Here is a 140,422-nt window from a genome sequence, read left to right as displayed (position 1 = left end):
TATCGTGTCACTTCAAGAATCAATTATGAAACCTTGCAGAATAGTTCAGCCCGTGTATCAGCAAACGGCTGTGAAAGAGAAGTTCACAGGAATTTCTGAACATCTCCTTACCATGCCCTCTTTATCTCTACCCAATAGGTCGCCACGTTTTTAAATCCCAGCTTAGGACTACCCGAAACGAAAACTAATAATCTAAACGAGTAAACTACGTTTTATTTTACCAGGTAAGACCCACTGAACTATATATCTCTGTTTAAGAAGCAACCTGGCCATCCACAAGGGGCGAGGACGTCCGCGCGTTGATGTTGAGTTCGGTCGTCAGAAGTCTCCAAGCCACCGGCAATGCGGAGGGGAAGGAGGAACTGGATTGGTCACAAGTTGAATCCACACACTGGCAAAGGGTAAATCATATCCATGTGTAAACGTGACAAAATTTCGTGGGGTGGTGGAGGGATAACGACAAGACACTTGGCATAAAACTACTGCAGCGTGGTCTAAACACAAACAATATATTGGAAGGCCTATCATGCATCTATCCATCACACATGGATGGTGTTAAAGCTGTGGTTGACTTTAACGTATAAACTATCAGCACATGTTCAGTGAGTGACATTTATATTGCTAGACGATCACGTGTAGTGTACATTTATAGCCAGTAAAATGAACATTAAACACATCTGCATTTTCTTAGACGTGCATTATATATTGCATTAATATGTAAGCACATCAACCTACAAGAGAACCAATTGCAGACTCTTCCGGCCGATGTCTTTAATCTTCTCACTGAACTAAAAACGCTGGGACTGAACAGAAACGCGTTGACCACTCTACCACCTGGAGTGTTTGATGGACTGAGAACGCAGCTCGACTCCGTAACTGGGCAGGGGCCGTCTCCAACTCTGCAATTTACTGCTCGCGGTGATGAGTATGGTTGGTTGCCACTGTGATGCTGCCGCCACGGAGCCGATCGGCGGGTGGCCCACCTGCGATCTCGCCGCTCCGAGCGGCGAGGCCGACATTGCTCCACCCCACCACCTCCCCCCCCCCCACCGGAACACACACGCACGCACTCCCCCCCACCATTAGAGCGCGTGGGGAGACACCCTGGCCGACAGGTTTTCACCCAGAAGCCCTCGTAAAGGGATAATCTTCACGGTTTCCTGCAGCCAGGGAATTGGACGGTCTCCTCCGACGCTAACACCCACCGCGGCGCCGTGACTTTGGTTGTAATTACATGGTCACGACGGGGCTGCCGAGCCACCGCCGGTAGACAGCACACACAACACACACGGGTCAGCAGGCAGGTAGGAGGGCAGAGCCACGAGCGGCGGGAAAGCAGGGTCGCCCTCTGGCTGGAGGGTCGCTGAGCAGGTAAATTTAGATGCGGACGTCGCTGAAAGCAACGGCCCGGGGGATGCTGGGATACAGATGGGCCTACCGATTGGCGGGTGATCCCAGCGAGCTGATTGGCCCGCGAGTCGGCACCAGGTAGCCCCTTTGATGTAGAAAGAATAAAGCGGGTCAGGGCGAAGGAAAAAGGTTCTCTGGCTACTCGAGTCAACCCCAGGCCCGTCAACTCCCGAGTCCAGCCGCGCGAACGTCCGTGGGACGTATCGACGCGCCGCGAGGACCAGACAGCAGTGACGACGAACCGTGAGTAAGAGAGAGAGAGAGGGAGTTGGGACTTAGCTTAAGAGCAAAACCGGAGAGGGTAAAGGGGAGAAGGACAGGTAGAGTGTAGTGCCGACTATCGAGAGATAGATCGGTCCTGCCCCGCTGATCCCGACTGACTCGGTTAAATAAGGGCTCGCAGACGCGGTGGAATAAATCGTCGGCGGTTACATAACGGACTGGTGTGGTTTTTGTGGAAGCGTGGGTGCGCTTGCTGTCGCGGTGGTCGTTACATAACAGACTGGTGTGGTTATTGCGGAAGCGTGGGTGCGCTTGCTGTCGCGGTGGTCGTTACATAACAGACTGGTGTGGTGGTTTTTGCGAGGGTGTGGAAAGAGAGTGGAAGCGTGGGTTCGCTTGCTGTTCTCGGTGGTCGCCGCGTGTGTGGAGCGGCGCCGCGTGGATTGTGTGCGCAACGAACCGTCGGCTGCGGACTCCCATGTTGCGAGCGGATACCCGTCTCGCACGCATGCCCATCGCATAGCCCTTTAAACCCGTTTAAACCAATCCCCCCAAGCGTCGGAGTGAGCACGAACGACGTCGCTTACCCTCCGACCTTTGACCCCCTGTTACCCGCGTGTGATTGGTGCGTGGGACTGCGCGGGCGGGGAGCGTCGCGTTTGGGTGCCGGCGAAGCGCTAGCGGGTCCCAGGGAGGTCGAGTGTGATGCCCCACCGGCAGGAGACCCGGACTCGGGGGGGGACGGCACAGGGGGGGGAACAGGAGCGCGACGACCTTTCCCCGCCAGGGGAGGAGTGCGGCGGTGGCAGCTCCCACACTAGTGGAGAGTCTGGGAGCGTCGGTACTTCGCGGACAGGGTCGCAGGCAGGGGAGATCCCGGGGGCCGGCGACCCTAACAATATGGTGTCAGAAGCGGTACGAACCCCCGCGTTACCCCACGCGAAAATAAGGCATATATTCACTGGCCGGGGTACACCTTCGTGGAGAGCATTTGCCCGCAACGTCCTAGGGGCTAAGGAAATTAATGGGTGGACGGACGCGCAGACGCTACGTCAACTTAATATGAATCTGGATGGGCGGGCAGCCGATTTTGTGGAAGCCCTACCCACAAGCGCGCAGACACAGCTAGAGGACCTGATGCGCCGACTTGATCTGCGCTTCGGTACGCGCGATGAGGAGGAGGCAAAAGCGGCCTTAGAGGCACGCCGTCGCCAACCCGGCGAGGACCTGCGCGATTATGCCGAGGATGTGCGTGAGCTAACAAAGATCGCACGCCCGAGGCACACCACGGAAGCGATTGAGGAGCTGGCCACAGAGAAAATCCAGCGATACTTAATGCGCACGGCGTGGTGGCAGCCAGACGTGAACTGTACGCGCCTCTCCTTTGATGCCCTTGTCGAGCGCGCGCGCAAATGTGAAAGAATTTCTAGCGAACGCGCACAGCTCCGAGGACTGGGACGGGAGCGCACCATCGCAAGTCTGTCCACCGAGGAGGAAGAGGAGGAACAGGAGCTCACCAGGATGGTAGGGGGTCGGGAAAGGGGGCCTCCGGTATCCCGCGAGACCACCCCGGGATGGGTAGCGGGGATACAGGCGGGCATCGGGGGGATCGACAACAAAGTAACCCAAGTGGACAACAACGTAACCCAAGTACGGGCACATGTGACTACGCTGCAGACTACGGTAGAGACGATTCAGACCGAGTTGGGAGGGCTAGCTGGGAGGGTAGCCCGACTAGAAGCAGAGTCTGGGCAGCGGCGCACGGGGGGGAGAGGGAGCGGGCAGGGTGCCCACTATGGAGCCGCCACCCCCCCCCGGGCGTGTTATATGTGCGGCCGTCAGGGGCATCTCATGAGAGACTGCCCACAGATCGCCCGCGCTAGATATACCGAAGGGTTAAACGCCAACGCCCCCTAGAGAGTGGACCACCTAGGGGTGCAATCACCGAGGTCCCGAAACAAAACGACGATAATAATAATGGTAAGCAAGTGACACCCACACAGGTCACGGCCACAACACCCAAGGACGCGGTGAGGACGGGCGACTGGCTACGGGAGCTGGTGGCAGGAATCACGGGGGCCACGTCACTGGTGGAAGGACAGGTGAACGGGCAGCGCACCCGGATCCTACTGGACACGGGGGCCGTGGCCTCACTCGTGAGCGCCGCGCACTGCAGCGTGCTCGGGGTTGACGTGAGCCGCCTGCCGGCCCCGGATTGCGCGCTGCACACAGCGAGCGGAGCTGGGATGGGGTTGCTGGGAAGGATCTCCCTCGAGGTCCGTCTCGGAAACCAGGTGTGCACTCAGGAGTTCTACGTCTCGAGTGTGCTGTGCCACGAGTGTATCGCAGGTACCGACCTCCTGGAAAAGCTGGGGCTCAACGTGCAGCCCCGACAGCGGTGCGCCACCGTGGAAGGCAGCGGGGAACGGATTCCATTCCTGGGACGGGAGCCGAATCGCCCCCGCTTCACACCTGTGGCCGCTACCCTGACGACGGCCGTCACCATCGGGCCGCTCGCCGAGATGCTGGTACCTGTGGCGACACCCTCCACCGACCCCGCGCACCGACCATCGGGGGAGGTAATGCTAACTCCTCACCCGGAGTTGGCAAAACGATACGGGGTTGTGGGGTCAGCCACGTTGGTAAACGCCGATGGGGGCCGATTGTTCATGCGTGTGTTTAACCCCCACGGCACCCCAGCAATACTACGACGGCGCACCACAGTAGCCACCGTGCACCCCCTACACGCGCGCCACTCCAGCGACTCGGTATTCGCACTCTGGGCGGAGGACCCCGGTCGCCCCGAGGACCAACAAGACCTGGCCTGGCGAGTCGGCCCGACTCCCCACGCCGAGGTCGTCCCCCTTCTTGACGCGGTACACGTACCTTGGGCAGATTTACCCAAGGGAGAGGCCGATCAGCTACGCGGGTTACTGCGGGAGTACGCCGACGTGTTCAGCGAACACGATTCAGACGTGGGTCGCACAGATCTCGTTAAGCACCAAATCGCCACCGGGGCCGCCCGACCCATAAAACTCCCCGCGTACCGCGTGGGCGCACCCGAACGCGCCCAGATCAAAGAGGCGGTCAGGGACATGCTCCGCGATAACATAATTCAGCCCTCGGCGAGCCCCTGGTCTGCCCCGGTGGTGCTAGTAACAAAAAAGGACGGGTCAACCCGGTTTTGCGTCGATTACCGCAAACTAAACGCAGTCACCCTCGGCGACGCCTTCCCCATACCGCGCATCGACGACACCTTTGACAGCCTCGCCGGAGCGCGGTATTTTTCCACCCTCGATCTCGCGTCCGGGTACTGGCAGGTGGAGATGACGGAGGAGGATCGGCCAAAAACCGCATTCACCACCCCGATGGGGCTATTCGAGTTTCGAGTACTCCCGTTCGGGCTCACCAACGCGCCCGCGACGTTCCAGCGGCTGATGGAGTTGGTGATGCGGGGCTTGCAGTGGGAGCAATGCCTGATTTACCTGGATGATGTGATCGTGTTCAGTAGATCTCTGTCTGAGCACTGGTCCAGGTTACGGGAGGTGTTCCAGCGACTGCGAGCGGCTCATCTCAAGCTCAAGCCGCGTAAGTGTTACATCGCACAGCGCGAGGTGGGGTACCTCGGACATCGCGTCAGCAAGGCGGGGGTGCGCACCGATCCGGACAAGGTACGCGCCGTAGTGGATTGGCCACAGCCAAGAAACCTGTCGGAGATAAGGTCATTCTTGGGGCTCGCCACCTATTACCGTCGATTTGTAAAGGGATTCAGCGAGATTGCACGCCCCCTCACCCAACTCACTTCCCCCAAGAACCCCTATCAGTGGACGGAGGCCTGCCAGACGGCCTTCACCACCCTCAAAGACCACCTCACACACACCCCCACACTGGCTTTCCCCGATTTTACCACCGACTTTATTTTGGACACCGACGCCTGCAGCAGCGGGCTGGGTGCGGTGTTGTCGCAGGTGCAGGAAGGGGTGGAACGGGTGATTGCGTACGCCAGCCGGACCCTGAGCGGGGCCGAGCTGAACTACTGTGTGACCCGTCAGGAATTGTACGCTGTGATCTTCGCGTGTAAACAGTTTCGGCCGTATTTATACGGCAAGAAATGTCGAGTGCGCACGGACCATTATGCTCTGCAGTTCCTCCTCACCTTCAAGGAACCGCGGGGGCAGATGGCCCGATGGCTGGCGCAGCTGCAGGAGTACAACCTGCAGATCGAATACCGGGCGGGGCGGACGCATGCAAACGCGGACGCATTATCACGGCGACCCGCGGTGTGTGCCGAGACGAGGGCGGAGGAGGCCTGCCCGTGCTTCACGGGGGGACGTTGCCGACAGGCAACGGACCCCCGGGAACCCGCTGAACCTAACCCCCCCCCGGCGAGAGAGAGTGCGGTATGCGCCACAGAGACCCCCACAGGTGGAGGCGCGGACCCAGTCGGCCGCCCGGCGAGCGCAGGGCCCACGACTCGGGACCCCGTGGACCACCCCGCCCCGATCGGACGGATCCAGGAGGACGTCGGCTGCGCCTTCCCGGGCCTGAGCGACGAGCAGCTGAGGCAGACCCAGCAGCGGGATCCGGATCTGGCGGCGGTGGAAGCGGCCCTGCGGGAGGGGAAAAGCACCCTACCAGGGCCCTGGAGCGGTTTGTATGCCCGGTTGTGTGTGCAGAACGGGGTGGTACGGGAGTTAACCGAGGCCGGCCAGCCGGGGTGCATCTGTGTTCCCGCCCAGGTGCGACCCCAGCTGCTACGGCTGGTACACGACCACCCGCTCGGGGGCCATGACGGGGAACGGCGCACTCGGGAGACTCTGCGTCGCCAGTATCTCTGGCCCAAATTGACGCAAGATGTGGCCGCCTGGGTACAGGGCTGCCGCGCTTGTCAGCAGTGCGGGCCGAAACCGGCACGATACCAAGTACCCCTAAGGCCGTTCCGCGTCAGTCGGACTAACCAGCTGGTCGGCATCGATCTCCAGGGGCCATTCCCACGATCCCACCGGGGCAACCGCTATATCCTCGTAGCGGTGGAATACTTCACCCGCTACCCCGTGGCGGTGGCCATCCCCGATAAAACGGCCCTGGTAGTAGCCCGGGCGTTCGTGGAGCACTATGTACTTAAGCACGGGATCCCGGAGCGAGTCCTTACCGACCAGGGTAGCGAGTTCGAGGCCGAGTTGTTTCAGGCGCTGTGCCGGGAGTTCGGGATCCAGAAAGACCGAACCACGGCGTACCACCCCCAGGCGAACGGTATGGTTGAACGTATGAATCAGACTCTGGCCGGAAAGCTCAAGCGTATGGCGGCCGCAAACCAACGGGATTGGGACGAACACCTCCCCTACGCCCTGTTCGCCTACGCCACCACGGTGCACACATCGACGGGCCAAACCCCGTTCCTAATGATGTTTGGTCGTGAGTCTCGTCTACCCGCAGACTTGCTGTTCGGCATTCCTCCACCCCAAACGGAGGAAGGAAGTCGCCCCGTGGAACATCTGATGGAGACCCTACGAGGGGTCCGGGACCGGGCCTACCCGCAAGGGGAGGCCGCGCATCGGCGACAGGAACAGAGCACCCGACCCCGCGTGGAGCCCCCCCTTTTCTTGACAGGTACCAAGGTGTGGCTACACACCCCTCGCGTCGGGGCCGGACAGGTGGGGAAGCTGACCACCTACTGGCGGGGACCCTGGACCGTGGTACGGCAGATCTCTCCCTGGACGGTACTAATCCAGGGTGGAGAGAGGGGCCGAGAAACGGTGGTTAACGTCCGCCGCTTAAAACCATGGAGGGCAGCCCCGGCGGGGGAGAACCTCGCTGCCCGAGTACCGCGAAATCCCGGTGCCCCTGCGCCACCCGTGCTCGGGGGCCTCGCGCACTACATGGGCCCCGCCGTGCCCCCAGCCCCGAGGCGTCCCGGCCCCGCCAGAGGACGGCGGGGACGCCGCCCCTTAAACCCCGCTGCCGCGGAGTTTGTCCCCCAGCCCCCAGGTGCCGAGGGATCGGAGGAGCCACTGGAGTGGAGAAGGAGACCGCTGCAGGAAACCCCGAGGACGGAGCCACCTCCCCCGAGGCCAGCCACGAGATCCGGGCGGATCCCCCGGATCCCGCAGCGCTACCTCGTGGGCGCGGCCCAGGCGAGGTGCTCCAGTCAACCCGGGACGGGGACTGGCACCTCGGGGGGCTATGTGATGCTGCCGCCACGGAGCCGATCGGCGGGTGGCCCACCTGCGATCTCGCCGCTCCGAGCGGCGAGGCCGACATTGCTCCACCCCACCACCTCCCCACCCCCCCCCCCCACCGGAACACACACGCACGCACTCCCCCCCACCATTAGAGCGCGTGGGGAGACACCCTGGCCGACAGGTTTTCACCCAGAAGCCCTCGTAAAGGGATAATCTTCACGGTTTCCTGCAGCCAGGGAATTGGACGGTCTTCCCCGACGCTAACACCCACCGCGGCGCCGTGACTTTGGTTGTAATTACATGGTCACGACGGGGCTGCCGAGCCACCGCGGGTAGACAGCACACACAACACACACGGGTCAGCAGGCAGGTAGGAGGGCAGAGCCACGAGCGGCGGGAAAGCAGGGTCGCCCTCTGGCTGGAGGGTCGCTGAGCAGGTAAATTTAGATGTGGACGTCGCTGAAAGCAACGGCCCGGGAGATGCTGGGATACAGATGGGCCTACCGATTGGCGGGTGATCCCAGCGAGCTGATTGGCCCGCGAGTCGGCACCAGGTAGCCCCTTTGATGTAGAAAGAATAAAGCGGGTCAGGGCGAAGGAAAAAGGTTCTCTGGCTACTCGAGTCAACCCCAGGCCCGTCAACTCCCGAGTCCAGCCGCGCGAACGTCCGTGGGACGTATCGACGCGCCGCGAGGACCAGACAGCAGTGACGACGAACCGTGAGTAAGAGAGAGAGAGAGGGAGTTGGGACTTAGCTTAAGAGCAAAACCGGAGAGGGTAAAGGGGAGAAGGACAGGTAGAGTGTAGTGCCGACTATCGAGAGATAGATCGGTCCTGCCCCGCTGATCCCGACTGACTCGGTTAAATAAGGGCTCGCCGACGCGGTGGAATAAATCGTCGGCGGTTACATAACGGACTGGTGTGGTTTTTGTGGAAGCGTGGGTGCGCTTGCTGTCGCGGTGGTCGTTACATAACAGACTGGTGTGGTTATTGCGGAAGCGTGGGTGCGCTTGCTGTCGCGGTGGTCGTTACATAACAGACTGGTGTGGTGGTTTTTGCGAGGGTGTGGAAAGAGAGTGGAAGCGTGGGTTCGCTTGCTGTTCTCGGTGGTCGCCGCGTGTGTGGAGCGGCGCCGCGTGGATTGTGTGCGCTACGAACCGTCGGCTGCGGACTCCTGCGTTGCGAGCGGATACCCGTCTCGCACGCATGCCCATCGCATAGCCCTTTAAACCCGTTTAAACCAATCCCCCCAAGCGTCGGAGTGAGCACGAACGACGTCGCTTACCCTCCGACCTTTGACCCCCTGTTACCCGCGTGTGATTGGTGCGTGGGACTGCGCGGGCGGGGAGCGTCGCGTTTGGGTGCCGGCGAAGCGCTAGCGGGTCCCAGGGAGGTCGAGTGTGATGCCCCACCGGCAGGAGACCCGGACTCGGGGGGGGACGGCACAGGGGGGGGAACAGGAGCGCGACGACCTTTCCCCGCCAGGGGAGGAGTGCGGCGGCGGCAGCTCCCACACTAGTGGAGAGTCTGGGAGCGTCGGTACTTCGCGGACAGGGTCGCAGGCAGGGGAGATCCCGGGGGCCGGCGACCCTAACACCACCTTTTCGGGGTTTGGCCCTGGACGGTCAGAACAGAAAACATGGCATTTGTGTTCGGTCCGAAGGATTTGATTTGTACCGATATCCGATACAAGGCGTTGTGTTGAACTTTATTTCAGTAAACTGCACAGTTTTCATAGACCTAGCCTGACTGAAAAATGTCCGGGTTTGGTGTGTGGAAAATGTGAAAACCCTACCTTGTACCTTTATTTATTGTTACATCTTCAACGCTTTTTCGTTTGATGATTTGTTTTATATGGATGTATATGTAGTGACATGGGGGATGTCACTGTATGGTGCCGGCCCGGAAGGGTTGTGCCGTTCGATGTTCCTACATCATGGACACCACCGTGTGGGTGGCTGTGTGTAATACCAGCCCTAGCGGGGCTTGGCGAACACTGGGATAGTGCGGGCACCACGCACATCGCGTGGTGGGGGCTCCCCCGAGGGGGGGGGGAGGGGTGTCAGCCCAGGGGCAGGGTTGCCCCGGGCCATGGCACTCTGGTTGACCCCGTAGACACGTGATCTGGAATGTCCATACAGGGGGCCCCAGGTGGCGGGACTAGGGGGTGATCACATGTCCAGAGAGAGCTTTTGAGAAGGATCGAGAGGGAACGAGAATGTTCGGGAAGGCAGGCGGGGCCGAGGACGGAGCGGCCCTGATCGGAGAGGGATATAAGGCGGGATCTTGAGAGGAACCGGGGTCGCTGCATTCTACAAGTTGGAAGCTCAACATCTACAAGCGGGAAGCTCTACGTCTCAAGCTGAAGCTCTCCGTCTTACGAGGCAACCACATGGTCGGAGACCCGAGTGAGGGATCGACCCTTCGTAGCAGTAATTCGCTGTAGTCTGGTAAAGGGGCAGTTACCCCTTTGTGTTACGGCGTTACGATGTCACAAATAAAAGTGTTGTCTCAAAAAGGAACAAAGTCTGCGACTCAGTTGGACCCACGGCATATAATGCACATAAACCTGCCAGGAAACCAATTGCAGACTCTTCCAGCTGATGTCTTTAATCTTCTCACTGAACTGAAAACGCTGGGACTGAATTCAAACGCCTTGACTGTTTTGCCACCTGGAGTGTTTGATGGACTGAACGCGCAGCTCAGCTCATAGGGCCGTCTCCTGCTGGGTGTGGCTCTGGGATGAGGCTCAGTGACGAGACTCAGTGAGGAGACTCAGTGATGAGCCATAGCTCGGTCGGACCGTCTCTTGCTGGCGGTGGCTCTGTGATGAGGCTCAGTGATGAGCTACATCGAGCAACACGTGTGTCAGTATTTTCGGACTGCAGTCTTGACTGAAGACCTCTAGGCTGAGAGATGAAAGAGTTTTTGTCAGATGGTTAAATCCAAATTTTGGCATCGTGACCAAATCACTCAGAATGCGCCAGATCTCGTCGGATCTAGGAGGCTCAGCAAGAGTTTAGCCGGGATGGTACTTGGCTGAGTACCCGCTCAGCACGGTTTTTTTTCCATATAAGTCAGCAGGGCTACGTGGTGGGTAGCAGCGGGCGGTGCAGCAAAATGCATTGATGCTGTTGTTGTTGGCGCACTCACTGCTTGCTCCCCCGCCTGCACCAACGACCCCCACAGAGCAGCGTGAAGACAAATAACCCGCGCGACCCACGCGGCGTGGTGGTGATGGCGGTGCTTGTGGGGGAGACAGCATGGGGAGCGGTAGCGGTTAGTGCGCTGCGCTACGAACCTGGCGACCCGAGTTCGATTCTAGCTCACGGCCAACACCAGTGACGATTATGTGAACCGATCCTGAGCCTCCCCTAGGTCGACTCAGCCTCAAATGAATATCTATTACGGTGTGTAAACATCGCCACTGGGGAGACAAAGGCGGTCGGGCGTGGTGCTGGTCACTCACCCCTCGTGTACCTTTCCAGCTTCCATAGATGCTCGCTTACAGCACGTGCCCCAACAGTATGGTAAGGCTATAGGGATATCTTTTGGATATGGTAGTGGTTTAATTAAAAAAGAAGTGAAATTAACACTCACTGGGTTGTTATTTTGTTATATACAAACATTAATTAACAAGAGGTTATAAGTTAAACGAAACCGTCATGGATGAGAACAGCTTCCATCCCGCAATGGATGACAAACAGCTTATGATATCCTGTTTGTTAAATCTTATCTTTGTCTTTTGGATATGGTAATGCTTCTAGAATGCATATGTTAAAGCAAGTAAAAAAACACAATTCAAATTCTAAGGTGTATAATCTTGCTTAGAAAGTAGTCCGATTCAGCTGAATCATTGAGGAAGGGTGCCATGCTGGCGTGATGTTAACTACCTCGCATAGTATACAGGGGGTCGTGGGTTTCATCCCGACTGACGCCCGCTGTATATTTGTAGTTTGCAGATCTCTCTCCCCGTGGCCGCGTGGATTATTTTCCGGGTCCTCCGTTTTTTTTTTTCTCCACATTCATCAACATGCGTTTAGAATATCTGGCTGCGATACATTTACACGTGATAATCCACTTTGTTGAGCTATCATTTGTGACGGCCAGTCGCTTCTGAAAAAAGAGCTACGTCGCTCAGTGGAGTCTTACCTGGTAAAATAAAAAAATAAACAAATTTGTCCACCCACCTTAGAGAAGAGCTTCACTCACACGCACGTCAGCCCGCAAGCACACAGAGATTCATCACCAAGCCCACTGGCTGTGAGGGTTATGATTTTATTCCCATTACATGTATTAAGCATGACATTTTACCATACGATGATGAAGCACTTGCCGGTTATTAGATATGGCACATTCAGTAATCAACATTGTCTGTATGAATTCTATTATCTTCATTGTAAATCAAAGTACAGATTATAGGCATGTAATTGTTCATACCAACGAACAAAGCACATCCTGCGAAGCATAGAAATGGACAAAAGAATCGAGTCTACGAAGTCTGGTCAAGTAGAGGACACGGCGATATCTCGGGCACGCGACTAGCATGGTGACACGCAAGGGCGGCGCTGGAAAGGTCACTCGAGGGTGCTCGTGGGGTGAAGACCACGGTTTGAATGGACTGTGCAGGCATCAACCACTGGACGGGAAGGACTTTCCCGTCCAGTGGTTGAAAGAGCACTGCAAGGAGATGTCGGTGAAGGAAACGATCATGGTTCAATTTCCCAAAAGGCCAAGGAACTAGAAGAATAATCCTGAAGAAGACCAACACATTTTTACAGTTTAGTTTTATGTAAATGTATTGGCTGACCATTATTATCCAAATCAACACACACATAGCGTTGTGCTCTGCTGGTCGTTCCAACGCGATAGCCATTCAAGCGGACATTCGTTGTTGTCAGTCTGTTCATGGTCCAATACAGAGAGGGATATTTAGAGTCTCGTCTAACATTCCTGAATGTAGGAAGAACCTCACTGTTTTTCAAATGTATGAACGTGTTGAGACGCGGTGGATTGTTCCCACGACGGCTGTACAAAAGGTCGATCCATTCTGTATCTGTATTCGGGGCTAACGCTGGATCAACGACGTGTCTTATTAAAAAGTCGTTGTAGGTTGCCCTGTACCGCGGAGCGCGACTCCCCGGGTGGTCCATGCACTCGCATTGAAGTCGCGTCCCCTCCAACCCCGCGGCACTGTGGACGCCCTCCCCGACGAGCCGCGACTCCTCCGTGCCACCGGCCCCACGTGCGGCCGTCATCTCGAGCTGGCAGCCGCTCATCACGACCACGTGGGAGACGCGGTGCAGCCCCACCGTGCGACTGGGGTCGACGCTCTCAGAATCACCCAGCGCCGTGACCTGCGTGGCCCAGTCGTCGGCGAAGAGCGTCGCGCACAGCCGGGTCCCGTTAATGAACGAGGAGTCAACGTCAGCCGATGGTGATTTCCATTCGCCCGCTGCAGCGGGGAAACGAGCGGATGATGATAACAGCAGCGCTGCCACCACGAGCAGCAGCAGCAGCAGCAGCGAGGTCTTCATTGCTGCAGGAGGAGATCCCAAAACTCTGAGATGTCAGCGCTGTGGGAGGGCTGAGTACAGAATAAGAAGAAAAAGCTGATGTGTTAAACTAACTAAAACTGAGTTCAGTTTCCTCGACATCACTGGCATGGCTGACATCAGCAGAGTGGATGTCATCAATTTACAAACGGAAGCACATTGGCGTGCACCATGGGCCAATTCCCCACTCAGCAATATGTTACCCATCACTCCAATGTGGAGTGAGTAGATAGTGATTAAATAGTTTATTACAATCTTCACATTGTTAAAAATAATTGATCAAACCAAAATCAAATGCTTAATTCATTTACGTAAATACATTACATACCCAATATTGTCTTGTAAAATGTGATACATGTAAGATTAATACATTTTACAGAAAATGTATTTTCGTTGATTCTCTTGAACAATGAAAATAATTCTAAAAGTCAAAGTCTCGCCGTCCCCCTCCGTGTATCTGTGTCCTTATGTCTCTTGCCCTCTCTATGTCTGTATTTCTCTCTCATCATTTGCCTCTCTCTTTGTTTTCCCAATGTCTCCATGACTCGTAAAGAGTGAATGGATAAGGAACCAACTCTTCCAGCTGAAACACAGCTATATGTATAATTCACAAGTGTCCATTCGGTACGATGTGGATCTCCTAAACGGTGCGTGGGAGGAAAACTTGCACGCAAATGTGTAAAAGGTCTGCGAATATACATGGTTATCATAATGCACATGTTGAAACAAGCAACAAATGTGAACTTATTCATAAATCATAAATATGTACAATTATGACGTCCATCATTCCCCTTGCACTCAGGCTCAGTTGGAACGGTCCAGTTCTGTGTGTGGAGGGGCGAGGGGGGTTGTGGGGTATTGATGCTGATCCTAGGTGGAGGTACAGATCCCACAGAGTGTGGAGGCGAGAGGAAAACCTCGCTGTTGAATACCGATTTCAAAATGTGGACTAAAGCCCTTTCTCGCAGAGACTGAACTCCTTACCATGTGACTTAATCCTATCTGACTTAATTTCGCTCATCCGATTATCACGGTTGGCTACGTACGGTGGGAAAGAAGTTCAACATACATACATTGGTACAAAAGAGCGGGACATCACATGTTATTCTCGGTTACTCATCTGCTGTCTTCACTCCTTTAAGAACGGAGCGGACGAGATCCACTTTGGTTCTGAACGGAAAATCGAGTAGATAACAATATTTACAATCACATCTTCGATCTGCTGCTATTAATCCTTACGAAAGAAGACTCATCGATGCAATCCTTTGAACTTAAACATCTTCTCAAACAGCACAAGCATGTAGCAACACTTCATGGAGAAAAGGCATATGATACAGAAGAGTGGGTATTTCTCTGCCATGTAAGACATGTAATTTCCGGATCAGTTTTAAATTTCACTAATGCAAGCTCCCCTACAGCCGTACACTTGAAAGACACAATGCGTTCCTGGAAACCCCGTCGTAAATCGGATTGTCGTAAATCAGACCATATTTTCCAATAGACAGCAGAAATAGAAAAAAATATTGCTTGGCCAATGTGTTTTCCTTTCATCAGTCACGTTAATCAAGGTTTAATAGGTGACAAAAAAATCCACAAACATACTTGAGAATCCAACTTTCTGAATGAGTTAAATGATGACGTCACCACGCTGCTTTATTTAAAACCGGGAGCAAGTGAGGGCTTTACCATTCTGGCGAATTGCCCGATGATGCTGAATGTAATTACCAGCGAAACGTCGTACTCAAACTGTAAATGTTGTGGATTCACTCTTCAACACACCCGTGGGCTAAAGTAGTGAACTATTGATCTTTTAAATTTTGATTTAAAGCTTTCGTGACTGCAGTAATTCATATTCTTAGTTTTTTCGGTAAAGTCACGTTCAACGTGACTTTACCGAAAAAACTAAGAATATTGATCTTTTGTCAACTTGACCCTTTTTTGCTGATTGGCCGTGTTGGGTGGTGGAGGGTTACGACACATTTATAAATAAAGTGATCTAACCTAAAAACCTTTATTATGAATACTTGAGAATAACAAACGCTCCACGCTAAGTCACATCAGAAACCAGATGTGTCGTAAATAGAGTTAATGCGTCGTAAACCGATTCATGTGGCTTCACATAAACGCTGCAAATGTGGGAAGGTCGAAAACGGTAAGCCTCCTGCATTGTTGTTTACTCGGTTTAACGCGTAATAGGAGGCTTTCGCAACCAATGTCCATAATAAAGGTTTCTTTGGATTAGATCGAGTAAAAATAATGTCTCGTTAAACCCGCCACCACACGACAGCCAAATCAGGTTTGTCACATAAACAAAATGTTCCAATTAGTTCATATTAGTTACTTATTGGCACGTTTAGTTACTACTTTTACTCCCTCTATTTAAGACCGAAAAAGGAAGACGTATTTTCACAAATCTGGCTCATCGCCTAATAGAGCTGTTTGCTGTCATCACCAGCGAACTTCACGAGGTCCTAGAATCGTCGTTAGTTTACTCTCCAAACACACAACCTGGTGCGCTGAAATAGCAACTAATTGGCACGTTTTGTTTACACGACAAACCCTTGCTAATTGCCTTGTCGGGTGGTGGCCGCTTAAACAAGTTTATATTTACGCGCTCTAACCCAAAAACAATTTTTTTATGGATCTGATATTATTCACGTGCTCTTGTGTGCCTTAGGGCGAGAGCACGCGGGCTTTTTGCTTAGCGCGGAGTGGGGCATTCAGTCCCGCACGCATCCACGAGCTATTTTTTTTAAAAAAGGGAACATTTTTAATTGTGAAATGCAATTGTGGTATAAATACTGATGACAGTCGTCATTTACCAATACACGCCATTCGCCACTTCTTATTCTTTCACATGGAATCATTGCAACACATTAAAGATGTAAAGTTCGATTTGTTATTCACACAATTGTCTGTTCAGACGGTGCGCCCTTTTGGGACATGCTTTAGAGTGTTTCGGTTTATACTCGCAACCCTAGCTAGCATCACTGTTATTAAATGTTTGTTGGGGCCCCTATTTAACGCGACGCACCAAATGACAATGTGCGGAACATAACCAAATCCACTGCAGGTATCGTCCAAATGTATCGGGTTTACTCTACACAAATCTTACATTGTCAGATGGCAACAGGCTTACTTCCTCCCCGGAGGAGTGCATGTATCACAAGCCACTATACCAACCCAAGTGACCCTCGCAACAACACAACAATTAACACCGTCATACAACAACCCGACGACCACAGCTTCACCGGCTTCCTCAACCACGAACGCTGTGGGGGGTGGGGGGGGGAAACTGCTGAGCAAAACCCTAAATGCACGCCCGAAGCATCACCCGGCTCTGAAACAGAACACTCGAAGCGGATCGTTCCGGGGCACCTCGAGCCGGATCGTTCCCAGGCCCCTCAAGCCAGATTGGTCCTGGGCCCCTCAAGCCGGATCGATCCGGGCACCTCGAGCCGGATCAGTCCCGGGCACCTCGAGCCGGATAGGTCCTGGGAACCTCGAGCCGGATCAGTCCCGGGCACCTCGAGCTGGATCGGTCGCGGGCAAATCCAACCAACCCCTTTGTCTTTTTTTGGAAATATTTATTTGGAAGAACCATTCATCGGAGTGCAAAGACATGCACAAGAATATCAGTTTGACGAAAGAGAAATCGTTCCACCTAATGGGAATACGTCGTAAGTTTCTACTTTGCAATGGTGAATTCGAGAGTTTGATTTTGCGAAAATGTGCTCAAAATGTGAGCTGCAAGTGGGCATCACAATTGGGGTGTGCTATGGGGGTGTTGGTCTAAGGGAGAGTGATTGACTGAAGATTATCCAGGTCCTTGGTTCAAATCCAACGTCCCCTTTGTCTTTTTTAGGAAATGTATCTTTGGCAGAACCATTTATATAGTGCAAAGACATGCACGAGGATAGCAGTTTGAAATCGCTCCACGTTAAATAATTTGTCGTATATTTTTACTTTGAATTCCCTTCATCACTAGAGAAGTGTTTTTGTAAGAAAATACCAATGAATGTCTTTACTTTCTTTGAGATGAAAAAAATCTGCATTTTTAAGTCTAGTGAAGACTTTAACTTATATACACAAGACTCTGCAACTTGCATGAATATACATTACACTTTCCCACATGTTGATGTAATGAATGCCATTCTGAAAATCACGTAGAATAATGTGACTGAGGTCCAATTATATTCTGTAAAATACTTGTTCATGGTGGTTGTGGACTGGCGAAGTCGAGAAATTGTTTGCAGGGAAAATGACCTAAAAAAATAGAAAATAAAGATTGCGTCAAAATGTGGAATGTTCTGTGGGGGTGTAGCTCAGTAGTAGAGCATTTGACTGCAGATTTAGAGGTCCTTGGTTCAAAACCAAGCGCCCCCTTTTTTGTGAATGAATTTTGTCATTGGCAGGACCTCTGCTGGAGTGCAAAGACATGCATTGAAGAATCAGTTGATAAAAGATAAGAAATCGCACCTCTTTTACTTTACATTTATGTTATGATGCGAGACGTTTTTTTGAAGCTCCCATAAATTGTCTTTAGGTTCTTTTTGATTTTTTATAAAAAAAAATCTTCACGCTTAGGAGATAGCAAAGGGCAGCCGGCTGTGTCGGGACCTAGCTCGGGACCCCTAACCCCTGGGAAGTTGTTCACCCCTGTGTGTTGTTAAGATTTGTAATAAACCTTTGGTGGAAGCCCTTAACTTACCTCAGCCTCCGAGTGAGTCGTCGGGAACTTCTCAACAACTGGTGTCAGAAGTGGGGATGGGTGCACCATCATTGTCACCTACTGGATGGCCCAGGCAGATCCGCCACTGGAACGCGCTGGCGCATCGGATGGTGGTGGCAGCTGCCGGCTCCTCAGCGTTGGCGGATTGCGTGCAGGGTGTGCAAGTTCGCCTCTTGGTGGATACGTGGGCATTTGCCACCATTATTTCAGAGGCCGTTTTCGAGCTGCTACCCCGCAGCGTCGGTCCGTTAAGACCGGTTCGTGGGGATTGTGTCGCCGCGAACGGCAGCAGTTTGGGCATATTGGGCCATGTTATAGCGTCAGTTAGGGTTGACGAGATTGAGTTGGCCGGGCCTATTTTGGTCTTCAAGACCTTGGGAGTTCCATTCCTCTTGGGGACCGACTTTTTGTCTAGAATTCCCATTCGAATTCTCATTGACCAGGGCTGTGTGGAAATGCCGTCAGGGAGGCGGCTGCAATTCCTACAATGGCCTACCGTCCTGTTTCCCTTGGTTGCCAGTGTGCGGGCCTTGAATAGGGCGGCGGTGACCGTGCCGCCGGCATCACAAATCTTGCTACCCCTTAAGTTGTGCAGACCGCTCGAAGGGGGCTCCACGGAGACAGGTATCCTCCTGTCCCCGTCGCGTTACTTTTCAAGGACGAAGGGATTGGTAGGCGCCTTGACGGCTGTGTCGGGGGGCCAGGACCTTTTTTTGCAGGTCCTCAATTCGGGGCCCGCTCCGATCGTAATCCTGGCCGGCACCGTCCTGGCGCACGCTCCCCCATCCGAGACCGCTGCCCCAGATGGAGGAGTTGTGGCGGGCATGATGCGTGTGGGGGACTCCGATGCATCGTGGATCACCACGTTGTGCAACGAGAATGTCTCATTGTCCACCGGGGAGCGTCAGTAACTCCGCGAACTCATCGAGAGGTTCACTGATGTGTTTAGCAAAAGTAAGTTTGATCTGGGTCGCACTACTCTTTTGGAACACCACATAGATACGGGCGACTCAGCCCCTATTTGACTTAATTCCCACCGCTTTAGCCCTGCGGAAAAGGAGCATGTCCGTTCGGCTGTCGATGAAATGTTGGCGGCGGACATCGTCTCCCCTTCTACTAGCCCTTGGGGTGCCCCCATTGTGCTAGTCAAGAAAGGGGACGGGAGTCTCCGGTTCTGCATCGATTTCAGTAAATTTAACAAGATCTCGGTGGCTGATGCATATCCATTGCCTCGCATGGATGATTCCCTGGACGCCCTCTAGGGCGCGCGGTTCTTTTCAACTCTAGATTTGCTATCTGGCTTCTGGAAATTGCCACTGAACGAAGCCTCTAGACCCAATACAGCGTTCCACACGCCCAGGGGTTGTTCGAGTTCAATCGGCTTCCTATGGGTCTTCATTCGGCCCCAGCCACCTTCCAGCATCTCATGTAGATGGTCTTGGCGGGGCTGCAGTGGGAGTCTTGTTAAATCTACTTGGACGACGTTATTGTTTTTGGGCGTACGTTTGACGAGCACTTGCAACGCCTTGAGGCTGTGTTCGTCAAAGTACATGCTGCGGGCTTGAAATTTAAACCCCAGAAATGCCATTTGCTACAACCATCGGTGAAGTATTTGGGACACATTGTTAGTGCGTCAGGTGTCGCCACGGACCCAGAGAAAATGGCTTGTGTCCGGACGTGGCCGACTCACACATCTGTGTGGGAATCGGCTTCGCATCATACTATCGTCGGTTTGTGCGCAATTTTGTGATAATTGCGAAGCCACTGCACGCCCTTTCCGCCAAAGGCCAAAGGTTTCACTGGGGCGTGGAGGAGGAGGCTGCTTTTGCGACGCTTCGCACGGCCTTGGTGGATGCGCCGCCCTTGGGGTACCCCGATTTCTCGAAACCATTTCTGCTCGACACCAATGCCAGCGACACGGGCATTGGGGCAGTCCTGGCCCAGGTGGTCGACGGGGTGGAGAGAGTGGTAGCCTATGGCAGTCATGTTCTGTCCCCGATGGAACAGCGATACTGTGTGACCCAGAGGGAGCTTTTGGCCATAGTTTTTTTTGTTCAATTGTATAGGCCCTACTTGTATAGTAGGCGGTTTACGGTCCGAACCGACCACGCGGCCCTGCAATATTCGCTGAGGATTGGTCAGCCCTCGGGTCAGCTGTCCCGCTGGCTCGAGGTGCTCCAGGATTACCCCTTTGACGTAATCCACAGAAAGGGGGCACAGCATGGAAATGCGGACGGCTTGTCCAGATTGCCGGCAAGCTGCGGGTGTGCTTGCGACCTGGGCTCTAGCCGTTGCAAGGCCCCAGGGGACGTCACGGCCCAGTTGGTCACGTTGGCCGAGACGGCCACCCCTCCAGGTGCGGTGACGCCCGCGGATTTCGGCCTGGGACTCCCCCGGGAGGTATGGTCCAGCTTGCAGATGGAGGATTCCTCTCTGCTGAAGCTACGACGCCGCGTCGGACGTAAGGCCCGGAGCTCAGCTTCGTCGGCGGCCCCCGCGATCGCCGTGCATGACAGACTTCTCATGCGTTGGGATGCCCAATTGGAACGCTATTGCGTGGTTGTGCCCACTAGCCTGCGTGGTAAATTAACCTGAGCCATTCACGAGAAGCTTATGCACCTTGGCTACCACAAGACCCTATTGACCCTTAAGTGGGACTATTACTGGCCGGATGTGGAGGGTGACGTGGCACTGATTTTGAAGGGTTGCCACGACTGCGCACGGAGGAAGGCCCCAGTTGTCCAGGACCGGGCCCCGCTGCAGTCCATCTGGGTTTCTCGCGTTAATGAACTCGTGGCGCTCGACATTTTGGGCCCATTCCCTGCATCCCAACGGGGCCACAAATACCTCTTGGTGGGCGTTGAGTACCTCACACGTTGGCCTGTGGCGTGGCCTTTGGTCGATCAGTCGGCCTCTTCTATCACCGAGGCGTTTGTCCAGGAGTACGTGTTGGACAAGGACACGCCGGAACAATTGTTGGCGGATCAGGGGCGGAATTTCTCGTCTAAGCTGCTCAAGGAGGTGTGTGACCTCCTTGGCACCAAGAAAATCCGCACCTCGCCCTACCACCCCCAATCGGACGGGATGGTAGAGCACTTGAACCGCACCCTCACGTCCATGCTGTGCCACCAAGTGAACACATCTCAGTTGGACTGGGACCTGTTCGGCCCGGGGGTCTTGGCGGCATATCGGTTGGCTCCTCACGCCTCAACGAGATTTTCGCCTTTTTCGCCTTTTTATTTATTTGTACAGTAGGGAGCCGGAGCCCCCGGTGCACATCCAACTGGACGTGGGGTTCTCCAGGAAGGGGTCGGCGGTGCCGGTCCCTTTGAAGGTCGCGCTTGACCGGCTGCGCGAGGCACGGCAGGCCGCTGCCGAGAATTCCGCCAGCCGGCAGGAGGCTAATGAGCGGCTGCCCGAACACCAAGCAGCGGGCCTCCCGTGGGTAGCGGGCCAGAAAGCGTGGCTGCATTGTCCCCAGGTCCCGGTTGGCACATCTGCCAAATTGCACCGCCCTTGGCAGGGCCCCGTTGAGGTCGTGGAAGTCCGCCAGCCGCAGTGCGTCCGGATTCAGTTCGGACGCCGCCGGTGGATAATGCACCCGTCCCGGCTCAAACGTTATGTTCCATCTACCCTGGGGGATCCACCCCTAACTCCGGAGCGGCCAGCGGGTGATGCGTCCGTCGTGCCTGTCCTGTTGACGGGGGCGGCATTCGCCCTGTTTGTGTGCCCCCAGGGGCCTTCCAAGTAGTGCCGGCGAAGACCCCTCGGGCACCGGAGGCTACGGCGACGGGCCTATTGCCTGCTGACAGTCCAACTGCACTGGTGGCGGACGCCACACGGGGAAGCAGGCCGGCAGCGCATACCTGCTCGAGGGGGTTGCGGCTCTGGTGATGGCCTTGGTGGCCTTTCGTAGGGTCCCAGCCCCCGGCGCCCGCTCGATACTGCTGGCCGGAAGAAGCCGTCTGACTTTTCTTTCTTTATTACTATATTTTTTTCTCGTTCTTTTTGTTGTTGTTACTGTGGTGCCTGGGGTGCCGTGCTGCCCTAAGGTTGGGTTTCTTCAAGCAGCCGGTTTTACTTTCGGGCACGTGCACGTTTGGTTGTTCGGCCTTCGATGGGGGGGGTTGGGCCCCGCTGGCATAGTGGTTGCAGCCGGATCGGCTGTTTTTTTTTCACAGCGGGGGGGGGGGGGGGTGAGGGGGGTAATCTAGAGGAGTAGAATGGGGAAGTGGCGTCACGTGTGCTGTCCAGTGTGATGACGTGATGTCATGCGCTCGGGTCAGCAGAATGACGTCATGGCTCCTCAAGTATAAAGGGGGACCCCATGACGTCAGCGGGGTCGAAGCTGGAGAGTAGGGTCGGAAAAGGGTGGAACGGGGAGCCAGGGGCAAGAGGGTAGGGATAGGGGAGAGCACAGTGCCAGGCGAGACGTGGCTGTGCTCCTCGGTCGACCGTGTTGGCTGATCCCACGGCCGGCGCAGAGGAGACATCACAGGGCAGCCGGCTGTGTCGGGACCTAGCCCGGGACCCCTAACCCCTGGGAAGTTGTTCACCCCCTGTGTGTATTGTTAATAAGATTTGTAATGAACCTTTGGCAGAAGCCCTTAACTTACCTCAGCCTCCAAGTGAGTCGTCGGGAAATTCTCAACATAAGGAATGAAACAGACTTCTCCACAAATCTGGCTGTCGCCTGATGAAGCTAGTTGTAATTACTGGCGAAACGTCGTACTCGGATTGTAAAAGTTGTGGCTTGGCTCTCCAACACACCGGTGTGCTGTACTAGTATACTACACTATACACTACACTATACACTATATACTACACTACTATACACTACACTATACACTACATTATACACTACACACTAGTGCTGTACTAGTGACGAATTGGCATGTTCTGTTTTATTTGAAAATCCTTACTAGTTGGCTGTGTCGGTTGGTGGTGGGTTTTAATGACACATTTATATATTTACCTGATCTAACCCTAAAAACCCCCCTCTATTATGGAGTTGATTAATGTTCGTAAAGAAAACGCACACTAGTCAAAAGTAGTACAAATGTAATGTGAAACGTTATGTTCAGGTCCAAACAAATTATATAATTTAGTATAACAGTGATATAAACACACTTATATTGAAAAAGACAGTGCAAACATTTCGGAGCAACAGGATACAGAAGAAGTTAGGTACAAGTGCCAGAACATCAAGATCTGCGTACATCAAGACTCGGGGACACGTGACAAACGAGATAAAATGTCGTCGGGTGGTCGGGGATTTACGACAAGATAGTTGGCATGACACTTTGTGGCAACTGTAAATGATGTGGAATTGGCATGTTCTGTTAACTTGATAATCCTTACTAATTGGCTGTGTCGGGTGGTGGTGGGTTTAACTACGCATTTAAATTTACGAGATCTAACAAAAAAAACATGGCAAAAACAACCTACTACCACGTGTTTAAACCAAACAAACGTAACGACAGGACTAACCCGCATTTACCCATCACACGTGGCGGCTGTTAAAGCTGGTGTTAACTTTAATGAATAAACTATAAGCACATTTTCAGTGAGTGCCATTTATATTCCAAGAATATCACATGTAGTGACCCTTAAAACAATAAAAAATAACTTCAAACACATCTGCATTTTGTATTAGACGTGCACTATATTTTGCATTAATATGGAAGCACATAAAGCTAGAAGAGAACAAAATTCAGACTCGTCCGACCGATGTCTTTATTGAACTCACTGAACTAAAAACGCTGGGATTTAACAGAAACGCGTTAACCATCCTGCCACCTGGAGCATTTGATGGACTGAACACACAGCTCGGCTCATAGATTAGAAGGGCCGTCTCCTGCTGTATCTGGCTCAATGATGAGGCAGTTAAGAGACTAAGTAATGAGCATTAGCTCCCTCTTGCCGTCTCTTGCTGGGGTGACTCTGTGATGAGGCTCAGTGATGACGCTTAGTGATGATCCACAGCGAGCACCGCGTTTGTCAGTATCCCTATTTTCTGACTGCAGTCTTTCATAGTATTGGTTATTTCGGTAAAGTCACGTAGATAGAAAATAAAAATAATGAAATAAAAATGTAAATAAAATAAATTTAAAATAATACAAGCAAAAAAAACCCACGACGTTTCGATCGCAACACAAGCGGTCTTCATCAGGCGGAGAGAAAAGAGGGGGCAAGCCTCCAAATGCAACTCCTTATAAGGGTTTACAAAGTGAGTGGGCGGGGGACGACAGCTGGAAGGAGGAGAGCCCTTGTAGCGCAAACAGCATGGGCGGGGCAGCCAGGCAGCCAGCGCTAATGTAGGAGCAGATAATGGGGGGGAGGAAGGGGGCAGAGACAGGGGGAGAGAGAGGGAGGGGGGGCAGAGATAGGGGGAGAGAGGGGAGGGTAGAGATGGGGGGGGGGGGCATTGCACTTGGCTACACACATCCACATTGCTGACGGGAGAGGTTGACAAGGAAACACAAATCAAGTCATGACCCAAAGTGGTTGATGACATATTTACAATGATTGCTGAGTTTAAAACCGTCGTCTCGGTTGAAATTGTGTCTGTGTCTGTATGTATGGATGGCTTCGTGAACGAATCTCTTATTGATAGCCATTCGGCTTGCAAAGTACCATCGTCTTAGAGAAATCAATTCCACGTGAGCCAGCCACATTAAAGTAATGATCAGCCACGGCAGAAGTATTGGTCCTGCCGTGTTTCAGATCTGCCTTATGTTCACGAACACGTTCCAAGACATGTCGTTGAGTTTCCCCAATGTAACTGCTGCCACAGATACAGCTTAGTTTGTAGACGCCGGGATATTGCATGTCTCGAATCTTTCACGGATAGGATCAGGTGTGTTAAATCGGACCTGGATCTTTTGTTTGTTCAAATTTTGGAAATATTTTTTGTTTGTTATGCCTGATATGTAAGGCAAGGTGATGGTTTTAATTGGATCTTCAGATGACTCCTTCCTCACGGTTGGGAGAATGGCTTTGCGGATTGTGTAGTCAGAATATCCATTCGCTTTGAGAGCCTGGTGTACGTGTTTGAGGTCACTGGTCAGGTGTTCATGGTCGGAGATACATTGAGCCCTATGGTGTAGCGTTTCGATGAGGGAATTATTCTGGGATGGATGGTGGTGGGAATCAGGTTTTAGGTAGGCGTCAGTATGAGTTACTTTCCTGTAGACAGAGTGGCTCATTGAACCATATGGTCTCTTTTGATTAAGACATCCAAGAAGGGTAGCATGCCATCCTTGTCTACCTCCATGGTGAATTTGATGGCTGAGTGAATGGAATTGATGTGGTTGAGGAATTGTTTCAGAGCCGGTCGGCCATGTGGCTAGATGACAAACGTGTCATACACGTAGCTCTTCCACAAGGACGGGCGTAGAGTGGATGCCTGGATGGCTTCCGTCTCAAATGTTTCCATGAAAATGTTGGCAGTCTTTCCTGAAGACCTCTAGGCTGAGAGATTAAAGAGTTTCATTCAGATAGTTAAATCCAAATTTTGACATCGTGACCAAATCACTCAGAATGCGACAGATCTCGTCGGATCTAGGAGGCTAAGCAAGAGTTTAGCCGGGATGGTACTTGGCTGAGTACCCGCTCAGCACGATGTTGTTCCATATAAGTCAGCAGGGCTGCGTGGTGGGTAGCAGCGGGCGGTGCAGCAAAATGCATTGATGCTGTTGTTGGCGCACTCACTGCTTGCTCCCCCGCCTGCACCAACGACCCCCACAGAGCAGCGTGAAGACAAATAACCCGCGCGACCCACGCGGCGTGGTGGTGATGGCGGTGCTTGTGGGGGAGACAGCATGGGGAGCGGTAGCGGTTAGTACGCTGCGCTACGAACCTGGCGATCCTGGTTCGATTCTCGCTCACGGCCAACACCAGTGAGGATTATCTCAACTGGTCCTGAGCCTCCCCTAGGTCGACTCAGCCTCAAATGAGTACCTGGTGCGGTGTGTAAACATCGCCACTGAGGAGACAAATGCGATCGGGCGTGGTGCTGACCACCGACCCCCTCGTGTGCCGTTCCGGCCTCCATAGGTGCTCGCTAACAGCACTTGCTCTAACAGTCTCTTGAGGCAATACGGGGGATCTTTGTCTTTTTGACATGGTAGTGGTTTCCTAAATACAATCAAATGAACACTCACTGGGCTGTTATTGTGTTATATACAAAGATTAATTGACAAGAGGTCATAAATAAAATAAAACCGTCATGAATGGCAACAGCTTCTATTCTGCAATGGATAGAAAGTTTGTTCATTCTTATATCACAATACTCTTATAATGCATCCGTTAAAACAAGTAAAAAAACGCAATTCACATTTTCATATTTATAATGTTGCTTATTAAAGTAACCCGATTCATATCAGCTGAATCATTGAGGGAAGGTGCCACGGTGGCGAGATGTTAACTACCTCGCCTGGTATACAGGAGGTCGTGGGTTCGACCCTGACGCCTGCTGTATTTTTGGAGTTTGTGTCTCTCTTTCTCTCCCCGTAGTCACCTGGATTTTCTCTTGGTCCTCTGGGTTTGTCTCCATATTTAGAAACGCGTGTTTAGAGTATTTGGCTGCTATACATTTCCACGCGATAAGCCACTTCGTTGAGCTATCATTTGTGACAAGCAGGTCGCTTCTGAAAAAAGAGCTACGTCGCTCAGTGGAGTCTTACCTGGTAAAATAAAAAAGTAAACAAATTTGTCCACCCACCTTAGAGAAGAGCTTCACTCACACGCACGTCAGCCCACAAGCACACAGAGATTCATCACCAAGCCCACTGGCTGTGAGGGTTATGTTTTTAATTTGCCTTACATGTATCAAGCATGACATTTTACCACACGATGATGGAGCACTTGCCGGTTATTAGATACGGCGCATTCAGTAATCATCATTGTCTGCATTAATTATATTATCTTCATTTTAAATCAAAGTACCGATTATAGGCATGTAATCGTTCATACCAACGAACAAAGCACATCCTGCGAAGCATAGAAATGGACAAAAGAATCGAGGCTACGAAGTCTGGTCAAGTAGAGGACACGGCGATATCTCGGGCACGCGACTAGCATGGTGACACGCAAGGGCGGCGCTGGAAAGGTCACTCGAGGGTGCTCGTGGGGTGAAGACCACGGTTTGAATGGACTGTGCAGACATCAACCACTGGACGGGAAGGACCTTCCCATCCAGTGGTTGAAAGAGCACTGCAAGGAGATGTCGGTGAAGGAAACGATCATGGTTCAATTTCCTAAAATGTCAAGGGACTAGAAGAATAATCCTGAAGAAAACCTTCAAATTGTAATGGATCAGTTCTCTCTAAATGTATTGGCTGTTCGTTATTGTCCAAAGTAACACACGCATAGCGTTGTGCTCTGCTGATCACTGCAACCCGGTAGCCATTCAAACGTACACTCGTTGTTGTCAGTCTGTTCCTGGTCCAATACAGAGAGGAATTAGCACGGTCTCGTCTAACATTCCTGAATGTAGGAAGAACCTCACTGTTTTTCAAATGTATGAACGTGTTGAGGCGCGGTGAATTGTTCCCACGACGCCTGCGCAAAAGGTCCCTCCATCCTGTAACTGTATTCGGGGCTAACGCTGGATCAACGACGTGTCTTATTAAAAAGTCGTTGTAGGTTGCCCTGTACCGCGGAGCGCGACTCCCCGGGTGGTCCATGCACTCGCATTGAAGTCGCGTCCCCTCCAACCCCGCGGCACTGTGGACGCCCTCCCCGACGAGCCGCGACTCCTCCGTGCCACCGGCCCCACGTGCGGCCGTCATCTCGAGCTGGCAGCCGCTCGTCACGACCACGTGGGAGACGCGGTGCAGCCCCACCGTGTGACTGGGGTCGACGCTCTCAGAATCACCCAGCGCCGTGACCTGCGTGGCGCAGTCGTCGGCGAAGAGCCTCGCGCACTGCCGGGTCCCGTTAATGAACGTGCAGTCAACGTCAGCCGATCGTGATTTCCATCCGCCCGCTGCAGCGGGGAAACGAGCGGATGAACATGACAGCAGCGCTACCACCACGAGCAGCAGCAGCAGTAGTGAGGTCTTCATTGCTGCAGGGGGAGATCCCACAACTCTGAGGTGTCAGCGCTGAGGGAGCCCTGAGTACAGAAGAAGAAGAAAACAAAAACTGAGGTCAGTTTCTCAGCCATCGCTGACATGGCTGACATCAGCAGAGTGGATGTCAACAATTTACAAACGGAAGCACATTGGCGTGCACCATGGGCCAATTCCCCACTCAGCAATATGTTACCCATCACTCCAAAGTGGAGTGTGTAGATAGTGACTAAATAGTTTATTACAATCTTCACATTGTTAAGAATAATTTATAAACCGAGATCAATTGCTTAATTCATTTACATTTATACATTGCATACTTTATATTGTGTTGTCAAATGTGATAAATGTAAGATGAATACTGTTTACAGAAAATGGATTCTGTCTCCCTCTGTCTCTGTTTCTTCCACTCTTGCCCTTTATCGCTATGTCTGTCTTTCTCTCTCACCATTTTCCTCTCGTTTTCCCCCTGTCTCCATGACTCGTAAAGAGTGAATGGATAAGGAACCAACATAAAATTAAGCTATTCCTCCTCAATTTCCCACACTGGGCTCTGTGCATCATTCTAAATCTGTGTTACCTAGCGAATTGGCCACGAGATCTGGTGCCGTTACTCCAGTCGACTGGAGGCGAGATCACCGCTTCGTCTTGTGATGGGGCAGGAGCGAGCCGGAGCGCCGTGGTTGGTAGGAGTGCAAGTCTGAGCCAGACTGTGTCGTTACGGCAGTAGCCAGGGGCAACTATAGTAGCAGGCAGTCTAAACACAGCTATATGTATAATTCACAAGTGTCCATTCGGTACGATGTGGATCTCCTAAACGGTGTGTGGGAGGAAAACTTGCACACAAATGTGTAAAGGGTCTGCGAATATACATTGTTATCATAATGCACATGTTGAAACAAGCAACAAATGTGAACTTATTCATAAATCATAAATATGTACAATTATGACGTCCATCATTCCCCTTGCACTCAGGCTCAGTTGGAACGGTCCAGTTCTGTGTGTGGAGGGGCGAGGGGGGTTGTGGGGTATTGATGCTGATCCAAGGTGGAGGGGCGGATCCCACAGAGTGTGGAGGCGAGAGGCAAATCTCGCTGTTGAATACCGATTTCAAAATGTCGACTAAAGCCCTTTCTCGCAGAGACTGAACTCCTTACCATGTGCTTAATCCCATCTGACTTAATTTCGCTCATCCGATTATCACGGTTGGCTACGTACGGTGGGAAAGAAGTTCAACATACATACATTGATACAAAAGGGCGGGACATCACATGCTATTCTCTGTTTCTCATCTGTTGTCTTCACTCCTTTAAAAAAGGAGTGGACGAGATCCACTTTGCTTGTGAACGGAAAATCGATTAGCTAACAATATTTACGATGACATTTTCGATCTGCTGCTATTAATCCTTACGAAAGAAGACTCATCGATGCAATCCTTTGAACTTAAACATCTTCTCAAACAACACAAGCATGTAGCAACACTTCATGGAGAAAAGGCATATGATACAGAAGAGTGGGCATTTCTCTGCCATGTAAGACATGTAATTTCCGCATCAGTTTTAAATTTCACTAATGCAAGCTCCCCTACAGCCGTGCACTTGAAAGACACAATGCGTTCCTGGAAACCCCGTCGTAAATCGGATTGTCATAAATCAGACGATATTTTCCAATAGACAGCAGAAATAGAAAAAAAAATATTGCTTGGCCAATGTGTTTTCCTTTTATCAGTCACATTTATCAAGGTTTTAATAGGTGACAAAAAAATCCACAAACATACTTGAGAATCCAACTTTCTGAATGAGTTAAATGATGACGTCACCCTGCTGCTTTATTTAAGACCGAGAGCAAGTGAGGGCTTAACCATTCTGGCGAATTGCTCGATGATGCTGGATGTAATTACCAGCGAAACGTCGTACTCAAACTGTAAATGTTGTGGATTCACTCTTCAACACACCCGTGGGCTAAAGTAGTGCACTATTTATCTTTTGTCAACTTGACCCTTTTTTGCTCATTGGCCGTGTTGGGTGGTGGAGGGTTACGACACATTTATAAATAAAGTGATCTAACCTAAAAACCTTTATTATGAATACTTGAGAATAACAAACGCTCCACGCTAAGTCACATCAGAAACCAGATGTGTCATAAATCAAGTTAATGCGTCGTAATCCGATTCATGTGGCTTCACATAAACGCTGCAAATGTGGGAAGGTCGAAAACCGTAGGCCTCCTGCATTGTTGTTTACTCGGTTTAACGCGTAATAGGAGGCTTTCGCAACCAATGTCCATAATAAAGGTTTCTTTGGATTAGATCGAGTAAAAATAATGCCTCGTTAAACCCGCCACCATACGACAGCCAAATCAGGTTTGTCACATAAACAAAATGTCCCAATTAGTTCACATTAGTTACTTATTGGCACGTTTAGTTACTACTTTTACTCCCTCTATTTAAGACCGAAAAAGGAAGACGTATTCTCACAAATCTGGCTCATCGCCTAATAAAGCTGGTTGCTGTCATCACCAGCGAACTTCACGAGGTCCTAGAATCGTCGTTAGTTTACTCTCCAAACACACAACCTGGTGCGCTGAAATAGCAACTAATTGGCACGTTTTGTTTACACGACAAAACCTTGCTAATTGGCATGTCGGGTGGTGGCCGCTTCAATAGGTTTATATTTAATTAATTAACCCAAGAACAAAAAAAAGTTTTTTATGGATCTGATATTATTCACGTGCTCTTGTGTGCCTTAGGGCGAGAGCACGCGGGCTTTATGCTTAGCGCGGAGTGGGACATTCAGTCCTGCACGCCTCCACGAGCTATTTTTTTTTAAAAAGGGAACATTTTTAATTGTGAAATGCAATTGTGGTATAAATACTGATGACAGTCGTCATTTACCAATACACGCCATTCGCCACTTCTTATTCTTTCACATGGAATCATTGCAACACATTAAAGATGTAAAGTTCGATTTGTTATTCACACAATTGTCTGTTCAGACGGTGCGCCCTTTTGGGACATGCTTTAGAGTGTTTCGGTTTATACCCGCAACCCTAGCTAGCATCACTGTTATTAAATGTTTGGTGGGTCCCTATTTAACGCGACGCACCAAATGACCATGTGCGGAACATAACCAAATCCACTGCAGGTATCGTCCAAATGTATCGGGTTTACTCTACACAAATCTTACATTGTCAGAGGGCAACAGGCTTACTACCTCCCCGGAGGAGTGCACGCATCACAAGCCACTATACCAACCCAAGTGACCCTCGCAACAACACAACAATTAACACCGTCATACAACAACCCGACGACCACAGCTTCACCGGCTTCCTCCACCACGAACGCTGTGGGGGGGAGGGGAGGGGGGAACTGCTGAGCAAAACCTCAAATGCACGCACGAAGCATCACCCGGCTCTGAAACAGAACACTCGAAGCGGATCGTTCCGGGGCACCTCGAGCCGGATCGTTCCCAGGCCCCTCAAGCCAGATTGGTCCTGGGCCCCTCAAGCCGGATCGATCCGGGCACCTCGAGCCGGATCAGTCCCGGGCACCTCGAGCTGGATCGGTCCCGGGCAAATCCAACCAACCACTTTGTCTTTTTTTGGGAAATATTTATTTGGAAGAACCATTCATCGGAGTGCAAAGACATGCACGAGAATATCAGTTTGACGAAAGATAAATCGTTCCACCTAACGAGAATACGTCGTAAATTTCTACTTTGCATTCCCATCATCACTTGAGAATTATTTATGACAGAAAACACCAATGAATGTCTTTTCTTTCTTTGATATTAAAAAAATCCGCATTTTTAAGTCTAGTGAAGACTTTAACTTACATACACAAGACTCTGCAACTTGTATTAATATACATTACACTTTCCCACATGTTGATGTAATGAATGCCATTCTGAAAATCACGTAGAATAATGTGACTGAGGTCCAATTATATCCTGTAAAATACTTGTTCATGGTGGTTGTGGACTGGCGAAGTCGAGAAATTGTTTGCAGGGAAAATGACCTAAAAAAATAGAAAATAAAGATTGCGTCAAAATGTGGAATGTTCTGTGGGGGTGTAGCTCAGTAGTAGAGCATTTGACTGCAGATTTAGAGGTCCTTGGTTCAAAACCAAGCGCCCCCTTTTTTGTGAATGAATTTTGTCATTGGCAGGACCTCTGCTGGAGTGCAAAGACATGCATTGAAGAATCAGTTGAAAAAAGATAAGAAATCGCACCTCTTTTACGTTACATTTATGTTATGATGCGATATGTTTTTTTGAAGCTCCCATAAATTGTCTTTAGGTTCTTTTTGATTTTTTATTAAAAAAATCTTCACGCTTAGGAGATAGCACAGGGCAGCCGGCTGTGTCGGGACCTAGCTCGGGACCCCTAACCCCTGGGAAGTTGTTCACCCCTGTGTGTTGTTAAGATTTGTAATAAACCTTTGGTGGAAGCCCTTAACTTACCTCAGCCTCCGAGTGAGTCGTCGGGAACTTCTCAACAACTGGTGTCAGAAGTGGGGACGGGTGCACCATCATTGTCACCCACTGGATGGCCCAGGCAGATCCGCCACTGGAACGCGCTGGTGCATCGGATGGTGGCGGCAGCTGCTGGCTCCTCAGCGTTGGCGGATTGCGTGCAGGGTGTGCAAGTTCGCCTCTTGGTGGATACGTGGGCATCTGCCACCATTATTTCAGAGGCCGTTTTCGAGCTGCTACCCCGCAGTGTCGGTCTGTTAAGACCGGTTCGTGGGGCTTGTGTCGCCGCGAACGGCAGCAGTTTGGGCATATTGGGCCATGTTATAGCGTCAGTTAGGGTTGACGAGATTGAGTTGGCCGGGCCTAATTTGGTCTTCAAGACCTTGGGAGTTCCATTCATCTTGGGGACCGACTTTTTGTCTAGAATGCCCATTCGAATTCTCGTTGACCAGGGTTGTGTGGAAATGCCGTCACGGAGGCGGCTGCAATTCCGACAATCGCCTACCGTCCTGTTTCCCTTGGTTGCCAGTGTGCAAGAATTGAATAGGGCGGCGGTGACCGTGCCGCCGGCATCACAAATCTTGCTACCCCTTAGGTTGTGCAGACCGCTCGAAGGGGGCTCCACGGAGACAGTTATCCTCCTGTCCCCGTCGCGTTACTTTTTAAGGACGAAGGGATTGGTAGGCACCTTGACGGCTGTGTCGGGGGGCCAGGACCTTTTTTTGCAGGTCCTCAATTCGGGGCCCGCGCCGATCGTAATCCTGGCCGTCACCGTCCTGGCGCACGCAACCCCGGCTCCCCCACCCGAGAGCACTGCCCAAGATGGAGGAGTTGTGGCGGGCGTGATGCGTGTGGGGGACTCCGATGCATCGTGGATCACCACGTTGTGCAACGAGAATGTCTCATTGTCCACCGGGGAGTGTCAGTAACTCCGCGAACTCATCGAGAGGTTCACTGATGTGTTTAGCAAAAGTAAGTTTGATCTGGGTCGCACTACTCTTTTGGAACACCACATAGATACTGGCGACTCAGCCCCTATTTGACTTAATTCCCACCGCTTTAGCCCTGGGGAAAAGGAGCATGTCCGTTCGGCTGTCGATGAAATGTTGGCGGTGGACATCATCTCCCCTTCTACTAGCCCTTGGGGTGCCCCCATTGTGCTAGTCAAGAAAATGGACAGGAGTCTCCGGTTCTGCATCGATTTCAGTAAATTTAACAAGATCTCGGAGGCTGATGAATATCCATTGCCTCGCATGGATGATTCCCTGGACGCCCTCTCGGGCGCGCGGTTCTTTTCAACTCTAGATTTGCTCTCTGGCTTCTGACAAATGCCATTGGACGAAGCCTCTAGACCCAAGACAGCGTTCCACCCACCCAGGGGTTGTTCGAGTTCAATCGGCTTCCTATGGGTCTTCATTCGGCCCCAGCCACCTTCCAGCATCTCATGTAGATGGTCTTGGCGGGGCTGCAGTGGGAGTCTTGTTTAATCTACTTGGACGACGTTATTGTTTTTGGGCGTACGTTTGACGAGCACTTGCAATGCCTTGAGGCTGTGTTCGTCAAAGTACGTGCTGCGGGCTTGAAATTTAAACCCCAGAAATGCCATTTGCTACAACTATCGGTGAAGTATTTTGGACACATTGTTAGTGCGTCAGGTGTCGCCACGGACCCAGAGAAAATGGCTTGTGTCCGGACGTGGCCGACTCACACATCTGTGTGGGAGTCGGCTTCGCATCATACTATCGTCGGTTTGTGCGCAATTTTGTGACAATTGCGAAGCCACTGCACGCTCTTTCCGCCAAAGGCCAAAGGTTTCACTGGGGCGTGGAGGAGGAGGCTGCTTTTGCGATGCTTCGCACGGCCTTGGTGGATGCGCCGCCCTTGGGGTACCCCGATTTCTCGAAACCCTTTCTGCTCGACACCAATGCCAGCGACACGGGCATTGGGGCAGTCCTGGCCCAGGTGGTCGACGGGGTGGAGAGGGTGGTAGCCTATGGCAGTCGTGTTCTTTCCCCGATGGAACAGCGATACTGTGTGACCCAGAGGGAGCTTTTGGCCATAGTTTTTTTTGTTCAATTGTATAGGCCCTACTTGTACAGTAGGCGGTTTACGGTCCGAACCGACCACGCGGCCCTGCAATATTCGCTGAGGATTGATCAGCCCTCGGGTCAGCTGTCCCTTTGGCTCGAGGTGCTCCAGGATTACCCCTTTGACGTAATCCACAGAAAGGGGGCACAGCATGGAAATGCGGACGGCTTGTCCAGATTGCCGGCAGGCGGCGGGTGTGCTTGCACCCTGGGGTCTAGCCATTGCAAGGCCCCAGGGGACATCACGGCCCAGTTGGTCACGTCTGCCGAGACGGCCACCCCTCCAGGTGCGGCGACACCTGCGGATTTCGGCCTGGGACTCCCCCGGGAGGCATGGTCCAGCTTGCAGATGGAGGATTCCTCTCTACTGAAGCTACGACGCCGCGTCGGACGTACATGACAGACTCCTCATGCGTTGGGATGCCCAATTGGAATGCTATTGTGTGGTTGTGCCCACTAGCCTACGTGGTAAATTAACCTGAGCCATTCACGAGAAGCTTATGCACTTTGGCTACCACAAGACCCTAATTGACCCTTAAGTGGGACTATTACTGGCCGCATGTGGAGGGTGATGTGGCACTGATTTTGAAGGGTTGCCACGACTGCGCACGGAGGAAGGCCCCAGTTGTCCAGGACCGGGCCCCGCTAGAGTCCATCTGGGTTTCTCGCGTTAATGAACTCGTGGCGCTCGACATTTTGGGCCCATTCCCTGCATCCCAACGGGGCCATAAATGCCTTTTGGTGGGCGTTGAGTACCTCACACGTTGGCCTGTGGCGTGGCCTTTGGTCGATCAGTCGGCCTCTTCTATCACCGAGGCGTTTGTCCAGGAGTACGTGTTGGACAAGGGCACGCCGGAACAATTGTTGACGGATTAGGGGCGGAATTTCTCGTCTTAGCTGCTCAAGGAGGTGTGTGACCTCCTTGGCACCAAGAAAATCCGCACCTCGCCCTACCACCCCAATCGGATGGGATGGTAGAGCACTTGAACCGCACCCTCACGTCCATGCTGTGCCACCATGTGAACACATCTCAGTTGGACTGGGACCTGTTCGGCCTGGGGGTCTTGGCGGCATATCGGTTGGCTCCTCACGCCTCAATGGGATTTTCGCCTTTTTCGCCTTTTTATTTATTTGTACAGTAGAGAGCCGGAGCCCCCGGTGCACATCCAACTGGACGTGGGGTTCTCCAGGAAGGGGTCGGAGGTGCCGGTCCCTTTGAAGGTCGCACTTGACCGACTGCGCGAGGCACGGCAGGCCGCTGCCGATAATTCCGCCAGCCGGCAGGAAGCTAATGAGTGGCTGCCCAAACACCAGGCAGCGGGCCTGCCGTGGGTACCGGGCCAGAAAGCGTGGCTGCATTGTCCCCAGGTCCCGGTTGGCACATCTGCCAAATTGCACCGCCCTTGGCAGGGCCCCGTTGAGGTCGTTAAAGTCCGCCAGCCGCAGTGCGTCCGGATTCAGTTCGGACGCCGCCGGTGGATAATGCACCCGTCCCGGCTCAAAAGTTATGTTCCATCTACCCTGGGGGATCCACCCCTAACTCCGGAGCGGCCAGCGGGTGATGCGTCCGTCGTGCCTGTCCTGTTGACGGGGGCGGCATTCGCCCTGTTTGTGTGCCCCCAGGGGCCTTCCAAGTAGTGCTGGCGAAGACCCCTCGGGCACCGGAGGCTACGGCGATGGGCCTGTTGCCTGCTGACAGTCCAACTGCACTGGCGTCGGACGCCACACGGGGAAGCGGGCCGGCAGCGCATACCTGCTCGAGGGGGTTGCGGCTCCGGTGATGGCCTTGGTGGCCGTTTGAAGGGCCCCAGCCCCCGGCGCCCGCTCGGTACTGCTGGCCGGAAGAAGCCGTCTGGCTTTACTTTCTTTATAACTATATTTTTTTCTCGTTCTTTTTGTTGTTGTTGTTGTTGTTTCTGTGGTGCCTGGGGTGCCGTGCTGCCTTAAGGTTGGGGTTCTTCAAGCAGCCGGTTTTACTTTCGGGCACGTGCACGTTTAGTTGTTCGGCCTTCGATGGAGGGGTTGGGCCCCGCTGGCATAGTGGTTGCAGCCGGATCGGCTGTTTTTTTTTCACAGCGGGGGGGGGGGGGGTAATGTAGAGGAGTAGAATGAGGAAGTGGCGTTACGTGTGCTGTCCAGTGTGATGACGTAACGTCATGCGCTCGGGTCAGCAGAATGATGTCACGGCTCCTCAAGTATAAAGGGGGGACCCCATGACGTCATCGGGGTCGAAGCTTGAGAGTAAGGTCGGAAAAGGGTGGAACGGGGAGCCAGGGGCAAGAGGGTAGGGATAGGGGAGAGCACAGTGCCAGGCGAGATGTGGCTGTGCTCCTCGGTCGACCGTGTTGGCTGATCCCACGGCCGGCGCAGAGGAGACATCACAGGGCAGCCGGCTGTGTCGGGACCTAGCCCGGGACCCCTAACCCCTGGGAAGTTGTTCACCCCCTGTGTGTATTGTTAATAAGATTTGTAATTAACCTTTGGCGGAAGCCCTTAACTTACCTCAGCCTCCGAGTGAGTCGTCGGGAACTTCTCAACATAAGGAATGAAACAGACTTCTCCACAAATCTGGCTGTCGCCTGATGAAGCTAGTTGTAATTACTGGCGAAACGTCATACTCGGATTGTAAAAGTTGTGGCTTGGCTCTCCAACACACCGGTGTGCTGTACTAGTATACTACACTATACACTACACTATACACTATATACTACACTACTATACACTACACTATACACTACATTATACACTACACACTAGTGCTGTACGAGTGACGAATTGGCATGTTCTGTTTTATTTGACAACCCTTATTAGTTGGCTGTGTCGGTTGGTGGTGGGTTTTAATGACACATTTATATATTTACCTGATCTAACCCTAAAAACCCCCCTCTATTATGGAGTTAATTAATGTTCGTAAAAAAAACGCACACTAGTCAAAAGTAGTACAAATGTAATGTGAAACGTTATGTTCAGGTCCAAACAAATTATATAATTTAGTATAACAGTGATATGAACACACTTATATTGAAAAAGACAGTGCAAACATTTCGGAGCAACAGGATACAGAAGAAGTTAGGTACAAGTGCCAGAACATCAAGATCTGCGTACATCAAGACTCGGGGACACGTGACAAACGAGATAAAATGTCATCGGGTGGTCGAGGGATTTACGACAAGATAGTTGGCATGACACTTTGTGGCAACTGTAAATGATGTGGAATTGGCATGTTCTGTTAACTTGATAATCCTTACTAATTGGCTGTGTCGGGTGGTGGTGGGTTTAACTACGCATTTAAATTTACGAGATCTAACAAAAAAAACATGGCAAAAACAACCTACTACCACGTGTTTAAACCAAAGAAACGTAACGACAGGACTAACGCGCATTTACCCATCACACGTGGCGGCTGTTAAAGCTGGTGTTAACTTTAATGAATAAACTATAAGCACATTTTCAGTGAGTGCCATTTATATTCCAAGAATATCACATGTAGTGTACCCTTAAAACAATAAAAAATAACTTCAAACACATCTGCATTTTGTATTAGACGTGCACTATATTTTGCATTAATATGGAAGCACATAAAGCTAGAAGAAAACAAAATTCAGACTCTTCCGACCGATGTCTTTATTGAACTCACTGAACTAAAAACGCTGGGATTTAACAGAAACACGTTAACCATCCTGCCACCTGGAGCATTTGATGGGCTGAACACACAGCTCGGCTCATAGATTAGAAGGGCCGTCTCCTGCTGTATCTGGCTCAATGATGAGGCAGTTATGAGACTAAGTAATGAGCATTAGCTCCCTCTTGCCGTCTCTTGCTGGGGTGACTCTGTGATGAGGCTCAGTGATGAGGTTTAGTGATGATCCACAGCGAGCACCGCGTTTGTCAGTATCCCTATTTTCTGACTGCAGTCTTTCATAGTATTGGTTATTTCGGTAAAGTCACGTAGATAGAAAATGAAAAATAATGAAATAAAAATGTAAATAAAATAAATTTAAAATAATACAAGCAAAAAAACCCACGAAGTTTCGATCGCAACACAAGCGGTCTTCATCAGGCGGAGAGAAAAGAGGGGGCAAGCCTCCAAATGCAACTCCTTATAAGGGTTTACAAAGTGAGTGGGCGGGGGACGAGAGCTGGAAGGAGGAGAGCCCTTGTAGCGCAAACAGCAAGGGCGGGGCAGCCAGGCAGCCAGCGCTAATGTAGGAGCAGATAATGGGGGGAGGGAGGAGGCAGAGACAGGGGGAGAGAGAGGGAGGGGGGGCAGAGATAGGGGGAGAGAGGGGAGGGTAGAGATGGGGGAGGCATTGCACTTGGCTACACACATCCACATTGCTGACGGGAGAGGTTGACAAGTAAACACAAATCAAGTCATGACCCAAAGTGGTTGATGACATATTTACAATGATTGCTGAGTTTAAAACCGTCGTCTCGGTTGAAATTGTGTCTGTGTCTGTATGTATGGATGGCTTCGTGAACGAATCTCTTATTGATAGCCATTCGGCTTGCAAAGTACCATCGTCTTAGAGAAATCAATTCCACGTGAGCCAGCCACATTAAAGTAATGATCAGCCACGGCAGAAGTATTGGTCCTGCCGTGTTTCAGATCTGCCTTATGTTCACGAACACGTTCCAAGACATGTCGTTTAGTTTCCCTAATGTAACTGCTGCCACAGATACAGCTTAGTTTGTAGACGCCGGGATATTGAATGTCTGGAATCTTTCACGGATAGGATCAGGTGTGTTAAATCGGACCTGGATCTTTTGTGTGTTCAAGATTTTGGAAATATTTTTATTTGTTATCCCTGATATGTAAGGCAAGGTGATGGTTTTAATTGGATCTTCAGATGACTCCTTCCTCACGGTTGGGAGAATGGCTTTGCGGATTGTGTAGTCAGAATATCCATTCGCCTTGAGAGCCTGGTGTACGTGTTTGAGGTCACTGGTCAGGTGTTCATGGTCGGAGATACATTGAGCCCTATGGTGTAGCGTTTCCATGAGGGAATTATTCTGGGATGGATGGTGGTGGGAATCAGGTTTCAGGTAGGCGTCAGTATGAGTTACTTTCCTGTAGACAGAGTGGCTCATTGAACCATATGGTCTCTTTTGATTAAGACATCCAAGAAGGGTAGCATGCCATCCTTGTCTACCTCCATGGTGAATTTAATGGCTGAGTGAATGGAATTGATGTGGTTGAGGAATTGTTTCAGAGCCGGTCGGCCATGTGGCTAGATGACAAACGTGTCATACACGTAGCTCTTCCACAAGGACGGGCGTAGAGTGGATGCCTGGATGGCTTCCGTCTCAAATGTTTCCATGAAAATGTTGGCAGTCTTTCCTGAAGACCTCTAGGCTGAGAGATGAAAGAGTTTTATTCAGATAGTTAAATCCCAATTTTGACATCGTGACCAAATCACTCAGAATGCGACAGATCTCGTCGGATCTAGGAGGCTCAGCAAGAGTTTAGCCGGGATGGTACTTGGTTGAGTACCCGCTCAGCACAGTTTTTTTCCATACAAGTCAGCAGGACTGCGTGGTGGGTAGCAGCGGGCGGTGCAGCAAAATGCATTGATGTTGTTGTTGACGCACTCACTGCTTGCTCCCCCGCCTGCACCAACGACCCCCACAGAGCAGCGTGAAGGCAAATAACCCGCGCGACCCACGCGGCGTGGTGGTGATGGCGGTGCTTGTGGGGAGACAGCATGGGGAGCGGTAGCGGTTAGTACGCTGCACTACGAACCTGGCGATCCTGGTTCGATTCTCGCTCACGGCCAACACCAGTGAGGATTATTTCAACTGGTCCTGAGCCTCCCCTAGGTCGACTCTGCCTCAAATGAGTACCTGGTGCGGTGTGTAAACATCGCCACTGAGGAGACAAATGCGATCGGGCGTGGTGCTGACCACCGACCCCCTCGTGTGCCGTTCCGGCCTCCATAGGTGCTCGCTAACAGCACTTGCTCTAACAGTCTCTTGAGGCAATACGGGGGATCTTTGTCTTTTTGACATGGTAGTGGTTTCCTAAATACAATCAAATGAACACTCACTGGGCTGTTATTGTGTTATATACAAAGATTAATTGACAAGAGGTCATAAATAAAATAAAACCGTCATGGATGGCAACAGCTTCTATTCTGCAATGGATAGAAAGTTTGTTCATTCTTATATCACAATACTCTTATAATGCATCCGTTAAAACAAGTAAAAAAAACGCAATTCACATTTTCATATGTATAATGTTGCTTATTAAAGTAACCCGATTCATATCAGCTGAATCATTGAGGGAAGGTGCCACGGTGGCGAGATGTTAACTACCTCGCCTGGTATACAGGAGGTCGTGGGTTCAACCCTGACGCCTGCTGTATTTTTGGAGTTTGTGTCTCTCTTTCTCTCCCCGTAGTCACGTGGATTTGCTCTTGGTCCTCTGGGTTTGCCTCCATATTTAGAAACGCGTGTTTAGAGTATTTGGCTGCTATACATTTCCACGCGATAAGCCACTTCGTTGAGCTATCATTTGTGACAAGCAGGTCGCTTCTGAAAAAAGAGCTACGTCGCTCAGTGGAGTCTTACCTGGTAAAATAAAAAAGTAAACAAATTTGTCCACCCACCTTAGAGAAGAGCTTCACTCACACGCACGTCAGCCCACAAGCACACAGAGATTCATCACCAAGCCCACTGGCTGTGAGGGTTATGTTTTTAATTTGCCTTACATGTATCAAGCATGACATTTTACCACACGATGATGGAGCACTTGCCGGTTATTAGATACGGCGCATTCAGTAATCATCATTGTCTGCATTAATTATATTATCTTCATTTTAAATCAAAGTACCGATTATAGGCATGTAATCGTTCATACCAACGAACAAAGCACATCCTGCGAAGCATAGAAATGGACAAAAGAATCGAGTCTACGAAGTCTGGTCAAGTAGAGGACACGGCGATATCTCGGGCACGCGACTAGCATGGTGACACGCAAGGGCGGCGCTGGAAAGGTCACTCGAGGGTGCTCGTGGGGTGAAGACCACGGTTTGAATGGACTGTGCAGACATCAACCACTGGACGGGAAGGACTTTCCCGTCCAGTGATTGAAAGAGCACTGCAAGGAGATGTCGGTGAAGGAAACGATCATGGTTCAATTTCCCAAAAGGTCAAGGGACTAGAAGAATAATCCCGAAGAAGACCTGCAAATTGTAATGGATTAGTTCTCTCTAAATGTATTGGCTGTTTATTATTATCCAAAGTAACACACGCATAGCGTTGTGCTCTGCTGATCACTCCAAACCGGTAGCCATTCAAACGTACACTCGTTGTTGTCAGTCTGTTCCTGGTCCAATACAGAGAGGAATTAGCACGGTCTCGTCTAACATTCCTGAATGTAGGAAGAACCTCACTGTTTTTCAAATGTATGAACGTGTTGAGGCGCGGTGAATTGCTTCCACGACGCCTGCGCAAAAAGTCCCTCCATCCTGTAACTGTATTCGGGACTAACGCTGGATCAACGACGTGTCTTATTAAAAAGTCGTTGTAGGTTGCCCTGTACCGCGGAGCGCGACTCCCCGGGTGGTCCATGCACTCGCATTGAAGTCGCGTCCCCTCCAACCCCGCGGCACTGTGGACGCCCTCCCCGACGAGCCGCGACTCCTCCATGCCACCGGCCCCACGTGCGGCCGTCATCTCGAGCTGGCAGCCGCTCATCACGACCACGTGGGAGACGCGGTGCAGCTCCACCGTGCGGCTGGGGTCGACGCTCTCAGAATCCCGTTAATGAACGTGCAGTCAACGTCAGCCGATCGTGATTTCCATCCGCCCGCTGCAGCGGGGAAACGAGCGGATGAACATGACAGCAGCGCTAACACCACGAGCAGCAGCAGCAGTAGTGAGGTCTTCATTGCTGCAGGGGGAGATCCCACAACTCTGAGGTGTCAGCGCTGAGGGAGCCCTGAGTACAGAAGAAGAAAAAAACAAAAACTGAGGTCAGTTTCTCAGCCATCGCTGACATGGCTGACATCAGCAGAGTGGATGTCAACAATTTACAAACGGAAGCACATTGGCGTGCACCATGGGCCAATTCCCCACTCAGTAATAGGTTACCCATCACTCCAAAGTGGAGTGTGTAGATAGTGACTAAATAGTTTATTACAATCTTCACATTGTTAAGAATAATTTATAAACCGAGATCAATTGCATAAATTCATTTACATTTATACATTGCATACTTTATATTGTGTTGTCAAATGTGATAAATGTAATATTAATACTGTTTACAGAAAATGGATTCTGTCTCCCTCTGTCTCTGTTTCTTCCACTCTTGCCCTTTATCGCTATGTCTGTCTTTCTCTCTCACCATTTTCCTCTCGTTTTCCCTCTGTCTCCTTGACTCGTAAAGAGTGAATGGATAAGGAACCAACATAAAATTAAGCTCAGTTTAACACGTAGGCTTTCGCGACCAATATTATTCATAATAAAGGTTTTTGGGTTAGCTATTCCTAGTTAAGCTATTCCTCCTCAATTTCCCACACTGGGCTCTGTGCATCATTCTAAATCTGTGTTACCTAGCGAATTGGCCACGAGATCTGGTGCCGTTACTCCAGTCGACTGGAGGCGAGATCACCGCTTCGTCTTGTGATGGGGCAGGAGCGAGCCGGAGCGCCGTGGTTCGTAGGAGTGCAAGTCTGAGCCAGACTGTGTCGTTACGGCAGTAGCCAGGGGCAACTATAGTAGCAGGCAGTCTTAACACAGCTATATGTATAATTCACAAGTGTCCATTCGGTACGATGTGGATCTCCTAAACGGTGCGTGGGAGGAAAACTTGCACACAAATGTGTAAAAGGTCTGCGAATATACATTGTTATCATAATGCACATGTTGAAACAAGCAACAAATGTGAACTTATTCATAAATCATAAATATGTATAATTATGACGTCCATCATTCTCCTTGCACTCAGGCTCAGTTGGAACGGTCCAGTTCTGTGTGTGGAGGGGCGAGGGGGCTTGTGGGGTATTGATGCTGATCCTAGGTGGAGGTACAGATCCCACAGAGTGTGGAGGTGAGAGGCAAATCTCGCTGTTGAATACCGATATCAAAATGTGGACTAAAGCCCTTTCTCGCAGAGACTGAACTCCTTACCATGTGACTTAATCCCATCTGACTTAATTTCGCTCATCCGATTATCACGGTTGGCTACGTACGGTGGGAAAGAAGTTCAACACACATACATTGATACAAAAGGGCGGGACATCACATGTTATTCTCTGTTACTCATCTGCTGTCTTCACTCCTTTAAAAACGGAGCGGACGAGATCCACTTTGGTTCTGAACGGAAAATCGAGTAGATAACAATATTTACAATCACATCTTCGATCTGCTGCTATTAATCCTTACGAAAGAAGACTCATCGATGCAATCCTTTGAACTTAAACATCTTCTCAAATAGCACAAGCATGTAGCAACACTTCATGGAGAAAAGGCATATGATACAGAAGAGTGGGCATTTCTCTGCCATGTAAGACATGTAATTTCCGGATCAGTTTTAAATTTCACTAATGCAAGCTCCCCTACAGCAGTGCACTTGAAAGACACAATGCGTTCCTGGAAACCCCGTCGTAAATCGGATTGATGTAAATCAGACCATATTTTCCAATAGACAGTAGAAATAGAAACACAAATATTGCTTGGCCAATGTGTTTTCCTTTTATCAGTCACATTTATCAAGGTTTAATAGGTGACAAAAACATCCACAAGCATACTTGAGAATCCAACTTTCTGAATGAGTTAAATGATGACGTCACCCTGCTGCTTTATTTAAGACCGGGAGCAAGTGAGGGCTTTACCATTCTGGCGAATTGCTCGATGATGCTGGATGTAATTACCAGCGAAACGTCGTACTCAAACTGTAAATGTTGTGGATTCACTCTTCAACACACCCGTGGGCTAAAGTAGTGAATTATTTATCTTTTGTCAACTTCGCCCTTTTTTGCTGATTGGCCGTGTTGGGTGGTGGAGGGTTACGACACATTTATAAATAAAGTGATCTAACCTAAAAACCTTTATTATGAATACTTGAGAATAACAAACGCTCCACGCTAAATTTCGATTTAAAGCTTTCGTGACTGCAATGATTCATCTTCTTTGGTTCTTTCGGTAAAGTCACGTAGAATGAGAATAAAATATTGTGGTATTTTATTTTATCAATTTATTATTTTATTCTCATTCTACGTGAATTTACCGAAAGAACCAAAGAAGATGTTCCACGCTAAGTCACATCAGAAACCAGATATGTCGTAAATCGAGTCAATGCGTCGTAAACCGATTCATGTGGCTTCACATAAACGCTGCAAATGTGGGAAGGTCGAAAACGGTAGGCCTCCTGCATTGTTGTTTACTCGGTTTAACGCGTAATAGGAGGCTTTCGCAACCAATGTCCATAATAAAGGTTTCTTTGGATTAGATCGAGTAAAAATAATGCCTCGTTAAACCCGCCACCACACGACAGCCAAATCAGGTTTGTCACATAAACAAAATGTCTCAATTAGTTCACATTAGTTACTTATTGGCACGTTTAGTTACTACTTTTACTCCCTCTATTTAAGACCGAAAAAGGAAGACGTATTCTCACAAATCTGGCTCATCGCCTAATAAAGCTGGTTGCTGTCATCACCAGTGAACTTCACGAGGTCCTAGAATCGTCGTTAGTTTACTCTCCAAACACACAACCTGGTGGGCTGAAATAGCAACTAATTGGCACGTTTTGTTTACACGACAAAACCTTGCTAATTGCATTGTCGGGTGGTGGCCGCTTAAACAAGTTTATATTTACGCGCTCTAACCCAAAAACATTTTTTTATGGATCTGATATTATTCACGTGCTCTTGTGTGCCTTAGGGCGAGGGCCCGCGGGCTTTTTGCTTAGCGCGGAGTGGGGCATTCAGTCCCGCACGCCTCCACGAGCTATTTTGTTTTAAAAAGGGAACATTTTTAATTGTGAAATGCAATTGTGGTATAAATACTGATGACAGTCGTCATTTACCAATACACGCCATTCGCCACTTCTTATTCTTTCACATGGAATCATTGCAACACATTAAAGATGTAAAGTTCGATTTGTTATTCACACAATTGTCTGTTCAGACGGTGCGCCCTTTTGGGACATGCTTTAGAGTGTTTCGGTTTATACCCGCAACCCTAGCTAGCATCACTGTTATTAAATGTTTGTTGGGGCCCCTATTTAACGCGACGCACCAAATGACAATGTGCGGAACATAACCAAATCCACTGCAGGTATCGTCCAAATGTATCGGGTTTACTCTACACAAATCTTACATTGTCAGAGGGCAACAGGCTTACTACCTCCCCGGAGGAGTGCATGCATCACAAGCCACTATACCAACCCAAGTGACCCTCGCAACAACACAACAATTAACACCGTCATACAACAACCCGACGACCACAGCTTCACCGGCTTCCTCCACCACGAACGCTGGGGGTGGGGGGGGGGGGGGAAACTGCTGAGCAAAACCCCAAAGGCACGCCCGAAGCATCAGCCGGCTCTGAAACAGAACACTCGAAGCGGATCGTTCCGGGGCACCTCGAGCCGGATCGTTCCCGGGCCCCTCAAGCCGGATTGGTCCTGGGTCCCTCGAGCAGGATCGGTCTCGGGCACCTCGAGCCGGATCGGTCCTGGGAACCGCGAGCCGGATCGGTCCCGGGCACCTCGAGCCGGATCGGTCCCGGGCACCTAAAAACGGATTGGTCCTGGGTCCCTCAAGCAGGATCGGTCTCGGGCACATCGAGCCGGATCGGTCGCGGGCAAATCCAACCAACCCCTTTGTCTTTTTTTGGGAAATATTTATTTGGAAGAACCATTCATCGGAGTGCAAAGACATGCACGAAAATATCAGTTTGACGAAAGATAAATCGTTCCACCTAATGAGAATACGTCGTAAGTTTCTACTTTGCATTCCCATCATCACTTGAGAAGTATTTATGAAAGAAAACACCAATGAATGTCTTTACTTTCTTTGAGATGAAAAATATAATATTTCCGCATTTTTAAGTCACGTGAAGACTTTTCCTAAGCATCTAACTTACATACACAATACTCTGCAACTTGTATCAAAATACATTTCACTTTGCCAAATGTTTATGTAATGCATGCCATTCTGAAAATCAGATAAAATAATGTAACTGAGGTCCAAGTATATCCTCCAAAAGAATTGTTCATGATGGTTGTGGACTCGTGAAGTCGATCATTTGTGTGCTGGGGAAATGAGTTAATATAATAGTTTCAAGATCGCGTCAAAATTTCGTGTGTTCCGTGGGGTTGTAGCTCAGAGGAATAGCATTTGATTGCAGATCAAGAGGTCCTTGGTTCAAATCCAAGCGCCCCCTTGTGAGTGAATTTTGTCATTGGATGGACTGCTGCTGGAGTGCAAAGACATGCATGTGTCAGTTAAAAAAAAAACTCACCTCTTTACATTTACGTTATGATACGATAAGTTTTTTGACGCTCCCATAATTGTCTTTAGGTTCTTTTCGACTTTCAATAGAAAAAATCTTCACGCTTATTTATGTCATGCGGAGACTTGTCCAAACTATTTCACTTAACATACACAAATGTTGAACTTATCTTACAAAAGAATATCACTTTCCCCAAATATGATGTTTTGAATCCAATTCTGAAAATCATATTAGATAATGGGACTGAGGCCGAATGATAGTCACACAAAGCCTTGTTCATTTTGGTTGTGTAATGGTGAAGTCGAGAGATTTATTGGGGAAAATGTGCTCAAAATGTGAGATTCAAATGCGCGTTAAAATTGGGTATCTGCCATGGGGATGTCGCTCTAAGGGAGAGCGTTTGACTGTAGATAATCGAGGTCCTTGGTTCTAATCCAACCAGACTTTTGTCTTTTTTGGGACATTTATCTTTGGCAGAACCATTTAGATAGTGCAAAGATATGCACGAGGATATCAGTTTGAAATCGCTCCACGTTTAAGAATACGTCGTATATTTCTACTTTGCATTCCCCTCACCACTAGAGGAGTGGTTTTGTAAGAAAACACTCAATGAATGTCTTTACTTTCTTTGCGATGTAAAAAAATAATAATTCCGCATTTTTACATCACGTGAAGACTTTTCCAAAGCATCTAACTTACGTACATAATTCTCTCCAACTTGTATCTAAATACATTTAACTTTCCCAAATGTAGATATAATGAATGCCATTCTGAAAATCAGTTCAAATAATGTGACTCAGGTTCAATTAAATCCTATAAAGACTTATTCATGGTGGTTGTTGACTGGTGAAGTTGAGAATTTGTTTGCTGAGAAAATGAGCTAAAAAATAGATTCAAGAGTGCGTCAAAATTTGCAGCATGGTGTTGGGGTGTATGTCAGAGTTAGAGCATTTGACGGCAGATCAAGAGGTCCTTGGTTCAAATCCGAGCGCCCCCTTTTCTTGTTAGTGAATTTTGTCATTGGCAGGACCTCTGCTGGAGGGCAAAGACATGCATAGAAATATCAGTTTAAATAAACAAAATAAATCGCACCTCTTTTACTTGACATTTACGTTATGATGCCAACAGTTTTTTTGAAGCTCCCATAATTGTCCTTATGTTCTTTCGACTTTTAAAAAAAATCTGGACGCTTATTTAAGTCACGTGGAGACTTATACGAACTATTACACTTAACACAGAAAACTGTTTCACTTATTTTACAAAAGAATATCACTTTCCCCAAATATGATGTTCAGAATTCCATTCTGAAAATCATATTAGATAATGGGACTGAGTGCGAATGATATTGACACAAAGCCTTATTCATTTTGATTGTGTAATGGTGAAGTCGATAGATTGATTTGGGGAAAATGTGCTCAAAATGTGAGCTTCAAGAGCGTTTCAAAGTTTGGTACATGCCATGGGGGTGTCGCTCTAAGGGAGAGCGTTTGACTGTAGATTATCGAGGTCCTTGGTTCAAATCCAACTGCCCCTTTGTCCTTTTTGGGAATTTTATCTTTGGCAGAACCATTTAAATAGTGCAGATACATGCACGAGGATATCAGTTTGACGAAAGAGAAATCGCTCGACCTTTAAGAAAAGGTCGTATATTTCTACTTTGCATTCCCTTCATCACAAGAGAAGTATTTTTGAAAGAAAACACCCATGCATGTCTTTACATTATTTGAGATAAAAATAATATTTCCGCACTTTTTAAGTCAAATGAAGACGTTTCCTCACCACCTAACTTACATACACAATACTTTGCAACTTGTATTAATATACATTTCACTTTCCCAAATGTTGATGTAATGAATGCCATTCTGAAATTCACATTAAATAATGTGATTGAGGTCCAATTAGATCCTATAAAATACTTTTTCATGGTGGTTGTGGACTGGTGAAGTCGAGAATTTGTTTGCATGGAAAATTAGCTTCAATAAAAGATTCAATATTGCGTCAAAATGTGCAGTATTCCGTGGGGGTGTTACTCAGGATGGAACATTTGACTGCAGATCAAGAGGTCCTTTGTTCAAATCCAAGCGCCCCCTTTTTGGGAGTGAATTTTTTCATTGGCAGGACCTCTACTGGAGTGAAAAGACATGCATAGAAGAATCAGTTATAAAAAGAAAAGAAATTGCACCTCTTTTACTTTACATTTACGTTATGATGCGACAAGTTTTTTTGAAGCTCCCATGATTGTCTTTAGGTTCTTTTCGATTTTTTATTTAAAAAAAATCTTCACGCTTATTTACGTCACACGGAGACTTGACCAAACGATTCCACTTAACACACAAAACTGTTTAGCTTATCTTACGTCGCAATTGGGGATATGCTATGGGGGTGTAGCTCTATGGTAGAGCGTTTGACTGTAGATCATAGAGGTCCTTGGTTAAAATCCAACCGCCATTTTTGTCTTTTTTGAGAAATGTATCTTTGGAAGAACCATTTAAATAGTGCAAATACATGCACGAGGATATCAGTTTGACGAAAGAGAAATCGCTCCACCTTTAAGAATACGTCGTATATTTCTACTTAGCATTCCCTTCATCACTAGAGAAGTATTTTTGAAAGAAAACACCCAAGAATGTCTTTACTTTCGTTGAGACAAAAACATATTTCCGCACTTTTCAAGTCAAGTGAAGACTTTTCCGTAGCATCCAACTTACATACACAATACTTTGCAACTTGTATTAATATACATTTCACTTTCCCAAATGTTATGTAATGAATGCATTTCTGAAAATCACATTAAAAAATGTGACTTAGATTGAATTATATCCTCTTTAAGACTTGTTCATGGTGGTTGTGGACTGTTGTAGTCGATAATATGTTTGCATAGAAAATGAGATTAAAATAGATTCAAAATTGCGTCAAAACTTGCAGTATTCCGTGGGGGTGTAGCACAGTGGTAGAGCTTTTGACTGCAGATCAAGAGGTCCTTGGTTCAAAGCCAAGCGCTCCCTTTTTTGATTAGTGAATTTTGTCATTGGCAGGATCTCTACTGGAGTGCAAAGACATGCATAGAAGAATCAGTTGAAAAAAAATTACTGCTCTTTTACTTTACATTTACGTTATGATGCGAGAAGTTTTTTTGAAGCTCCCATAATTGTCTTTAGGTTCTTTTGGACTTTTAGTAAAAAATCTGTACGTTTATTTATATCACGCGGAGACTTGTCCAAACGATTACACTTAACACACAAAACTGAATAACTTATCTTAATAAATAATATCACTTGCCCCACATGTGATGTTTTGAATCCCAGTCTGAAATTCATATTAGATGATGGAACTGAGGCCGAATGATATTCACAAAAAGCCTTGTTCATTTCGGTTGTGTAATGGTGAAGTCGAGAGTTTGATTTTGCGAAAATGTGCTCAAAATGTGAGCTTCAAGTGGGCGTCACAATTGGGGACATGCTATGGGGGTGTTGGTCTAAGGGAGAGTGATTGACTGAAGATTATCCAGGTCCTTGGTTCAAATCCAACTGCCCTCTTTGTCTTTTTTGGGAAATGTATCTTTGGCAGAAGCATTTATATGGTGCAAAGACAGGCACGACAATATCAGATTGAAATCGCTCCACGTTTAAGAATTACGTCGTATATTTTTACTTTGCATTTCCTTCTTCACTAGAGAAGTATTTTTGTAAGAAAATAATAATGAATGTCTTTACTTTCTTTGAGATAAAAAAATATATGATTTTTCCGAGTTTTTTTAGTCTTGTGAAGACTTTTTCTTACATACAAAAGACTCTGCAACTTGTATTAATATACATTTCACTTTCCCAAATATGGATGTATTGAATGCCATTCTGAAAATTACGTAAAATAATGTGACTGAGGTCCAATTATATCCTCTAAAATACTTGTTCATGGTGGTTGTGGACTGGCGACGTCGAGAATTTATTTTCAGGGAAAATGAGCTAAAAAATAGATTCAAGATTGCGTCAAAATGCATAGTATTCCGTGGGGGTGTAGCTTAGTGGAAGAGCATTTGACTGCAGATCAAGAGGTCCTTGCTTCAAATCCAAGTGCCACCTTTTTTGTGAGTGAATTTTGTCATTGGCAGGACCTCTGCTGGAGTGCAAAGACATGCATAGAAGAATTAGTTGATAAAAGAAAAGAAATCGCACCTCTTTTACTTTACATTTACGTTATGATGCGAGAAGTTTTTTTTCATAGCTCCCATAATTGTCTTTAGGTTATTTTGAACTTTTAGAAAAAATCTGCACGCTTATTTATGTAACGCGGAGACTTGTCCAAACAATTACACTTAACACACAAAACATTTTAACTTATCTTACAAATGAAAATCACTTTCCCCAAATATGATGTTTTGAATTCCATTCTGAAAATCATATTAGATGATGGGACTGAGGTCGAATGATATTCACACAAAGCCTTGTTCAATTTAGTTGTGTAATGGTGAAGTCGAGAGTTTGATTTTACGAAAAGGTGCTCAAAATGTGAGCCTCAAGTGGGCCTCAAAATTGGGGATATGCAATGGGGGTGTTGCTCTAAGGGAGAGTGATCGACTGTAGATTATCGAGGTCCTTGTTTCAAATCCAACTGGTCCCTTTGTCTTTTTTAGGAAATGTATCTTTGGCAGAACCATTTATATAGTGCAATGAGATGCACAAGGATATCAGTTTGAAATCGCTCCACTTTAAAGAATACGTCGCATATTTTTACTTTGCATTCCCTTCATCACTAGAGAAGTGTTTTTGTAATAAAAAACCAATGAATGTCTTTACTTTCTTTGAGATAAAAAAATATGATTTTTACGAATTTTTTTAGTCTAGTGAAGACTTTTCCTTTCATACACAAGACTCTGAAACTTGTTTAAAAATACATTTCACTTTTCCAAATTTTGATGTAATGAATGCCATTCTGAAAATCACATAAAATAATGTGACTGAGGTCCAATTATATCAACTAAAATACTTGTTCATGGTGGCTGTGGACTGGCGAAGTCGAGAATTTGTTTGCATGGAAAATAAGCTTTAAAAATAGACTCAAGATTGCGTCAAAATGTGCAGTATACCGTGGGGGTGTAGCTCAGACGTAGAGCATTTGACTGCAGATCAAGAGGTCCTTTATTCAAATCCAAGCATTCCCTTTTTTGTGAGTGAATTGTGTCATTGGCAGGACCTCTGCTGGAGTGCAAAGACATGCATAGAAGAATCAGTTGGAAAAACTCGCACCTCTTTTACTTTACATTTACTTCATGGTGCGAGAATATTTTGAAGCTCCCATAATTGCCTTGAGCTTCTTTGGGACTTTTAATTAAAAAAATCTGCACGTTTATTTATGTCAAGCGACGACTTGACCAAACATTAACACCTACCACACAAATCTGTTTAACTTATCTTACAAAAGAATATAACTTTCCCCAAATATGATGTTTTGAATCCCATTTTGAATTTCATATTCAATAATGGGACTGAGACCGAATGATATTCTCACAATGCCTTGTTCATTTTGGTTGTGTAATGGTGAAGTCGAGAATTTGATTTTGTGAAAATGTGCTCAAAATGTGAGCTTCAAGTGCGCGTCACAATTAGGGATATGCTATGGAGGTGTCGCTCTAAGGGAGGGCGTTTGACTGCAGATTATTGATGTCCTTGGTTCAAATCCAACTGCTCCTTTGTCTTTTTGGAAAATGTATCTTTGACAGAACCATTTAAATAGTGCAAAGACATTCACGAGGATATCAGTTTGAAATCGCTCCTCGTTAAAGAATGCATCGTATTACCCATTGTTTTTTTCGGTAAAGTCACGTATGTAGAAATACATAAAAATTATATTAAAACAAAAAACAATCACGACGTTTCGATCACAACGCAAGCGATCTTCTTCAGGTGTCAAGAACAAATCACGGAGGTAAATACAACAAAAAGATGAGAGACGAGAATTCAACAAACCTGAAAAAACATTATCTGAAGCATATCCAGTGAGGCCAACAACACAGTTAGACACTTCCTGGCGGACCACGAATTTCAGAAGATTGTTAAATTTCGTGTTCAACCTTTGGAATCCACGTACCAGCATAGATAGAATGAAAAATACGAGGTACACGGTCAGTAGAAATGCATATATAAGTCCACCTAGAGGTAATGAGGGAGGAAAGACGAACAGGGAGGCAGAGAGAGAGGGGGGGGGGGGGAGATCGGAGGGATGAACAGAAGCTTAAATAGGAAATACGGTTGGAGGGGGGGGGAGGGGCCAGAGCGAGAGCGGCAGCTCAAACAAGCAACATCTTACACATACAAAACGGCAGCTCAAAAAAGGACCACCTCTTGTAAATACAAAACGGCAGCTCAAAAAATGACCAGCTCTTGTAAATACAAAACGGCAGCTTAAAAAACGGCACATCTTACACATAATTACAATGGTAACTTCCCCGTAGAAGTGTGATAATAAAGTATTAAAGCTTTCGTGACTGCATAAAATTACTCATTGTTTTTTTCAGTAAAGTCACGTATGTAGAAATACAATAAAATTATATTAAAACAAAAAAAACAATCACGACGTTTCAGTCACGAAAGCTTTCATACTTTATTATCACACTTCTATGGGGAGATTACCGTTGTAATTAAGTGTAAGATGTGCCCTTTTTTGAGCTGCCGTTTTGTATGTCTAAGATGTGCTTGTTTGAGCTGCCGCTCTCGCTCTGGCCCCTCCCCCCTCCAACCGTATTTCCTATTTAAGCTTCTGTTCATCCCTCCGCCCCCCCCCCCTCTCTCTGCCTCCTTGTCCGTCTTTCCTCCCTCCTAACCTCATGGTGGACTTGTATATGTATTTCTACTGACTGTGTACCTCGTATTTTTCATTCTATCTATGCTGGTATGTGCAATCCAAAGGTTGACACGAAATTTAACACTCTTCTGAAATTCGTGGTCTGCCAGGTAGTGTCTAACTGTGTTGTTGGCCTGACTGGATGTGCTTCACGTAATGTTTTTTCAGGTTTGTTGAATTTTCGTCTCATATCTTTTTGTTGTATTTACCTCCGTGATTTGTTCTTGACACCTGATGAAGATCGCTTGCGTTGTGATCGAAACGTCGTGATTGTTTTTTGTTTTAACATAATTTTACTGTATTTCTAAATACGTGACTTTACCGAAAAAAACAATGAGTAATTTTATGCAGTCACAAAAGCTTTAATACGTTATTAATGCATCTATTATTTTTGCTTTGCATTCCCTTCATCACTAGAGAAGTGTTTTTGTAAGAAAATACCAATGAATGTCTTTACTTTCTTTGAGATATAAATAATATTTCTGCACTTTTTAAGTCAAGTGAAGACTTTTCCTGAGCATCTGACTTACATACACAATACTTTGCAACTTGTAAAAATATACATTTCACTTTCCCAAACGTTGGTGTAATGAATGCCATTCTGAAAATCACATAAAATAATGTGACTGAGGTCCAATTATATCCTCTAAAATACTTGTTCATGGTGGTTGTGGACTGGCGACGTCGAGAATTTATATGCAGGGAAAATGAACTAAAAAATAGATTAAAGATTCCGTCAAAATGCGAAGTGTTCCGTGGGGGTGTAGCTCAGTGGTAGAGCATTTGACTGCAGATCATAGAGGTCCTTGGTTCAAATCCAAGCGCCCCCTTTTTTGATTAGTGAATTTTGTCATTGGCAGGATCTCTGCTGGAGTGCAAAGACATGCATAGAAGAATCAGTTGAAAAAAAATCGCACCTCTTTTACTTACTATTTACGTTATTATGCGAGAAGTTTTGTTTATAGCTCCCATAATCGTCTTTACGTTCGTTTGGACTTTTAGTAAAAAATGTTCACTCTTATTCATGTAACGCAGAGACTTGTCCAAACAATTGCACTTAACACACAAAACTGTTTAACTTATCTTACAAATGAATATGACTTTCTCCAAATATGATGTTTTGAATCGCATTCTGAAAATCATATTAGATGATGGAACTGAGGCCGAATGATATTCACAAAAAGCCTTGTTCAAATTTGGTTGTGTAACGGTGAAGTCGAGAGTGTGATTTTGCGAAAATGTGCTCAAAATGTGAGCTTCAAGTGCGCATCACAATTGGGGTGTGCTATGGGGGTGTTGGTCTAAGGTAGAGCGATTGACTGAAGATTATCCAGGTCCTTGGTTCGAATCCAACTGTCCCCTTTGTCTTTTTTAGGAAATGTATCTTTGGCAGAACCATTTATATAGTGCAAAGACATGCACGAGGATAGCAGTTTGAAATCGCTCCACGTTAAACAATGCATCGTATATTTTTGCTTTGAATTCCCTTCATCACTATAGAAGTGTTTTTGTAAGAAACTACCAATGAATGTCTTTACTTTCTTTGAGATATAAATAATATTTCTGCACTTTTTAAGTCAAGTGAAGACTTTTCCTGAGCATATGACTTACATACACAATACTTTGCAACTTGTATTAATATACATTTCACTTTCCCAAATGTTGATGTAATGAATGCCATTCTGAAAATCACATAAAATAATGTGACTGAGGTCCAATTATATCCTCTAAAATACTTGTTCATGGTGGTTGTGGACTGGCGACGTCGAGAATTTATTTTCAGTGAAAATGAGCTAAAAAATAGATTCAAGATTGCGTCAAAATGCGTAGTATTCCGTGGGGGTGTAGCTCAGTGGTAGAGCATTTGACTGCAGATCAAGAGGTCCTTGATTCAAATCCAAGCGCCCCCTTTTTTGCGAGTGAATTTTGTCATTGACAGGACCTCTGCTGGAGGGCAGAGACATGCATAGAAGAATCAGTTGAAAAAAAAATCGCACCTCTTTAACTTACCATTTAAGTTATGATGCGAGAAGTTTTGTTTATAGCTACCATAATTGTGTTTACGTTCTGATTTAAAGCTTTCGTGACTGCAGTAATTCATATTCTTAGTTTTTTCGGTAAAGTCACGTTGAAGAGAAACAACAAAATAACAAAATATATATAAAACAATAAAAAAATAAAAAATTCTCACGACGTTTCGACCATAACTCAAACGGTCATCATCAGGTGTGTTGGTTTGCATAAATTTATTTTAATAACGGCACATTTATTTATTTATAAAAACGTTGGCGTCACGTGCAGCGATTGGCAGTTTGCCCAGGACTAGTCCATCTATTTTTTGAAAAGAGGAGGGGGGAGACGAAATTTTTTATAATGTATGCTGTCTGAAAGCCACTGTAAGCGTGAACAATCAATCAAGAACTGAAATGATTTATCAAATCTTTCCAATGATTGCTAAGATAGAATCCATCTTCTCGGTTGAAATTGTCTCTGTGCTTGTATATGTGGATAGCCTCATGAACGAATCTCTCATGGAAGCCAGATGGCTTACAAAGAACCTCCGTCTTGGAAAAGTCAATGGCATGTGAGCCTACTGAATTAGAACAATGATCTGCTACGGCCGAGGTGTTGGTCCTACCGTGTTTAAGGTCTGCTTTATGTTCACGAATGCGGTCCGAGACATGGCGTTTGGTTTCTCCAATGTAACTACTACCACAGAGGCAACTTAGTTTGTAGACACCAGGGTATTGTATGTCCGGAATTACATCTTTTACAGACGGAACCAGATCACGGATTTTATGTAATGTGTTGAAACGGACCTGGATCTTGTGTTTATTCAAGATTTTGGAGATCTTTTTTGTGATCCCAGCAATGTAGGGTAAAGTGATGGTTTTGAAAGGCTCCTCAAGAGGGTTCTTCTTCATGGTTTGAGTGATAGCTTTGCGGATTGTATAGTCGGAGTAACCATTAGCCCTAAGAGCTTGGTGTACGTGCTTGAGTTCACTGTTTATGTGTTCCTGGTCGGATATGCATTGGGCTCTATGATACAGAGTCTTGATGAGAGAATTCTTCTGTGATGGATGGTATTGGGAATTCGGTTTCAGATAAGCATCCGTATGGGTAGCTTTCCTGTAGACAGAGTGGCTCATTGAACCATCAGGTCTCTTTTTAATTAGGACATCCAAAAAAGGTATCTTGCCATCTATTTCGACTTCCATGGTAAATCTGATGGCTGGGTGTATGGAATTGATGTGGTCGAAGAATTGGTCTAGAGCAGGCCGGCAATGTGGCCAGATGACAAAAGTGTCATCCACGTACCTCTTCCATAAGGTTGGGCGCAGAGTGGCAGTCTGGATGGCGTCAGTCTCAAATTTCTCCATGAAAATGTTAGCTATAACTGGAGAAAGGGGGGAGCCCATGGGGGTGGCCTCAGTTTGTTTGTAGAAAGTTCCATTCCAAGTGAAGTATGTATTGGTTAAACAGTGTCTCACCAGTGGGGGTACCTCAGTGTTTAGTCCTTGATGAACCAAGTCTTCAATTATTGCAATGGTGTCAGCTACAGGAACCTTGGTGAATAAGGAAACTACATCAAAACTGACAAGCAGGTCGTCTGGGGACAGGGAAATACCCTTGATTGTTGATACCAGGTGAGTAGAATTTTGTACCGCAGAGGTGGTCTTTCCAGTGAAAGGACGCAGGATTTCAGACAAAAAACGAGCTAGTTTGTAGGTGGGGGAGCTGATAGTAGAGACTATGGGACGAAGAGGTGTATCTACTTTATGTATTTTTGGTAAGCCGTATAATCTTGGTGGCCTGGCAGCAGAAGGTTTCAACGAAAACTGTTTAGATTGATCAATTAATGCGGTTGAATCAGAAATTATTTTGTTGGTTTGTGTGACGAGGCTGTTGGTGGGATCTCTTTTTATTTTTGTATAACTACCATCGTCGAGTAATTATTTAATTTTGTTGTTGTATTCTATTTTATCCATGATGACAGTAGCATTGCCTTTGTCAGCTGAGAGAACTACAATATCATTCCTCTTTTTTAATTTATATAATTCAAAACGCTCATCTTTGCTGAGGTTGCTAGCTGGCATCTTAGCGTTTTTGAGGGTTGCAGCGATTTCAGATCTTGCTACGTCTGCAGCGATGTGACCCAGGCCCCTGAGAGCAACGTCTACTTGGGCAATTATATCATTAACTGGTATGTGTTTAGGTGTGACTGCAAAGTTTAGACCTTTAGCTAAAACGGATTTCAGACAATCGGAAATAGAACTGTTACTGCGATTAATTACGACTTTATTAACGTCTAACTTTTTGGTGTGTGGGTCCGGTCTTTTGTTGAAGAGGAGGTTAAATTTGGAAATCAGGTTTTCCTTACATTTGGTCGACATAGTAGCAGCTGAAGAGGCAGTCATATTGTCTACATGTTCCCAATCCGATGTGGACATTATTGCCGTCAATGATAAGTGTGATTTGTAGAGTGTCTTGTCTAACTGATCTAGTTCTGTGCGTATAAGTCTGATTTTTTCTGAGATAAGAGCTAAGCTAGTTTTGAAAAGAATTCGTTTCGCATTAGAAGAAGTTACAGCAGCAGAGGTGAGTGTAAATGCGATTGGTATTACCCCAGAGTCGCGGCATCTCTTCAGGAAGGTGAGAGACTGGATCAGCTGAGCTTTCTTATCCCGGAGTTTGTTGAAGGATCTTAAAGTTATGTGAAAACCCTCCCCGTAGAGGCGATTAAATTTTGATTTAAAGCTTTCGTGACTGCAGTAATTCATATTCTTAGTTTTTTCACGTAACTTTAAGATCCTTCAACAAACTCCGGGATAAGAAAGCTCAGCTGATCGAGTCTCTCACCTTCCTGAAGAGATCCCGCGACTCTGGGGTAATACCAATCGCATTTACACTCACCTCTGCTGCTGTAACTTCTTCTAATGCGAAACGAATTCTTTTCAAAACTAGCTTAGCTCTTATCTCAGAAAAAATCAGACTTATACGCACAGAACTAGATCAGTTAGACAAGACACTCTACAAATCACACTTATAATTGACGGCAATAATGTCCACATCGGATTGGGAACATGTAGACAATATGACTGCCTCTTCAGCTGCTACTATGTCGACCAAATGTAAGGAAAACCTGATTTACAAATTTAACCTCCTCTTCAACAAAAGACCGGACCCACACACCAAAAAGTTAGACGTTAATAAAGTCGTAATTAATCGCAGTAACAGTTCTATTTCCGATGGTCTGAAATCCGTTTTAGCTAAAGGTCTAAACTTTGCAGTCACACCTAAACACATACCAGTTAATGATATAATTGCCCAAGTAGACGTTGCTCTCAGGGGCCTGGGTCACATCGCTGCAAACGTAGCAAGATCTGAAATCGCTGCAACCCTCAAAAACGCTAAGATGCCAGCTAGCAACCTCAGCAAAGATGAGCGTTTTGAATTATATAAATTAAAAAAGAGGAATGATATTGTAGTTCTCTCAGCTGACAAAGGCAATGCTACTGTCATCATGGATAAAATAGAATACAACAACAAAATTAAATAATTACTCGACGATGGTAGTTATACAAAAATAAAAAGAGATCCCACCAACAGCCTCGTCACACAAACCAACAAAATAATTTCTAATTCAACCGCATTAATTGATCAATCTAAAAGTTTTCGTTGAAACCTTCTGCTGCCAGGCCACCAAGATTATACGGCTTACCAAAAATACATAAAGTAGATACACCTCTTCGTCCCATAGTCTCTACTATCAGCTCCCCCACCTACAAACTAGCTCGTTTTTTGTCTAAAATCCTGCGTCCTTTCACTGGAAAGACCACCTCTGCGGTACAAAATTCTACTCACCTGGTATCAACAATCAAGGGTATTTCCCTGTCCCCAGACGACCTGCTTGTCAGTTTTGATGTAGTTTCCTTATTCACCAAGGTTCCTGTACCTGACACCATTGCAATCATTGAAGACTTGGTTCATCAAGGACTAAACACTGAGGTACCCCCCCTGGTGAGACACTGTTTAACCAATACATACTTCACTTGGAATGGAACTTTCTACAAACAAACTGAGGGCACCCCAATGGGCTCCCCCCTTTCTCCAGTTATAGCTAACATTTTCATGGAGAAATTTGAGACTGACGCCATCCAGACTGCCACTCTGCGCCCAACCTTATGGAAGAGGTACGTGGATGACACTTTTGTCATCTGGCCACATGGCCGGCCTGCTCTAGACCAATTCTTCGACCACATCAATTCCATACACCCAGCCATCAGATTTACCATGGAAGTCGAAATAGATGGCAAGATACCTTTTTTGGATGTCCTAATTAAAAAGAGACCTGATGGTTCAATGAGCCACTCTGTCTACAGGAAAGCTATCCATACGGATGCTTATCTGAAACCGGATTCCCACCACCATCCATCACAGAAGAATTCTCTCATCAAGACTCTGTATCATAGAGCCCAATGCATATCCGACCAGGAACACATAAACAGTGAACTCAAGCACGTACACCAAGCTCTTAGGGCTAATGGTTACTCCGACTATACAATCCGCAAAGCTATCACTCAAACCATGAAGAAGAACCCTCTTGAGGAGCCTTTCAAAACCATCACTTTACCCTACATTGCTGGGATCACAAAAAAGATCTCCAAAATCTTGAATAAACACAAGATCCAGGTCCGTTTCAACACATTACATAAAATCCGTGATCTGGTTCCGTCTGTAAAAGATGTGATTCCGGACATACAATACCCTGGTGTCTACAAACTAAGTTGCCTCTGTGGTAGTAGTTACATTGGAGAAACCAAACGCCATGTCTCGGACCGCATTCATGAACATAAAGCATACCTTAAACATGGTAGGACCAACACCTCGGCCGTAGCAGATCATTGTTCTAATTCAGTAGGCTCACATGCCATTGACTTTTCCAAGACGGAGGTTCTTTGTAAGCCATCTGGCTTCCATGAGAGATTCGTTCATGAGGCTATCCACATATACAATCACAGAGACAATTTCAACCGAGAAGATGGATTCTATCTTAGCAATCATTGGAAAGATTTGATAAATCATTTCAGTTCTTGATTGATTGTTCACGCTTACAGTGGCTTTCAGACAGCATACATTATAAAAAAATTCGTCTCCCCCCTCCTCTTTTCAAAAAATAGATGGACTAGTCCTGGGCAAACTGCCAATCGCTGCGCGTGACGCCAACGTTTTTTATAAATAAATAAATGTGCCGTTTTTTAAAATAAATTTATGCAAACCAACACACCTGATGATGACCGTTTGAGTTATGGTCGAAACGTCGTGAGAATTTTTTATTGTTTTATATATATTTTGTTATTTTGTTGTTTCTCTTCAACGTGACTTTACCGAAAAAACTAAGAATATGAATTACTGCAGTCACGAAAGCTTGAAATCAAAATTTAATCGCCTCTATTTGGAGGGTTTTCACATAACTTTAAGATCCTTCAACAAACTCCGGGATAAGAAAGCTCAGCTGATCGAGTCTCTCACCTTCCTGAAGAGATGCCGCGACTCTGGGGTAATACCAATCGCATTTACACTCACCTCTGCTGCTGTAACTTCTTCTAATGCGAAACGAATTCTTTTCAAAACTAGCTTAGCTCTTATCTTAGAAAAAAATCAGACTTATACGCACAGAACTAGATTAGTTAGACAAGACACTCCACAAATCACACTTATCATTGACGGCAATAATGTCCACATCGGATTGGGAACATGTAGACAATATGACTGCCTCTTCAGCTGCTACTATGTCGACCAAATGTAAGGAAAACCTGATTTCCAAATTTAACCTCCTCTTCAACAAAAGACCGGACCCACACACCAAAAAGTTAGACGTTAATAAAGTCGTAATTAATCGCAGTAACAGTTCTATTTCCGATTGTCTGAAATCCGTTTTAGCTAAAGGTCTAAACTTTGCAGTCACACCTAAACACATACCAGTTAATGATATAATTGCCCAAGTAGACGTTGCTCTCAGGGGCCTGGGTCACATCGCTGCAGACGTAGCAAGATCTGAAATCGCTGCAACCCTCAAAAACGCTAAGATGCCAGCTAGCAACCTCAGCAAAGATGAGCATTTTGAATTATATAAATTAAAAAAGAGGAATGATATTGTAGTTCTCTCAGCTGACAAAGGCAATGCTACTGTCATCATGGATAAAATAGAATACAACAACAAAATTAAATAATTACTCGACGATGGTAGTTATACAAAAATAAAAAGAGATCCCACCAACAGCCTCGTCACACAAACCAACAAAATAATTTCTGATTCAACCGCATTAATTGATCAATCTAAACAGTTTTCGTTGAAACCTTCTGCTGCCAGGCCACCAAGATTATACGGCTTACCAAAAATACATAAAGTAGATACACCTCTTCGTCCCATAGTCTCTACTATCAGCTCCCCCACCTACAAACTAGCTCGTTTTTTGTCTGAAATCCTGCGTCCTTTCACTGGAAAGACCACCTCTGCGGTACAAAATTCTACTCACCTGGTATCAACAATCAAGGGTATTTCCCTGTCCCCAGACGACCTGCTTGTCAGTTTTGATGTAGTTTCCTTATTCACCAAGGTTCCTGTACCTGACACCATTGCAATCATTGAAGACTTGGTTCATCAAGGACTAAACACTGAGGTACCCCCCCTGGTGAGACACTGTTTAACCAATACATACTTCACTTGGAATGGAACTTTCTACAAACAAACTGAGGGCACCCCAATGGGCTCCCCCCTTTCTCCAGTTATAGCTAACATTTTCATGGAGAAATTTGAGACTGACGCCATCCAGACTGCCACTCTGCGCCCAACCTTATGGAAGAGGTACGTGGATGACACTTTTGTCATCTGGCCACATGGCCGGCCTGCTCTAGACCAATTCTTCGACCACATCAATTCCATACACCCAGCCATCAGATTTACCATGGAAGTCGAAATAGATGGCAAGATACCTTTTTTGGATGTCCTAATTAAAAAGAGACCTGATGGTTCAATGAGCCACTCTGTCTACAGGAAAGCTACCCATACGGATGCTTATCTGAAACCGGATTCCCACCACCATCCATCACAGAAGAATTCTCTCATCAAGACTCTGTATCATAGAGCCCAATGCATATCCGACCAGGAACACATAAACAGTGAACTCAAGCACGTACACCAAGCTCTTAGGGCTAATGGTTACTCCGACTATACAATCCGCAAAGCTATCACTCAAACCATGAAGAAGAACCCTCTTGAGGAGCCTTTCAAAACCATCACTTTACCCTACATTGCTGGGATCACAAAAAAGATCTCCAAAATCTTGAATAAACACAAGATCCAGGTCCGTTTCAACACATTACATAAAATCCGTGATCTGGTTCCGTCTGTAAAAGATGTGATTCCGGACATACAATACCCTGGTGTCTACAAACTAAGTTGCCTCTGTGGTAGTAGTTACATTGGAGAAACCAAACGCCATGTCTCGGACCGCATTCGTGAACATAAAGCAGACCTTAAACACGGTAGGACCAACACCTCGGCCGTAGCAGATCATTGTTCTAATTCAGTAGGCTCACATGCCATTGACTTTTCCAAGACGGAGGTTCTTTGTAAGCCATCTGGCTTCCATGAGAGATTCGTTCATGAGGCTATCCACATATACAAGCACAGAGACAATTTCAACCGAGAAGATGGATTCTATCTTAGCAATCATTGGAAAGATTTGATAAATCATTTCAGTTCTTGATTGATTGTTCACGCTTACAGTGGCTTTCAGACAGCATACATTATAAAAAATTTCGTCTCCCCCCTCCTCTTTTCAAAAAATAGCTGGACTAGTCCTGGGCAAACTGCCAATCGCTGCGCGTGACGCAAACGTTTTTTATAAATAAATAAATGTGCCGTTTTTTAAAATACATTTATGCAAACCAACACACCTGATGATGACCGTTTGAGTTATGGTCGAAACGTCGTGAGAATTTTTTTATTGTTTTATATATATTTTGTTATTTTGTTGTTTCTCTTCAACGTGACTTTACCGAAAAAACTAAGAATATGTGTTTACGTTCGTTTGGACTTTTAGTAAAAAATATGCACGCTTATTTATGTAACGCAGAGACGTGTCCAAACAATTGCACTTAACACACAAAACTGTTTAACTTATCTTACAAATGAATATCACTTTCTCCAAATATGATGTTTTGAATCGCATTCTGAAAATCATATTAGATGATGGAACTGAGGCCGAATGATATTCACAAAAAGCCTTGTTCAATTTGGTTGTGTAACGGTGAAGTCGAGAGTGTGATTTTGCGAAAATGTGCTCAAAATATGAGCTTCAAGTGGGCATCACAATTGGGGTGTGCTATTGGGGTGTTGGTCTAAGGGAGAGTGATTGACTGAAGATTATCCAGGTCCTTGGTTCAAATCCAACTGTCCCCTTTGTCTTTTTTAGGAAATGTATCTTTGGCAGAACCATTTATATAGTGCAAAGACATGCACGAGGATAGCAGTTTGAAATCGCTCCACGTTAAACAATGCATCGTATATTTTTGCTTTGAATTCCCTTCATCACTAGAGAAGTGTTTTTGTAAGAAAATACCAATGAATGTCTTCACTTTCTTGAGATAAAAATGATGTTTCCGCACTTTTTAAGTCAAGTGAAGACTTTTCCTTAGCATCTGACTTGCATACACAATACTTTGCAACTTGCATTAATAAACATTTCACTTTCCCAAATGTTGATGTAATGAATGCCATTCTGAAAATCACATAAAATAATGTGACTGAGGCCCAATTATATCCTCTAAAATACTTGTTTATGGTGGTTGTGGACTGGCGACGTCGAAAATTTATTTTCAGTGAAAATGAGCTAAAAAATAGATTCAAGATTGCGTAAAAATGCGTAGTATTCCGTGGGGGTGTAGCTCAGTGGTAGAGCATTTGACTGCAGATCAAGAGGTCCTTGGTTCAAATCCATGCGCCCCCTTTTTTGATTAGTGAATTTTGTCATTGGCAGGATCTCTGCTGGAGTGCAAAGACATGCATAGAAGAATCAGTTGAAAAAAAAATCGCACCTCTTTTACTTACTATTTACGTTATGATGCGAGAAGTTGTGTTTATAGCTCCCATAATCGTCTTTACGTTCGTTTGGACTTTTAGTAAAAAATGTTCACTCTTATTTATGTAACGCAGAGACTTGTCCAAACAATTGCACTTAACACACAAAACTGTTTAACTTATCTTACAAATGAATATCACTTTCTCCAATAATGATGTTTTGAATCGCATTCTGAAAATCATATTAGATGATGGAACTGAGGCCGAATGATATTCACAAAAAGCCTTGTTCAATTTGGTTGTGTAACGGTGAAGTCGAGATTGTGATTTTGCGAAAATGTGCTCAAAATGTGAGCTTCAAGTGGGCAGCACAATTGGGGATATGCTATGGGGGTGTTGGTCTAAGGGAGAGCGATTGACTGAAGATTATCCAGGTCCTTGGTTCAAATCCAACTGTCCCCTTTGTCTTTTTTAGGAAATGTATCTTTGGCAAAAACCATTTATACAGTGCAAAGACATGCACGAGGATAGGAGTTTGAAATCGCTCCACGTTAAAGAATTTGTCGTATATTTTTTCTTTGATTTCCCTTCATCACTAGAGGAGTATTTTTGTAAGAAAATACCAATGAATGTCTTTACTTTCTTTGAGATAAAAATAATATTTCCGCACTTTTTAAGTCAAGTGAAGACTTTTCCTTAGCATCTGACTTACATACACAATACTTTGCAACTTGTATTAATAAACATTTCACTTTCCCAAATGTTGATGTAATGAATGCCATTCTGAAAATCACATAAAATAATGTGACTGAGGTCCAATTATATCCTCTAAAATACTTGTTCATGGTAGTTGTGGACTGGCGACGTCGAGAATTTAATTTCAGTGAAAATGAGCTAAAAAATAGATTCAAGATTGCGTCAAAAAGCGTAGCATTCCGTGGGGGTGTAGCTCAGTCGTAGAGCATTTGACTGCAGATCAAGAGGTCCTCGGTTCAAATCCAAGCGCCCCCTTTTTTGAAAGTGAAATTTGTCATTGACAGGACCTCTGCTGGAGTGCAAAGACATGCAAATTAGAATCAGTTGGAAAAAAAATCGCACCTCTTTCATTATCATTTACGTTATGATGCGAGAAGTTTGTTTATAGCTCCCATAATTGTCTTTACGTTCGTTTGGACTTTTAGTAAAAAATGTGCACGCTTATTTATGTAACGCAGAGACTTGTCCAAACAATTGCACTTAACACACAAAACTGTTTAACTTATCTTACAAATGAATATCACTTTCTCCAATAATGATGTTTTGAATCGCATTCTGAAAATCATATTAGATGATGGAACTGAGGCCGAATGATATTCACAAAAAGCCTTGTTCAATTTGGTTGTGTAACGATGAAGTCGAGATTGTGATTTTGCGAAAATGTGCTCAAAATGTGAGCTTCAAGTGGGCATCACAATTGGGGATATTCTATGGGGGTGTTGGTCTACGGGAGTGTGATTGACTGAAGATTATCCAGGTCCTTGGTTCAAATCCAACTGTCCCCTTTGTCTTTTTTAGGAAATGTATCTTTGGCAGAACCATTTATCTAGTGCTAAGACATGCACGAGGATAGGAGTTTGAAATCGCTCCACGTTAAAGAATTTGTCGTATATTTTTTCTTTGATTTCCCTTCATCACTAGAGGAGTATTTTTGTAAGAAAATACCAATGAATGTCTTTACTTTCTTTGAGATAAAAATAATATTTCCGCACTTTTTAAGTCAAATGAAGACTTTTCCTTAGCATCTGATTTACATACACAATACTTTGCAACTTGTATTAATAAACATTTCACTTTCCCAAATGTTGATGTAATGAATGCCATTCTGAAAATAACGTAAAATCATGTGACTGAGGCCCAATTATATCCTCTAAAGTACTTGTTCATGGTGGTTGTGGACTGGCGACGTCGAAAATTTATTTTCAGTGAAAATGAGCTAAAAAATAGATTCAAGATTGCGTAAAAATGCGTAGTATTCCGTGGGGGTGTAGCTCAGTGGTAGAGCATTTGACTGCAGATCAAGAGGTCCTTGGTTCAAATCCAAGCGCCCCCTTTTTTGATTAGTGAATTTTGTCATTGGCAGGATCTCTGCTGGAGTGCAAAGACATGCATAGAAGAATCAGTTGAAAAAAAAATCGCACCTCTTTTACTTACTATTTACGTTATGATGCGAGAAGTTGTGTTTATAGCTCCCATAATCGTCTTTACGTTCGTTTGGACTTTTAGTAAAAAATGTTCACTCTTATTTATGTAACGCAGAGACTTGTCCAAACAATTGCACTTAACACACAAAACTGTTTAACTTATCTTACAAATGAATATCACTTTCTCCAAATATGATGTTTTGAATCGCATTCTGAAAATCATATTAGATGATGGAACTGAGGCCGAATGATATTCACAAAAAGCCTTGTTCAATTTGGTTGTGTAACGGTGAAGTCGAGAGTGTGATTTTGCGAAAATGTGCTCAAAATGTGAGCTTCAAGTGGGCATCACAATTGGGGTGTGCTATGGGGGTGTTGGTCTAAGGGAGAGTGATTGACTGAAGATTATCCAGGTCCTTGGTTCGAATCCAACTGTCCCCTTTGTCTTTTTTAGGAAATGTATCTTTGGCAGAACCATTAATATAGTGCAAAGACATGCACGAGGATAGCAGTTTGAAATCGCTCCACGTTAAACAATGCATCGTATATTTTTGCTTTGAATTCCCTTCATCGCTAGAGAAGTGTTTTTGTAAGAAAATACCAATGAATGTCTTTACTTTCTTTGAGATATAAATAATATTTCTGCACTTTTTAAGTCAAGTGAAGACTTTTCCTGAGCATATGACTTACATACACAATACTTTGCAACTTGTATTAATATACATTTCACTTTCCCAAATGTTGATGTAATGAATGCCATTCTGAAAATCACATAAAATAATGTGACTGAGGTCCAATTATATCCTCTAAAATACTTGTTCATGGTGGTTGTGGACTGGCGACGTCGAGAATTTATTTTCAGTGAAAATGAGCTAAAAAATAGATTCAATATTGCGTAAAAATGCGTAGTATTCCGTGGGGGTGTAGCTCAGTGGTAGAGCATTTGACTGCAGATCAAGAGGTCCTTGGTTCAAATCCAAGCGCCCCTTTTTTGCGAGTGAATTTTGTCATTGACAGGACCTCTGCTGGAGTGCAGAGACATGCATAGAAGAATCAGTTGAAAAAAAAATCGCACCTCTTTAACTTACCATTTAAATTATGATGCGAGAAGTTTTGTTTATAGCTACCATAATTGTCTTTACGTTCGTTTGGACTTTTAGTAAAAAATATGCACGCTTATTTATGTAACGCAGAGACTTGTCCAAACAATTGCACTTAACACACAAAACTGTTTAACTTATCTTACAAATGAATATCACTTTCTCCAAATATGATGTTTTGAATCGCATTCTGAAATTCATATTAGATGATGGAACTGAGGCCGAATGATATTCACAAAAAGCCTTGTTCAATTTGGTTGTGTAATGGTGAAGTCGAGAGTGTGATTTTGCGAAAATGTGCTCAAAATGTGAGCTTCAAGTGGGCGTCACAATTGGGGATATGCTATGGGGGTGTTGGTCTAAGGGAGAGTGATTGACTGAAGATTATCCAGGTCCTTGGTTCAAATCCAACTGTCCCCTTTGTCTTTTTTAGGAAATGTATCTTTGGCAGAACCATTTATACAGTGCAAAGACATGCACGATGATAGCAGTTTGAAATCGCTCCACGTTAAACAATGCATCGTATATTTTTGCTTTGAATTCCCTTCATCACTAGAGAAGTGTTTTTGTAAGAAAATACAAATGAATGTCTTCACTTTCGTTGAGATAAAAATGATATTTCCGCACTTTTTAAGTTAGTGAAGACTTTTCCTTAGCATCTGACTTACATACACAATACTTTGCAACTTATATTAATAAACATTTCACTTTCCCAAATGTTGATGTAATGAATGCCATTCTGAAAATCACATAAAATAATGTGACTGAGGTCCAATTATATCCTCTAAAATACTTGTTCATGGTGGTTGTGGACTGGCGACGTCGAGAATTTATCTTCAGGGAAAATGGGCTAAAAAATAGATTCAAGATTGCGTAAAAATGCGTAGTATTCAGTGGGGGTGTAGCTCAGTGGTAGAGCATTTGACTGCAGATCAAGAGGTCCTCGGTTCAAATCCAAGCGCCCCCTTTTTTGATTAGTGAATTTTGTCATTGGCAGGATCTCTGCTGGAGTGCAAAGACATGCATAGAAGAATCAGTTGAAAAAAAATCGCACCTCTTTTACTTACTATTTACGTCATGATGCGAGAAGTTGTGTTTATAGCTCCCATAATCGTCTTTACGTTCGTTTGGACTTTTAATAAAAAATGTTCACTCTTATTTATGTAACGCAGAGACTTGTCCAAACAATTGCACTTAACACACAAAACTGTTTAACTTATCTTACAAATGAATATCACTTTCTCCAAATATGATGTTTTGAATCGCATTCTGAAAATCATATTAGATGATGGAACTGAGGCCGAATGATATTCACAAAAAGCCTTGTTCAATTTGGTTGTGTAACGGTGAAGTCGAGAGTGTGATTTTGCGAAAATGTGCTCAAAATGTGAGCTTCAAGTGGGCATCACAATTGGGGTGTGCTATGGGGGTGTTGGTCTAAGGGAGAGTGACTGACTGAAGATTATCCAGGTCCTTGGTTCGAATCCAACTGTCCCCTTTGTCTTTTTTAGGAAATGTATCTTTGGCAGAACCATTAATATAGTGCAAAGACATGCACGAGGATAGCAGTTTGAAATCGCTCCACGTTAAACAATGCATCGTATATTTTTGCTTTGAATTCCCTTCATCGCTAGAGAAGTGTTTTTGTAAGAAAATACCAATGAATGTCTTTACTTTCTTTGAGATATAAATAATATTTCTGCACTTTTAAAGTCAAGTGAAGACTTTTCCTGAGCATATGACTTACATACACAATACTTTGCAACTTGTATTAATATACATTTCACTTTCCCAAATGTTGATGTAATGAATGCCATTCTGAAAATCACATAAAATAATGTGACTGAGGTCCAATTATATCCTCAAAAATACTTGTTCATGGTGGTTGTGGACTGGCGACGTCGAGAATTTATCTTCAGGGAAAATGGGCTAAAAAATAGATTCAAGATTGCGTAAAAATGCGTAGTATTCAGTGGGGGTGTAGCTCAGTGGTAGAGCATTTGACTGCAGATCAAGAGGTCCTCGGTTCAAATCCAAGCGCCCCCTTTTTTGCGAGTGAATTTTGTCATTGTCAGGACCTCTGCTGGAGTGCAAAGACATGCATAGAAGAGTCAGTTGAAAAAAAATCGCACCTTTTACTTACCATTTACGTTATGATGCGAGAAGTTTTGTTTATAGCTCCCATAATTGTCTTTACGTTCTTTTGAACTTTTAGTAAAAAATGTGCACGCTTATTTATGTAACGCAGAGACTTGTCCAAACAATTGCACTTAACACACAAAACTGTTTAACTTATCTTACAAATGAATATCACTTTCTCCAAATATGATGTTTTGAATCGCATTCTGCAAATCATATTAGATGATGGAACTGAGGCCGAATGATATTCACAAAAAGCCTTGTTCAATTTGGTTGTGTAACGGTGAAGTCGAGAGTGTGATTTTGCGAAAATGTGCTCAAAATGTGAGCTTCAAGTGGGCGTCACAATTGGGGATATGCTATGGGGGTGTTGCTCTAAGGGAGAGCGATTGACTGAAGATTATCCAGGTCCTTGGTTCAAATCCAACTGTCCCCTTTGTCTTTTTTAGAAAATGTATCTTTGGCAGAACCATTTATACAGTGCAAAGACATGCACGAGGATAGCAGTTTGAAATCGCTCCACGTTAAAGAATTTGTCGTATATTTTTTCTTTGATTTCCCTTCATCACTAGAGGAGTATTTTTGTAAGAAAATACCAATGAATGTCTTTACTTTCTTTGAGATAAAAATAATATTTCCGCACTTTTTAAGTTAAATGAAGACTTTTCCTTAGCATCTGATTTACATACACAATACTTTGCAACTTGTATTAATAAACATTTCACTTTCCCAAATGTTGATGTAATGAATGCCATTCTGAAAATCACGTAAAATGATGTGACTGAGGTCCAATTATATCCTCAAAAATACTTGTTCATGGTGGTTGTGGACTGGCGACGTCGAGAATTTATCTTCAGGGAAAATGGGCTAAAAAATAGATTCAAGATTGCGTAAAAATGCATAGTATTCAGTGGGGGTGTAGCTCAGTGGTAGAGCATTTGACTGCAGATCAAGAGGTCCTCGGTTCAAATCCAAGCGCCCCCTTTTTTGCGAGTGAATTTTGTCATTGTCAGGACCTCTGCTGGAGGGCAAAGACATGCATAGAAGAGTCAGTTGAAAAAAAATCGCACCTTTTACTTACCATTTACGTTATGATGCGAGAAGTTTTGTTTATAGCTCCCATAATTGCCTTTACGTTCTTTTGAACTTTTAGTAAAAAATGTGCACGCTTATTTATGTAACGCAGAGACTTGTCCAAACAATTGCACTTAACACACAAAACTGTTTAACTTATCTTACAAATGAATATCACTTTCTCCAAATATGATGTTTTGAATCGCATTCTGCAAATCATATTAGATGATGGAACTGAGGCCGAATGATATTCACGAAAAGCCTTGTTCAATTTGGTTGTGTAACGGTGAAGTCGAGAGTGTGATTTTGCGAAAATGTGCTCAAAATGTGAGCTTCAAGTGGGCGTCACAATTGGGGATATGCTATGGGGGTGTTGCTCTAAGGGAGAGCGATTGACTGAAGATTATCCAGGTCCTTGGTTCAAATCCAACTGTCCCCTTTGTCTTTTTTAGAAAATGTATCTTTGGCAGAACCATTTATACAGTGCAAAGACATGCACGAGGATAGCAGTTTGAAATCGCTCCACGTTAAAGAATTTGTCGTATATTTTTTCTTTGATTTCCCTTCATCACTAGAGGAGTATTTTTGTAAGAAAATACCAATGAATGTCTTTACTTTCTTTGAGATAAAAATAATATTTCCGCACTTTTTAAGTCAAATGAAGACTTTTCCTTAGCATCTGATTTACATACACAATACTTTGCAACTTGTATTAATAAACATTTCACTTTCCCAAATGTTGATGTAATGAATGCATTTCTGAAAATCACGTAAAATGATGTGACTGAGGTCCAATTATATCCTCTAAAATACTTGTTCATGGTGGTTGTGGACTGGCGACGTCGAGAATTTATTTTCAGTGAAAATGAGCTAAAAAATAGATTCAAGATTGCGTAAAAATGCGTAGTATTCCGTGGGGGTGTAGCTCAGTGGTAGAGCATTTGACTGCAGATCAAGAGGTCCTTGGTTCAAATCCAAGCGCCCCCTTTTTTGCGAGTGAATTTTGTCATTGACAGGACCTCTGCTGGAGTGCAGAGACATGCATAGAAGAATCAGTTGAAAAAAAAATCGCACCTCTTTAACTTACCATTTAAATTATGATGCGAGAAGTTTTGTTTATAGCTACCATAATTGTCTTTACGTTCGTTTGGACTTTTAGTAAAAAATATGCACGCTTATTTATGTAACGCAGAGACTTGTCCAAACAATTGCACTTAACACACAAAACTGTTTAACTTATCTTACAAATGAATATCACTTTCTCCAAATATGATGTTTTGAATCGCATTCTGAAATTCATATTAGATGATGGAACTGAGGCCGAATGATATTCACAAAAAGCCTTGTTCAATTTGGTTGTGTAATGGTGAAGTCGAGAGTGTGATTTTGCGAAAATGTGCTCAAAATGTGAGCTTCAAGTGGGCGTCACAATTGGGGATATGCTATGGGGGTGTTGGTCTAAGGGAGAGTGATTGACTGAAGATTATCCAGGTCCTTGGTTCAAATCCAACTGTCCCCTTTGTCTTTTTTAGGAAATGTATCTTTGGCAGAACCATTTATACAGTGCAAAGACATGCACGATGATAGCAGTTTGAAATCGCTCCACGTTAAACAATGCATCGTATATTTTTGCTTTGAATTCCCTTCATCACTAGAGAAGTGTTTTTGTAAGAAAATACAAATGAATGTCTTCACTTTCGTTGAGATAAAAATGATATTTCCGCACTTTTTAAGTTAGTGAAGACTTTTCCTTAGCATCTGACTTACATACACAATACTTTGCAACTTATATTAATAAACATTTCACTTTCCCAAATGTTGATGTAATGAATGCCATTCTGAAAATCACATAAAATAATGTGACTGAGGTCCAATTATATCCTCTAAAATACTTGTTCATGGTGGTTGTGGACTGGCGACGTCGAGAATTTATCTTCAGGGAAAATGGGCTAAAAAATAGATTCAAGATTGCGTAAAAATGCGTAGTATTCCGTGGGGGTGTAGCTCAGTGGTAGAGCATTTGACTGCAGATCAAGAGGTCCTCGGTTCAAATCCAAGCGCCCCCTTTTTTGATTAGTGAATTTTGTCATTGGCAGGATCTCTGCTGGAGTGCAAAGACATGCATAGAAGAATCAGTTGAAAAAAAATCGCACCTCTTTTACTTACTATTTACGTCATGATGCGAGAAGTTGTGTTTATAGCTCCCATAATCGTCTTTACGTTCGTTTGGACTTTTAATAAAAAATGTTCACTCTTATTTATGTAACGCAGAGACTTGTCCAAACAATTGCACTTAACACACAAAACTGTTTAACTTATCTTACAAATGAATATCACTTTCTCCAAATATGATGTTTTGAATCGCATTCTGAAAATCATATTAGATGATGGAACTGAGGCCGAATGATATTCACAAAAAGCCTTGTTCAATTTGGTTGTGTAACGGTGAAGTCGAGAGTGTGATTTTGCGAAAATGTGCTCAAAATGTGAGCTTCAAGTGGGCATCACAATTGGGGTGTGCTATGGGGGTGTTGGTCTAAGGGAGAGTGACTGACTGAAGATTATCCAGGTCCTTGGTTCGAATCCAACTGTCCCCTTTGTCTTTTTTAGGAAATGTATCTTTGGCAGAACCATTAATATAGTGCAAAGACATGCACGAGGATAGCAGTTTGAAATCGCTCCACGTTAAACAATGCATCGTATATTTTTGCTTTGAATTCCCTTCATCGCTAGAGAAGTGTTTTTGTAAGAAAATACCAATGAATGTCTTTACTTTCTTTGAGATATAAATAATATTTCTGCACTTTTAAAGTCAAGTGAAGACTTTTCCTGAGCATATGACTTACATACACAATACTTTGCAACTTGTATTAATATACATTTCACTTTCCCAAATGTTGATGTAATGAATGCCATTCTGAAAATCACATAAAATAATGTGACTGAGGTCCAATTATATCCTCAAAAATACTTGTTCATGGTGGTTGTGGACTGGCGACGTCGAGAATTTATCTTCAGGGAAAATGGGCTAAAAAATAGATTCAAGATTGCGTAAAAATGCGTAGTATTCAGTGGGGGTGTAGCTCAGTGGTAGAGCATTTGACTGCAGATCAAGAGGTCCTCGGTTCAAATCCAAGCGCCCCCTTTTTTGCGAGTGAATTTTGTCATTGTCAGGACCTCTGCTGGAGTGCAAAGACATGCATAGAAGAGTCAGTTGAAAAAAAATCGCACCTTTTACTTACCATTTACGTTATGATGCGAGAAGTTTTGTTTATAGCTCCCATAATTGTCTTTACGTTCTTTTGAACTTTTAGTAAAAAATGTGCACGCTTATTTATGTAACGCAGAGACTTGTCCAAACAATTGCACTTAACACACAAAACTGTTTAACTTATCTTACAAATGAATATCACTTTCTCCAAATATGATGTTTTGAATCGCATTCTGCAAATCATATTAGATGATGGAACTGAGGCCGAATGATATTCACAAAAAGCCTTGTTCAATTTGGTTGTGTAACGGTGAAGTCGAGAGTGTGATTTTGCGAAAATGTGCTCAAAATGTGAGCTTCAAGTGGGCGTCACAATTGGGGATATGCTATGGGGGTGTTGCTCTAAGGGAGAGCGATTGACTGAAGATTATCCAGGTCCTTGGTTCAAATCCAACTGTCCCCTTTGTCTTTTTTAGAAAATGTATCTTTGGCAGAACCATTTATACAGTGCAAAGACATGCACGAGGATAGCAGTTTGAAATCGCTCCACGTTAAAGAATTTGTCGTATATTTTTTCTTTGATTTCCCTTCATCACTAGAGGAGTATTTTTGTAAGAAAATACCAATGAATGTCTTTACTTTCTTTGAGATAAAAATAATATTTCCGCACTTTTTAAGTTAAATGAAGACTTTTCCTTAGCATCTGATTTACATACACAATACTTTGCAACTTGTATTAATAAACATTTCACTTTCCCAAATGTTGATGTAATGAATGCCATTCTGAAAATCACGTAAAATGATGTGACTGAGGTCCAATTATATCCTCAAAAATACTTGTTCATGGTGGTTGTGGACTGGCGACGTCGAGAATTTATCTTCAGGGAAAATGGGCTAAAAAATAGATTCAAGATTGCGTAAAAATGCATAGTATTCAGTGGGGGTGTAGCTCAGTGGTAGAGCATTTGACTGCAGATCAAGAGGTCCTCGGTTCAAATCCAAGCGCCCCCTTTTTTGCGAGTGAATTTTGTCATTGTCAGGACCTCTGCTGGAGTGCAAAGACATGCATAGAAGAGTCAGTTGAAAAAAAATCGCACCTTTTACTTACCATTTACGTTATGATGCGAGAAGTTTTGTTTATAGCTCCCATAATTGCCTTTACGTTCTTTTGAACTTTTAGTAAAAAATGTGCACGCTTATTTATGTAACGCAGAGACTTGTCCAAACAATTGCACTTAACACACAAAACTGTTTAACTTATCTTACAAATGAATATCACTTTCTCCAAATATGATGTTTTGAATCGCATTCTGCAAATCATATTAGATGATGGAACTGAGGCCGAATGATATTCACGAAAAGCCTTGTTCAATTTGGTTGTGTAACGGTGAAGTCGAGAGTGTGATTTTGCGAAAATGTGCTCAAAATGTGAGCTTCAAGTGGGCGTCACAATTGGGGATATGCTATGGGGGTGTTGCTCTAAGGGAGAGCGATTGACTGAAGATTATCCAGGTCCTTGGTTCAAATCCAACTGTCCCCTTTGTCATTTTTAGAAAATGTATCTTTGGCAGAACCATTTATACAGTGCAAAGACATGCACGAGGATAGCAGTTTGAAATCGCTCCACGTTAAAGAATTTGTCGTATATTTTTTCTTTGATTTCCCTTCATCACTAGAGGAGTATTTTTGTAAGAAAATACCAATGAATGTCTTTACTTTCTTTGAGATAAAAATAATATTTCCGCACTTTTTAAGTCAAATGAAGACTTTTCCTTAGCATCTGATTTACATACACAATACTTTGCAACTTGTATTAATAAACATTTCACTTTCCCAAATGTTGATGTAATGAATGCCATTCTGAAAATCACGTAAAATGATGTGACTGAGGTCCAATTATATCCTCAAAAATACTTGTTCATGGTGGTTGTGGACTGGCGACGTCGAGAATTTATCTTCAGGGAAAATGGGCTAAAAAATAGATTCAAGATTGCGTAAAAATGCGTAGTATTCAGTGGGGGTGTAGCTCAGTGGTAGAGCATTTGACTGCAGATCAAGAGGTCCTCGGTTCAAATCCAAGCGCCCCCTTTTTTGCGAGTGAATTTTGTCATTGTCAGGACCTCTGCTGGAGTGCAAAGACATGCATAGAAGAGTCAGTTGAAAAAAAATCGCACCTTTTACTTACCATTTACGTTATGATGCGAGAAGTTTTGTTTATAGCTCCCATAATTGCCTTTACGTTCTTTTGAACTTTTAGTAAAAAATGTGCACGCTTATTTATGTAACGCAGAGACTTGTCCAAACAATTGCACATAACACACAAAACTGTTTAACTTATCTTACAAATGAATATCACTTTCTCCAAATATGATGTTTTGAATCGCATTCTGCAAATCATATTAGATGATGGAACTGAGGCCGAATGATATTCACATAAAGCCTTGTTCAATTTGGTTGTGTAACGGTGAAGTCGAGAGTGTGATTTTGCGAAAATGTGCTCAAAATGTGAGCTTCAAGTGGGCGTCACAATTGGGGATATGCTATGGGGGTGTTGGTCTAAGGGAGAGTGATTGACTGAAGATTATCCTGGTCCTTGGTTCAAATCCAACTGTCCCCTTTGTCTTTTTTAGAAAATGTATCTTTGGCAGAACCATTTATACAGTGCAAAGACATGCACGAGGATAGCAGTTTGAAATCGCTCCACGTTAAAGAATTTGTCGTATATTTTTTCTTTGATTTCCCTTCATCACTAGAGGAGTATTTTTGTAAGAAAATACCAGTGAATGTCTTTACTTTCTTTGAGATAAAAATAATATTTCCGCACTTTTTAAGTCAAATGAAGACTTTTCCTTAGCATCTGATTTACATACACAATACTTTGCAACTTGTATTAATAAACATTTCACTTTCCCAAATGTTGATGTAATGAATGCATTTCTGAAAATCACGTAAAATGATGTGACTGAGGTCCAATTATATCCTCTAAAATACTTGTTCATGGTGGTTGTGGACTGGCGACGTCGAGAATTTATCTTCAGGGAAAATGGGCTAAAAAATAGATTCAAGATTGCGTAAAAATGCGTAGTATTCCGTGGGGGTGTAGCTCAGTGGTAGAGCATTTGACTGCAGATCAAGAGGTCCTCGGTTCAAATCCAAGCGCCCCCTTTTTTGATTAGTGAATTTTGTCAATGGCAGGATCTCTGCTGGAGTGCAAAGACATGCATAGAAGAATCAGTTGAAAAAAAATCGCACCTCTTTTACTTACTATTTACGTCATGATGCGAGAAGTTGTGTTTATAGCTCCCATAATCGTCTTTACGTTCGTTTGGACTTTTAATAAAAAATGTTCACTCTTATTTATGTAACGCAGAGACTTGTCCAAACAATTGCACTTAACACACAAAACTGTTTAACTTATCTTACAAATGAATATCACTTTCTCCAAATATGATGTTTTGAATCGCATTCTGAAAATCATATTAGATGATGGAACTGAGGCCGAATGATATTCACAAAAAGCCTTGTTCAATTTGGTTGTGTAACGGTGAAGTCGAGAGTGTGATTTTGCGAAAATGTGCTCAAAATGTGAGCTTCAAGTGGGCATCACAAGTGGGGTGTGCTATGGGGGTGTTGGTCTAAGGGAGAGTGACTGACTGAAGATTATCCAGGTCCTTGGTTCGAATCCAACTGTCCCCTTTGTCTTTTTTAGGAAATGTATCTTTGGCAGAACCATTAATATAGTGCAAAGACATGCACGAGGATAGCAGTTTGAAATCGCTCCACGTTAAACAATGCATCGTATATTTTTGCTTTGAATTCCCTTCATCGCTAGAGAAGTGTTTTTTGTAAGAAAATACCAATGAATGTCTTTACTTTCTTTGAGATATAAATAATATTTCTGCACTTTTAAAGTCAAGTGAAGACTTTTCCTGAGCATATGACTTACATACACAATACTTTGCAACTTGTATTAATATACATTTCACTTTCCCAAATGTTGATGTAATGAATGCCATTCTGAAAATCACATAAAATAATGTGACTGAGGTCCAAATATATCCTCAAAAATACTTGTTCATGGTGGTTGTGGACTGGCGACGTCGAGAATTTATCTTCAGGGAAAATGGGCTAAAAAATAGATTCAAGATTGCGTAAAAATGCGTAGTATTCAGTGGGGGTGTAGCTCAGTGGTAGAGCATTTGACTGCAGATCAAGAGGTCCTCGGTTCAAATCCAAGCGCCCCCTTTTTTGCGAGTGAATTTTGTCATTGTCAGGACCTCTGCTGGAGTGCAAAGACATGCATAGAAGAGTCAGTTGAAAAAAAATCGCACCTTTTACTTACCATTTACGTTATGATGCGAGAAGTTTTGTTTCTAGCTCCCATAATTGTCTTTACGTTCTTTTGAACTTTTAGTAAAAAATGTGCACGCTTATTTATGTAACGCAGAGACTTGTCCAAACAATTGCACTTAACACACAAAACTGTTTAACTTATCTTACAAATGAATATCACTTTCTCCAAATATGATGTTTTGAATCGCATTCTGCAAATCATATTAGATGATGGAACTGAGGCCGAATGATATTCACAAAAAGCCTTGTTCAATTTGGTTGTGTAACGGTGAAGTCGAGAGTGTGATTTTGCGAAAATGTGCTCAAAATGTGAGCTTCAAGTGGGCGTCACAATTGGGGATATGCTATGGGGGTGTTGCTCTAAGGGAGAGCGATTGACTGAAGATTATCCAGGTCCTTGGTTCAAATCCAACTGTCCCTTTTGTCTTTTTTAGAAAATGTATCTTTGGCAGAACCATTTATACAGTGCAAAGACATGCACGAGGATAGCAGTTTGAAATCGCTCCACGTTAAAGAATTTGTCGTATATTTTTTCTTTGATTTCCCTTCATCACTAGAGGAGTATTTTTGTAAGAAAATACCAATGAATGTCTTTACTTTCTTTGAGATAAAAATAATATTTCCGCACTTTTTAAGTCAAATGAAGACTTTTCCTTAGCATCTGATTTACATACACAATACTTTGCAACTTGTATTAATAAACATTTCACTTTCCCAAATGTTGATGTAATGAATGCCATTCTGAAAATCACGTAAAATGATGTGACTGAGGTCCAATTATATCCTCAAAAATACTTGTTCATGGTGGTTGTGGACTGGCGACGTCGAGAATTTATCTTCAGGGAAAATGGGCTAAAAAATAGATTCAAGATTGCGTAAAAATGCATAGTATTCAGTGGGGGTGTAGCTCAGTGGTAGAGCATTTGACTGCAGATCAAGAGGTCCTCGGTTCAAATCCAAGCGCCCCCTTTTTTGCGAGTGAATTTTGTCATTGTCAGGACCTCTGCTGGAGTGCAAAGACATGCATAGAAGAGTCAGTTGAAAAAAAATCGCACCTTTTACTTACCATTTACGTTATGATGCGAGAAGTTTTGTTTATAGCTCCCATAATTGCCTTTACGTTCTTTTGAACTTTTAGTAAAAAATGTGCACGCTTATTTATGTAACGCAGAGACTTGTCCAAACAATTGCACTTAACACACAAAACTGTTTAACTTATCTTACAAATGAATATCACTTTCTCCAAATATGATGTTTTGAATCGCATTCTGCAAATCATATTAGATGATGGAACTGAGGCCGAATGATATTCACATAAAGCCTTGTTCAATTTGGTTGTGTAACGGTGAAGTCGAGAGTGTGATTTTGCGAAAATGTGCTCAAAATGTGAGCTTCAAGTGGGCGTCACAATTGGGGATATGCTATGGGGGTGTTGCTCTAAGGGAGAGCGATTGACTGAAGATTATCCAGGTCCTTGGTTCAAATCCAACTGTCCCCTTTGTCTTTTTTAGAAAATGTATCTTTGGCAGAACCATTTATACAGTGCAAAGATATGCACGAGGATAGCAGTTTGAAATCGCTCCACGTTAAAGAATTTGTCGTATATTTTTTCTTTGATTTCCCTTCATCACTAGAGGAGTATTTTTGTAAGAAAATACCAATGAATGTCTTTACTTTCTTTGAGATAAAAATAATATTTCCGCACTTTTTAAGTCAAATGAAGACTTTTCCTTAGCATCTGATTTACATACACAATACTTTGCAACTTGTATTAATAAACATTTCACTTTCCCAAATGTTGATGTAATGAATGCCATTCTGAAAATCACGTAAAATGATGTGACTGAGGTCCAATTATATCCTCAAAAATACTTGTTCATGGTGGTTGTGGACTGGCGACGTCGAGAATTTATCTTCAGGGAAAATGGGCTAAAAAATAGATTCAAGATTGCGTAAAAATGCGTAGCATTCAGTGGGGGTGTAGCTCAGTGGTAGAGCATTTGACTGCAGATCAAGAGGTCCTCGGTTCAAATCCAAGCGCCCCCTTTTTTGCGAGTGAATTTTGTCATTGTCAGGACCTCTGCTGGAGTGCAAAGACATGCATAGAAGAGTCAGTTGAAAAAAAATCGCACCTTTTACTTACCATTTACGTTATGATGCGAGAAGTTTTGTTTATAGCTCCCATAATTGTCTTTACGTTATTTTGAACTTTTAGTAAAAAATGTGCACGCTTATTTATGTAACGCAGAGACTTGTCCAAACAATTGCACTTAACACACAAAACTGTTTAACTTATCTTACAAATGAATATCACTTTCTCCAAATATGATGTTTTGAATCGCATTCTGCAAATCATATTAGATGATGGAACTGAGGCCGAATGATATTCACAAAAAGCCTTGTTCAATTTGGTTGTGTAACGGTGAAGTCGAGAGTGTGATTTTGCGAAAATGTGCTCAAAATGTGAGCTTCAAGTGGGCGTCACAATTGGGGATATGCTATGGGGGTGTTGCTCAAAGGGAGAGCGATTGACTGAAGATTATCCAGGTCCTTGGTTCAAATCCAACTGTCCCCTTTGTCTTTTTTAGAAAATGTATCTTTGGCAGAACCATTTATACAGTGCAAAGACATGCACGAGGATCGCAGTTTGAAATCGCTCCACGTTAAAGAATTTGTCGTATATTTTTTCTTTGATTTCCCTTCATCACTAGAGGAGTATTTTTGTAAGAAAATACCAATGAATGTCTTTACTTTCTTTGAGATAAAAATAATATTTCCGCACTTTTTAAGTCAAATGAAGACTTTTCCTTAGCATCTGATTTACATACACAATACTTTGCAACTTGTATTAATAAACATTTCACTTTCCCAAATGTTGATGTAATGAATGCCATTCTGAAAATCACGTAAAATGATGTGACTGAGGTCAAATTATATCCTCAAAAATACTTGTTCATGGTGGTTGTGGACTGGGCGTCACAATTGGGGATATGCTATGGGGGTGTTGCTCTAAGGGAGAGCGATTGACTGAAGATTATCCAGGTCCTTGGTTCAAATCCAACTGTCCCCTTTGTCTTTTTTAGAAAATGTATCTTTGGCAGAACCATTTATACAGTGCAAAGACATGCACGAGGATAGCAGTTTGAAATCGCTCCACGTTAAAGAATTTGTCGTATATTTTTTCTTTGATTTCCCTTCATCACTAGAGGAGTATTTTTGTAAGAAAATACCAATGAATGTCTTTACTTTCTTTGAGATAAAAATAATATTTCCGCACTTTTTAAGTCAAATGAAGACTTTTCCTTAGCATCTGATTTACATACACAATACTTTGCAACTTGTATTAATAAACATTTCACTTTCCCAAATGTTGATGTAATGAATGCCATTCTGAAAATCACGTAAAATGATGTGACTGAGGTCCAATTATATCCTCAAAAATACTTGTTCATGGTGGTTGTGGACTGGCGACGTCGAGAATTTATCTTCAGGGAAAATGGGCTAAAAAATAGATTCAAGATTGCGTAAAAATGCGTAGTATTCAGTGGGGGTGTAGCTCAGTGGTAGAGCATTTGACTGCAGATCAAGAGGTCCTCGGTTCAAATCCAAGAGCCCCCTTTTTTGCGAGTGAATTTTGTCATTGTCAGGACCTCTGCTGGAGTGCAAAGACATGCATAGAAGAGTCAGTTGAAAAAAAATCGCACCTTTTACTTACCATTTACGTTATGATGCGAGAAGTTTTGTTTATAGCTCCCATAATTGTCTTTACGTTCTTTTGAACTTTTAGTAAAAAATGTGCACGCTTATTTATGTAACGCAGAGACTTGTCCAAACAATTGCACTTAACACACAAAACTGTTTAACTTATCTTACAAATGAATATCACTTTCTCCAAATATGATGTTTTGAATCGCATTCTGCAAATCATATTAGATGATGGAACTGAGGCCGAATGATATTCACATAAAGCCTTGTTCAATTTGGTTGTGTAACGATGAAGTCGAGAGTGTGATTTTGCGAAAATGTGCTCAAAATGTGAGCTTCAAGTGGGCGTCACAATTGGGGATATGCTATGGGGGTGTTGCTCTAAGGGAGAGCGATTGACTGAAGATTATCCAGGTCCTTGGTTCAAATCCAACTGTCCCCTTTGTCTTTTTTAGAAAATGTATCTTTGGCAGAACCATTTATACAGTGCAAAGACATGCACGAGGATAGCAGTTTGAAATCGCTCCACGTTAAAGAATTTGTCGTATATTTTTTCTTTGATTTCCCTTCATCACTAGAGGAGTATTTTTGTAAGAAAATACCAATGAATGTCTTTACTTTCTTTGAGATAAAAATAATATTTCCGCACTTTTTAAGTCAAATGAAGACTTTTCCTTAGCATCTGATTTACATACACAATACTTTGCAACTTGTATTAATAAACATTTCACTTTCCCAAATGTTGATGTAATGAATGCCATTCTGAAAATCACGTAAAATGATGTGACTGAGGTCCAATTATATCCTCAAAAATACTTGTTCATGGTGGTTGTGGACTGGCGACGTCCAGAATTTATCTTCAGGGAAAATGGGCTAAAAAATAGATTCAAGATTGCGTAAAAATGCGTAGTATTCAGTGGGGGTGTAGCTCAGTGGTAGAGCATTTGACTGCAGATCAAGAGGTCCTCGGTTCAAATCCAAGAGCCCCCTTTTTTGCGAGTGAATTTTGTCATTGTCAGGACCTCTGCTGGAGTGCAAAGACATGCATAGAAGAGTCAGTTGAAAAAAAATCGCACCTTTTACTTACCATTTACGTTATGATGCGAGAAGTTTTGTTTATAGCTCCCATAATTGTCTTTACGTTCTTTTGAACTTTTAGTAAAAAATGTGCACGCTTATTTATGTAACGCAGAGACTTGTCCAAACAATTGCACTTAACACACAAAACTGTTTAACTTATCTTACAAATGAATATCACTTTCTCCAAATATGATGTTTTGAATCGCATTCTGCAAATCATATTAGATGATGGAACTGAGGCCGAATGATATTCACATAAAGCCTTGTTCAATTTGGTTGTGTAACGATGAAGTCGAGAGTGTGATTTTGCGAAAATGTGCTCAAAATGTGAGCTTCAAGTGGGCGTCACAATTGGGGATATGCTATGGGGGTGTTGCTCTAAGGGAGAGCGATTGACTGAAGATTATCCAGGTCCTTGGTTCAAATCCAACTGTCCCCTTTGTCTTTTTTAGAAAATGTATCTTTGGCAGAACCATTTATACAGTGCAAAGACATGCACGAGGATAGCAGTTTGAAATCGCTCCACGTTAAACAATGCATCGTATATTTTTGCTTTGAATTCCCTTCATCACTAGAGAAGTGTTTTTGTAAGAAAATACAAATGAATGTCTTCACTTTCTTTGGGATAAAAATTATATTTCCGCACTTTTTAAGTCAAGTGAAGATTTTTCCTAAGCATCTGACTTACATACACAATACTTTGCAACTTATATTAATAAACATTTCACTTTCCCAAATGTTGATGTAATGAATGCCATTCTGAAAATCACGTAAAATGATGTGACTGAGGTCCAATTATATCCTCAAAAATACTTGTTCATGGTGGTTGTGGACTGGCGACGTCGAGAATTTATCTTCAGGGAAAATGGGCTAAAAAATAGATTCAAGATTGCGTAAAAATGCGTAGTATTCAGTGGGGGTGTAGCTCAGTGGTAGAGCATTTGACTGCAGATCAAGAGGTCCTCGGTTCAAATCCAAGCGCCCCCTTTTTTGCGAGTGAATTTTGTCATTGTCAGGACCTCTGCTGGAGTGCAAAGACATGCATAGAAGAGTCAGTTGAAAAAAAATCGCACCTTTTACTTACCATTTACGTTATGATGCGAGAAGTTTTGTTTATAGCTCCCATAATTGTCTTTACGTTCTTTTGAACTTTTAGTAAAAAATGTGCACGCTTATTTATGTAACGCAGAGACTTGTCCAAACAATTGCACTTAACACACAAAACTGTTTAACTTATCTTACAAATGAATATCACTTTCTCCAAATATGATGTTTTGAATCGCATTCTGCAAATCATATTAGATGATGGAACTGAGGCCGAATGATATTCACAAAAAGCCTTGTTCAATTTGGTTGTGTAACGGTGAAGTCGAGAGTGTGATTTTGCGAAAATGTGCTCAAAATGTGAGCTTCAAGTGGGCGTCACAATTGGGGATATGCTATGGGGGTGTTGCTCTAAGGGAGAGCGATTGACTGAAGATTATCCAGGTCCTTGGTTCAAATCCAACTGTCCCGTTTGTCTTTTTTAGGAAATGTATCTTTGGCAGAACCATTTATACAGTGCAAAGACATGCACGAGGATAGCAGTTTGAAATCGCTCCACGTTAAAGAATTTGTCGTATATTTTTTCTTTGATTTCCCTTCATCACTAGAGGAGTATTTTTGTAAGAAAATACCAATGAATGTCTTTACTTTCTTTGAGATAAAAATAATATTTCCGCACTTTTTAAGTCAAATGAAGACTTTTCCTTAGCATCTGATTTACATACACAATATTTTGCAACTTGTATTAATAAACATTTCACTTACCCAAATGTTGATGTAATGAATGCCATTCTGAAAATCACGTAAAATGATGTGACTGAGGTCCAATTATATCCTCAAAAATACTTGTTCATGGTGGTTGTGGACTGGCGACGTCGAGAATTTATCTTCAGGGAAAATGGGCTAAAAAATAGATTCAAGATTGCGTAAAAATGCGTAGTATTCAGTGGGGGTGTAGCTCAGTGGTAGAGCATTTGACTGCAGATCAAGAGGTCCTCGGTTCAAATCCAAGCGCTCCCTTTTTTGCGAGTGAATTTTGTCATTGTCAGGACCTCTGCTGGAGTGCAAAGACATGCATAGAAGAGTCAGTTGAAAAAAAATCGCACCTTTTACTTACCATTTACGTTATGATGCGAGAAGTTTTGTTTATAGCTCCCATAATTGTCTTTACGTTCTTTTGAACTTTTGGTAAAAAATGTGCACGCTTATTTATGTAACGCAGAGACTTGTCCAAACAATTGCACTTAACACACAAAACTGTTTAACTTATCTTACAAATGAATATCACTTTCTCCAAATATGATGTTTTGAATCGCATTCTGCAAATCATATTAGATGATGGAACTGAGGCCGAATGATATTCACATAAAGCCTTGTTCAATTTGGTTGTGTAACGGTGAAGTCGAGAGTGTGATTTTGCGAAAATGTACTCAAAATGTGAGCTTCAAGTGGGCGTCACAATTGGGGATATTCTATGGGGGTGTTGGTCTAAGGGAGAGTGATTGACTGAAGATTATCCAGGTCCTTGGTTCAAATCCAATTGTCCCCTTTGTCTTTTTTAGGAAATGTATCTTTGGCAGAACCATTTATATAGTGCAAAGACATGGACGAGGATAGGAGTTTGAAATCGCTCCACGTTAAAGAATTTGTCTATATTTTTTCTTTGATTTCCCTTCATCACTAGAGGAGTATTTTTGTAAGAAAATACCAATGAATGTCTTTACTTTCTATGAGATAAAAATAATATTTCCGCACTTTTTAAGTCAAATGAAGACTTTTCCTTAGCATCTGATTTACATACACAATACTTTGCAACTTGTATTAATAAACATTTCACTTTCCCAAATGTTGATGTAATGAATGCCATTCTGAAAATCACGTAAAATGATGTGACTGAGGTCCAATTATATCCTCTAAAATACTTGTTCATGGTAGTTGTGGACTGGCGACGTCGAGAATTTAATTTCAGTGAAAATGAGCTAAAAAATAGATTCAAGATTGCGTCAAAAAGCATAGCATTCCGTGGGGGTGTAGCTCAGTGGTAGAGCATTTGAATGCAGATCAAGAGGTCCTCGGTTCAAATCCAAGCGCCCCCTTTTTTGCGAGTGAAATTTGTCATTGACAGGACCTCTGCTGGACTGCAAAGACATGCATAGAAGAATCAGTTGAAAAAAAATCGCACCTTTTACTTACCATTTACGTTATGATGCGAGAAGTTTTGTTTATAGCTCCCATAATTGTCTTTACGTTCTTTTGAACTTTTGGTAAAAAATGTGCACGCTTATTTATGTAACGCAGAGACTTGTCCAAACAATTGCACTTAACACACAAAACTGTTTAACTTATCTTACAAATGAATATCACTTTCTCCAAATATGATGTTTTGAATCGCATTCTGCAAATCATATTAGATGATGGAACTGAGGCCGAATGATATTCACAAAAAGCCTTGTTCAATTTGGTTGTGTAACGGTGAAGTCGAGAGTGTGATTTTGCGAAAATGTCCTCAAAATGTGAGCTTCAAGTGGGCGTCACAATTGGGGATATGCTATGGGGGTGTTGCTCTAAGGGAGAGCGATTGACTGAAGATTATCCAGGTCCTTGGTTCAAATCCAACTGTCCCGTTTGTCTTTTTTAGGAAATGTATTTTTGGCAGAACCATTTATACAGTGCAAAGACATGCACGAGGATAGCAGTTTGAAATCGCTCCACGTTAAAGAATTTGTCGTATATTTTTTCTTTGATTTCCCTTCATCACTAGAGGAGTATTTTTGTAAGAAAATACCAATGAATGTCTTTACTTTCTTTGAGATAAAAATAATATTTCCGCACTTTTTAAGTCAAATGAAGACTTTTCCTTAGCATCTGATTTACATACACAATATTTTGCAACTTGTATTAATAAACATTTCACTTACCCAAATGTTGATGTAATGAATGCCATTCTGAAAATCACGTAAAATGATGTGACTGAGGTCCAATTATATCCTCAAAAATACTTGTTCATGGTGGTTGTGGACTGGCGACGTCGAGAATTTATCTTCAGGGAAAATGGGCTAAAAAATAGATTCAAGATTGCGTAAAAATGCGTAGTATTCAGTGGGGGTGTAGCTCAGTGGTAGAGCATTTGACTGCAGATCAAGAGGTCCTCGGTTCAAATCCAAGCGCTCCCTTTTTTGCGAGTGAATTTTGTCATTGTCAGGACCTCTGCTGGAGTGCAAAGACATGCATAGAAGAGTCAGTTGAAAAAAAATCGCACCTTTTACTTACCATTTACGTTATGATGCGAGAAGTTTTGTTTATAGCTCCCATAATTGTCTTTACGTTCTTTTGAACTTTTGGTAAAAAATGTGCACGCTTATTTATGTAACGCAGAGACTTGTCCAAACAATTGCACTTAACACACAAAACTGTTTAACTTATCTTACAAATGAATATCACTTTCTCCAAATATGATGTTTTGAATCGCATTCTGCAAATCATATTAGATGATGGAACTGAGGCCGAATGATATTCACATAAAGCCTTGTTCAATTTGGTTGTGTAACGGTGAAGTCGAGAGTGTGATTTTGCGAAAATGTGCTCAAAATGTGAGCTTCAAGTGGGCGTCACAATTGGGGATATTCTATGGGGGTGTTGGTCTAAGGGAGAGTGATTGACTGAAGATTATCCAGGTCCTTGGTTCAAATCCAATTGTCCCCTTTGTCTTTTTTAGGAAATGTATCTTTGGCAGAACCATTTATATAGTGCAAAGACATGGACGAGGATAGGAGTTTGAAATCGCTCCACGTTAAAGAATTTGTCTATATTTTTTCTTTGATTTCCCTTCATCACTAGAGGAGTATTTTTGTAAGAAAATACCAATGAATGTCTTTACTTTCTATGAGATAAAAATAATATTTCCGCACTTTTTAAGTCAAATGAAGACTTTTCCTTAGCATCTGATTTACATACACAATACTTTGCAACTTGTATTAATAAACATTTCACTTTCCCAAATGTTGATGTAATGAATGCCATTCTGAAAATCACGTAAAATGATGTGACTGAGGTCCAATTATATCCTCTAAAATACTTGTTCATGGTAGTTGTGGACTGGCGACGTCGAGAATTTAATTTCAGTGAAAATGAGCTAAAAAATAGATTCAAGATTGCGTCAAAAAGCATAGCATTCCGTGGGGGTGTAGCTCAGTGGTAGAGCATTTGAATGCAGATCAAGAGGTCCTCGGTTCAAATCCAAGCGCCCCCTTTTTTGCGAGTGAAATTTGTCATTGACAGGACCTCTGCTGGACTGCAAAGACATGCATAGAAGAATCAGTTGAAAAAAAATCGCACCTTTTACTTACCATTTACGTTATGATGCGAGAAGTTTTGTTTATAGCTCCCATAATTGTCTTTACGTTCTTTTGAACTTTTGGTAAAAAATGTGCACGCTTATTTATGTAACGCAGAGACTTGTCCAAACAATTGCACTTAACACACAAAACTGTTTAACTTATCTTACAAATGAATATCACTTTCTCCAAATATGATGTTTTGAATCGCATTCTGCAAATCATATTAGATGATGGAACTGAGGCCGAATGATATTCACAAAAAGCCTTGTTCAATTTGGTTGTGTAACGGTGAAGTCGAGAGTGTGATTTTGCGAAAATGTCCTCAAAATGTGAGCTTCAAGTGGGCGTCACAATTGGGGATATGCTATGGGGGTGTTGCTCTAAGGGAGAGCGATTGACTGAAGATTATCCAGGTCCTTGGTTCAAATCCAACTGTCCCGTTTGTCTTTTTTAGGAAATGTATCTTTGGCAGAACCATTTATACAGTGCAAAGACATGCACGAGGATAGCAGTTTGAAATCGCTCCACGTTAAAGAATTTGTCGTATATTTTTTCTTTGATTTCCCTTCATCACTAGAGGAGTATTTTTGTAAGAAAATACCAATGAATGTCTTTACTTTCTTTGAGATAAAAATAATATTTCCGCACTTTTTAAGTCAAATGAAGACTTTTCCTTAGCATCTGATTTACATACACAATATTTTGCAACTTGTATTAATAAACATTTCACTTACCCAAATGTTGATGTAATGAATGCCATTCTGAAAATCACGTAAAATGATGTGACTGAGGTCCAATTATATCCTCAAAAATACTTGTTCATGGTGGTTGTGGACTGGCGACGTCGAGAATTTATCTTCAGGGAAAATGGGCTAAAAAATAGATTCAAGATTGCGTAAAAATGCGTAGTATTCAGTGGGGGTGTAGCTCAGTGGTAGAGCATTTGACTGCAGATCAAGAGGTCCTCGGTTCAAATCCAAGCGCTCCCTTTTTTGCGAGTGAATTTTGTCATTGTCAGGACCTCTGCTGGAGTGCAAAGACATGCATAGAAGAGTCAGTTGAAAAAAAATCGCACCTTTTACTTACCATTTACGTTATGATGCGAGAAGTTTTGTTTATAGCTCCCATAATTGTCTTTACGTTCTTTTGAACTTTTGGTAAAAAATGTGCACGCTTATTTATGTAACGCAGAGACTTGTCCAAACAATTGCACTTAACACACAAAACTGTTTAACTTATCTTACAAATGAATATCACTTTCTCCAAATATGATGTTTTGAATCGCATTCTGCAAATCATATTAGATGATGGAACTGAGGCCGAATGATATTCACATAAAGCCTTGTTCAATTTGGTTGTGTAACGGTGAAGTCGAGAGTGTGATTTTGCGAAAATGTGCTCAAAATGTGAGCTTCAAGTGGGCGTCACAATTGGGGATATTCTATGGGGGTGTTGGTCTAAGGGAGAGTGATTGACTGAAGATTATCCAGGTCCTTGGTTCAAATCCAATTGTCCCCTTTGTCTTTTTTAGGAAATGTATCTTTGGCAGAACCATTTATATAGTGCAAAGACATGGACGAGGATAGGAGTTTGAAATCGCTCCACGTTAAAGAATTTGTCTATATTTTTTCTTTGATTTCCCTTCATCACTAGAGGAGTATTTTTGTAAGAAAATACCAATGAATGTCTTTACTTTCTATGAGATAAAAATAATATTTCCGCACTTTTTAAGTCAAATGAAGACTTTTCCTTAGCATCTGATTTACATACACAATACTTTGCAACTTGTATTAATAAACATTTCACTTTCCCAAATGTTGATGTAATGAATGCCATTCTGAAAATCACGTAAAATGATGTGACTGAGGTCCAATTATATCCTCTAAAATACTTGTTCATGGTAGTTGTGGACTGGCGACGTCGAGAATTTAATTTCAGTGAAAATGAGCTAAAAAATAGATTCAAGATTGCGTCAAAAAGCATAGCATTCCGTGGGGGTGTAGCTCAGTGGTAGAGCATTTGAATGCAGATCAAGAGGTCCTCGGTTCAAATCCAAGCGCCCCCTTTTTTGCGAGTGAAATTTGTCATTGACAGGACCTCTGCTGGACTGCAAAGACATGCATAGAAGAATCAGTTGAAAAAAAATCGCACCTTTTACTTACCATTTACGTTATGATGCGAGAAGTTTTGTTTATAGCTCCCATAATTGTCTTTACGTTCTTTTGAACTTTTGGTAAAAAATGTGCACGCTTATTTATGTAACGCAGAGACTTGTCCAAACAATTGCACTTAACACACAAAACTGTTTAACTTATCTTACAAATGAATATCACTTTCTCCAAATATGATGTTTTGAATCGCATTCTGCAAATCATATTAGATGATGGAACTGAGGCCGAATGATATTCACAAAAAGCCTTGTTCAATTTGGTTGTGTAACGGTGAAGTCGAGAGTGTGATTTTGCGAAAATGTCCTCAAAATGTGAGCTTCAAGTGGGCGTCACAATTGGGGATATGCTATGGGGGTGTTGCTCTAAGGGAGAGCGATTGACTGAAGATTATCCAGGTCCTTGGTTCAAATCCAACTGTCCCGTTTGTCTTTTTTAGGAAATGTATCTTTGGCAGAACCATTTATACAGTGCAAAGACATGCACGAGGATAGCAGTTTGAAATCGCTCCACGTTAAAGAATTTGTCGTATATTTTTTCTTTGATTTCCCTTCATCACTAGAGGAGTATTTTTGTAAGAAAATACCAATGAATGTCTTTACTTTCTTTGAGATAAAAATAATATTTCCGCACTTTTTAAGTCAAATGAAGACTTTTCCTTAGCATCTGATTTACATACACAATATTTTGCAACTTGTATTAATAAACATTTCACTTACCCAAATGTTGATGTAATGAATGCCATTCTGAAAATCACGTAAAATGATGTGACTGAGGTCCAATTATATCCTCAAAAATACTTGTTCATGGTGGTTGTGGACTGGCGACGTCGAGAATTTATCTTCAGGGAAAATGGGCTAAAAAATAGATTCAAGATTGCGTAAAAATGCGTAGTATTCAGTGGGGGTGTAGCTCAGTGGTAGAGCATTTGACTGCAGATTAAGAGGTCCTCGGTTCAAATCCAAGCGCTCCCTTTTTTGCGAGTGAATTTTGTCATTGTCAGGACCTCTGCTGGAGTGCAAAGACATGCATAGAAGAGTCAGTTGAAAAAAAATCGCACCTTTTACTTACCATTTACGTTATGATGCGAGAAGTTTTGTTTATAGCTCCCATAATTGTCTTTACGTTCTTTTGAACTTTTGGTAAAAAATGTGCACGCTTATTTATGTAACGCAGAGACTTGTCCAAACAATTGCACTTAACACACAAAACTGTTTAACTTATCTTACAAATGAATATCACTTTCTCCAAATATGATGTTTTGAATCGCATTCTGCAAATCATATTAGATGATGGAACTGAGGCCGAATGATATTCACATAAAGCCTTGTTCAATTTGGTTGTGTAACGGTGAAGTCGAGAGTGTGATTTTGCGAAAATGTGCTCAAAATGTGAGCTTCAAGTGGGCGTCACAATTGGGGATATTCTATGGGGGTGTTGGTCTAAGGGAGAGTGATTGACTGAAGATTATCCAGGTCCTTGGTTCAAATCCAATTGTCCCCTTTGTCTTTTTTAGGAAATGTATCTTTGGCAGAACCATTTATATAGTGCAAAGACATGGACGAGGATAGGAGTTTGAAATCGCTCCACGTTAAAGAATTTGTCTATATTTTTTCTTTGATTTCCCTTCATCACTAGAGGAGTATTTTTGTAAGAAAATACCAATGAATGTCTTTACTTTCTATGAGATAAAAATAATATTTCCGCACTTTTTAAGTCAAATGAAGACTTTTCCTTAGCATCTGATTTACATACACAATACTTTGCAACTTGTATTAATAAACATTTCACTTTCCCAAATGTTGATGTAATGAATGCCATTCTGAAAATCACGTAAAATGATGTGACTGAGGTCCAATTATATCCTCTAAAATACTTGTTCATGGTAGTTGTGGACTGGCGACGTCGAGAATTTAATTTCAGTGAAAATGAGCTAAAAAATAGATTCAAGATTGCGTCAAAAAGCATAGCATTCCGTGGGGGTGTAGCTCAGTGGTAGAGCATTTGAATGCAGATCAAGAGGTCCTCGGTTCAAATCCAAGCGCCCCCTTTTTTGCGAGTGAAATTTGTCATTGACAGGACCTCTGCTGGACTGCAAAGACATGCATAGAAGAATCAGTTGGAAAAAAAATCGCACCTCTTTCACTTATCATTTACGTTATGATGTGAGAAGTTTGTTTATAGCTCCCATAATTGTCTTTACGTTCGTTTGGACTTTTAGTAAAAAAATGTGCACGCTTATTTATGTAACGCAGAGACTTGTCCAAACAATTGCACTTAACACACAAAACTGTTTAACTTATCTTACAAATGAATATCACTTTCTCCAATAATGATGTTTTGAATCGCATTCTGAAAATCATATTAGATGATGGAACTGAGGCCGAATGATATTCACAAAAAGCCTTGTTCAATTTGGTTGTGTAACGGTGAAGTCGAGAGTGTGATTTTGCGAAAATGTGCTCAAAATGTGAGCATCAAGTGGGCATCACAATTGGGGATATTCTATGGGGGTGTTGGTCTACGGGAGAGTGATTGACTGAAGATTATCCAGGTCCTTGGTTCAAATCCAATTGTCCCCTTTGTCTTTTTTAGGAAATGTATCTTTGGCAGAACCATTTATATAGTGCAAAGACATGCACGAGGATAGGAGTTTGAAATCGCTCCACGTTAAAGAATTTGTCGTATATTTTTTCTTTGATTTCCCTTCATCACTAGAGGAGTATTTTTGTAAGAAAATACCAATGAATGTCTTTACTTTCTTTGAGATAAAAAATAATATTTCTGCACTTTTTAAGTCAAGTGAAGATTTTTCCTTAGCATCTGACTTACATACACAATACTTTGCAACTTGTATTAATGTACACTTCACTTTCCCAACTGTTGATGTAATGAATGCCATTCTGAAAATCATATAAAATAATGTGACTGAGGTCCAATTATATCCTCTAAAATACTTGTTCATGGTGGTTGTGGACTGAGGACGTCGATAATTTATTTTCAGGGAAAATGAGCTAAAAAATTGATTCAAGATTGCGTCAAAATGCGTAGTATTCCGTGGGGGTGTAGCTCAGTGGTAGAGCATTTGACTGCAGATCAAGAGGTCCTCGGTTCAAATCCAAGCGCCCCCTTTTTTGATTAGTGAATTTTGTCATTGGCAGGATCTCTGCTGGAGTGCAAAGACACGCATAGAAGAATCAGTTGGAAAAAAAATCGCACCTCTTTCACTTACTATTTACGTCATGATGCGAGAAGTTTGTTTATAGCTCCCATAATTGTCTTTACGTTCGTTTGGACTTTTAGTAAAAAATGTGCACGCTTATTTATGTAACGCAGAGACTTGTCCAAACAATTGCACTTAACACACAAAACTGTTTAACTTATCTTACAAATGAATATCACTTTCTCCAATAATGATGTTTTGAATCGCATTCTGAAAATCATATTAGATGATGGAACTGAGGCCGAATGATATTCACAAAAATCCTTGTTCAATTTGGTTGTGTAACGGTGAAGTCGAGAGTGTGATTTTGCGAAAATGTGCTCAAAATGTGAGCTTCAAGTGGGCATCACAATTGCGGATATTCTATGGGGGTGTTGGTCTAAGGGAGAGTGATTGACTGAAGATTATCCAGGTCCTTGGTTCAAATCCAATTGTCCCCTTTGTCTTTTTTAGAAAATGTATCTTTGGCAGAACCATTTATACAGTGCAAAGACATGCACGAGGATAGCAGTTTGAAATCGCTCCACGTTAAACAATGCATCGTATATTTTTGCTTTGAATTCCCTTCATCACTAGAGGAGTATTTTTGTAAGAAAATACCAATGAATGTCTTTACTTTCTTTGAGATAAAAATAATATTTCCGCACTTTTTAAGTCAAATGAAGACTTTTCCTTAGCATCTGATTTACATACACAATACTTTGCAACTTGTATTAATAAACATTTCACTTTCCCAAATGTTGATGTAATGAATGCCATTCTGAAAATCACGTAAAATGATGTGACTGAGGTCCAATTATATCCTCTAAAATACTTGTTCATGGTAGTTGTGGACTGGCGACGTCGAGAATTTAATTTCAGTGAAAATGAGCTAAAAAATAGATTCAAGATTGCGTCAAAAAGCGTAGCATTCCGTGGGGGTGTAGCTCAGTGGTAGAACATTTGACTGCAGATCAAGAGGTCCTCGGTTCAAATCCAAGCGCCCCCTATTTGCGAGTGAAATTTGTCATTGACAGGACCTCTGCTGGAGTGCAAAGACACGCATAGAAGAATTAGTTGGAAAAAAAATCGCACCTCTTTCACTTATCATTTACGTTATGATGCGAGAAGTTTGTTTATAGCTCCCATAATTGTCTTTACGTTCGTTTGGACTTTTAGTAAAAAATGTGCACGCTTATTTATGTAACGCAGAGACTTGTCCAAACATTTGCACTTAACACACAAAACTGTTTAACTTATCTTACAAATGAATATCACTTTCTCCAATAATGATGTTTTGAATCGCATTCTGAAAATCATATTAGATGATGGAACTGAGGCCGAATGATATTCACAAAAATCCTTGTTCAATTTGGTTGTGTAACGGTGAAGTCGAGAGTGTGATTTTGCGAAAATGTGCTCAAAATGTGAGCTTCAAGTGGGCATCACAATTGCGGATATTCTATGGGGGTGTTGGTCTAAGGGAGAGTGATTGACTGAAGATTATCCAGGTCCTTGGTTCAAATCCAATTGTCCCCTTTGTCTTTTTTAGAAAATGTATCTTTGGCAGAACCATTTATACAGTGCAAAGACATGCACGAGGATAGCAGTTTGAAATCGCTCCACGTTAAACAATGCATCGTATATTTTTGCTTTGAATTCCCTTCATCACTAGAGGAGTATTTTTGTAAGAAAATACCAATGAATGTCTTTACTTTCTTTGAGATAAAAATAATATTTCCGCACTTTTTAAGTCAAATGAAGACTTTTCCTTAGCATCTGATTTACATACACAATACTTTGCAACTTGTATTAATAAACATTTCACTTTCCCAAATGTTGATGTAATGAATGCCATTCTGAAAATCACGTAAAATGATGTGACTGAGGTCCAATTATATCCTCTAAAATACTTGTTCATGGTAGTTGTGGACTGGCGACGTCGAGAATTTAATTTCAGTGAAAATGAGCTAAAAAATAGATTCAAGATTGCGTCAAAAAGCGTAGCATTCCGTGGGGGTGTAGCTCAGTGGTAGAACATTTGACTGCAGATCAAGAGGTCCTCGGTTCAAATCCAAGCACCCCCTATTTGCGAGTGAAATTTGTCATTGACAGGACCTCTGCTGGAGTGCAAAGACACGCATAGAAGAATTAGTTGGAAAAAAAATCGCACCTCTTTCACTTATCATTTACGTTATGATGCGAGAAGTTTGTTTATAGCTCCCATAATTGTCTTTACGTTCGTTTGGACTTTTAGTAAAAAATGTGCACGCTTATTTATGTAACGCAGAGACTTGTCCAAACAATTGCACTTAACACACAAAACTGTTTAACTTATCTTACAAATGAATATCACTTTCTCCAATAATGATGTTTTGAATCGCATTCTGAAAATCATATTAGATGATGGAACTGAGGCCGAATGATATTCACAAAAATCCTTGTTCAATTTGGTTGTGTAACGGTGAAGTCGAGAGTGTGATTTTGCGAAAATGTGCTCAAAATGTGAGCTTCAAGTGGGCATCACAATTGCGGATATTCTATGGGGGTGTTGGTCTAAGGGAGAGTGATTGACTGAAGATTATCCAGGTCCTTGGTTCAAATCCAATTGTCCCCTTTGTCTTTTTTAGAAAATGTATCTTTGGCAGAACCATTTATACAGTGCAAAGACATGCACGAGGATAGCAGTTTGAAATCGCTCCACGTTAAACAATGCATCGTATATTTTTGCTTTGAATTCCCTTCATCACTAGAGGAGTATTTTTGTAAGAAAATACCAATGAATGTCTTTACTTTCTTTGAGATAAAAATAATATTTCCGCACTTTTTAAGTCAAATGAAGACTTTTCCTTAGCATCTGATTTACATACACAATACTTTGCAACTTGTATTAATAAACATTTCACTTTCCCAAATGTTGATGTAATGAATGCCATTCTGAAAATCACGTAAAATGATGTGACTGAGGTCCAATTATATCCTCTAAAATACTTGTTCATGGTAGTTGTGGACTGGCGACGTCGAGAATTTAATTTCAGTGAAAATGAGCTAAAAAATAGATTCAAGATTGCGTCAAAAAGCGTAGCATTCCGTGGGGGTGTAGCTCAGTGGTAGAACATTTGACTGCAGATCAAGAGGTCCTCGGTTCAAATCCAAGCGCCCCCTATTTGCGAGTGAAATTTGTCATTGACAGGACCTCTGCTGGAGTGCAAAGACACGCATAGAAGAATCAGTTGGAAAAAAAATCGCACCTCTTTCACTTATCATTTACGTTATGATGCGAGAAGTTTGTTTATAGCTCCCATAATTGTCTTTACGTTCGTTTGGACTTTTAGTAAAAAATGTGCACGCTTATTTATGTAACGCAGAGACTTGTCCAAACAATTGCACTTAACACACAAAACTGTTTAACTTATCTTACAAATGAATATCACTTTCTCCAATAATGATGTTTTGAATCGCATTCTGAAAATCATATTAGATGATGGAACTGAGGCCGAATGATATTCACAAAAATCCTTGTTCAATTTGGTTGTGTAACGGTGAAGTCGAGAGTGTGATTTTGCGAAAATGTGCTCAAAATGTGAGCTTCAAGTGGGCATCACAATTGGGGATATTCTATGGGGGTGTTGGTCTAAGGGAGAGTGATTGACTGAAGATTATCCAGGTCCTTGGTTCAAATCCAATTGTCCCCTTTGTCTTTTTTAGGAAATGTATCTTTGGCAGAACCATTTATATAGTGCAAAGACATGCACGAGGATAGCAGTTTGAAATCGCTCCACGTTAAACAATGCATCGTATATTTTTGCTTTGAATTCCCTTCATCACTAGAGGAGTATTTTTGTAAGAAAATACCAATGAATGTCTTTACTTTCTTTGAGATAAAAATAATATTTCCGCACTTTTTAAGTCAAATGAAGACTTTTCCTTAGCATCTGATTTACATACACAATACTTTGCAACTTGTATTAATAAACATTTCACTTTCCCAAATGTTGATGTAATGAATGCCATTCTGAAAATCACGTAAAATGATGTGACTGAGGTCCAATTATATCCTCTAAAATACTTGTTCATGGTAGTTGTGGACTGGCGACGTCGAGAATTTAATTTAAGTGAAAATGATCTAAAAAATAGATTCAAGATTGCGTCAAAAAGCGTAGCATTCCGTGGGGGTGTAGCTCAGTGGTAGAGCATTTGACTGCAGATCAAGAGGTCCTCGGTTCAAATCCAAGCGCCCCCTTTTTGCGAGTGAAATTTGTCATTGACAGGACCTCTGCTGGAGTGCAAAGACATGCATAGAAGAGTCAGTTGAAAAAAAAATCGCACCTTTTACTTACCATTTACGTTATGATGCGAGAAGTTTTGTTAATAGCTCCCATAATTGTCTTTACGTTCTTTTGGACTTTTAGTAAAAAATGTGCACGCTTATTTATGTAACGCAGAGACTTGTCCAAACAATTGCACTTAACACACAAAACTGTTTAACTTATCTTACAAATGAATATCACTTTCTCCAATAATGATGTTTTGAATCGCATTCTGAAAATCATATTAGATGATGGAACTGAGGCCGAATGATATTCACAAAAATCCTTGTTCAATTTGGTTGTGTAACGGTGAAGTCGAGAGTGTGATTTTGCGAAAATGTGCTCAAAATGTGAGCTTCAAGTGGGCATCACAATTGGGAATATTCTATGGGGGTGTTGGTCTAAGGGAGAGTGATTGACTGAAGATTATCCAGGTCCTTGGTTCAAATCCAATTGTCCCCTTTGTCTTTTTTAGGAAATGTATCTTTGGCAGAACCATTTATATAGTGCAAAGACATGCACGAGGATAGGAGTTTGAAATCGCTCCACGTTAAAGAATTTGTCGTATATTTTTTCTTTGATTTCCCTTCATCACTAGAGGAGTATTTTTGTAAGAAAATACCAATGAATGTCTTTACTTTCTTTGAGATAAAAATAATATTTCCGCACTTTTTAAGTCAAATGAAGACTTTTCCTTAGCATCTGATTTACATACACAATACTTTGCAACTTGTATTAATAAACATTTCACTTTCCCAAATGTTGATGTAATGAATGCCATTCTGAAAATCACGTAAAATGATGTGACTGAGGTCCAATTATATCCTCTAAAATACTTGTTCATGGTAGTTGTGGACTGGCGACGTCGAGAATTTAATTTAAGTGAAAATGATCTAAAAAATAGATTCAAGATTGCGTCAAAAAGCGTAGCATTCCGTGGGGGTGTAGCTCAGTGGTAGAGCATTTGACTGCAGATCAAGAGGTCCTCGGTTCAAATCCAAGCGCCCCCTTTTTGCGAGTGAAATTTGTCATTGACAGGACCTCTGCTGGAGTGCAAAGACATGCATAGAAGAGTCAGTTGAAAAAAAAATCGCACCTTTTACTTACCATTTACGTTATGATGCGAGAAGTTTTGTTAATAGCTCCCATAATTGTCTTTACGTTCTTTTGGACTTTTAGTAAAAAATGTGCACGCTTATTTATGTAACGCAGAGACTTGTCCAAACAATTGCACTTAACACACAAAACTGTTTAACTTATCTTACAAATGAATATCACTTTCTCCAATAATGATGTTTTGAATCGCATTCTGAAAATCATATTAGATGATGGAACTGAGGCCGAATGATATTCACAAAAATCCTTGTTCAATTTGGTTGTGTAACGGTGAAGTCGAGAGTGTGATTTTGCGAAAATGTGCTCAAAATGTGAGCTTCAAGTGGGCATCACAATTGGGAATATTCTATGGGGGTGTTGGTCTAAGGGAGAGTGATTGACTGAAGATTATCCAGGTCCTTGGTTCAAATCCAATTGTCTCCTTTGTCTTTTTTAGGAAATGTATCTTTGGCAGAACCATTTATATAGTGCAAAGACATGCACGAGGATAGGAGTTTGAAATCGCTCCACGTTAAAGAATTTGTCGTATATTTTTTCTTTGATTTCCCTTCATCACTAGAGGAGTATTTTTGTAAGAAAATACCAATGAATGTCTTTACTTTCTTTGAGATAAAAATAATATTTCCTCACTTTTTAAGTCAAATGAAGACTTTTCCTTAGCATCTGATTTACATACACAATACTTTGCAACTTGTATTAATAAACATTTCACTTTCCCAAATGTTGATGTAATGAATGCCATTCTGAAAATCACGTAAAATGATGTGACTGAGGTCCAATTATATCCTCAAAAATACTTGTTCATGGTGGTTGTGGACTGGCGACGTCGAAAATTTATTTTCAGGGAAAATGAGCTAAAAAATAGATTCAAGATTGCGTAAAAATGCGTAGTATTCAGTGGGGGTGTAGCTCAGTGGTAGAGCATTTGACTGCAGATCAAGAGGTCCTCGGTTCAAATCCAAGCGCCCCCTTTTTTGCGAGTGAATTTTGTCATTGTCAGGACCTCTGCTGGAGTGCAAAGACATGCATAGAAGAGTCAGTTGAAAAAAAAATCGCACCTTTTACTTACCATTTACGTTATGATGCGAGAAGTTTTGTTTATAGCTCCCATAATTGTCTTTACGTTCTTTTGGACTTTTAGTAAAAAATGTGCACGCTTATTTATGTAACGCAGAGACTTGTCCAAACAATTGCACTTAACACACAAAACTGTTTAACTTATCTTACAAATGAATATCACTTTCTCCAAATATGATGTTTTGAATCGCATTCTGCAAATCATATTAAATGATGGAACTGAGGCCGAATGATATTCACAAAAAGCCTTGTTCAATTTGGTTGTGTAACGGTGAAGTCGAGAGTGTGATTTTGCGAAAATGTGCTCAAAATGTGAGCTTCAAGTGGGCGTCACAATTGGGGATATGCTATGGGGGTGTTGGTCTAAGGGAGAGCGATTGACTGAAGATTATCCAGGTCCTTGGTTCAAATCCAACTGTCCCGTTTGTCTTTTTTAGGAAATGTATCTTTGGCAGAACCATTTATACAGTGCAAAGACATGCACGAGGATAGCAGTTTGAAATCGCTCCACGTTAAACAATGCATCGTATATTTTTGCTTTGAATTCCCTTCATCACTAGAGGAGTATTTTTGTAAGAAAATACCAATGAATGTCTTTACTTTCTTTGAGATAAAAATAATATTTCCGCACTTTTTAAGTCAAATGAAGACTTTTCCTTAGCATCTGATTTACATACACAATACTTTGCAACTTGTATTAATAAACATTTCACTTTCCCAAATGTTGATGTAATGAATGCCATTCTGAAAATCACGTAAAATGATGTGACTGAGGTCCAATTATATCCTCTAAAATACTTGTTCATGGTAGTTGTGGACTGGCGACGTCGAGAATTTAATTTCAGTGAAAATGGGCTAAAAAATAGATTCAAGATTGCGTCAAAAAGCGTAGCATTCCGTGGGGGTGTAGCTCAGTGGTAGAGCATTTGACTGCAGATCAAGAGGTCCTCGGTTCAAATCCAAGCGCCCCCTATTTGCGAGTGAAATTTGTCATTGACAGGACCTCTGCTGGAGTGCAAAGACACGCATAGAAGAATCAGTTGGAAAAAAAATCGCACCTTTTACTTACCATTTACGTTATGATGCGAGAAGTTTTGTTAATAGCTCCCATAATTGTCTTTACGTTCTTTTGGACTTTTAGTAAAAAATGTGCACGCTTATTTATGTAACGCAGAGACTTGTCCAAACAATTGCACTTAACACACAAAACTGTTTAACTTATCTTACAAATGAATATCACTTTCTCCAATAATGATGTTTTGAATCGCATTCTGAAAATCATATTAGATGATGGAACTGAGGCCGAATGATATTCACAAAAATCCTTGTTCAATTTGGTTGTGTAACGGTGAAGTCGAGAGTGTGATTTTGCGAAAATGTGCTCAAAATGTGAGCTTCAAGTGGGCATCACAATTGGGAATATTCTATGGGGGTGTTGGTCTAAGGGAGAGTGATTGACTGAAGATTATCCAGGTCCTTGGTTCAAATCCAATTGTCCCCTTTGTCTTTTTTAGGAAATGTATCTTTGGCAGAACCATTTATATAGTGCAAAGACATGCACGAGGATAGGAGTTTGAAATCGCTCCACGTTAAAGAATTTGTCGTATATTTTTTCTTTGATTTCCCTTCATCACTAGAGGAGTATTTTTGTAAGAAAATACCAATGAATGTCTTTACTTTCTTTGAGATAAAAATAATATTTCCGCACTTTTTAAGTCAAATGAAGACTTTTCCTTAGCATCTGATTTACATACACAATACTTTGCAACTTGTATTAATAAACATTTCACTTTCCCAAATGTTGATGTAATGAATGCCATTCTGAAAATCACGTAAAATGATGTGACTGAGGTCCAATTATATCCTCAAAAATACTTGTTCATGGTGGTTGTGGACTGGCGACGTCGAGAATTTATTTTCAGGGAAAATGAGCTAAAAAATAGATTCAAGATTGCGTAAAAATGCGTAGTATTCAGTGGGGGTGTAGCTCAGTGGTAGAGCATTTGACTGCAGATCAAGAGGTCCTCGGTTCAAATCCAAGCGCCCCCTTTTTTGCGAGTGAATTTTGTCATTGTCAGGACCTCTGCTGGAGTGCAAAGACATGCATAGAAGAGTCAGTTGAAAAAAAAATCGCACCTTTTACTTACCATTTACGTTATGATGCGAGAAGTTTTGTTTATAGCTCCCATAATTGTCTTTACGTTCTTTTGGACTTTTAGTAAAAAATGTGCACGCTTATTTATGTAACGCAGAGACTTGTCCAAACAATTGCACTTAACACACAAAACTGTTTAACTTATCTTACAAATGAATATCACTTTCTCCAAATATGATGTTTTGAATCGCATTCTGCAAATCATATTAAATGATGGAACTGAGGCCGAATGATATTCACAAAAAGCCTTGTTCAATTTGGTTGTGTAACGGTGAAGTCGAGAGTGTGATTTTGCGAAAATGTGCTCAAAATGTGAGCTTCAAGTGGGCGTCACAATTGGGGATATGCTATGGGGGTGTTGGTCTAAGGGAGAGCGATTGACTGAAGATTATCCAGGTCCTTGGTTCAAATCCAACTGTCCCGTTTGTCTTTTTTAGGAAATGTATCTTTGGCAGAACCATTTATACAGTGCAAAGACATGCACGAGGATAGCAGTTTGAAATCGCTCCACGTTAAACAATGCATCGTATATTTTTGCTTTGAATTCCCTTCATCACTAGAGAAGTGTTTTTGTAAGAAAATACAAATGAATGTCTTCACTTTCTTTAAGATAAAATGATATTTCCGCACTTTTTAAGTCAAGTGAAGATTTTTCCTTAGCATCTGACTTACATACACAATACTTTGCAACTTATATTAATAAACATTTCACTTTCCCAAATGTTGATGTAATGAATGCCATTCTGAAAATCACATAAAATAATGTGACTGAGGTCCAATTATATCCTCTAAAATACTTGTTCATGGTAGTTGTGGACTGGCGACGTCGAGAATTTAATTTCAGTGAAAATGAGCTAAAAAATAGATTCAAGATTGCGTCAAAAAGCGTAGCATTCCGTGGGGGTGTAGCTCAGTGGTAGAGCATTTGACTGCAGATCAAGAGGTCCTCGGTTCAAATCCAAGCGCCCCCTTTTTGCGAGTGAAATTTGTCATTGACAGGACCTCTGCTGGAGTGCAAAGACACGCATAGAAGAATCAGTTGGAAAAAAAATCGCACCTCTTTCACTTATCATTTACGTTATGATGCGAGAAGTTTGTTTATAGCTCCCATAATTGTCTTTACGTTCGTTTGGACTTTTAGTAAAAAATGTGCACGCTTATTTATGTAACGCAGAGACTTGTCCAAACAATTGCACTTAACACACAAAACTGTTTAACTTATCTTAAAAATGAATATCACTTTCTCCAATAATGATGTTTTGAATCGCATTCTGAAAATCATATTAGATGATGGAACTGAGGCCGAATGATATTCACAAAAATCCTTGTTCAATTTGGTTGTGTAACGGTGAAGTCGAGAGTGTGATTTTGTGAAAATGTGCTCAAAATGTGAGCTTCAAGTGGGCATCACAATTGCGGATATTCTATGGGGGTGTTGGTCTAAGGGAGAGTGATTGACTGAAGATTATCCAGATCCTTGGTTCAAATCCAATTGTCCCCTTTGTCTTTTTTAGGAAATGTATCTTTGGCAGAACGATTTATATAGTGCAAAGACATGCACGAGGATAGGAGTTTGAAATCGCTCCACGTTAAAGAATTTATCGTATATTTTTTCTTTGATTTCCCTTCATCACTAGAGGAGTATTTTTGTAAGAAAATACCAATGAATGTCTTTACTTTCTTTGAGATAAAAATAATATTTCCGCACTTTTTAAGTCAAGTGAAGATATTTCCTTAGCATCTGACTTACATACACAATACTTTGCAACTTATATTAATAAACATTTCACTTTCCCAAATGTTGATGTAATGAATGCCATTCTGAAAATCACATAAAATAATGTGACTGAGGTCCAATTATATCCTCTAAAATACTTGTTCATGGTAGTTGTGGACTGGCGACGTCGAGAATTTAATTTAAGTGAAAATGAGCTAAAAAATAGATTCAAGATTGCGTCAAAAAGCATAGCATTCCGTGGGGGTGTAGCTCAGTGGTAGAGCATTTGACTGCAGATCAAGAGGTCCTCGGTTCAAATCCAAGTGCCCCCTTTTTTGCGAGTGAAATTTGTCATTGACAGGACCTCTGCTGGAGTGCAAAGACATGCATAGAAGAGTCAGTTGAAAAAAAAATCGCACCTTTTACTTACCATTTACGTTATGATGCGAGAAGTTTTGTTTATAGCTCCCATAATTGTCTTTACGTTCTTTTGGACTTTTAGTAAAAAATGTGCACGCTTATTTATGTAACGCAGAGACTTGTCCAAACAATTGCACTTAACACACACAACTGTTTAACTTATCTTACAAATGAATATCACTTTCTCCAAATATGATGTTTTGAATCGCATTCTGCAAATCATATTAGATGATGGAACTGAGGCCGAATGATATTCACAAAAAGCCTTGTTCAATTTGGTTGTGTAACGGTGAAGTCGAGAGTGTGATTTTGCGAAAATGTGCTCAAAATGTGAGCTTCAAGTGGGCGTCACAATTGGGGATATGCTATGGGGGTGTTGGTCTAAGGGAGAGCGATTGACTGAAGATTATCCAGGTCCTTGGTTCAAATCCAACTGTCCCCTTTGTCTTTTTTAGGAAATGTATCTTTGGCAGAACCATTTATACAGTGCAAAGACATGCACGAGGATAGCAGTTTGAAATCGCTCCACGTTAAAGAATTTGTCGTATATTTTTTCTTTGAATTCCCTTCATCACTAGAGGTGTGTTTTTGTAAGAAAATACCAATGAATGTCTTTACTTTCTTTGAGATAAAAATGATATTTCCGCACTTTTTAAGTCAAGTGAAGATTTTTCCTTAGCATCTGAATTACATACACAATACTTTGCAACTTTTACTTACCATTTACGTTATGATGCGAGAAGTTTTGTTTATAGCTCCCATAATTGTCTTTACGTTCTTTTGGACTTTTAGTAAAAAATGTGCACGCTTATTTATGTAACGCAGAGACTTGTCCAAACAATTGCACTTAACACACAAAACTGTTTAACTTATCTTACAAATGAATATCACTTTCTCCAAATATGATGTTTTGAATCGCATTCTGCAAATCATATTAGATGATGGAACTGAGGCCGAATGATATTCACAAAAAGCCTTGTTCAATTTGGTTGTGTAACGGTGAAGTCGAGAGTGTGATTTTGCGAAAATGTGCTCAAAATGTGAGCTTCAAGTGGGCGTCACAATTGGGGACATGCTATGGGGGTGTTGGTCTAAGGGAGAGTGATTGACTGAAGATTATCCAGGTCCTTGGTTCAAATCCAACTGTCCCCTTTGTCTTTTTTAGGAAATGTATCTTTGGCAGAACCATTTATACAGTGCAAAGACATGCACGAGGATAGCAGCTTGAAATCGCTCCACGTTAAAGAATTTGTCGTATATTTTTTCTTTGAATTCCCTTCATCAATAGAGAAGTGTTTTTGTAAGAAAATACAAATGAATGTCTTCACTTTCTTTGAGATAAAAATGATATTTCCGCACTTTTTAAGTCAAGTGAAGATATTTCCTTAGCATCTGACTTACATACACAATACTTTGCAAATTATATTAATAAACATTTCACTTTCCCAAATGTTGATGTAATGAATGCCATTCTGAAAATCACATAAAATAATGTGACTGAGGTCCAATTATATCCTCTAAAATACTTGTTCATGGTAGTTGTGGACTGGCGACGTCGAGAATTTAATTTAAGTGAAAATGAGCTAAAAAATAGATTCAAGATTGCGTCAAAAAGCATAGCATTCCGTGGGGGTGTAGCTCAGTGGTAGAGCATTTGACTGCAGATCAAGAGGTCCTCGGTTCAAATCCAAGTGCCCCCTTTTTTGCGAGTGAAATTTGTCATTGACAGGACCTCTGCTGGAGTGCAAAGACATGCATAGAAGAATCAGTTGGAAAAAAAATCGCACCTCTTTCACTTATCATTTACGTTATGATGCGAGAAGTTTGTTTATAGCTCCCATAGTTGTCTTTACGTTCGTTTGGACTTTTAGTAAAAAATGTGCACGCTTATTTATGCAACGCAGAGACTTGTCCAAACAATTGCACTTAACACACAAAACTGTTTAACTTATCTTACAAATGAATATCACTTTCTCCAATAATGATGTTTTGAATCGCATTCTGAAAATCATATTAGATGATGGAACTGAGGCCGAATGATATTCACAAAAAGCCTTGTTCAATTTGGTTGTGTAACGGTGAAGTCGAGATTGTGATTTTGCGAAAATGTGCTCAAAATGTGAGCTTCAAGTGGGCATCACAATTGGGGATATTCTATTGGGGTGTTGGTCTAAGGGGGAGTGATTGACTGAAGATTATCCAGGTCCTTGGTTCTAATCCAATTGTCCCCTTTGTCGTTTTTAGGAAATGTATCTTTGGCAGAACCATTTATATAGTGCAAAGACATGCACGAGGATAGGAGTTTGAAATCGCTCCACGTTAAAGAATTTGTCGTATATTTTTTCTTTGATTTCCCTTCATCACTAGAGGAGTATTTTTGTAAGAAAATACCAATGAATGTCTTTACTTTCTTTGAGATAAAAATAATATTTCCGCACTTTTTAAGTCAAATGAAGACTTTTCCTTAGCATCTGATTTACATACACAATACTTTGCAACTTGTATTAATAAACATTTCACTTTCCCAAATGTTGATGTAATGAATGCCATTCTGAAAATCACGTAAAATGATGTGACTGAGGTCCAATTATATCCTCTAAAATACTTGTTCATGGTAGTTGTGGACTGGCGACGTCGAGAATTTAATTTAAGTGAAAATGAGCTAAAAAATCGATTCAAGATTGCGTAAAAATGCGTAGTATTTAGTGGGGGTGTAGCTCAGTGGAAGAGCAGTTGACTGCAGATCAAGAGGTCCTCGGTTCAAATCCAAGCGCCCGCTTTTTGGCGAGTGAATTTTGTCATTGACAGGCCCTCTGCTGGAGTGCAAAGACATGCATAGAAGAGTCAGTTGAAAAAAAAAAAATCGCACCTTTTACTTACCATTTACGTTATGATGCGAGAAGTTTTGTTTATAGCTCCCATAATTGTCTTTACGTTCTTTTGGACTTTTAGTAAAAAATGTGCACGCTTATTTATGTAACGCAGAGACTTGTCCAAACAATTGCACTTAACACACAAAACTGTTTAACTTATCTTACAAATGAATATCACTTTCTCCAAATATGATGTTTTGAATCGCATTCTGCAAATCATATTAGATGATGGAACTGAGGCCGAATGATATTCACAAAAAGCCTTGTTCAATTTGGTTGTGTAACGGTGAAGTCGAGAGTGTGATTTTGCGAAAATGTGCTCAAAATGTGAGCTTCAAGTGGGCGTCACAATTGGGGATATGCTATGGGGGTGTTGGTCTAAGGGAGAGCGATTGACTGAAGATTATCCAGGTCCTTGGTTCAAATCCAACTGTCCCCTTTGTCTTTTTTAGGAAATGTATCTTTGGCAGAACCATGTATACAGTGCAAAGACATGCACGAGGATAGCAGTTTGAAATCGCTCCACGTTAAACAATGCATCGTATATTTTTGCTTTGAATTCCCTTCATCACTAGAGAAGTGTTTTTGTAAGAAAATACCAATGAATGTCTTCAATTTCTTTGAGATAAAAATATTTCCGCACTTTTTAAGTCAAGTGAAGACTTTTCGTTAGCATCTGACTTACATACACAATACTTTGAAACTTGTATTAATAAACATTTCACATTCCCAAATGTTGATGTATGAATGCCATTCTGAAAATCACATAAAATAATGTGACTGAGGTCCAATTATATCCTCTAAAATACTTGTTCATGGGAGTTGTGGACTGGCGACGTCGAGAATTTAATTTCAGTGAAAATGAGCTAAAAAATAGATTCAAGATTGCGTCAGAAAGCGAAGCATTCCGTGGGGGTGTAGCTCAGTGGTAGAGCATTTGACTGCAGATCAAGAGGTACTCGGTTCAATTCCAAGCGCCCCCTTTTTTGCGAGTGAATTTTGTCATTGACAGGACCTCTGCTGGAGTGCAAAGACATGCATAGAAGAGTCAGTTGAAAAAAAAATCGCACCTTTTACTTACCATTTACGTTATGATGCGAGAAGTTTTGTTTATAGCTCCCATAATTGTCTTTACGTTCTTTTGTACTTTTAGTAAAAAATGTGCACGCTTATTTATGTAACGCAGAGACTTGTCCAAACAATTGCACTTAACACACAAAACTGTTTAACTTATCTTACAAATGAATATCACTTTCTCCAAATATGATGTTTTGAATCGCATTCTGCAAATCATATTAGATGATGGAACTGAGGCCGAATGATATTCACAAAAAGCCTTGTTCTATTTGGTTGTGTAACGGTGAAGTCGATAGTGTGATTTTGCGAAAATGTGCTCAAAATGTGAGCTTCAAGTGGGCGTCACAATTGGGGATATGCTATGGGGGTGTTGGTCTAAGGGAGAGTGATTGACTGAAGATTATCCAGGTCCTTGGTTCAAATCCAACTGTCCCCTTTGTCTTTTTTAGGAAATGTATCTTTGGCAGAACCATTTATACAGTGCAAAGACATGCACGAGGATAGCAGTTTGAAATCGCTCCACGTTAAAGAATTTGTCGTATATTTTTTCTTTGAATTCCCTTCATCACTAGAGAAGTGTTTTTGTAATAAAATACCAATGAATGTCTTTACTTTCTCTGAGATAAAAATAATATTTCCGCACTTTTTAAGTCAAGTGAAGATTTTTCCTTAGCATCTGACTTACATACACAATACTTTGCAACTTGTATTAATAAACATTTCACTTTCTCAAATGTTGATGTAATGAATGCCATTCTGAAAATCACATAAAATAATGTGACTGAGGTCCAATTATATCCTCTAAAATACTTGTTCATGGTGGTTGTGGACTGGCGACGTCGAGAATTTATTTTCAGGAAAATGAGCTAAAAAATAGATTCAAGATTGCGTCAAAATGCGTAGTATTCCGTGGGGGTGTAGCTCAGTGGTAGAGCATTTGACTGCAGATCAAGAGGTCCTTGGTTCAAATCCAAGCGCCCCCTTTTTTGTGAGTGAATTTTGTAATTGGCAGGACCTCTGCTGGAGTGCAAAGACATGCATAGAAGAATCAGTTGGAAAAAAAATCGCACCTCTTTTACTGACCATTTACGTTATGATGCGAGAAGTTGTGTTTATAGCTCCCATAATTGTCTGTACGTTCGTTTGGACTTTTAGTAAAAAAATGTGCACGCTTATTTATGTAACGCAGAGACTTGTCCAAACAATTGCAATTAACACACAAAACTGTTTAACTTATCTTACAAATGAATATCACTTTCTCCAAATATGATGTTTTGAATCGCATTCTGAAAATCATATTAGATGATGGAACTGAGGCCGAATGATATTCAAAAAGCCTTGTTCAATGTGGTTGTGTAACGGTGAAGTCGAGAGTGTGATTTTGCGAAAATGTGCTCAAAATGTGAGCTTCAAGTGGGCGTCACAATTGGGGACATGCTATGGGGGTGATGGTCTAAGCGAGAGCGATTGACTGAAGATTATCCAGGGCCTTGGTTCAAATCCAACTGTCCCATTTGTCTTATTTAGGAAATGTATCTTTGGCAGAACCATTTATATAGTGCAAAGACATGCAAGAGGATATCAGTTTGAAATCGCTCCACGTTGAATAATTCGTCGTATATTTTACTTTGAATTCCCTCCATCACTAGAGAAGTGTTTTTGTAATAAAATACCAATGAATGTCTTTACTTTCTTTGAGCTAAAAAAAAATATTTCCGCACTTTTTAAGTCAAGTGAAGATTTTTCCTTAGCATCTGACTTACATACACAATACTTTGAAACTTGTATTAATGTACATTTCACTATCCCAACTGTTGATGTAATGAATGCCATTCTGAAAATCACATAAAATAATGTGACTGAGGTCCAATTATATCCTCTAAAATACTTATTCATTGTGGTTGTGGACTGAGGACGTCGAGAATTTATTTTCAGGGAAAATGAGCTAAAAAATACATTCAAGATTGCGTCAAAATGCGTAGTATCCCGTGGGGGTGTAGCTCAGTGGTAGAGCATTTGAATGCAGATCAAGAGGTCATTGTTTCAAATCCAAGCGCCCCTTTTTTGTGAGTGAATTTTGTCATTGGCAGGACCTCTGCTGGAGTGCAAAGACATGCATAGAAGAATCAGTTGGAAAAAAAAATCGCACCTCTTTCACTTATCATTTACGTTATGATGCGATAAGTTTTGTTTATAGCTCCCATAATTGTCTTTACGTTCTTTTGGACTTTTAGTAAAAAATGTGCACGCTTATTTATGTAACGCAGAGACTTGTCCAAACAATTGCACTTAACACACAAAACTGTTTAACTTATCTTACAAATGAATATCACTTTCTCCAAATATGATGTTTTGAATCGCATTCTGCAAATCATATTAGATGATGGAACTGAGGCCGAATGATATTCACAAAAAGCCTTGTTCTATTTGGTTGTGTAACGGTGAAGTCGAGAGTGTGATTTTGCGAAAATGTGCTCAAAATGTGAGCTTCAAGTGGGCATCACAATTGGGGATATGCTATGGGGGTATTGGTCTAAGGGAGAGCGATTGACTGAAGATTATCCAGGTCCTTGGTTCAAATCCAACTGTCCCTTTTGTCTTTTTTAGGAAATGTATCTTTGGCAAAACCATTTATACAGTGCAAAGACATGCACGAGGATAGCAGTTTGAAATCGCTCCACGTTAAACAATGCATCGTATATTTTTGCTTTGAATTCCCTTCATCACTAGAGAAGTGTTTTTGTAAGAAAATACCAATGAATGTCTTCAATTTCTTTGAGATAAAAATGATATTTCCGCACTTTTTAAGTCAAGTGAAGACTTTTCTTTAGCATCTGACTTACATACACAATACTTTGCAACTTGTATTAATAAACATTTCACTTTCCCAAATGTTGATGTAATGAATGCCATTCTGAAAATCACATAAAATTATGTGACTGAGGTCCAATTATATCCTCTAAAATACTTGTTCATGGTAGTTGTGGACTGGCGACGTCGAGAATTTAATTTCAGTGAAAATGAGCTAAAAGATAGATTCAAGATTGCGTCAAAAAGCGTAGTATTCTGTGGGGGTCTAGCTCAGTGGTAGAGCATTTGACTGCAGATCAAGAGGTCCTTGGTTCAAATCCAAGCGCCCCCTTTGTTGTGGGTGAATTTTGTCATTGGCAGGACCTCTGCTGGAGTGCAAAGACATGCATAGAAGAATCAGTTGGAAAAAAAATCGCACCTCTTTCACTTACCATTTACGTTATGATGCAAGAAGTTTGTTTATAGCTCCCATAATTGTCTTTACGTTCGTTTGGACTTTTAGTAAAAAATGTGCACGCTTTTTTATGTAACGCAGAGACTTGTCCAAACAATTGCACTTAACACACGAAACTGTTTAACTTATCTTACAAATGAATATCACTTTCTCCAAATATGATGTTTTGAATCACATTCTGCAAATCATATTAGATGATGGAACTGAGGCCGAATGATATTCACAAAAAGCCTTGTTCAATTTGGTTGTGTAACGGTGAAGTCGAGAGTGTGATTTTGCGATAATGTGCTCAAAATGTGAGCTTCAAGTGGGCATCACAATTGGGGATCTTCTATTGGGGTGTTGGTCTAAGGGAGAGTGATTGACTGAAGATTATCCAGGTCCTTGGTTCAAATCCAATTGTCCCCTTTGTCTTTTTTAGGAAATGTATCTTTGGCATAACCATTTATATAGTGCAAAGACATGCACGAGGATAGGAGTTTGAAATCGCTCCACGTTAAAGAATTTGTCGTATATATTTTCTTTGAATTCCCTTCATCACTAGAGGAGTGTTTTTGTAAGAAAATACTAATGAATGTCTTTACTTTCTTTGAGATAAAAATAATATTTCCGCACTTTTTAAGTCAAATGAAGACTTTTCCTTAGCATCTGATTTACATCCACAATACTTTGCAACTTGTATTAATAAACATTTCACTTTTCCAAATGTTGATGTAATGAATGCCATTCTGAAAATCACATAAAATAATGTGACTGAGGTCCAATTATATCCTCTAAAATACTTGTTCATTGTGGTTGTGGACTGAGGACGTCGAGAATTTATTTTCAGGGAAAATGAGCTAAAAAATACATTCAAGATTGCGTCAAAATGCGTAGTATTCCGTGGGGGTGTAGCTCAGTGGTAGAGCATTTGAATGCAGATCAAGAGGTCATTGTTTCAAATCCAAGCGCCCCTTTTTTGTGAGTGAATTTTGTCATTGGCAGGACCTCTGCTGGAGTGCAAAGACATGCATAGAAGAATCAGTTGGAAAAAAAAATCGCACATCTTTTACTTTACATTTACGTTATGATGCGAGAAGTTTTGTTTATAGCTCCCATAATTGTCTTTACGTTCTTTTGGACTTTTAGTAAAAAATGTGCACGCTTATTTATGTAACGCAGAGACTTGTCCAAACAATTGCACTTAACACACGAAACTGTTTAACTTATCTTACAAATGAATATCACTTTCTCCAAATATGATGTTTTGAATCGCATTCTGCAAATCATATTAGATGATGGAACTGAGGCCGAATGATATTCACAAAAAGCATTGTTCTATTTGGTTGTGTAACGGTGAAGTCGAGATTGTGATTTTGCGAAAATGTGCTCAAAATGTGAGCTTCAAGTGGGCAGCACAATTGGGGATATGCTATGGGGGTGTTGGTCTAAGGGAGAGCGATTGACTGAAGATTATCCAGGTCCTTGGTTCAAATCCAACTGTCCCCTTTGTCTTTTTTAGGAAATGTATCTTTGGCAAAACCATTTATACAGTGCAAAGACATGCACGAGGATAGCAGTTTGAAATCGCTCCACGTTAAACAATGCATCGTATATTTTTGCTTTGAATTCCCTTCATCACTAGAGAAGTGTTTTTGTAATAAAATACCAATGAATGTCTTTACTTTCTTTGAGATAAAAATAATATTTCCGTACTTTTTAAGTCAAGTGAAGACTTTTCCTTAGCATCTGACTTTCATTCACAATACTTTGCAACTTGTATTAGTAAACATTTATCTTTCCCAAATGTTGATGTAATGAATGCCATTCTGAAAATCACATAAAATAATGCGACTGAGCTCCAATTATATCCTCTAAAAGACTTCTTCATGGTGGATGTGGACTGGCGACGTCGAGAATTTATTTTCAGGGAAAATGAGCTAAAAAATAGATTCAAGATTGCGTGAAAATGCATAGTATTCCGTGGGGGTGTAGCTCAGTGGTAGAGCATTTGACTGCAGATCAAGAGGTCCTTGGTTCAAATCCAAGCGCCCCCTGTTTTGCGAGTGAATTTTGTCATGGGCAGGACCTCTGCTGGAGTGCAAAGACATGCATAGAAGAATCAGTTGGAAAAAAAATCGCACTTCTTTTACTTACCATTTACGTTATGATGCGAGAAGTTTTGTTTATAGCTCCCAGAATTGTCTTTACGTTCGTTTGGACTTATAGTAAAAAAGCTGCACGTTTATTTATGTAACGCAGAGACTTGTCCAAACAATTGCACTTAACACACAAAACTGTTTAACTTATCTTACAAATGAATATCACTTTCTCCAAATATGATGTTTTGAATCGCATTCTGAAAATCATATTAGATGATGGAACTGAGGCCGAATGATATTCACAAAAAGCCTTGTTCAATTTGGTTGTGTAATTGTGAAGTCCAGAGTTTGATTTTGTGAAAATGTGCTCAAAATGTGAGCTTCAAGTGGGCGTCACAATTGGGGATATGCTATGGGGGTGTTGGTCTAAGGGAGAGTGATTGACTGAAGATTATCCAGGTCCTTGGTTCAAATCCAACTGTCCCCTTTGTCTTTTTTAGGAAATGTATCTTTGGCAGAACCATTTATATAGTGCAAAGATATGCACGAGGATAGCAGTTTGAAATCGCTCCACGTTAAAGAATTTGTCGTGTATTTTTACTTTGAATTCCCTTCATCACTAGAGAAGTGTTTTTGTAGTAAAATAACAATGAATGTCTTTACTTTCTTTGAGATAAAAATAATATTTCCGCACTTTTTAAGTCAATTGAAGACTTTTCCTGAGCATCTGACTTACATACACAATACTTTGCAACTTGTATTAATATACATTTCACTTTCCCAAATGTTGGTGTAATGAATGCCATTCTGAAAATCACATAAAATAATGTGACTGAGGTCCAATTATATCCTCTAAAATACTTGTTCATGGTTGTTGTGGACTTGCGACGTCGAGAATTTATTTTCAGGAAAATGAGCTAAAAAATAGATTCAAGATTGCGTCAAAATGCGTAGTATTCCGTGGGGGTGTAGCTCAGTGGTAGAGCATTTGACTGCAGATCAAGAGGTCCTTGGTTCAAATCCAAGCGCCCCCTTTTTTGTGAGTGAATTTTGTCATTGGCAGGACCTCTGCTGGAGTGCAAAGACATGCATAGAAGAATCAGTTGGAAAAAAAAATCGCACCTCTTTCACTTTACATTTACGTTATGATGCGAGAAGTTTTGTTTCTAGCTCCCATAATTGTCTTTACGTTCTTTTGGACTTTTAGTAAAACATCTGCACGCTTAATTATGTAACGCGGAGATTTGTCCAAATAATTGCACTTAACACACAAAACTGTTTAACTTATTTACAAATGAATATCACTTTCCCCAAATATGATGTTTTGAATCGCATTCTGAAAATCATATTAGATGATGGATCTGAGGCGGAATGATATTCACAAATAGCCTTGTTCAATTTGGTTGTGTAATGGTGAAGTCGAGAGTTTGAGTTTGCGAAAATGTGATCAAATTGTGAGCTTCAAGTGGGCCTCACAATTGGGATCTGTTATGGGGGTATTGCTCTAAGAGAGAGCGATTGACTGTAGATTATCGAGGTACTTGGTTCAAATCCAACTGTCCACTTTGTCTTTTTTAGGAAATTTTTCTTTGGCAGAACCATTTATATAGTGCAAAGACATGCACGAGGATATCAGTTTGAAATCGCTCCTCGTTGAATAATTCGTCGTATATTTTTACTTTGAATTCCCTTCATCACTAGAGAAGTGTTTTTGTAAGAAAATAACAATGAATGTCTTTACTTTCTTTGAGATAAAACATAATATTTCTGCACTTTTTAAGTCAAGTGAAAACTTTTCCTTAGCATCTGACTTACATACACAAGACTCTGCAACTTGTTTTAATATACATTTCACTTTCCAAAATTTTGATGCAATGATTTCCATTCTGAAAATCACGTAACATAATGTGACTGAGGTCCAATTATATCCTCTAAAATACTTGTTCATGGTGGTTGTGGACTGGCGACGTCGAGAATTTATTTGCATGGAAAATGAGCTAAAAAATAGATTCAAAATTGCGTCAAAATGCGTAGTATTCCGTGGGGGTGTAGCTCAGTGGTAGAGCGTTTGACTGCAGATCAAGAGGTCCTTGGTTCAAATCCAAGCGCCCCCTTTTTTGTGAGTGAATTTTGTCATTGGCAGGACCTCTGCTGGAGTGCAAAGACATGCATAGAAGAATCAATTGGAAAAAAATCGCACCTCTTTTAATTTACATTTACGTAATGATGCGAGAAGTTTTGTTCATAGCTCCCAAAATTGTCTTCACGTTCTTTTGGACTTTTAGTAAAAATCTGCACGCTTATTTATGTAACGCGGATACTTGTCCAAACAATTGCACTTAACACACAGAAGTGTTTAACTTATCTTACAAATGAATATCACTTTCTCCAATAATGATGTTTTGAATCGCATTCTGAAAATCATATTAGATGATGGAACTGAGGCCGAATGATATTCACAAAAAGCCTTGTTCAATTTGGTTGTGTAATTGTGAAGTCCAGAGTTTGATTTTGTGAAAATGTGCTCAAAATGTGAGCTTCAAGTGGGCGTCACAATTGGGGATATGCTATGGGGGTGTTGGTCTAAGGGAGAGTGATTGACTGAAGATTATCCAGGTCCTTGGTTCAAATCCAACTGTCCCCTTTGTCTTTTTTAGGAAATGTATCTTTGGCAGAACCATTTATATAGTGCAAAGATATGCACGAGGATAGCAGTTTGAAATCGCTCCACGTTAAAGAATTTGTCGTGTATTTTTACTTTGAATTCCCTTCATCACTAGAGAAGTGTTTTTGTAGTAAAATAACAATGAATGTCTTTACTTTCTTTGAGATAAAAATAATATTTCCGCACTTTTTAAGTCAATTGAAGACTTTTCCTGAGCATCTGACTTACATACACAATACTTTGCAACTTGTATTAATATACATTTCACTTTCCCAAATGTTGGTGTAATGAATGCCATTCTGAAAATCACATAAAATAATGTGACTGAGGTCCAATTATATCCTCTAAAATACTTGTTCATGGTTGTTGTGGACTTGCGACGTCGAGAATTTATTTTCAGGAAAATGAGCTAAAAAATAGATTCAAGATTGCGTCAAAATGCGTAGTATTCCGTGGGGGTGTAGCTCAGTGGTAGAGCATTTGACTGCAGATCAAGAGGTCCTTGGTTCAAATCCAAGCGCCCCCTTTTTTGTGAGTGAATTTTGTCATTGGCAGGACCTCTGCTGGAATGCAAAGACATGCATAGAAGAATCAGTTGGAAAAAAAAATCGCACCTCTTTCACTTTACATTTACGTTATGATGCGAGAAGTTTTGTTTCTAGCTCCCATAATTGTCTTTACGTTCTTTTGGACTTTTAGTAAAACATCTGCACGCTTAATTATGTAACGCGGAGATTTGTCCAAATAATTGCACTTAACACACAAAACTGTTTAACTTATTTACAAATGAATATCACTTTCCCCAAATATGATGTTTTGAATCGCATTCTGAAAATCATATTAGATGATGGATCTGAGGCGGAATGATATTCACAAATAGCCTTGTTCAATTTGGTTGTGTAATGGTGAAGTCGAGAGTTTGAGTTTGCGAAAATGTGATCAAATTGTGAGCTTCAAGTGGGCCTCACAATTGGGATCTGTTATGGGGGTATTGCTCTAAGAGAGAGCGATTGACTGTAGATTATCGAGGTACTTGGTTCAAATCCAACTGTCCACTTTGTCTTTTTTAGGAAATTTTTCTTTGGCAGAACCATTTATATAGTGCAAAGACATGCACGAGGATATCAGTTTGAAATCGCTCCTCGTTGAATAATTCGTCGTATATTTTTACTTTGAATTCCCTTCATCACTAGAGAAGTGTTTTTGTAAGAAAATAACAATGAATGTCTTTACTTTCTTTGAGATAAAACATAATATTTCTGCACTTTTTAAGTCAAGTGAAAACTTTTCCTTAGCATCTGACTTACATACACAAGACTCTGCAACTTGTTTTAATATACATTTCACTTTCCAAAATTTTGATGCAATGATTTCCATTCTGAAAATCACGTAACATAATGTGACTGAGGTCCAATTATATCCTCTAAAATACTTGTTCATGGTGGTTGTGGACTGGCGACGTCGAGAATTTATTTGCATGGAAAATGAGCTAAAAAATAGATTCAAAATTGCGTCAAAATGCGTAGTATTCCGTGGGGGTGTAGCTCAGTGGTAGAGCGTTTGACTGCAGATCAAGAGGTCCTTGGTTCAAATCCAAGCGCCCCCTTTTTTGTGAGTGAATTTTGTCATTGGCAGGACCTCTGCTGGAGTGCAAAGACATGCATAGAAGAATCAATTGGAAAAAAATCGCACCTCTTTTAATTTACATTTACGTAATGATGCGAGAAGTTTTGTTCATAGCTCCCAAAATTGTCTTCACGTTCTTTTGGACTTTTAGTAAAAATCTGCACGCTTATTTATGTAACGCGGATACTTGTCCAAACAATTGCACTTAACACACAGAAGTGTTTAACTTATCTTACAAATGAATATCAATTTCCCCAAATATGATGTTTTGAATCGCATTCTGAAAATCATATTATATGATGGAACTGAGGCCGAATGATAATCACAAAAGACCTTGTTCAATTTGGTTGTGTAATGGTGAAGTCGAGAGTTTGATTTTGTGAAAATGTGCTCCAAATGTGAGCTTCAAGTGGGCGTCAGAATTGGGGATATGCTATGGGGGTGTTGGGTTAAGGGAGAGTAATTGACTGAAGATTTTCCAGGTCCTTGGTTCAAATCCAATTGTCCCCTTTGTCTTTTTAGGAAATGTATCTTTGGCAGAACCATTTATATAGTGCAAAGACATGCACGAGGATATCAGCTTGAAATCGCTCCACGTTGAAGAATTCGTCGTATATTTTTACAATGAATTCCCTTCATCACTAGAGAAGTATTTTTGAAAATACCAATGAATGCCTTTACTTTCTATGAGATAAAAAATATGATGTTTCCGAATTTATTTAGTCTAGTGAAGACTTTTCCTTACATACACAAGACTATGCAACTTGTTTTAATATACATTTCACTTTCCAAAATTTTGATGCAATGATTTCCATTCTGAAAATCATGTAACATAATGTGACTGAGGTCCAATTATATCCTCTAATATACTTGTTCATGGTGGTTGTGGACTGGCGAAGTCGAGAAATTGTTTGCAGGGAAAATTAGCTTAAAAAATAGTTTCAAGATTGCGTCAAAATGCGTAGTATTCCGTGGAGGTGTAGCTCAGTAGTAGAGCATTTGACTGCAGATCAAGAGGTCCTTGGTTCAAATCCAAGCGCCCCCTTTTTTGTGAGTGAATTTTGTCATTGGCAGGACCTCTGCTGGAGTGCAAAGACATGCATAGAAGAATCAGTTAGAAAAAAAATCGCACTTCTTTTACTTTACATTTACGTTATGATGCGATAAGTATTGTTTATAGCTCCCATAATTGTCTTTAGGTTCTTTTGGACTTTTAGTAAAAATTTCTGCATGCTTAATAAAGTATTAAAGCTTTCGTGACTGCATAAAATTGCTCATTGCTTTTTTCGGTAAAGTCACGTATGTAGAAATACAGTAAAATTACGTTAAAACAAAAAACAATCATGACGTTTCGATCACAACGCAAGCGATCTTCATCAGGTGTCAAGAACAAATCACGGAGGTAAATACGACAAAAAGATGAGAGACGAAAATTCAACAAACCTGAAAAAACATTATGTGAAGCACATCCAGTCAGGCCAACAACACAGTTAGACACTTCCTGGCAGACCACGAATTTCAGAGGAGTGTTTAATTTCGTGTTCAACCTTTGGATTGCACATACCAGCATAGATAGAATGAAAAATACGAGGTACACGGTCAGTAGGAATACATATACAAGTCCAGCAAGAGGTAAGGAGGGAGGAAAGTCGGACAAGGAGGCAGAGAGAGAGGGGTGGGGGGAGGTCGGAGGGATGAACAGAAGCTTGAATAGGAAATACAGTTGGAGGAGAGGAGAGGCCAGAGCAAGAGCAGCAGCTCAAACACGCACATCTTACACATACAAAACGGCAGCTCAAAAAAGGACCACCTCTCGCTCTGGCCCCTCCCCCCCTCCAACTGTATTTCCTATTTAAGCTTCTGTTCATCCCTCCAACCCCCCCCCCTCTCTCTGCCTCCCTGTCCGTCTTTCCTCCCTCCTTACCTCTTGGTGGACTTGGATATGTATTTCTACTGACCGTGTACCTCATATTTTTCATTCTTTCTATGTTGCTATGTGCAATGCAAAGGTTGAACACGAAATTTAACACTCTTCTGAAATTCGTGGTCCGCCAGGAAGTGTCTAACTGTGTTGTTGGCCTGACTGGATGTGCTTCACATAATGTTTTTTCAGGTTTGTTGCATTTTCGTCTCTTATCTTTATGTTTTATTTACCTCTGTGATGTGTTCTTGACACGTGATGAAGATCGCTTGCGTTGTGATCGAAGCATCGTGATTGTTTTTGTTTTAATATAATTGCATTGTATTTCTACATACGTGACTTTACCGAAAAAAACAATGAGTAATTTTATGCAGTCACGAAAGCTTTAATACTTTATTATCACACTTCTACGGGGAAGTTACCGTTGTAATTACGTGTAAGATGTGCCCTTTCTTGAGCTGCCGTTTTGTATTTACAAGAGGTGGTCATTTTTGAGCTGCCGTTTTGTATTTACAAGAGCTGGTCCTTTTTTGAGCTGCTGTTTTGTATGTGTAAGATGTGCGTGTTTGAGCTGCCGCTCTTGCTCTGGCCCTTCCACCCCTCCAACTGTATTTCCTATTTAAGCTTCTGTTCATCCCTCAGCCCCCCCCCCCCCCCCCCCTCTCTCTCTGCCTCCCTGTCCGTCTTTTCTCCCTCCTTACCTCTTGGTGGACGTGTATATGTATTTATACTGACCGTGTGCCTCGTATTTTTCATTTTATCTATGCTGATATGTGCAATCCAAAGGTTGAACACGAAATTTAACACTCCTCTGAAATTCGTTGTCCGCCAGGAAGTGTCTAACTGTGTTGTTGGCCTCACTGGATGTGCTTCAGATAATGTTTTTTCAGGTTTGTTGAATTTTCGTCTCTCATCTTTTTGTTGTATTTACCTCGGTGATTTGTTCTTGACACCTGATGAAGATCGCTTGCGTTGTGATTGAAACGTCGTGATTGTTTTTCGTTTTAATATAATTTTAATGTATTTCTACATACGTGACTTTACCGCAAAAACCAAAGAGTAATCTGCATGCTTATTTATGTAACGCGGAGACTTTTCCAAACAATTACACTTAACACACAAAACTGTTTAACTTATCTTATAAATGAATTTCATTTTCCCCAAATATGATGTTTTGAGTCCCATTCTGAAAATCATATTAGATGATGAAACTGAGGCCGAATGATAATCACAAAAAGCCTTTTTCAATTTGGTTGTGTAATGGTGAAGTCGAAAGTTTGATTTTGTGAAAATGTGCTCAAAATGTGAGCTTCAAGTGGGCATCACAATTGGGGTGTGCTATGGGGGTGTTGGTCTAAGGGAGAGTGATTGACTGAAGATTATCCAGGTCCTTGGTTCAAATCCAATTGTCCCCTTTGTCCTTTTTAGGAAATGTATCTTTGGCAGAACCATTTATATAGTGCAAAGATATGCACGAGGATATCAGCTTGAAATCGCTCCACGTTGAAGAATTCGTCGTATATTTTTACTTTGAATTCCCTTCATCACTAGAGAAGTGTTTTTGAAAATACCAATGAATGCCTTTACTTTCTATGAGATTAAAAAATATGATGTTTCCGAATTTATTTAGTCTAGTGAAGACTTTTCCTTACATACACAAGACTCTGCAACTTGTTTTAATATACATTTCACTTTCCCAAATTTTGATGTAATGAATGCCATTCTGAAAAACACGTAACATAATGTGACTGAGGTCCAATTATATCCTCTAAAATACTTGTTCATTGTGGTTGTGGACTGAGGACGTCGAGAATTTATTTGCAGGGAAAATTAGCTTAAAAAATTGATTCAAGATTGCGTCACAATGCATAGTATGCCGTGGGGGTGTAGCTCAGTAGTAGAGCATTTGACTGCAGATCAAAAGGTCCTTGGTTCAAATCCTAGCGCCCCCTTTTTGTTATTGAATTTTGTCATTTGCAGGACCTCTGCTGGAGTGCAAAGACATGCATAGAAGCATCAGTTGAACAAAAATGGCACCTCTTTTACTTTACATTTACGTTATGATGCGAGAATTTTTTTTTTATACCTCCCATAATTGTCTTTAGGTTCTTTTGGACTTTTAGTAAAAAATCTGCATGCTTAATAAAGTATTAAAGCTTTCGTGACTGCGTAAAATTGCTCATTGGTTTTTTCGCTAAAGTCACGTATGTAGAAATACAATAAAATTATGTTAAAACAAAAAACAATCACGACGTTTCGATCACAACGCAAGCGATCTTCATCAGGTGTCAAGAACAAATCACGGAGGTAAATACGACAAAAAGATGAGAGACGAAAATTCAACAAACCTGAAAAAACATTATGTGAAGCACATCCATTCAGGCCAACAACACAGTTAGACACTTCATGGCGGACCACGAATTTCAGAAGTGTTTAATTTCGTGTTCAACCTTTGGATTGCACATACCAGCATAGATAGAATGAAAAATACGAGGTACACGGTCAGTAGGAATACATATGCAAGTCCAGCAAGAGGTAAGGAGGGAGGAAAGTCGGACAAGGAGGCAGAGATAGAGGGGGGGAGGCAGAGATAGAGGGGGGGGGGGGGGGGGAGTCGGAGGGATGAACAGAAGCTTGAATAGGAAATACAGTTGGAGGGGGGAAGGGGCCAGAGCGAGAGCAGCAGCTCAAACACGCCCGACCTTATGGAAGAGGAACGTGGATGACACCTTTGTCATCTGGCCACATGGCCAGCCTGCTCTAGACCAATTCCGCGACCACATCAATTCCATACACCCAGCCATCACATTTACCATGGAGGTCGAAAAAGATGGCAAACTACCCTTTTTGGATGTCTTAATTAAAAGGAGACATGATGGTTCAATGAGCCACTCTGTCTACAGGAAAGCTACCCATACAGATGCTTACTGAAACCGGATTCCCACCACCATCCATCCCAGAAGAACTCCCTCATCAAGACTCTATACCATAGAGCCCAATGCATTTCCGACCAGGAACACATTACCAGTGAACTCAAGCACGTACACCAGGCTCTCAGGGCTAATGGTTACTCCGACTACACAATCCGCAAAGCCATCACTCCAGTCATGAAGAAGGATCCTCTTGTGGAGCCACTCAAAACAATCACCTTACCCTACATTGCAGGGGTCACTAAAAAGATCTCCAAAATCTTGAATAAACATTGTAGAAACCAAACTACATATCTCGGACCACATCCGCGAACATAAAGCAGACTTGAAACACGGTAGAACGAACTCCTCTGCCGTCGCAGATCACTGTTATAATTCAGTGGGCTCACATGACATTGACTTCTCCAATACGGAGGTTATTTGCAAACCAACCGGCTACCATGAGAGATTCCTTCATGAGGCCATTCACATATACAAGCACAGAGACAATTTCAACCGAGAAGATGGATTCTGGCTTAGTAACCATTGGAAAGAAGTTTTAAACCATTTCCATTCTTAATTAATTTTATTTTACGATGACCTTCAGACCGCAGCTCTTTCGCTGGCATTTAATCTTAATACCTCTCACACCACGGTTAATGGTATGGTTTACAACATGGAGTATAACAGCGCCTCGCAGCTGTCTCTCTCCCCCTCCTCTGTTCCGACCATGGATGAACTCGTCCGTCTGAACAGGGCCCGTAGCTATCCGTGTTGCTAAAGTTGAGGGTAAGAATCCACCCCTTTTTTCGCCATATAGCATTGTGATATATAACGACTTATTGTTGGTAGCTTAGCTGATTGGAAAATATATAGAGTTTATTGATGACATTTAGGTAATTTATATTTTAGTTTTTTATTGGTTCACTATATAGTGTTCATTATATATTGTAGTGTATACCCAGTTACTGTGAATAGCTCAGATGTGTAGGTCTTGACTTCAACATAGCCATTTCTGTGACCAGTCACAAGCTAATCACTCAGTTATTTCAATGCTAAATTCGCCTAGTTATTTCAATGCTAAATTCTCCTGTTTGATTTGTACTAGGTGCCTCTGTAATGTGTATGCTCTGACTTTAACATAGCTATTTCTGTGACCAGTTACAAGCTAATCACTCAGCTATTACAATGCTAAATTCTATGCTAATTCCTTTGTCAAGGGGTGCCTCTGCGGATGTGTATGCTTTAACTTAGCTATTTCAATGCTAAATTCTATGATAATTCCTTTGTCAAGGGGTGCCTCTGCGGATGTGTATGCTTTAACTTTAACATAGCCATTTCTGTGACCAGTCACAAGCTAATCACTCAGCCATTTCAATGCTAAATTCTATTCTAATTCTTTTGTCAAGGAGCTTTGTCTCTTCTCACACAGCTTAAAGGTCGCGATCTGAGCGTGGCTTTTTCACTCCAGCGCTGTTCTCCAGACAGTCTCGTCCCTTCACCTGATGAAGGCCGCTTGTGTTGTGGCCGAAACGTCGTGAGAATATTAACGTGTTATTTTATTTTATCAATTTATTATTTTATTCTCATTCTACGTGACTTTACCGAAAGAACCAAAGAAGATGAATCTTTGCTGTCACGAAAGCTTTAAATCGAAATTTAACCGCCTCTACGGAGAGGGATTCCACACAACCTTAAGATCATTCAACAGACTCCGGGATAAGAAGGCTCAACTAATCGAGTCTCTCACCTTTCTGAAGAGATGCCGCGACTCTAAGGTAATACCAACCGCATTTACACTAACCTCTGCTGCTGCAACTTCACTCAATGCAAAACGAATTCTAGCTAGAACTAGCTTCGCTCTTATCTCGGAAAAAATCAGACTTATACGCACCAAACTCGATCAGTTAGACAAGACACTCTACAAATCACACTTAACATTGACAGCAACAATGTCTACATCGGATTGGGAACATGTAGACAATATGACTACCTCTTCGGCTGCCACTATGTCGACCAAATGTAGGGACAATTTGATTTCCGAATTCAATCACCTCTCCAACAAAAAAAATGATTTCCGATCCACACACCGAAAAGATAGACGTCAACAAAGTCGTAAAATAATCGCAGTAACAGTTCCATTTCCGATGGTCTAAAATCCGTTCATGCTAAAGGTGTAAACTTTGCTGTCACACCGAGACACTTACCGGTTAATGATATCATTGCCCATGTCGACGTTGCACTCAAGGGCTTGAGTCACATCTCTACAGACGTAGCAAGATCTGAAATCGCTGCAACCCTCAAAAACGCTAAGTTGCCACAAAGCAACATCAGCAAAGATGAACGCTTTGAATTATCTCAATTAAAAAAGAAAGATGATATAGTCGTCCTCTCAGCCGACAAGGGCAATGCCACTGTCATCATGGAAAAAACAGAATATAACACCAAAATTCAAGAACTACTCAACGATGGCAGCTATACAAAAATAAAAAGAGATCCCACCAACAGCCTGGTTACCAAAATGAACAAAATCATCTCTGATTCAACAGCATTAATTGATGAGACCAAACAGTTCTCGTTGAAACCCTCTGCTGCTAGACCACCAAGATTATATGGCCTTCCAAAGATACACAAAGAAGATACACCCCTTCGTCCCATCGTCTCTACTATCAACTCCCCCACCTATAAACTGGCACGTTTTCTTGCTGATATACTGCGACCTTTCACTGGAAAAACCACCTCTGTGGTACTCAATTCTACTCACCTGGTATTGACAATCAAAGGCATTTCCCTGTCCTCAGATGACCTGCTTGTCAGTTTTGATGTGGTGTCCTTGTTCACCAAAGTCCCGGTACCTGACACCATCGCTATCATTGAAGACCTGGTTCATCAAGGACTGCATACTGATGTACCCCCCCTGGTGAGACATTGCTTAACCAACACATACTTCACCTGGAATGGAACTTTCTACAAACAAACTGAGGGCACCCCAATGGGCTCCCCCCTATCTCCGGTTGTAGCCAACGTATTCATGTAAAAATTCGAAACTGACGCCATCCAGACTGCCACTCTACGCCCGACCTCATGGAAGAGGTACGTGGATGACACTTTTTGTCATCTGGCCACATGGCCAGCCTGCTCTAGACCAATTCTGCGACCACATCAATTCCATACACCAAGCCATCAGATTTACCATGGAGGTCGAAAAAGATGGCAAACTACCCTTTTTGGATGTCTTAATTAAAAGGAGGCCTGATGGTTCAATGAGCCACTCTGTCTAAAGGAAAGCTACCCATACAGATGCTTCCTTGAAAACCGATTCCCACCACCATCCATCCCAGAAGAACTCACTCATCAAGACTCTATACCATAGAGCCCAATGAATTTTCGAACAGGAACACATTACCAGTGAACTCAAGCACGTACACCAGGCTCTCAGAGCTAATGGTTACTCCGACTACACAATCCGCAAAACCATTACTCCAGTCAGGAAGAAGGATCCTCTTGTGGAGCCACTCAAAACCATCACCTTACCCTACATTGCAGAGGTCACTAAAAAACCTCCAAAATCCTGAATAAACACAAGCTCCAGGTCCGATTCAACACAGTACATAAAATTCGTGATCTGGTTCCAACTGTAAAAGATGCTGTTCCAGACATACAGTACCCGGGCGTTTATAAACTAAAGTGCCTCTGTGGTAGTAGCTACATTGTAGAAACCAAACTACATATCTCGGACCGCATCCGCGAACATAAAGCAGACTTGAAACATGGTAGAACGAACTCCTCTGCTGTGGCAGATCACTGTTATAATTCAGTGGGCTCACATGACATTGACTTCTCCAAGATAGAGGTTCTTTGCAAACCAACCGGCTACCATGAGAGATCCGTTCATGAGGCCATCCACATATTCAAACACAGAGACAATTTAAACCGAGAAGATGGATTCTGGCTTAGTAACCATTGGAAATATGTCTTAAACCATTTCGGTTCTTAATTGTATTTTACGAGGACCTTCAGACCGCAACTCTTTCGCTGGCGCTGACTCTTAATACCTCTCACACCACGGTTAATGGTAAGGTTTATAACATGGAGTATAACAATGCCTCGCAGCTGTTTCACCCCTCCTTCCTCCTCCGCTCCAACCATGGATGGACTCGTCGGTCTGAACGGGGCTCGTAGCTGTCCGTGGTGCTGAAGCGGAAGGTAAGAATTCACCCGTTTTTTCACCATATAACATTGTGATATAACATTGAGGTAGTTTATATTTTAGTTTTTATTGGTTTACTATGTGGTATTCATTATATCGTGTAGTGTATACCCAGTTAATGTTAATAGCTCAGCTTATTGAAGAATATATTGAGTACATTTATTATATTGATGTAATTTAGAATTCGGTTTTTCACATCGGTTTACTGTATGACAGTTGAGTTGTTGCAGCCCCCTTTGGCGTCCATGTACCAGGTGCCTCTGTGGATGTGTAGGCTTTGACTTTAACATATATTTCTGTGACCAGTCACAAGCTAATCCTTTAGCTATTTCAATGCTAAATTACTAGTTGCCTCTGTGGATGTGTAGGTTTTGACTTTAACATAGCCATTTCCGTGACCAGTCACAAGCTAATCCCTAAGCTATTTGATATGCAAACCCCCTTTTGTCAAGGGCCTCACTTCTCCCAAACAGCTTAAAGTCACTATGAATCTTAACAGCTTTCATTGAAGCTCTGTGGATGTGTAGGAATTTACTTCAACATCTATTTCTGTGACCAGTCACAAGCTAATCCCTTAGCTATTTCAATGCTAAATTACTAGTTGCCTCTGTGGATGTGTAGGTTTTGACTTTAACATAGCCATTTCCGTGACCAGTCACAAGCTAATCCCTCAGCTATTTGCACAAGCTAATCCCTTAGCTATTTCAATGCTAAAATACTAGTTGCCTCTGTGGATGTTTAGGTTTTGACTTTAACATAACCATTCTTGTGACCAGTCACAAGCTAATCCCTCAGCTATTTGATATGTAAACCCCTTTTTCAAGGTGCCTCACTTTAAAAGTCGCTACGAATCTTAACATCGTTCATTGAAGCTCTGTCGTCCCGACAGGTCTGTACCTTTCACCTGAAGACGGCCGCTTGCGTTGTGGCCGAAACGTCGTGAGAATTTTATTGTGTTATTTTATTATTTTATTCTCATTCTACGTGACTTTACCGAAATAACCAAAAAAGATGAATCCTTGCAGTCACGAAAGCTTTAAATCGAAATTCAAGTGAAGACTTTTCCTTAGCATCTAACTTAGATACACAAGAGTCTGCAACTTGTTTTAACATACATTTCACTTTCCCAAATTTTGATGTAATGAATGCCATTCTGAAAATCACATAAAATAATGTGACTGAGGTCCAATTATATCCTCTAAAATACTTGTTCATGGTGGTAGTGCACTGGCGAAGTCGATAATTTGTTTGCATGGAAAATGAGCTTTAATAGTAGATTCATGATTGCGTCAAAATGTGCAGTATGCAGTGTGGGTGTAGCTCAGAGCTAGAGCATTTGACTGCAGATCAAGAGGTCCTTTGTTCAAATCCACGCGTCCCCGTTTTGTGAGTGAATTTTGTCATTGGCAGGATCTCTGCTGGAGTGCAAAGACATGCAATAGAAGAATCAGTTGAAAAAAATCGCACCTCTTTTACTTTACATTTACGTTATGGTGCGAGAATTTTTTTTTAAGCTCCCATAATTGTCTTTAGGTTCTTTTGTACTTTTAATAAAAAATCTGCACGTTTATTTATGTCAAGCAGAGACTTGTCCAAACGATTACACTTAACACACAAAACTGTTTAACTTATCTTACAAAAGAATATCACTTTCTCCAAATATGATGTTTTGAATCCCATTCTGAAATTCATATTAGATATTGGGACTGAGGCCGGATGATATTCACACAAAGCATTGTTCATTTTGGTTGTGTAATGGTGAAGTCGAGAGATTGATTTGGGGAAAATGTGCTCAAAATGTGAGCTTCAAGTACGCGTCACAATTGGGGATATGCTATGGGGTTGTCGCTCCAAGGGAGAGCGTTTCAATGCAGATTATCGAGGTCCTTGGTTCAAATCCAAATTCCCCTTCGTCTTTTTTTGGAAAATGATCTTTGGCAGAACCATTTGTATAGTGCAAAGACATTCACGAGGATATTAGTTTGAAATCGCTCCACATTAAAGAATGCCTCGTATATTTTTACTTTTCATTCCCTTCATCACTAGAGAAGTGTTTTTGTAAGAAAATACCAATGAATGTCTTTACTTTCTTTGAGATAAAAAAAAAATATTTCCGCACTTTTTAAGTCAAGTGAAGACTTTTCCTTAGCATCTAACTTACATACACAATACTTTGCAACTTGTATTAATACACATTTCACTTTCCCAAATGTTGATGTAATGAATGACATTCTGAAAATCACGTAAAATAATGTGACTGAGGTCCAATTATATCCTCTAAAATACTTGTTCATGGTGGTTGTGGACTGGCTACGTAGAGAATTTATTTGCAGGGAAAATTAGCTAAAAAACAGATTCAAGATTTCGTCAAAATGCGTAGTATTCCGTGGGGGTGTTGCTCAGTGGAAGAACATTTGACTCCATATCAAGAGTTTCTTGGTTCAAATCCAAGCGCCCACTTATTTGTGAGTGAATTTTGTCATTGACAGGACCTCTGCTGGAGTGCAAAGACATGCATAGAAGAATCAGTTGAAAATAAATCGAACCTCTTTTACTTTCCATTTACGTTATGATGCGAAAATATTTTTTTATAGGTCCCATAATTGTCTTTAGGTTCTTTTGGACTTTTAGTAAAAAATCTGCACGCTTATTTATGTAACGTGGAGACTTGTCCAAACTATTACACTTAACATACAAAACTGTTTAACTTATCTTACAAATGAATATCACTTTCCCCAAATATGATGTTTTGAATCCCATTCTGAAATTCATATTAGATAATGGGACTGATACCGGATGATCTTCACACAAAGCTTTGTTCATTTTGGTTGTGTAATGGTGAGCTTCAAGTGCGCCTCACAATTGGGGATATGCAATGGGGTTGTTGCTCTAAGGGAGAGCGTTTGACTGCAGATTATTTCGGTCCTTGGTTCAAATCCAACTGCCCCTTTTCTCTTTTTTGGGAAATGTATCTTTGGCAGAACCATTTATATAGTGCAAAGACATTCACGAGGATATCAGTTTGAAATCGCTCCACGTTAAAGAATACTTCGCATACTTATTGTTTTTTTCGGTAAAGTCACGTATGTAGAAATACAATAAAATTATTTTAAAACAAAAAAATCACGACGTTTCGATCACAACGCAAGCGATCTTCATCAGGTGTCAAGAACAAATCACGGAGGTAAATACAACAAAAAGATGAGAGACGAGAATTCAACAAACCTGAAAAAACATTATGTGAAGCACATCCATTCAGGCCAACAACACAGTTAGACACTTCCTGGCGGACCACGAATTTCAGAAGAGTGTTAAATTTCATGTTCAACCTTTGGATTGCACATACCAGCATAGATAGAATGAAAAATACGAGGTACACGGTCAGTAGAAATACATATACAAGTCCACCAATAGGTAAGAAGGGAGGAAAGACGGACAGGGAGGCAGAGAGAGAGGGGGGGGGGCGGCAGAGGGATGAACATAAGCTTAAATAGGAAATACGGTTTGAGGGGGGGAAGGGCCAGAGCGAGAGCGGCAGCTCAAACACGCACATCTTACACATACAAAACGGCAGCTCAAAAAAGGACCACCTCTTGTAAATACAAAACGGCAGCTCAAAAAATGACCACCTCTTGTAAATACAAAACGGCCGCTCAAAAAAGGGCACATCTTACACATAATTACAATGGTAACTTCCCCGTAGAAGTGTGATAATAAAGTATTAAAGCTTTCGTTACTGCATAAAATTACTCATTGGTTTTTTCGGCAAAGTCACGTATGTATAAATACAATCAAATTATATAGAATGAGAATAAAATAATAAATTGATAAAATAAAATAACACAATAATATTCTCACCACGTTTCGGCCACAACACAAGCGGCCTTCATCAGGTGAAGGGACGAGACTGTCTGGAGGACAGCGCTGGAGTGAAAAAGCCACGCTCAAATCGCGACCTTTAAGCTGTGTGAGAAGAAACAAAGCGCCTTCACAAAGGAATTTGCGTAAAATTTAGCATTGAAATGGCTGAGTGATTAGCTTGTGACTGGTCACAGAAATGGCTATGTTAAAGTTAAAGCATACACATCCGCAGAGGCACCTCTTGACAAAGGAATTAGCATAGAATTTAGCATTGAAATAGCTGAGTGATTAGCTTGTAACTGGTCGCAGAAATAGCTATGTTAAAGTCAGAGCATACACATTCACAGAGGCACCTAGTACAAATCAAACAGGAGAATTTAGCATTGAAATAACTAGGCGAATTTAGCATTGAAATAACTGAGTGATTAGCTTGTGACTGGTCACATACACAAGTCTCTGTGTATGTAAGGAAAAGGGAAAAGTCGGTCGGTTAAAACACAATGTTGCTTTACATAGTTTCCAAATTTTGCTAAACCCTGTTTGATTTAGTGTGATGCTCCATCTCTCTGTATCCCCTGGTATATCTGTGTTAGTTCCCTCTACTTAAGGTCTGTATATATCTGCGGTTACGTGTTTCCTCTACCTGATGATGATTGCTTGTGTTGCAATCGAAACATCGTATATCATGTAATTTTATTTTTTTCTTATTTCTACTTGACTTTACCGAAAAAAAAACAAATATTAATTCCTGCAGTCACGAAAGCACCAAATCTACGAGGATATCAGTTTGACGAAATCACGAGAGAAGTTTTTTTTAAAGATAACACCCATGAATGTTGACTTAAAACTTTCGTGACTGCAGGAATTCATATTATTTGGTTATTTCGGTAAAGTCACGTAGATTGAAAATAATAATAAGAATAAAAACCACGACGTTTCGATCACAACACAAGTGGTCATCATCAGGAAAAGGTCGTTAGCCTCTAAAGGCAAACCGTTTATAAAAGGATTTAAATGGGCGTAGCCCAAGTGTCAGCAGCATGGGCGGGGAAGCTAATGTTAATGTAAGTGATGGGCAACGACTGAGCTGGTGGTGGGTTTCTACGAATGAAAGGGCTGCAGGTAAAAATTTGCATGTCAATCTAAGATCAGAAAACAGCCTCCACGGCGAGCGCACTGAGGTGGCTATGTTAATGTGAGAGATTAGCATGTTAATGTGAGATCGCAGAGCCGCCACATTGAGGTTGGCGCTCGGAGGTGGCTGTGTTGGGATGAGCCGAAAATAACAACTAACATTGGAAGGTGGCAGGATGGGAACATCACAGCCAGTTATTACTTAAAATGGTTGATCACATCCTTCCAATAATTGCTAAGTTTGTACCCATCCTCTGGGTTGAAATTGTGTCTGTGTCTGTATATATGGATGGCTTCATTAACGAATGTTTGTTGATAGCCAGTGGGTTTGCAAAGTACCTTCGTCTTAGACAAATCAATTTCGTGTGAGCTCACCTCATTAAAACAATGATCAGCCATGGCTGAGGTATTGGTCCTACCCTGTTTCAGATATGCCTCATGTTCACGAACATGGTCCGAGACATGTTGCTTAGTTTTGCCAGTATAACTACTGCCGCAGACACAGCTTACTTTGTAGATGCCGGGATATTGCATTTCAGGGATCTTGTCCTTCATAGATGGGATCAGATCACGAATTTTATGTACTGTGTTAAATCAGACCTGGATATTGTGTTTGTTCATGATTTTGAAAATATTTTTGTTACCCCTGCTATGTATAGCAAAGTGATGGTTTTGATTGGATCCTCAGATGGCTCCTTCTTCATGGTTGGGGTGATGGTTTTTGCGGATTGTGTAGTCATAATATCTATTCGGCTTGAGAGCCTGGTGTACGTGTTTGAGTTCACTGGTTAGGTGTTCATGGTCGTATATACATTGAGTTCTGTGGTGTAGAGTTTTGATGAGGGAATTCTTCTGGGATGGATGGTGGTGTTTCTTTTTATTGATTTTTTTCATTTATTTTATTCATTGATGGAGTGCAAAGACAAGCACGAGGACAGCAGTTTCACTAAAGATAAATCACTCCACCTTTAAAAATACCAATCTAGATTTGAAGTTTTCGTGACTGCAGGGATCCATACTCTTTGGTTATTTCGGTAGTCACGTAGGTATGACTTTAAAAATAGGTCCTATATTTCTACTTTGCATTCAGTTCATCATTACAGGAGCTATTTCTTCAAGACAACAGAATACATTTATAGTGCATTTAACGGAGATACAGACTTGAACTTGAAGGCAACACGTTTATTCTACAACCCCAACAGGGTAACTTCATAACTCGTGATTCCCCTTCCAGGCCAACAGGTGTCACCCTGTAATTACACATATTGAGGTTTTGGGGGTATTTTCAATACATTTATGCTTTTTTAAGCCAAAATATCTAACTTACAAACACAATTCTTCGTAACTTGTGGTGTACTTATTCAGAGATACTAATAGGAGGCGTTATCCCTCTTGTTTATTCTGGCTATCACAACCATAGGGGATAACGCCATACCAGGTCGGGACAGCCAACACGCTTCTAGACCCACAGCTTGAAGAGGCAAAGACCACGACGACATCAGCATGACAAGTTCCATTCCCGATGGCAGCTGGCCCTGACTGGGAGTCGGAGCTCGCCTTTATTCTCCCCAGCGTGGCGAGGCTCCGCCCTCGGCCACGCACCCTTCTGGATTCCCCAAAAGGGTTCGGGCTTGGCCCACGGGTCCAAATGGTATAACGGGCTGCTACCCTTAATTCCATTGTCTCCCAATCTCAATAAGTCACTGTATCGCCACGCGATACAGTGACTTATTCGATGTCACTACACTTGTATTAAAATGCATATTAATTTTTCTAATGTTGATGTTATGAATGCCATCTTGAAAATCACGTAAAATAATTGGACTGAGGCCCAATTATAGCCTCAAAAATATTTTCTTTTTGGTGATTGTGTACTGGTGAGAATTTGATCGTGAGAAAATGTTCAAAAAAATTAACATTCAGCCTCGCGTCAAAGCAAACCGTAAGGCAAGGGGGTGTAGCTCACAGGCAGAACATTTCAAGAGTTCCTGGGTTAAAATCCAAGCCCGCCCTTTTCTTCAAAGTGAATTATGTTATTGGCAGAACCTCTTCCTGAGTGTAAGAACACGCACATTTATACTTCACATTAATGTCATAACAAGACTTTTTTTTTTCGAAGAAAACCCCATGAGTGTAATTAGGTGCTTTCATATTTTTTTAGATACATCTTCATGCTTTTTTAAGTCACGTGGACAATTTTCAAAACCATCTAACTTACTTTGTAACTTGGTTTAGTCGTCTTGCATCCCCCATGTAATTCTCTAAAACTTAACATTTTTAAAGTAAGGTTATTTATAAACGAAAAAATATGCAAAGGAAAAACATTAGGGGTCAATTAATTGGGGATTACTATACATCTAGACCACCCGGTGTAATACATCTGCAGTCAGTGGTTGAGGTGCCATTTTAACAGCGCCCGTGTGGTGTCACCGCGGCGGAGTAGCTCCGTCGGGGACTGTGCCCACCGCCGCGACACCACCACCGGGGGGTGACAACACCGACACGGCGCGCCTCGCTTCCACCCCCCCCCCCCCCCCCCGCACGAATGCACACACACTCCACGTAGAGCCAGAAGGGGAGATCACCTGGCCGATAGGTGTCATGGTTTCCTACGGCCGAGAATTTGGGCGATCTCCCCCCGTAGCTGACGCGCACCGCAGCGCCGTGACCTGATATCAAAGTCACATAGTCACAGCGGAGGCCGCATGGCCGCCGCCGATGCAATTACGCACACATAGCACGGAGCGTTAGAACGGCGGTACGCCTTTGTCATAGGAAGTATTAGGGCCCCCCAAAAACAATGCGACAGGCACATTCCGACACCTGAATGGACAGGGCCACCTGGGGTGTGAGAACCACCTTGCGCCTTTATTATAGATGGGATTAGGGACTCAATGACAATGAGATAAAAATAACTCGGCCTCCGATTGGGCAGGGCAGCACGGGTGCAGACGCACTGAATGCCTTTTGTTATAGGTAAGCTAATAGACCTAAATGTGAAAAGGACGAAAATAACTCGGCCTCCGATTGGGCAAAGAGCACGGGGGAGAGACAAAAACCTTTGCGATCGGGTAGATAAAAGACGGAGGCTTAGCGCAGCAAAGGACAGTCTTCTTCAAAAATCATCGCGGTCCACGCAGGAGGGGAGTCAGCCGTTCGAGACGTCCGCGTGACGAACTTCAGCGCAGCCAGGCTCAACCCTCTACGGATCGCTTTTCTACAGCTTCCAGCGCAGCAGAGTGGAAGCACGCGTGAGTAAGAGAGAGAGGTAAGTTTGGGCTATTTGATCGAGGGTAGAAAGCAGAGCGATAGGCAGAGGAAATACAGTCTAGGATCCCAAAGGGAATGGGCTGACATCCACTGACCCACACAATTACGTGTAGCTTAACAGGTTGCTCGCGGTAAATAAAATAACTGGTAGGGGAATAAACTGTGTTGTGTGGTCCTTTGGAGGGTGAAGAAGAGGGTGGAGAGTGTTTTTTGTGTTCACGCGCATACGCGGCTGTTTGCGGCGAATAAGGGAGTAGCGCTTTGCGCTCGCGTGCATGCGTGCGCGGTTGTTTACAACGAGGCTGAGCGCTTAGCGTGCGTGTGACTACGCAGCTGTGTACAGTGGGGGTTAGTGCTCGCATAACCATGCGACTGTTCACGACATGGAGTCGAGCGTGCTTGGTGTCCGCGTACCTGTATGATCGTTTACAGTATTGTTCAGCGCGCGCGTACCTACACATCTGGTTTCGGTGGCGTTTAGCGCTCGCGTACCTGTACGATTGTTTACAGTAGTGCTTAGCGCTCGTGTGCCTGTGAGACGGTGTTGCGGTCACGTGCCTACGTGGTTGTCTCTAGCGAAGTAGCGAACTAAGCACCTGGCGTGCGCGTTTTCACGCGGCTGTGTAAACGGCCCCTTTAAATCGGAGCAAAGTAATCGTGGCGTGTTTGTTTTTGCTTAAGCGCGTGGAGCGTGGGTGGGAGGGAATCCCACGGTGACACGCCGCACCTGTTTATTCCTGTGCAGGACGGGGTTTTACTTTGCGAGCACGCTCACCGCGGCACGCCGCCATTGAACAGTGTAGCGCATCGCAAGCGCAAAGCGTGCGAGCCGCTAATCAAGCTATGCAAACGTGGTCGACATCCCAGGCAGAGGTACAGGGGGGCGAGACATTAGGGGTCGGTAGTCTGGACCTGACAGAGCAGCCGGGGGGTAGCGATATGAATGGAACGGGGGAGTCGGTGGGCAATGGCCCCGACAATTCAGTGATGGCGGGAAACGTTCGCCCCCGCAGTTTGGCGTCAGAAGCGGTACGAACCCCGCATTACCCCACGCAAAAATAAGGCATATATTCATCGGCCGGGGTACCCCTTCGTGGAAAGCGTTTGCCCGCAACGTCATAGGGGCTAAGGAAATTAATGGGTGGATGGACGCGCAGGCGTTACGTCAACTTATTATGAAACTGGATGGGCGGGCAGCCGTTTTTGTGGAAGCCGTACCCACAAGCACGCAAACCCAGCTAGCAGAGCTAATGCACCAACTTGACTCACGGTTCAGCGTGAGTAATGAAGAGGCAAAAGCAGCCTTAGAGGCATGCCGCCGCCAACCCGGCGAGGATCTGCGTGATTATGCCGAGGATGTGCGCGAGCTAACAAAGATCGCACGCCCAGGGTACACGACAGAGGTGATTGAGGAGCTGGCCGCAGAGAAAATCCAGCGATACTTTACTCGCATGGCGTGGTGGCAGCCAGATATGAACTGTATGCGTCTCCCCTTTAACTCTCTTGTCGAGCGCGCGCGCAAATGTGAAAGAATTTCTAGCAAACGCGCGCAGCTCCGAGGACTGGGACGGGAGCGCACCATCGCAAGTCTGTCCACAGAGGAGGAAGAGGAGGAACAGGAGCTCGCTAGGGCGGTAAGGGGGCGAGAGATGGAACCTCCGGCATCTCGCGACACAACCCCGGGATGAGTAGCTGGGATACAGACGGGCATAAACGATATAGCCGACCAGTTGACCCAAGTAGGTGATAGGGTGACCCATGTACGCGAGGAAGCGAATACAAATATGAAAACCATCCAGTCCGAGATGGGGAAGCTACGCTCCACAGTGGGGGGGCTGGCCGGACGGGTGTCCCAGTTAGAGTCCGACCTTGGACAGCTGCGTATGGGAAGGGGAAGAAGGGATGGGCAGGGGGCCTCCTATGAGACCGCCCCCCGAGCGTGTTACCTGTGCGACCGTCAAGGGCATCTCGTGAGGGACTGTCCCCAGATCGCCCGCGCTAGAAACGCGCCACGGTTAAACGCCAACACCCCCTAGAGAGTGGACCACCTAGGGGTGCAGTCAACACGGTCCCTTTGCAGAACGACGATAATAATAATGGTGAGCGAGTGACCCCCACGCAGATTCCGACCACAACACCCAGGGACACGGTGAGCATGGACGACTGGCTGCGGGAGCTGGTGGCGGGAATCACGGGGGCCACGTTTCTGGTGGAAGGACAGGTGAACGGGCAGCGCACCTGGATCCTACTGGACACGGGGGGCGTAGCCTCACTCGTGAGCGCCGCGCACTGCAGCGTGCTCGGGGTTGACGTGAGCCGCCTGCAGGCCCCGGATCGCGCACTGCACACAGCGAGCGGAGCCGGGATGGGGTTGCTGGGAAGGATCTCCTTCGAGGTCCGTCTCGGAAACCAGGTTTGCACACACGAATTCTACGTCTCGAGTGTGTTGTGCCACGAGTGTATTGCAGGTACGGACCTCCTGGAAAAGCTGGGGCTCAACGTGCAGCCCCGCCAGCGATGCGCCATTGTGGAGGGCAGCGGGGAACGGATCCCGTTCCTGGGACCCGAGCCGAATCGCCCTCGCTTCACACCCGTGGCCGCTACACTGGTATCGGCCGTCACCATCGGGCCGCTCGCCGAGATGCTGGTGCCAGTGGCAACCCCCTCCGCTGACCCCACACACCGACCATCGGGCGAGGTAATGCTAACTCCTCACCCGGAGTTGGCAGCGCGGTACGGAGTCGTAGGGTCAGCCACGCTGGTAAACGCAGATGGGGGCCGACTGTTCATGCGGGTGTTTAACCCACACAGTACCCCGGCAATGCTACGACGACGCACCACAGTAGCTACCATACACCCCCTGCACGCGTGCCACTCTAACAACTCGGTGTTTGCACTCTGGGCGGAGGATCCTGGCCACCCTGAGGACAACCAGGACCTGGCCTGGCGAGTCGGCCTGACTCCCCGAGCCGAGATCATCCCCTTGCATGACGCGTTACATGTGCCTTGGGCAGACTTACCTAAGGGGGAGGCCGATCAGCTGCGCCGGTTGTTGCAGGAGAACGCCGATGTGTTCAGTGAGCACGATTCAGATGTAGGCCTGACAGACCTTGTTAAGCACACAATTGACACCAGTGCAGCCCGACCGATCAAACTCCCCGCATACCGGGTGGGCGCGCCCGAACGTACCCAGATCAAGGAGGCGGTCGCGGATATGCTATGTGATAACATAATCCAGCCCTTGGCGAGCCCCTGGTCTGCCCCGGTGGTGCTAGTGACGAAAAAGAATGGATCAACCCGGTTCTGCGTTGATTACCGAAAGTTGAATGCAGTCACCCTCAGCGACGCCTTCCCCATACCGCGCATCGATGACACCTTTGACAGCCTCGCAGGAGCACGGTATTTTTCCACCCTCGATCTGGCATCCGGGTACTGGCAGGTGGAGATGGCGGAGGAGGATCGGCCAAAAACTGCATTTACCACCCTGATGGGCCTGTTCGAGTTTCGAGTGCTTCCGTTCGGACTCACTAACGCGCCCACGACGTTCCAGTGGTTGATGGAGTTGGTGATTCAGGGCTTGCAGTGGGAACAGTGCCTGATTTACCTGGACGACGTGATAGTGTTCAGTAGATCTCTGTCTGAGCACTGGTCCAGGCTGCGAGAGGTGTTCCAGTGATTGCGAGCAGCCCATCTCAAACTCAAGCCGCGTAAGTGTGACCTTGCGCAGCGCAAGGTGGGGTACCTCGGACACCGAGTAAGTGAGGCAGGAGTGCGCACCGATCCAGAGAAGGTGCACGCCGTAGTGGAATGGCCACGACCAAGGAACCTGACGGAAATCAGATCATTCTTGGGGCTCACCACCTATTATCGCCGATTCATAAAGGGATTCAGCGAGGTGGCACGCCCCCTCACCCAACTCACCACCCCTAAGAACTCCTATCAGTGGACGGAGGCCTGCCAGACGGCCTTCACCACCCTCAAAGACCACCTTACCCACACCCCCACCCTAGCTTTCCCCGATT

At 42.8% G+C, this 140,422-nt stretch overlaps 1 long non-coding RNA gene and 56 other non-coding genes across 57 annotated transcripts; 56 read left to right on the top strand and 1 right to left on the bottom strand.

Moving 5' to 3' along the window:
- Positions 1 to 17,683: 17,683 nt before the first annotated feature.
- Positions 17,684 to 17,755, top strand: TRNAC-GCA (transfer RNA cysteine (anticodon GCA)). Its single transcript has one exon. It is a non-coding gene; the product is annotated as a tRNA-Cys (tRNA).
- Positions 17,756 to 26,898: 9,143 nt separating this feature from the next.
- Positions 26,899 to 29,127, bottom strand: LOC142905759 (uncharacterized). The gene is made up of 2 exons (XR_012929792.1): positions 28,758 to 29,127; positions 26,899 to 28,221 (listed from the first exon to the last, which is right to left on the bottom strand). It is a non-coding gene; the product is annotated as an uncharacterized LOC142905759 (long non-coding RNA).
- A 3,113-nt stretch (positions 29,128 to 32,240) lies between these two features.
- Positions 32,241 to 32,312, top strand: TRNAC-GCA (transfer RNA cysteine (anticodon GCA)). The gene has a single exon. It is a non-coding gene; the product is annotated as a tRNA-Cys (tRNA).
- A 17,818-nt stretch (positions 32,313 to 50,130) lies between these two features.
- Positions 50,131 to 50,202, top strand: TRNAC-GCA (transfer RNA cysteine (anticodon GCA)). Its single transcript has one exon. It is a non-coding gene; the product is annotated as a tRNA-Cys (tRNA).
- A 1,002-nt stretch (positions 50,203 to 51,204) lies between these two features.
- Positions 51,205 to 51,276, top strand: TRNAC-GCA (transfer RNA cysteine (anticodon GCA)). The gene has a single exon. It is a non-coding gene; the product is annotated as a tRNA-Cys (tRNA).
- A 3,515-nt stretch (positions 51,277 to 54,791) lies between these two features.
- TRNAC-GCA (transfer RNA cysteine (anticodon GCA)) lies at positions 54,792 to 54,864 on the top strand. The gene has a single exon. It is a non-coding gene; the product is annotated as a tRNA-Cys (tRNA).
- A 1,008-nt stretch (positions 54,865 to 55,872) lies between these two features.
- On the top strand, positions 55,873 to 55,944 carry TRNAC-GCA (transfer RNA cysteine (anticodon GCA)). The gene has a single exon. It is a non-coding gene; the product is annotated as a tRNA-Cys (tRNA).
- A 9,033-nt stretch (positions 55,945 to 64,977) lies between these two features.
- TRNAC-GCA (transfer RNA cysteine (anticodon GCA)) lies at positions 64,978 to 65,049 on the top strand. The gene has a single exon. It is a non-coding gene; the product is annotated as a tRNA-Cys (tRNA).
- A 1,010-nt stretch (positions 65,050 to 66,059) lies between these two features.
- Positions 66,060 to 66,131, top strand: TRNAC-GCA (transfer RNA cysteine (anticodon GCA)). Its single transcript has one exon. It is a non-coding gene; the product is annotated as a tRNA-Cys (tRNA).
- A 1,006-nt stretch (positions 66,132 to 67,137) lies between these two features.
- On the top strand, positions 67,138 to 67,209 carry TRNAC-GCA (transfer RNA cysteine (anticodon GCA)). The gene has a single exon. It is a non-coding gene; the product is annotated as a tRNA-Cys (tRNA).
- A 1,008-nt stretch (positions 67,210 to 68,217) lies between these two features.
- On the top strand, positions 68,218 to 68,289 carry TRNAC-GCA (transfer RNA cysteine (anticodon GCA)). Its single transcript has one exon. It is a non-coding gene; the product is annotated as a tRNA-Cys (tRNA).
- Positions 68,290 to 69,295: 1,006 nt separating this feature from the next.
- TRNAC-GCA (transfer RNA cysteine (anticodon GCA)) lies at positions 69,296 to 69,367 on the top strand. The gene has a single exon. It is a non-coding gene; the product is annotated as a tRNA-Cys (tRNA).
- Positions 69,368 to 70,374: 1,007 nt separating this feature from the next.
- On the top strand, positions 70,375 to 70,446 carry TRNAC-GCA (transfer RNA cysteine (anticodon GCA)). Its single transcript has one exon. It is a non-coding gene; the product is annotated as a tRNA-Cys (tRNA).
- Positions 70,447 to 71,451: 1,005 nt separating this feature from the next.
- On the top strand, positions 71,452 to 71,523 carry TRNAC-GCA (transfer RNA cysteine (anticodon GCA)). The gene has a single exon. It is a non-coding gene; the product is annotated as a tRNA-Cys (tRNA).
- Positions 71,524 to 72,528: 1,005 nt separating this feature from the next.
- TRNAC-GCA (transfer RNA cysteine (anticodon GCA)) lies at positions 72,529 to 72,600 on the top strand. Its single transcript has one exon. It is a non-coding gene; the product is annotated as a tRNA-Cys (tRNA).
- A 1,007-nt stretch (positions 72,601 to 73,607) lies between these two features.
- On the top strand, positions 73,608 to 73,679 carry TRNAC-GCA (transfer RNA cysteine (anticodon GCA)). The gene has a single exon. It is a non-coding gene; the product is annotated as a tRNA-Cys (tRNA).
- A 1,007-nt stretch (positions 73,680 to 74,686) lies between these two features.
- On the top strand, positions 74,687 to 74,758 carry TRNAC-GCA (transfer RNA cysteine (anticodon GCA)). Its single transcript has one exon. It is a non-coding gene; the product is annotated as a tRNA-Cys (tRNA).
- Positions 74,759 to 75,763: 1,005 nt separating this feature from the next.
- On the top strand, positions 75,764 to 75,835 carry TRNAC-GCA (transfer RNA cysteine (anticodon GCA)). The gene has a single exon. It is a non-coding gene; the product is annotated as a tRNA-Cys (tRNA).
- A 1,005-nt stretch (positions 75,836 to 76,840) lies between these two features.
- Positions 76,841 to 76,912, top strand: TRNAC-GCA (transfer RNA cysteine (anticodon GCA)). The gene has a single exon. It is a non-coding gene; the product is annotated as a tRNA-Cys (tRNA).
- A 1,005-nt stretch (positions 76,913 to 77,917) lies between these two features.
- Positions 77,918 to 77,989, top strand: TRNAC-GCA (transfer RNA cysteine (anticodon GCA)). Its single transcript has one exon. It is a non-coding gene; the product is annotated as a tRNA-Cys (tRNA).
- A 1,008-nt stretch (positions 77,990 to 78,997) lies between these two features.
- Positions 78,998 to 79,069, top strand: TRNAC-GCA (transfer RNA cysteine (anticodon GCA)). Its single transcript has one exon. It is a non-coding gene; the product is annotated as a tRNA-Cys (tRNA).
- Positions 79,070 to 80,074: 1,005 nt separating this feature from the next.
- Positions 80,075 to 80,146, top strand: TRNAC-GCA (transfer RNA cysteine (anticodon GCA)). Its single transcript has one exon. It is a non-coding gene; the product is annotated as a tRNA-Cys (tRNA).
- A 1,005-nt stretch (positions 80,147 to 81,151) lies between these two features.
- On the top strand, positions 81,152 to 81,223 carry TRNAC-GCA (transfer RNA cysteine (anticodon GCA)). Its single transcript has one exon. It is a non-coding gene; the product is annotated as a tRNA-Cys (tRNA).
- Positions 81,224 to 82,723: 1,500 nt separating this feature from the next.
- TRNAC-GCA (transfer RNA cysteine (anticodon GCA)) lies at positions 82,724 to 82,795 on the top strand. Its single transcript has one exon. It is a non-coding gene; the product is annotated as a tRNA-Cys (tRNA).
- A 1,005-nt stretch (positions 82,796 to 83,800) lies between these two features.
- On the top strand, positions 83,801 to 83,872 carry TRNAC-GCA (transfer RNA cysteine (anticodon GCA)). Its single transcript has one exon. It is a non-coding gene; the product is annotated as a tRNA-Cys (tRNA).
- Positions 83,873 to 84,877: 1,005 nt separating this feature from the next.
- Positions 84,878 to 84,949, top strand: TRNAC-GCA (transfer RNA cysteine (anticodon GCA)). Its single transcript has one exon. It is a non-coding gene; the product is annotated as a tRNA-Cys (tRNA).
- A 1,005-nt stretch (positions 84,950 to 85,954) lies between these two features.
- TRNAC-GCA (transfer RNA cysteine (anticodon GCA)) lies at positions 85,955 to 86,026 on the top strand. The gene has a single exon. It is a non-coding gene; the product is annotated as a tRNA-Cys (tRNA).
- Positions 86,027 to 87,030: 1,004 nt separating this feature from the next.
- On the top strand, positions 87,031 to 87,102 carry TRNAC-GCA (transfer RNA cysteine (anticodon GCA)). The gene has a single exon. It is a non-coding gene; the product is annotated as a tRNA-Cys (tRNA).
- Positions 87,103 to 88,107: 1,005 nt separating this feature from the next.
- TRNAC-GCA (transfer RNA cysteine (anticodon GCA)) lies at positions 88,108 to 88,179 on the top strand. The gene has a single exon. It is a non-coding gene; the product is annotated as a tRNA-Cys (tRNA).
- A 1,004-nt stretch (positions 88,180 to 89,183) lies between these two features.
- Positions 89,184 to 89,255, top strand: TRNAC-GCA (transfer RNA cysteine (anticodon GCA)). Its single transcript has one exon. It is a non-coding gene; the product is annotated as a tRNA-Cys (tRNA).
- A 1,005-nt stretch (positions 89,256 to 90,260) lies between these two features.
- Positions 90,261 to 90,332, top strand: TRNAC-GCA (transfer RNA cysteine (anticodon GCA)). Its single transcript has one exon. It is a non-coding gene; the product is annotated as a tRNA-Cys (tRNA).
- Positions 90,333 to 91,336: 1,004 nt separating this feature from the next.
- TRNAC-GCA (transfer RNA cysteine (anticodon GCA)) lies at positions 91,337 to 91,408 on the top strand. Its single transcript has one exon. It is a non-coding gene; the product is annotated as a tRNA-Cys (tRNA).
- A 1,005-nt stretch (positions 91,409 to 92,413) lies between these two features.
- TRNAC-GCA (transfer RNA cysteine (anticodon GCA)) lies at positions 92,414 to 92,485 on the top strand. The gene has a single exon. It is a non-coding gene; the product is annotated as a tRNA-Cys (tRNA).
- Positions 92,486 to 93,489: 1,004 nt separating this feature from the next.
- Positions 93,490 to 93,561, top strand: TRNAC-GCA (transfer RNA cysteine (anticodon GCA)). Its single transcript has one exon. It is a non-coding gene; the product is annotated as a tRNA-Cys (tRNA).
- A 1,009-nt stretch (positions 93,562 to 94,570) lies between these two features.
- On the top strand, positions 94,571 to 94,642 carry TRNAC-GCA (transfer RNA cysteine (anticodon GCA)). Its single transcript has one exon. It is a non-coding gene; the product is annotated as a tRNA-Cys (tRNA).
- A 1,008-nt stretch (positions 94,643 to 95,650) lies between these two features.
- On the top strand, positions 95,651 to 95,722 carry TRNAC-GCA (transfer RNA cysteine (anticodon GCA)). Its single transcript has one exon. It is a non-coding gene; the product is annotated as a tRNA-Cys (tRNA).
- A 1,006-nt stretch (positions 95,723 to 96,728) lies between these two features.
- On the top strand, positions 96,729 to 96,800 carry TRNAC-GCA (transfer RNA cysteine (anticodon GCA)). The gene has a single exon. It is a non-coding gene; the product is annotated as a tRNA-Cys (tRNA).
- A 1,006-nt stretch (positions 96,801 to 97,806) lies between these two features.
- On the top strand, positions 97,807 to 97,878 carry TRNAC-GCA (transfer RNA cysteine (anticodon GCA)). The gene has a single exon. It is a non-coding gene; the product is annotated as a tRNA-Cys (tRNA).
- A 1,006-nt stretch (positions 97,879 to 98,884) lies between these two features.
- On the top strand, positions 98,885 to 98,956 carry TRNAC-GCA (transfer RNA cysteine (anticodon GCA)). The gene has a single exon. It is a non-coding gene; the product is annotated as a tRNA-Cys (tRNA).
- A 1,005-nt stretch (positions 98,957 to 99,961) lies between these two features.
- On the top strand, positions 99,962 to 100,033 carry TRNAC-GCA (transfer RNA cysteine (anticodon GCA)). Its single transcript has one exon. It is a non-coding gene; the product is annotated as a tRNA-Cys (tRNA).
- Positions 100,034 to 101,038: 1,005 nt separating this feature from the next.
- TRNAC-GCA (transfer RNA cysteine (anticodon GCA)) lies at positions 101,039 to 101,110 on the top strand. Its single transcript has one exon. It is a non-coding gene; the product is annotated as a tRNA-Cys (tRNA).
- Positions 101,111 to 102,116: 1,006 nt separating this feature from the next.
- TRNAC-GCA (transfer RNA cysteine (anticodon GCA)) lies at positions 102,117 to 102,188 on the top strand. The gene has a single exon. It is a non-coding gene; the product is annotated as a tRNA-Cys (tRNA).
- A 1,005-nt stretch (positions 102,189 to 103,193) lies between these two features.
- Positions 103,194 to 103,265, top strand: TRNAC-GCA (transfer RNA cysteine (anticodon GCA)). Its single transcript has one exon. It is a non-coding gene; the product is annotated as a tRNA-Cys (tRNA).
- A 1,005-nt stretch (positions 103,266 to 104,270) lies between these two features.
- On the top strand, positions 104,271 to 104,342 carry TRNAC-GCA (transfer RNA cysteine (anticodon GCA)). Its single transcript has one exon. It is a non-coding gene; the product is annotated as a tRNA-Cys (tRNA).
- A 1,006-nt stretch (positions 104,343 to 105,348) lies between these two features.
- On the top strand, positions 105,349 to 105,420 carry TRNAC-GCA (transfer RNA cysteine (anticodon GCA)). The gene has a single exon. It is a non-coding gene; the product is annotated as a tRNA-Cys (tRNA).
- Positions 105,421 to 107,136: 1,716 nt separating this feature from the next.
- Positions 107,137 to 107,208, top strand: TRNAC-GCA (transfer RNA cysteine (anticodon GCA)). Its single transcript has one exon. It is a non-coding gene; the product is annotated as a tRNA-Cys (tRNA).
- A 1,007-nt stretch (positions 107,209 to 108,215) lies between these two features.
- Positions 108,216 to 108,287, top strand: TRNAC-GCA (transfer RNA cysteine (anticodon GCA)). The gene has a single exon. It is a non-coding gene; the product is annotated as a tRNA-Cys (tRNA).
- A 1,005-nt stretch (positions 108,288 to 109,292) lies between these two features.
- On the top strand, positions 109,293 to 109,364 carry TRNAC-GCA (transfer RNA cysteine (anticodon GCA)). Its single transcript has one exon. It is a non-coding gene; the product is annotated as a tRNA-Cys (tRNA).
- Positions 109,365 to 110,369: 1,005 nt separating this feature from the next.
- Positions 110,370 to 110,441, top strand: TRNAC-GCA (transfer RNA cysteine (anticodon GCA)). The gene has a single exon. It is a non-coding gene; the product is annotated as a tRNA-Cys (tRNA).
- A 2,087-nt stretch (positions 110,442 to 112,528) lies between these two features.
- On the top strand, positions 112,529 to 112,600 carry TRNAC-GCA (transfer RNA cysteine (anticodon GCA)). Its single transcript has one exon. It is a non-coding gene; the product is annotated as a tRNA-Cys (tRNA).
- Positions 112,601 to 114,687: 2,087 nt separating this feature from the next.
- On the top strand, positions 114,688 to 114,759 carry TRNAC-GCA (transfer RNA cysteine (anticodon GCA)). Its single transcript has one exon. It is a non-coding gene; the product is annotated as a tRNA-Cys (tRNA).
- A 1,007-nt stretch (positions 114,760 to 115,766) lies between these two features.
- On the top strand, positions 115,767 to 115,838 carry TRNAC-GCA (transfer RNA cysteine (anticodon GCA)). Its single transcript has one exon. It is a non-coding gene; the product is annotated as a tRNA-Cys (tRNA).
- A 1,008-nt stretch (positions 115,839 to 116,846) lies between these two features.
- On the top strand, positions 116,847 to 116,918 carry TRNAC-GCA (transfer RNA cysteine (anticodon GCA)). Its single transcript has one exon. It is a non-coding gene; the product is annotated as a tRNA-Cys (tRNA).
- Positions 116,919 to 117,923: 1,005 nt separating this feature from the next.
- On the top strand, positions 117,924 to 117,995 carry TRNAC-GCA (transfer RNA cysteine (anticodon GCA)). Its single transcript has one exon. It is a non-coding gene; the product is annotated as a tRNA-Cys (tRNA).
- A 1,008-nt stretch (positions 117,996 to 119,003) lies between these two features.
- On the top strand, positions 119,004 to 119,075 carry TRNAC-GCA (transfer RNA cysteine (anticodon GCA)). The gene has a single exon. It is a non-coding gene; the product is annotated as a tRNA-Cys (tRNA).
- A 993-nt stretch (positions 119,076 to 120,068) lies between these two features.
- On the top strand, positions 120,069 to 120,140 carry TRNAC-GCA (transfer RNA cysteine (anticodon GCA)). The gene has a single exon. It is a non-coding gene; the product is annotated as a tRNA-Cys (tRNA).
- A 2,756-nt stretch (positions 120,141 to 122,896) lies between these two features.
- On the top strand, positions 122,897 to 122,968 carry TRNAC-GCA (transfer RNA cysteine (anticodon GCA)). The gene has a single exon. It is a non-coding gene; the product is annotated as a tRNA-Cys (tRNA).
- The last annotated feature ends 17,454 nt before the right edge of the window (positions 122,969 to 140,422 follow it).

Source organism: Petromyzon marinus, chromosome 58, assembly GCF_048934315.1.
Source record: "Petromyzon marinus isolate PM22_M1 ecotype Great Lakes invasive population chromosome 58, UKy_Petmar_22M1.pri1.0, whole genome shotgun sequence".
Classification (NCBI taxonomy): Eukaryota; Metazoa; Chordata; class Hyperoartia; order Petromyzontiformes; family Petromyzontidae; genus Petromyzon; species Petromyzon marinus.
This window is presented reverse-complemented; position numbering and strand designations above follow the sequence as displayed.